Source organism: Pogona vitticeps, chromosome 4 (genome assembly GCF_051106095.1).
Source record: "Pogona vitticeps strain Pit_001003342236 chromosome 4, PviZW2.1, whole genome shotgun sequence".
In the NCBI taxonomy this organism is placed as follows: domain Eukaryota; kingdom Metazoa; phylum Chordata; class Lepidosauria; order Squamata; family Agamidae; genus Pogona; species Pogona vitticeps.
The window spans coordinates 25,066,340-25,198,779 of NC_135786.1; the positions used below are offsets into that span (position 1 = coordinate 25,066,340).

At 41.6% G+C, this 132,440-nt stretch overlaps 4 protein-coding genes and 1 long non-coding RNA gene across 9 annotated transcripts; 3 read left to right on the top strand and 2 right to left on the bottom strand.

The window, feature by feature from the left end:
• Positions 1–17,977: 17,977 nt before the first annotated feature.
• Positions 17,978–82,291, bottom strand: LOC144588961 (uncharacterized). Of its 4 annotated transcripts, none has more exons than XM_078392584.1 (5): positions 81,974–82,291; positions 68,697–68,732; positions 67,578–67,734; positions 60,481–60,509; positions 17,978–18,314 (listed from the first exon to the last, which is right to left on the bottom strand). In XM_078392584.1, exons 1-3 carry the CDS (start codon positions 82,289–82,291, stop codon positions 67,729–67,731), a joined length of 360 nt encoding a protein of 119 aa, XP_078248710.1. In that variant the 3' UTR covers positions 17,978–18,314; positions 60,481–60,509; positions 67,578–67,728. The 4 variants fall into 4 exon arrangements, with proteins under 4 accessions (XP_078248710.1, XP_078248711.1, XP_078248709.1 ...); XM_078392585.1 differs by lacking the exon at positions 17,978–18,314 and adding an exon at positions 27,905–27,999; XM_078392583.1 differs by lacking the exon at positions 17,978–18,314 and adding an exon at positions 45,801–45,856.
• Positions 45,975–62,975, top strand: CCN5 (cellular communication network factor 5). Of its 2 annotated transcripts, XM_020789265.3 has the most exons (5): positions 45,975–46,133; positions 48,545–48,761; positions 54,873–55,127; positions 58,101–58,303; positions 62,265–62,975. In XM_020789265.3, the coding sequence occupies exons 1-5, from the start codon at positions 46,086–46,088 to the stop codon at positions 62,286–62,288; spliced, it is 747 nt and encodes a 248-aa protein (XP_020644924.3). In that variant the 5' UTR covers positions 45,975–46,085; the 3' UTR covers positions 62,289–62,975. The 2 variants fall into 2 exon arrangements, with proteins under 2 accessions (XP_020644924.3, XP_078248707.1); XM_078392581.1 differs by lacking the exon at positions 45,975–46,133 and having other exon boundaries at positions 46,271–48,761.
• Positions 82,292–82,408: 117 nt separating the features above from the next.
• On the top strand, positions 82,409–85,861 carry LOC110076788 (P2Y purinoceptor 1-like). Its single transcript, XM_020789264.3, has one exon. It carries the CDS (start codon positions 82,544–82,546, stop codon positions 83,630–83,632), a length of 1,089 nt encoding a protein of 362 aa, XP_020644923.3. The 5' UTR covers positions 82,409–82,543; the 3' UTR covers positions 83,633–85,861.
• An 18,813-nt stretch (positions 85,862–104,674) lies between these two features.
• On the bottom strand, positions 104,675–120,776 carry LOC144588962 (uncharacterized). Its single transcript, XR_013544747.1, has 2 exons — positions 120,705–120,776; positions 104,675–105,520 (listed from the first exon to the last, which is right to left on the bottom strand). It is a non-coding gene; the product is annotated as an uncharacterized LOC144588962 (long non-coding RNA).
• On the top strand, positions 120,553–129,082 carry KCNK15 (potassium two pore domain channel subfamily K member 15). Its single transcript, XM_020789263.3, has 2 exons — positions 120,553–120,933; positions 128,065–129,082. Exons 1-2 carry the CDS (start codon positions 120,651–120,653, stop codon positions 128,982–128,984), a joined length of 1,203 nt encoding a protein of 400 aa, XP_020644922.3. The 5' UTR covers positions 120,553–120,650; the 3' UTR covers positions 128,985–129,082.
• The last annotated feature ends 3,358 nt before the right edge of the window (positions 129,083–132,440 follow it).

Genomic DNA, 132,440 nt, shown 5'->3' on the forward strand with positions numbered 1-132,440 from the left:
AAAAAAAAAAACCCTAGTTAAGTGAAACCCTGCCTCCACCATTGTGCAGCAACCAGAAGAAGATGACATGACTATTTGAATAAATGTAGATTGTTGTACATGAAAAAATAAATAAAACATCACCTGGAAATAACCCCAAATGCGTTTTTGGAGCAAAAATTAATATAAGACCCTGTCTTATTTTCGGGGAAACAGGGTACAATATAATTGAGCATAAAATATATTTCCGGGGGCTCACTGCCCTCAAGATGGTATTGATTTCAGGCTTGCAATTGGAAAGGTGTCCTAAAAAAGTAAATTCCAGGGATTACGCAGGTATCAAGTTAGGGATTTTCTTTCTAGAAGAGAAAGAGTAACGTAAACTCCTTGTAGAGTTTGCACACTTCCACATACAGATACTGGCTGAAATCAAATAGTGCAGTTTACTTAGTGTGTAATGCTGATGATGCCATCAACTGCTAACTGAAATCATTTTTTAAGTGGGAAAAAAGTTTTTTAAACGGAAAAAACATCCTTGTGCCCTCTAGTGGTCAAACATTTAAAACAAGTAGGCTATGAAGTGCTGGGGCACCTTCAAAACATGTCAAAATTCTCTCCTCCCCCCCCCCCCACCTGCAAAGGGCACAGTGATTTTTCAGGAATCTTTTTCAGATAAATTAGTTTGAGAGGAACAGAGGACCCAGGGTTTCTTGAGGGTTACAAAAATAGTTCTGGGGCTACAAGTGGTCCATGGGTCATATGTTGCTCACCCCAGTTTTAACAACTAAAGAAGTTCAACAGGAAGATTCTCCCTCCCAAGACTGGTTACATGTACTGAATTTCTGTTTGTACAATCTTTGAAAATAAATATGGCAGTCCTGCTTTCTCTTTCTCTCTCTCTCTGTGTGTGTGTGTGTGTGTGTGTTCTGTGCCATCAAGTTGGAACTGACATATAGCAACCCTAATTGGGCTTTCAAGGTTAGTGAGATATATAAGGAGTAGTTTTACCAGTTCCACTCCCTCAGTGAATTTCCATGGCGGAGCAAGAATTTGAACCCTACAACACAATGAGAATCCCTGCTTACAATAGCCAAGTTTAAAACAAGACTCATAATTCAGTCTGTGTCTCCATATATGAGCCTTCCTGGCTCCAAAGATCTTCAGAGGAGACTTTCCTAATGGTCCCATTGGCCCCATTGCCTTCACAGGTACAACTGATGGGGACACAAGAGAGAATGTTCTCTGTGGTTACTCCTAGGTTGTGAAATGCTGCTCCATGGGATGTAAGGTTGCCCCCCTTGTTTTTATTACTTTGGCAACAGTTAAGGACCTGCTTCTTTAGATAGACCTTTCTTAACTAAGATTGATTACTGTAGGATGCTTTTTAAGTACTGTATGTTTTTACATTTCTGAAATATTTGGATTATTTAAAATATTATTAAATCTTTAGATATTTTTAAATTTTGGAATTTATTGTCTTTTTAGTCTAACTTTTTTAATCATTATGGACTACCTTGGGTCCTCTCACCAGAAGAAAAGTGGACTAGAAGTAAAACAAACAATAAGTAAGTAAGCAAGTAAACATTATGATGTAAGTTCCAAACTTAGTTTCACCATTGTACCTCTTCCCATAATGATTACAACATATCAATAACTCTTTGTATGATCTTGCAGGAAGGATGATTATAAGGAATTGAAAATGATGACAGCTTTCTGCAAGTGTAACATTTGTACAGATACCGGTTGAACCAGTTCAAGTTAACAGCCATACACAAATACACAATAAGTTAGTTGAATGATGCATAAAAACATAAACACAGACCTAGGTACAATTTAAAGGACAGCCTTAAAGGAACGTTGTTAGTAATGGCATTAATTGTTACTTACACTAAGATCTCTGCCTTTTATTATAAAGTATTTGAATTCATTTGACCAAATTCTGGGAGGCAATGGCAGACAGGAGGGCCTGGCGTGCTCTGGTCCATGGGGTCACGAAGAGTTGGACACAACTTGACAACTAAACAACAAAAACATTTGAATTCAAATGACAATATGTCAAATTAGTCAAAATGATTAAAAGCCTTTTGTGTTCTTCCCTTTGAAGTACTTGTGTAACTAACTGAAGAACTGTTCTCCATTCTTTGTATCAGAATTAAGAAGATAAGTTTTTGCTGTTAATGATAGAAGTGACTGACATTTGCATCGTGGTTTGTGGCAAAGTTCAAAAAATTGGAAAAATTACTTTTGGGGGCTATAACTCCCAGAATTACTCCCAGGGATGTTTGCAAGTTTTTGGATTCAAGTCACAAGTCCGAGTCTTTGGTACCAAGACCTTAGCATAATAAATCACATAAGAGTAGGCCGATTTAATCAATGGGGATTTGGTAAGTCAACATCTTTGTAAGTTCCATTGATTCAAATGGCCTACTCTAGTTCTGACAAGTGTAATAAGTCACAGTTAGAGTAGCCTGATTTGAATCAATTGAACTTTTGGAGGAGTCGAAATCCCTATTAGTTCAGTGACCCTATTATAGTGTGATTTACTGTGCTAACAAATAGGGGTTTTGGCCTATGTGTACAAAAAGAGTAAGAAATTAAGAGGGAAGGAAGAGCTGCACCAGTGCATACTGCATTCCCAATCATGATTTGTTATATGAGAATGTGAGGTCTGAAATCTTAGAATGTTGAGGTATAACATTCAACAACTTCAGTGCACAGCCTTGAAGGAGATTTATCATTGAAAGCTCACTGTTTGTTTTTTTTTCTTGTGGTTTTTTTTATGTTTTATATTCATAATGGTTGAATAAATATATCATTTGTTCCTGAATTTGTATTGTTTCAATGACCATACAGCCCTTTCCTGATTTTTCCTGAGATTTAAGAAGTAATGCTTACACTGAATTCCATATGGTGATTACAGTTTGAAAACTCAGGCTAGTCTCTAGAACCTCACTAAACTATGCACTGACTCTGTGTCTACAAGCAGCACTATCTTAAGAGGAAAACTACTTGTTCTAATACCAGCTTGCCTCATTGGCAGATTGCTTTTATTGTTTAATTGGTCTATTAGGAATTAATAAAGATTTATTTTCTTGCTTGATATCTCAGGCACATAAAACTGAAAGATTTGCATTGCTTAGAGGGACTACTGTATATTGCAAGAGATGGTAACCCCTTACATGCCTGATAGAGCATGTGAGAGGGAAATTACTTCAGATATGGTTTCCTAAACTACAATAACATTCTCACAGAAGTATTTTAAACAAAAGAGACTAAAATATGCTAAGTAACCAAAGCCTAAAGGTAAAGGTTCCCCTTGACAATTTGTCCAGTCATGTCTGACTCTAGGGGGCAGTGCTCATCCCCATTTCCAGGCTGTGGAACCAGAGTTTGTCCAAAGACAGTTTCCGTGGTCATGTGGCCAGCGTGACTAGACACGGAATGCCATTACCTTCCCACCGTGGTGGTACCTATTTATATACTCGCATGTTTACATGCTTTAGAACTGCTAGGTTGGCAGGCGTTGGGATAAGCGACAGGAGCTCACTCCGTCGCATGGATTCAAACTGCTGATCTTCTGACCTTGCAGCCCAGAGGCTTTCTGCAGTTTAACCCGCAGCGCCACCACATACCACCACCAAAGCCTACCACTCCTGAAATACACATCTACATCTAGTGTTGCAAAACTTGATTCATGTTAAGACTTCCAGTAGAAGTATAGAGAGATGGGGGGAGATACTTTTTTAAAAAAATACCCCAGCCAGGATGCCTAATGGTCATGCTAGCTGGGATGGGGACCTGAGTCTCAGGACTTGCTGTCAAGTTGGACTTAAGTTGCACAAGCAATTAGACTTGGATTCAACTTGGAACCCATCCACCCCCTCCCTTGTTTCTGGGTTGGAGGGGAATTTGTTTTTAATAGGGACTTGGACTTGGGGCTTAGCACTTGGTGCCAAAGACCTGCCAACATCCCCCCTTTTTTTTGTACAGCCCTTTTATATTTTAATATACTGCACAATTTGATACCCAATTTCAAACTACAGTACAACAGGCTGATTGGCAATTTCATCCTCTCTTCTGATTCTTGTCAGGATGGCTAAATGAAATTCAGCCAGGATACCAGACTTCTGGGATGTAAATTCACAGTAGATCAATGCACATTTTTTTCCATTGCGTAGTCGCAGCCTTGCCTTTCTTTCTGTTCTTACATTGGCCATCTGCTCTGTCGCAGACATCTTTGCATCTGTGGATGAGGAAACTGGCCTTTTGCTCTTACTAGAAAAGGAACAGAACAAAATGTTTTTTAAAATTAATTTAAAATGTTCATCTTGCCTTTCCTCGCAGAGGTCAAGGGGCTTCACAAAAATGGTAAAATACAGCACAGTAAAAGCAATAAGATATGAAAGGAACAATTTATTTATTTATTTATTCTATTTATATCCCGCCTATCTGGTCAGTTACGACTCCAACAAGGAGTCAAAGCCAGCCACAATGCAGTTTAAAAGCAACTGTAATAGTAAGCATAATAAAACTTAATAAAATGTCAGAGTGAAAGGGAAAAAAAGGACAGGAGGATTGCTTATGATTTTTTTATGGCCAGCAATAAAAATGAAGACTCTAAATGCCTGCCAGAGGTCTTCCCAAATAGAATTAATGCTGTAGCAGAAGAGCAACATCTAAGATGAATGTGCAAGAGAAACATTCACAAAGAAGGAGCCCCAGCAGCTCATTCTAACTTGCTCTTCCCTTAACTACTTTGGGAGGAGGGCAGTGCAAGAGTGCAATCAACTCACAAGTCCTAGGTAGGTCAGAGAGAGTCTTCTGCTGGTGGTAGTAATAGTCAACTCACTCAGCTTTGGCTGATTGGAGGATAAAAGCTCCATTTGGTTCATGAGCGTGGCCTCACCATCTCCCTGTGGGTCAGGCCGAGAATCCCAACCCACAGCTTGCCTGTGGATTGGGGTGTCAGGAGCAGAGATGCAGACTATGTCATTGAGGCCACAGGTGTACCCATGGCCAAACTGAGATTCAAAGAGGAGAGCAACACAAGAGAGGAGGGCTGTTGGGCCAATGCTGTAGACAAAAAGACATGTGACGCCCAGGACATACTGCTGCTGCTAGAAAAGTCGACGACCACATGGGAGACAGTATGCTACTGTGGTCCTGAGTTGGGGCTCTGGGTCAAGTTACTGGTGCTGCCTAAGGAAGCTGCCTGGGTCCATCGGGACCAGGCCGAACTTGTAGAGATCTTCTGGTCAGCCCACATGTGGATATGCAGAGGACCAGCATTCTGTTCTTTCCCGTTCCGCTCAAGAACCCAGCCAGTTCTGGTTGGAGTTTGGCTGTGCCTCTTGGGAGGACTATCATAACTATGGGGTAGTGGTTGCCGGCAGAAACTGGGGAGCCTGCTGCCTCCAAGACCTGTGGGAGTGACGTTATCTCCCTGGACCCTTACAGTTTGATGGTTTCACCTGGTTGGCTCTTTAAAAGTTCTGTTGGTCCAATAAAGAGCATGTTCCAGCAACTAATCATTGTGTCATTGTGGAAAGGGGTGCAGGGAGCACTCACACACTGTCAAGGGGTTCCCCTTCTTTCCCCTTACCATCTTTTTTGGGAACTGTAGATCTGATTAGTGAGCTGGAAGGGGAGATTGACCTCAGACCGGTTTTGCTCAGTAACATGTCAGTTTCTGTCCCTCTGCATATGTTAGCGTGACCACATGAAAAACAGGACACAGTACTTCATTGCAGCAGGTGAAGTTTGCATGGCACCTCCAAGATTTCCTCCCAGGGAAGCAGCTACTCTGAAGTAGAACCTCTGAAGCCCCAGCATTCTCCCATCAACCAGCATAGTCTCTCCAAATGCCTCCCAGAACAAACTTCTCCCACTTCATTCCAAATGTAGACTTTTTGTAATGGGAATTTTGCATTTTCAAGTTGATTGACTGGGGAGGAGATGACAAGACTATTTTAAATTTTGCTTTGCTTTTCTACTTCCTTTCCCATCAATCCCACTGAATTTTCTTTCTTCCACACTAGAAAGACCAACAGCAAAGGGACAGATTTTTTGAATAGAGCAACTGAGTTGTGAAGGAGAGCTGATTTTTTTTAATCGAGGCAATTTCTTTGAAAAAAGGATGCTACTATGTCTCTTAATGGTCTTAATCATAGTTTTAAAAGCCTATGTTTGGGCAGGTTTAGTGTTGCCTGTGTCTAATTTCTAGAAAAAGCTTAGGAGGCACAAGCTAATAGAGAACAATGCTGTCTCTGCTATTAGTCTTTCTTAATTAAGTGAGAAAGGAAAGTTGTCACTTACTAAGAGTAATAAATTATGTGCATTCAATTTGTGAGTGTTATTCACTATTCTGGATGTTTTTTCAAAGAGAAAAGTGTTTGTGCAGCAACAATAATAAATGTACAAAATATTCCATTCTTTGAAACCTGTGATGTTTTGATTTTGATACTGTCACAGTTTGTTCCTATCAGAAATTTTAGAAAGGTAATATGTTATTCTCTTGCATGTGAAAGAAGTCTTGTCACTTGTTAAAGCCACTCAGATGTAGTATGGCATAAACTTTTCTGAGATGGAGCCCATTCTGTCAGACACAGTATATGAGACAACAACTCAAGAGAGAATGCTGCAGAAATGTACAGATATGCTCGTAACAAAAGTTCTGATCTGCAGTTTGCATTTGTTTGTAATTGTTTTGCTCCATTGCTTTTAGACGTTGTAGTCACTTGCTCCAGTTCTAAAGTTAAATAAAGGAAGTTAAACTGTAAAATAGGTCTAGCCCTCCCTCCCTCCAGGAACTCCAAGCAGATTAAAAAGCATACTCTCAACTTTGGGCAACTTTGAAGGGTTAAGGGGGATCCAAGATTCACCAGGGTATGCACCTGCACAGAAAATTGTTTGGGGAGCGGAAAGAAAAAGTAAATAAATAAAAATAAAAATTGAATATTGTTGGAAGTCTGCTATCAATTTCATTTTTTTAAGGTTTGGAGGGATGTTGGGGAAGCCTGCATCTCATAGCTGCAAAACCACAATTCTTTTCTCAGTTCCCCCAAGGTCAGAAAATCATGTTTTTGCAGATATTTTTGAGGAGGGATATCTAGGAGTCAGAAAAATGGCCTTATAGAATTCATATGGCCCAGACAAATAAATTTCTTATCTCTTATGTCTTTACCCTGACTTGTTCTATGGACCTCCATATGTCATTGGAGTCCATTCCTTAGCAACCCCAGCCTGTATGGTCAGTATGGCTAATGGGTAGGAATTACAGGAACTATAATTCAGCAACATCTGTGGGAATGGTGATTCCCTGTCCCTGCTTTAGAGCAGCTGTTCTCAACCTGTTGTTTTGCTCGCTAGGAATGAGAGGAACTGTGATCCAACATATCTGGCGGTGGGGGGAGGCAAATTGGAGAAGGTTGCTGTATAATCTCATATTTCTCAGATCAAACCAAACAGAGGCAACCATTTAAGTTGTGATCATGATCATACGGCCCAGAGCGGCCTTGGCTGCCTAAAATCCTAACCTCAAATAAATAAATAAATAAATAAATAAATAAATAAATAAATAAATAAACACACTAATTAATTTAGTTTATTTGAAGACTGTGGATACCTTTCACGACAGTTTGTTTTCAGTAGTCACTGGAATCATGCTTAGGAATCAAACTGATGATGATTCTGAAACCTTTAATGGCATTCAAAGGAACTAAACTTAGCACCTTTAATGGCATTCAAAGGAACCAAATTTAGCACCTGAGGAAGAGACAAAGGTTCAAGGGAGGTACTTACCTCCCTTGAACCTTTGTCTCTTCCTCAGGTACTAAGTTTGGTTCCTTTGAATGCCATTAAAGGTTTCAGAATCATCATCAGTTTGATTCCTAAGCATGATTCCAGTGACTACTGAAAACAAACTGTCGTGAAAGGTATCCACAGTCTTCAAATAAACTAAAGATAATGGACAGCACGGGCATGTTCAGACAGAACTAAGCAAAAACAAGCAGGAAGGATGAGGTTGCTCATTGGTTGCTTCTCTGCAGAAACTATGAGTACTAAAGGGCAAAAAGTCAGTGTGTTTTCCCTCCTTCAAACATGATTAAATGTTCCTACAATGTGTTTACATAATGCTCAAGCTGCATCATCTCTGGCACCCTGTTCATGACCATCCAAGTTGATGTTATATCATATTAATCCCTTTTATTTTTCTGTGCATTCGTAAGAAAAGTTTGTGTTATACATCATTTGCTGATAGAGAGTTGTTGAGGCATGGATTATGCAAGCCCAAAATAGTTCCAATTACTTTCCCTTTCTCTTTTCCAATCTGGGCAGATTAACCGTTATTCCACATTAGAGATGGGCGTACTGTATTTATATACGAATATCCCTCCCCCACAGGTGGAGATAATGAGGGACCGGCCCCATAGGAAGGCTCCGTTGAGCTTGTGGCAGCGGCGGAATTGGTCCATGGGGCCAGACTCTCATTATCTCCACCTGTAGGGCATATTCGTATAAGAATACCCCCATTTCTATTCCACACCATTCTCATCCCAAAACCACTTGCCCATCCTCCTCTGGCAGTGTGCAGAAGGAGCACTCGCTTCTCTATTCCTGCTCTGAACATTTTTATAAAAAAACCCTACTTTATCACATGCTGTGATGTTTCCTATAACTCCAAACGGCTTCCCGTCAAGTCACTGCTGTAGGTCCTCTCTCTTCCCCTTTCGGTTCTCTTTCCTTTCTTCCTACCAGAAGAGGCAAGCCTCTTGGATGGACAGGTTTCTTCGCCTCTCTCAACCCCCCAGTGCAGAAGCCAGTCCTTCCTTTCTCCCCTCTTTCAAGGGAAGGCGTGTGGGGGGAAGATGTGAGTGTGTGTGTTTTCAGCTAGCCCTGGGATGCCTCTTTTCAGAGAGAGAGAGAGAGAGAGAGAGAGAGCAGGGAAGGGTAAATGCAGGTGACATCACAGGGTGCTCTTGAGAAGAATTGTTGTGGTGAGTGATCTGTTAAGACGAAGAGGATGACAGTTAACTGCAGCCGTTGCAGGTGCTTGTGGTCTCTTGATTTAGAACTACCCAGGATAAATGAATGTTTCTGTTTGAATGGAAACAGCAGTCTAAATGCTGTTTGAATGGCGCTGAGCCAGATCCAAACTAAGATAGCTCTGAAGCAAAGGTCAAAAAGGAATGAATTAAATTAAATTTAGGTACACATATTTATGTGCATATCAAGTGCTGTTGAATTAATTACTTCTCTTCCAACTTTTGTTTTGCCAGTGTCAACTATCGGTTCATTTTAAGCATGCATTATTCAGAAATTTATGCTGCAAACAGGGCAGTAGAGCACAAATATGGTAGGAGTGCATTCCACCATTATCTCAACAACAGGAGATGCAAGGAGGAAGGAGCACTTGGGGGTTTCGGTGACAGGAAACATTTCTGCATTTTCTGGCATGTCATGAGGCGAATCTATCAGGGACATCATTTCCATCTGCTGTGCCTATAGGCAGGAAGTGAGCCTAATGCAGAGGTGAAGAAAGGCAAAGAGAAGAGAAGATTTGTGTGTGTGGAATATCTAAAAAAATTTGTATGTTGTCCTTTTTAAGTGTAATGTCCAACACTGAAACTCATAGGTCCCTAATATAGATAGTCCGTGCCATCTTGACAAAAACAGAAACAAAAACAGAGCAGCACGTCGGCCATTTGGACACTAATGGGATAACCACTACAGTCTGATGCAATAATGAGGAAAGGAGATGTAACTGATTCGATCAGTAATTCCCATATTCAGGAGAAATGAATTAAATAAATGATGGATGTGGGGTTGTGTTCCTTGAGGTTTTGTTGATCTACAGTTCCATAATCCTTCAGAGATTACCATTGTCTATGCTGGCCATGGTTGTTGGGAATCACAGTCCTTCAACATCTGAAGGATCACATGCACTAGACAAGATGATGAAAGTCTTCTGTGCATTCAAAGTAGTCACACATACAGGAGGCTGTCCAACATATCTTTATAGCATCCACTGCTCTGTCCTTGAGTCCTTCCAATCAGCCTTGGCTGTGGATGGGTAATTTTGCCCTGTTTTTCCATCAGATGAGAACAGTATCTATTATTTTTGTGCATGAGCTGCTACAGCTTGGTCTGGCAGCTGCCTTGCCCACATTCAGTCAAGAAAAGCTATCTTAATTTATGATATTGATCACCTAATAGGTGATAGTAGGAAATTGACATGGTGCAACCCTTTAGACTCATTTGTTTAGCCCAGTGCATGGGGGATCCTAATGGAAGGGGCTGGTTCAGAAAGAACTAAATTAGTAATTGTATTTTATACTGTTTTTATATTTTATTTCACAGATTAAACCAGATGTAGCTACTCAGCTTGTAATTTTTGGATATTATAAGACAAGGATCTGGGAGACAAGAACGTTCTGGTTTCTAGATTTTGGAAGCGCAGAGACCTGGTGGAGGCTTCTCTAATTGCCTCTTGAAATGATGTCTTGCTGATGAATTGAACCTCAGAGGGATAGTTAGTAGCCAGCTTTGGAACTGTTTGTATTGCTGTTGTTTTTGTTTAGCCAATTGCATTTTCTAAAAATGCAAATCCTTGCGAACCTTCTAATTGCATTTACAAAGCATACGTTTCATGGCACTTTAAAGACTGTTGGATTAAAACTGGATAACTCAATTGTTTAAGTATTTGGCTGCAGAGCCAGAGATTAGGAGTTTAATTCCCCACTGTGCCTCCCTGATGGATTGGACTCAATTATTCATAGGATCACTTCCTGTTCTGCAGTTCAAAGATGATGATTCCATGTACCATGTAGTCTGCGTATACAAACCTGTGGTTTAAGTACAGTACTGCGTGCCACATGTTTGCAGTCTTTCTGAACTGTAATCCACAAAGGTCCACACTAAAATAAGCTTCTTAAACTAAGATGCTACAATATGTCTGTTCTAATTTTCCTTTGTTCTTTAAATAATCTTTCGGTATAGTAGAATAACATTTTTATTTGAATTTAAGAAGGCCTTGCTCGGGAAGCATTATCTTGCAATGATCACAGTTACAAATGGTGCTCTGCAATACTCTCAAATATTCTTACAAAGTTGTACTGGCTGCTTCTTTCACTGTGGAAAGTTCTCTATTTCTGTGACAGTCTTAAACAATCAGATATGCTAGTGTCAGCTGCTGTGTAATGATCATAGCAAAGCTAGGAAGATTTCCTTATCACAGCAGTTACTGCTCTTGTAAATGGTCACTGTCTTTTTCTTGATAAGGTCCTTGTTAGGCAAAATTCTTGCTGATTTTTTTTCTTTCAGAAATAGTAACTAAGAGGGGACAAAGAGGAAATAATCCCTGACCAAACAAACAAAGAAGCAATGTAAATGTCAAGATCAGTAATTTATTATGATATAATATTGTTTTAAAACTTAGGATAAAATGAAGTTGGAAAAAATGTATGCGACTCCCATTTTTTTGAGGAAAATCAAGGCACTATTATTTATACATAATGAAACAACAAAATGTTTGAAAACAAAGAGGGTAAGTTTTAAATACAAACATTTTAACACACTGTTGGTTGTTGTGAGTTTTTCAGGCTCTTTGGCTGTGTTCTGAAGGTTCTTCTTCTTGATGTTTCACCAGTCTCTGTGGCCGGCATCTTCAAAGGACAGGAGTCGGAAATCTGTCCCTACTCCAGTCCTCTGAAGATGCCGGCCACAGAGACTGGCGAAATGTCAGGAAGAACAATCTTCAGAACATGGCCAAAGAGCCCGAAAAACTCACAACAACCATCAGATCCCGGGCTTGAAAGCCTTTGAGAATACAGTTTAACACACTGTTTACAAAATGACACCAGTAATCATGGTGCAATCATGACCTTTGCCTTTAATTAAAACGTTCTGGTCAGGAACCTTCAATGTCTGAAAACTGCTATCACAAGAAGTCACATGTTTAAATGCTCCTCTGTCTCCACACCACCTAATTACTATGCATGGAAAAACTAGCAGTGGAAGAGCCTGGGCCTAATTCCTGTGCTTTGACAAGGTATACCGCACACACTTGCAGCTTGGAAGGAAGGGCAAGGTAAAAATATAGTATGGTTAGTGAAAAACTGTATACTATAAAGATAAGAACTTACTTAAATATGTTTAAGGAAATACTACTTTATATCCCTTGCAGTTCTTTGCTTTTATTATAGTAATAGAAGGTGCTTGCCAGTTATTTTAGTGGCATTGTTCCTATTCGCCAGAACCCTAGAAGGTAGGAAGAGGTTTTATTTACCTTTTGTTGAGCGATTATTTTCCATATATTTATGTGGCTGGAAAGTGGAGCTGTGCTGATTTTTAAGGATTGCTTTCAAATAATGGACTCTCCCACAGTAAAGTATGATATGTGGCCACGCTATCCCACGTCCCTGCCAAATACCGCATCAGTATTGGCAGGAGTTACACATTCAAGTCCAACTGTCTTTATCTGCACACTCAAAAACAACTTTTGCTCTGCAAATGCAAATTTCCGCCTACAGAAGGCCTCTTTTACCATTTCTTTCATCCCCTGCTCAAGTTCTATGAACACATATAGGAAAGTGGTCAATAAATGGTAAGGCCTTACCTAAGGAAATGTTTGTAGGAACAAATCCTATTGTTTAAGAGTTTTCTACCTGCCAGGGAAAAGCAAACAATATTTCTATAGCACCGAACCTCCAGGTGGTGGTGTCTTCAATGGCTTATTTCTGCTTCTTAAGCCAATTTGATGGGTAATTGGAGTATCTTAGCTTTTTTTTTCTCAAACTGCCTGTAAAATAGATTTCTATGATTAGTTGTAAATTCTGAGACAGAATCAAATAATTATTTGCTCTTTTTTTCAGTCAGAGACCATTGTTTGTTATACTGTTAGACAGTCTGTGACGTTTCTACTGGTGCTCCTTCTTTGGGTCCCTTCCCCAGAGAGACTCAATCTTTAAATAAACTGTTCTTCCTTATCTTTCTTTCTTCGAGAACATCATGATCCTTTGTAACAAATGACTCACCCTTTTCCCCCAAGGGGTTGGGTGGGGTGGGGTAAGAAAGGGGTCCGGTGGGCCAGATAGGCGGGGTATAAATTAAATAAATAAATAAATAAACAAACATACTTGAACAGAATCCAACAGTTTCTTCCTTCCACCGTCCTCCAGGTTCTCTCGGCTTCACTTCTACCCAGCCCGGTTTTTCTGACAGGGCAATGGCAATAGTGGGTGAGTCTCATTTTCCAACCACCCTCAGTATTCCCCAGTCGATCCAGATGTCCCCAGTTCTCTGTTCAGGCTACAAAGCTTGATTCGACCCGAGTGTGCTGCCTCCATGGGGATCCCCCTCTCCTCTGGACATCCTCCAAAGCTGTCTCCTCTCTTTCTCTCCTCCTCCCCCTTTCCCTTCTTTCTCTTCTTCCCAATAAGAAGGTTTCTTGGGGGCTGATGGTTTTGCTGTAGACTAGCCTTCCCTTCAGGGAACATTAGCTTTTCCCATCTTTGGGTTCAGGGTCTAGTCTTCCAGACCCACTCCTAGCAAGGGGGTAAAGAATCCTTCTCCTTATTTTTTTTCTTGTATTGCTTTGGCTTCTATGTCTACAAAGCTTTATCCTTCTCCCCTTTGGGTGTCCTTTCTTTCTCACTCCCTTCCCCCCTTTTTTCCATTATCCTTTATATCTTTTTTCTTCTTCCTTCCTGTTTTCTGTGTCTAGTGTCCCCCTTTCTGTTCTCCTACTTTTTCTTTATGGTTGGTGACATGAGCCCCTGGCATTTTCCTGGCGAGTGGGCACAGCACTCTGATAGAGCACTCCTCACACTGTCAGACAATTCCTGGTGCACAGGTAGATGAAAACCATGAACATTAAACAATTTTTGTTTTTTTGTTTAAATCAGAACTCCATAAAAGCAAAAGCAAGAAGTAAAGTTTAAACCACCAGCAGAAATAAATCAGGGAGGGAAAAAAAGCTGGAAAACATTATTAAAATGCCTCAGAGAGTTAAAATGACTTCATTTGGTGCTGAAAGGACCCTCATGATAGAGCCATCAGGGAAGGGATTTGGCAACAGGGATTCCAGCAGTAAAAAGTTTCCCTCTCTCTCTTGTTCCTTATTTGCTGGGTTTATCTGCCAGAGGGCCTCAGATAATGGTTAGGTATGGGGATATACTCTGTACAGCAGCTTGCCATTTGTACAACTTCAAGTCTATTTATTAATTGCTGGTCCCAGTTCTTAGAACCCCCTCCCATAGGAGGCTAGGCTGATCCCATCTTTACTATTCTTCACAAGCATGCCAAAGCTTTTTTTTTTTCTTCAGGCAAGCTTTCCCTCAGTGACTGGCTGTCTGACTGTGATTTTTAAATGGATTGTTGTGCCTTACAGCAGTAGCAGTTATCGGTTAGTTATCAGTAGTTGTGCCTTACAGCAGTAGCAGTTACTGGTTAGTTACCGGTAGTTGTGCCTTACAGCATTAGCAGTTACCAGTTAGTTACTGGTAGTTGTGCCTTACAGAAGTAGCAGTTACCGGTTATAAGTCTTTGCTCGATTGGCATAGAGCATGACTCCAGGGGCTACCTCCGACGGTGGGAGAGGTCATTGCACCTCACTAAGTAGCTTGGCCCATCTTAAGCTGGGCAGTCCCCAGCCAGTAAGGTGCTACCTTGTGACAGTCTGTTAACCTCACGGGGTGTGTGGGGTTTAGGGTGAAAGGCTACAAGCAGATTGATAACCCTGCACCATGCAACAATCATAAGAAAACTTCTGCCCTAAAGTTGGGCACCTGGGAAAGATAACATCCCTGTTGAAGTGCTGAAGTGCTGTAAGGAGATCATCACCACCGAACTGTATGAAGTATTTTGTATTTGCTGGGGGGAAGGTGGAGTATCACAGGACATGAAGGATGCAAACATTTGTCACATTGTATAAGAACAAAGGAGACAGGGGAAACTGCAATAACTACCGTGGCATCTCTCTTCTTAGCGTTGTAGGGAAACTGCTTGCCTGTGTTGTGCTTAAGAGGCTCCAGGTGCTTGCAGACAGAGTCTATCCAGAATCACAGTGCGGATTTCGAGCTAATAGATCCACCACTGACATGGTATTGTTCCTCAGACAGCTGCAGGAGAAATGCAGGGAACAACAACAGCCACTCTTTGTGGCCTTCATAGTTCTCACAAAAGCCTTTGATTTGGTTAGCAGGGCTGGCCTTTTTAAAATACTTCCCAAGATTGGCTGTCCACCTTGACTCCTTAACATCATCAGGTCCTGATGGAAATGAAGGACATCCGAAGCAGAGTGAAACAGGGCTGTGTCCTTGCGCCGACCCTGTTTGGGATTTTTTTTTGGTGTCATGCTGAAGCACACCTTTGGAACTTCAACAGAAGATTTCTATCTCCAAACTGGATCAGATGGAAAGCTCTTTAATCTCACTAGATTGAGAGCAAGGACCAAAGTCCAGCTGAAATGCATGCAGGACTTCCTCTTTGCCGATGATGCAGCTGTTGTTGCCCACTCTGCTGAAGACCTCCAACAACTCATGAATCGTTTTAGCAAGGCCTGCAAAGACTTTGGACTAACAATCAGCTGGAAGAAAACACAAGTCATGGGCCAGGGCATGGACTCACCTCCCTCTATGACCATCTCCACACAAGAATTGGAGGTTGTTCATGACTTTGTGTACCTTGGCTCAATGATTTCTGACACTCTCTCCCTAGATGTCGAGCTGGATAAACAGCAAAGCAGCTACCATGTTCTCTAGAGTCACAAAGAGAGTATGGCTTAATAAGAAGTTGACAGCATATACCAAGATCCAGGTCTATAGAGCCTGTGTCCTGAGTACATTCCTGTACTGCAGTGAGTCCTGGACCCTTTGTGCACGGCAGGAGAGGAAGCTGAACACCTTCCATATGTGTTGCCTCAGACGTATTTCTGGTATCACCTAGCAGGACAAAGTTCCAAATAGAGTAGTCCTGGAACGAGCTGGAATTTTTAGCATGTATGCATTACTGAAACAGCGACGTCTATGTTGGCTTGGGCATGTTGTGAGAATGGCTGATGGTTGGATTCCAAAATATCTCCTGTATGGAGAATTAGTGCAGGGAAATCACCCCAGAGGGAGACCACAGCTGCCATACAAGGATATCTGCAAGCAGGATCTGAAGGCCTTAGGAATGGACCTAAACAGATGGGAAAACCTGACATCTGAGCGTTCAGCCTGGAGGCAGGCATCATGGTGTCTTCCATTTTGAAGAGACCCTTGTCCAGCAGGCCCAGGCAAAGAGGCAATGCCGAAACCAGCAAAAACAGGGAGCTGGGCAGGGGAGAGATTGAATTTGTCTTCAGCGTGGAAGGAATTGTCACTCTTGAATTGGCCTTCTCAGCCGCACTAGATGCTGTTCCATACAGAGCACGTTACCATTGTCTCTCGAGACTGAAGGATGCCTAATCTAATCTGTGTCTTACAGCTCTGAATGTATGTTTGGTGTTGCATATGCTTTTTAATATGGCATTCATTTGATCCTTTTAATAATTGTATAACCACTATTGTTAGGTTTGAAATGCTGTCTTTTCCTTTTAAAAGAGAAAGGCAGGGTAAAATATATTTTAAATTTAATTTCTTCTTCTCCCCTCCTGTTTTCTACTATTTTAAATTTAAATAAATAAATTTATAAAGACATTTCTACATTAGATTTTGCCCAAGATGGTGTATGCAAAACAAAATGTTACAATCTACAGAGTAGTCATATTAAATCAGACTATTCAAACCCAAAATAATAGTTGCAACTTTTGATTGAAGATTAGAAACTATTAACATCTAGACCGGGGGGGGGGGGTTCACTGCCTGCCTTGGATATATTGAAGATGAAGATAGTCTAACATTTATTGGCAACGAATTTCATAACTTACTCCTGTCACTGAAAAGGCCATGTCTTACATTTTCTTCAACTCAACCTGTGTTGGTGATGGGTTGTAAAATAAGGCATCAGATAATGATTGTTTTCTTTCCAGCCTTTGAATTCAAAGAGATTCTCACTAGGAGACACTTAAATTTAAGACCTTCATCATAATCATTCATTTTTTGTCATAGATAAAGATTTGTATCCTATTAAGAGTAGCATGACAGAAACTGGGCATGATTATGTAAAGAGATTCATTTAAATTGTTTTCTTGGACAGAGACATGAGCAGTTTAAATGTGTTTCTGCTGAGCCAGCTAAATTATTCCAAAGGGAATGTAAACATGCATGCTATTGTTTATAGCACACACAATCCTCTTGGGCAGAGCTTTGTAATTAGGGTCAGGGTGCTTTTTAATTGGCCTGGCCTTGATCTGGTATATCTATATTTATCTTTTAATCAGGTATTGCTATGGCTGCTAAGACCAGCCTATTTTTTTAAAGCAAACATTTCATCATTGCAATGCAGATGTTTTAATCAAAGGCAAAAACACAGGTCTTGAAAAAGTTGCTCTTTTTTTGGACTACACCTCTGAGGACACACTTTCCCTCAGCCATGATTGCAATGTAAATTGGCCATGGCACCTAAGGGATGATGAGACCCATAGTTTAAAGCAGTAACATTTGTAAAGTCTCAGCAAGTCTTCCAAACATTTTGACAAGGGATGGAGATATTGTTGGGTAAAAATTGGATTTTACAAAATTGGGAGAAATAAAAAATGTTTTGACCTTCTACCCCCACTAATTCTAGGAGCAGATACAGGTGAAGCCTTATCCTCTCCCTTCCCGTTTTGTAAGAAGAGGACTATGACCAGGGGTTGATAGAAAATGGAGCAGCCCTTGGAACTCCTTATGCTCCTTCACCTGATCTATGTGCTGCAACCTTATTTGAATGTCTATCAGCCTCTATCCTCTCCCCCCTTCTTGCAACTGTGACCATGCAGGCATCATGACTTCAATATCAAGTCAGCTTCTCTCCTTGTCCCACTTCCCATTTTTTCTAACACCTTGCCTGATACAGAAATATGAGAATCTTGAAAACTGGTTCATTTATGTAACTTTTATATACTCTGCACATCAATAGAGATAGTATTGGTCACACCCAACAACAACCCCAAATGGCAGGCAATCATACAAGCCAAAAGAGAGACAAAAGACTGTGGGTTGAAAAGCTGTCAAACAAAACAAATGAAACAAATCATCCCATAAGTCCTGCTAGCAGAACAAAATATGCCACATATTCAAGCCAAAAGATCTTCTCTTGATTAATAATAGCATGGAATAAAAATGGAAAGGAAAAGTCAGAAACATGGCAAAAAAACAACAAGAAGACAAATACCAGTCTGGTCACTTGTGAGACTTGCAGTTTTCTTTTCCCTGATGGAGAGAAAAAGAAGAAAAAGCATTTTGAGGTAGAGAGGGAATGAGAAATACAAACAACAAAAACAAAAACAAAAACAAAAACAACAAAAACAAAAACAACAAAAACAACAAAAACAACAAAAACAAAAACAACAAAAACAACAACAACAACAACAACAACAACAACAACAACAACAACAACAACAACAACAATAATAATAATAATAATAATAATAATAATAATAATAATAATAATAATAATAATAATAATAATAATAATAATAATAATAATAATAATAATAATAAATCTAGTACAGTGATTCTCAACATTTAACCCTCCAGAAGCCATGATAAACAGCCAGAGATTCTAGGAATTGAAGTCTGAAATCTGGAGGCAGGAAAATAGAGAACCACTACTTTAAAAGACATCTTGAGTTGCTTCTCTGGGAAGATGGTATGGGGAAAGGTTTGCTGCTTGTAGGAATGTTGAAGTTGTTCAGTTTGGATTGGGTCCTCCGTCACTCACAAAGCACTCACCAACCCAAGCAGGCACTATTATTGGAATTTAGTACAGCCTTGGTGTACATCTTTGGTGTAGATTGTGTCACTTGAGATTTGCATTATTTCCTTGAGCGAAGGTGCAGGTACCCTGCAAAGTATACTTGCTGTTGCCATTGCAAACCAACATACTCAGAATCACAGACAAATGAACAATGAATATAATGCAGCCTTAGTGCAGAACTTGGAATTTTTCTATAGGTCCTTTCAAATCACAAGGATCGCTCCCCTGCATTCTGGACTGCTCTTCCACATTATGTCCTTGATCTCCCCTCCAATACAACTCAGAAGTAGCCATTTGCTCTTCCTAGTGGCTTGAATATAAGATCAATACAGGTTTAAGTTTATATATTGACAATTTATGTATGTTAATCCTTGGGGTTTATGTAGTCAGAATTATATATCAAATGGATATGGCCTAAAGATGTTAAGTAGGGCAATATAGTTTAGGCAGTCAGTATTATATGTTCGATGGATATATGGAAAATATTCTCCCCGATTATGTGTTCTGTGTTTGTTTTGTATGTTTGTTTGTGTTATTAATTAATAAAAAAAAAATAAAAAAAAAACAAAATTAAAAAAAGAAGTAACCATTTGCTGTTCCAATTGCTGACAAAACAGCTGTGTTGAGGGAGCTTTCCATGGAACTACCTGGGGGTCACCAAAAAGTCATTTGTGTCTTCTTGGCTACAAATCTTCCTCTGCTGAAAGATCACTACTGGCTGGCTGCAGAACTGCAGTAATAACAGTGTTGTGGTCATACTAGGTATGAACTCTAAATGTGCTTTTCAAAAGAGGGAGATTTATCAGAAATGATAACACTGCTATAGTTGTCCTGGCATACAGTCAAGTCACTTCCGAACTATGGTGACCCTATGAATTAGTGACCTCCAAACTCAAGGCCATCCTCATACTCCTGGTCATGACCTTTAAATCCCTTTGTGGCTCCAGCCCAGGCTGTCCAAAACAACTATAATTAATTTAGCTGTCCTGATGAGCAGTAAGATTGGCAGGAGAATGTTTGCTCTTCGCCCCATTGCTTTCACAAGCACATCTGGTGAGGATTCAATAGAAGCTGTGGGTTTGTTTGTTTTTTGTTTGTTTGTTTTGGCTGCTCCCAAATTATGTAACTCTCTTTCTTGGGAAGTTTGGCTGGCCTCTTCCCTCCTTTCCTTCTGAAGGCTGCTGGAGAACTACCTCTTTAGAGAAGCTTTGGAGAAGTCAGAAGGCAATTGAGGGAGGGAGGTTTATAGTTTTTATATAATTATTTTAAATATTGGCATGTGAAATTCTAACACTGTAATCAGTGTGGTTTTAATTATGTTTGGGTTTTTTTTTTGTTTATATTTTGTGAGCTGTATTGGGTTGCTTGCCAGGGAAAAAAAGGCAAACTAACAATTACCAACCGACCGACCGACCGACCGACCGACCGACCTACCTACCTACCTACCTACCTACCGTCACATGTATGTCAGGTATGATGGCAGCAAGGTAGAAGCCACCCAAACTGGGTCTGCATTGGAAACCTAGTGAGACATTTATTCAACAATTATCATAGTCACCAAAAGAAGGGCAAGTTATGTATGGTCAAAAAACAGAGAAGGAAGGCATCACTTTAAAGAGAAGATACGCATTTCATAAAAAATGCATATACTGTACTAATTTCTTGTTTAGATTCAAATGCAGAATCATTTTAATATCACTGCTGTAATGTCATTTTACAGTAGAATCCTGCTTTTATTTATTTATTTATTTATTTATTTATTTATTTATTTATTTATTTATTTATTTATTTATTTATTTATTTATTTATTTATTTATATGCCGCCCACACTACCCAAAGGTCTCTGGGCGGCTTACAGCATTTAAAATACAATAAAGATATGTAGCAATTAAAATACAATTAAAATATATATAAAATTGCCATCGGACCCACAGCTAATATTATTTCATTTAAAAGCCTTCTGGAACAGGAAGGTTTTGACCTGGCGCCGAAATGTCATCAGTGTCGGCGCCAGACGAATCTCAGTAGGGAGGGCATTCCATAGTCTGGGGACAGCTGCCGAAAAGGCCCTTTGTCTACAAGCCGTCCCTCTTACCTCCTTGAGGGACGGCTCTTTCAAAAGGGCCCCCTGGCTAGATCTTAACTGCCGGGTAGGCTCATATGGAAGGAGGCGGTCCTTCAGGTATCCAGGGCCCAAGCCGTTTAGGGCTTTATATGTCAAAACAAGCACTTTGAATTGGGCCCGGGCAGCAACTGGTAGCCAATGTAACTTATACATAATCGGCTTGATATGTTCCCTGGCGGCCACACCACTGACCAGCCGCGCCGCTCGATTCTGGACCAGTTGCAGTCGCCGGACCGTCTTCAAAGGCAGCCCCACGTAAGGCGCATTGCAGTAATCTATATTACTGGTATTCATCACATTCCTTTCCATCGCTACGAATTTAATTGAAGCAAAAGCGTGAGTACAAGAAAGCCTGGCTTAAATCTTCACAGCTAATGTGTACGTGCTAGCTGAAGCCTTTCCATAGGTCAGAAAGTCCAATAGTTTATCACTGCATAGCAGGCCTTTGAGGGCTGAAAACTGATAATGGTTTTGGCATCTATAAAGGGCCCCTCTTGTTCAAGAAACAAACACAAACTCAGCTTGTCAAGTTTTCTTGGCTCTGCTAGGGTGCCTTCAGAATATAAAAACAGCCTTCTAAATACAAAAACAGTCCAGAGGCCTATCTAATACAGCATCCTGTCATTCACAGTAGCTTAGATGCCAGATATGAGGGCAAGGGCAATAACCCATTTCTATGCTTGCTGCCCTGTATCTATGTAGTGTTCAGCTCCCTAGAGAATCTTTTTAGTTTTTTTTTTAAAGTCAGTCTTTTAGTCAGAGCTGTGAAGAATGCTCTAAGTTTGTGCTTGGAGAGTTTGTGATTCACAGTGACATTCCCTCCTTCTTCTGCGGAAGGTTTATAGTGACAGAGTGCTGGTTTCATATACCAAATGTCCTGGATTCGGCCCCTGACAATTGCTAAGACTGCTTTACGTATTGGTTTATTCTTGTCCCTCTGTCTAAATTTCTGCAAAGCAGCCGGTAGAGGGCACACTGTACCTGCTGAACTGGGTGCTAGGTCACTTTTTGTAGCAGTTTGGGTTGACTGTCAGATCTCTGAAATCAGCCAGCAAAATGAGGGTCCATTGGAAGAAGAGCATTTTTGCTCTCTAAAGAGAATTTCAGCTAGCAGAGGATGTCTAACTCTGTGCAGATGACACATTTTTGAATTAATTTTATTAAAATATTGGAAGCCAGAAATCCTGATAACCTCAAAGCCACCCAGGGATCTATTGGTAGATCTCAAATCTCTTTTTTGCTTCTACCTCTTGCACGGCATGGATGAGAAATCTGAATGTTCCATTCTTCTAGCAAGATGCAGTGGAATACTCTAATCTGTAGCATATCTGAAGTTAAGTCTCCTGTATCTTAGTCCAATACTCTTGTCTATTACACAACACTGACTCTCAGTTATATATTATAGTGTTTAAATCATATTTTTGCTAATTCACCTGAGAACTTGGTTATGTTCATCGTACCAGATATAAATAGAGCACATACACATGCATGGCATGTGTTCAAGCCCTTCATTATTAACACAGAGTTCTTAGAGAGGTTATAAGAAATGTAGCAAAAACAGTGTAAAATGCAAAAAAATCTTTTAATTACCACTCCAGTACTGATAAGTATTTAAGAAGATAAATACACTTGCACAGTCTCACAGTATATCTGTGAACAGATTTGTGTGTTTAGATACACACAAAGTAGGCCAGGGCTGCTTTGGTCAGACAATGAGAGTGTGTTACAGTGAAAGATAAATATTTGAACCCACAAGATAACAACATTTTACACTGGCACAGCAAAAAGTCAGAAATAAATTTGCTGCATAAACTTTGATTATGGATGTTGCAAAAAGGATTTGGTTTAAATCACTCCTCAGGTATTTCATAACGTAATTGTTTTCTTCCACAAGCACACTCGTTAAAACCTTAAAGCATATTTTTCATAATATGAGTTTCATAAAATCTGCTTGCCCAGATTGACTTCATCTACATTAATCCTCTATTCATGGGTACTTTCAGTATCTGGAAATGTGCATTTTTAGAGTGAGAAAATTTTTATTATCCTTCTGCAACACAAAGTTGCAGAAGGACAGTAAAAGTTGATTTAAATAAAACACCAATTTAAATTAAAAGTTTTTTTAATCACCTACTTCTGTCCACTGTGGGGTATTGTAAATGATATATAAACTAGCCCTTCCATCTGATATTTTGTGATGAGTTTATTTTATACTGTAAACTGTATTTTGGTTCTTTATCATAATTGGCATCTGTTTGTTTGTTTTCTGCAAGCCTGAAATTGGTTCTTTGCAAAGAGTGAATCCGGCTCCAAGCAAACAGACAATATTAATGACAATGAGTCATTACAGTCTGGTGAAAATGGGTTGTCCCTTTGTCTTTGAGATTCACCAGTTTTCAATAACATTATTAGGATGCTGAAACATCTAGTGGGATGTACCATCTCTATGTGTCAGCCAAGATTGCATTAAACCCCCTGTCTGTTTCCCCCTCAGTGGGCATATAGATGGATTAGACCAGTGGTTCTTAACCTTTGTTATTCAGGTGTTTTTGAACTGCAACTCCCAGAAACCCCAGCCAGCAGAGCTGATGGTGAAGGCTTCTGGGAGTTGCAGTCCAAAAACATCTGAGTAACAAAGGTTAAGAACCAGTGGATTAGACCACTAGATGTCTCCTGACTCCTTATCCTCATGATGCACCTTACTGCAACATCGATCCATGAAATTCCATGGGGAAGTGGTAAATTCCCATGCTAGAAAAAAAATCCCTATAAGAACCACAGCTTGAAGAGAATAACAAGTGGTTTTGCAGCATTTTTTAAAAATGTAGATACCACTCAGAGAAAGTTGCAAGGCACCAGAGGGCATGTTTCATATTGTGGCCAATCAGGGCAGTCATGGGCCTGTTACAATTGAATTTCCCCTTCAGCATTTCCATAGATATTTCCCATCCCGTCTGCAGATCAGAGAGAGGTGGGTAGGATGGAGTGTCCATCCATTTAAACCCAGAATGCAAGAAACACAAACTCTGATTATAAGGAAAAGATATATATTAGGTTCAGTGGACCGCCAGGGAACAAGAAGCACTGTCTGAATTTCCCCAGGGTTTTTCCACCTCTTCTCTCATGTGCTTGGCAAAGCCTGAATAATTTTTTTTTTAAAGGTTGCAGCATGGATTTGGCAAAATAAGTACTTTCGCAAAGAACCTCCTATGTATCCCGTTATCATGTGTGGTAGCTTGTTGAGACAGGGCTTTCTCCGTAGCAGCATTTCCATTGCAAAACTTGCTCCCAAGGAGTCAGGCTGATTCTTTCTTTACAGTCCAAACTGTAATTTTTCAAATGGCTTTTGGTTTTTAAAATCATTTTTTAAAACTGGCTATTAAAATGTTTTGTAACATGTGTTAAAGACATTTTTCTTTATTTGATTTTACAGTGAACCCTCGACTTACAGACGGCTCAACTTACAGACTTTTCGAGTTACAGACTTCTCTGGCTGCAAAATTTAGATTCGACTTGCAGCCAGAGAATCGACCTACAGACGAGAAAAAAACCAAAATGGAACAAAAATGGAACAAAAACGGCCGGTTACGGATTAATCGGTTTTCAATGCATTGTAGGTCAATGGAGACTCGACCTACAGACTTTTCGACCTGCAGCCACCGTTCCAATACAGATTAATTCTGTAAGTAGAGGGTCCACTGTATATCACTGTGATGGGCAGAGAAATGATTCACAAATATTTTCAGCAACTTAAAAAAATCATGATCACAGGTTTGAACAGATTTAATAAACAAGTACATGTGACCATGGAAACTGTCTACGGACAAACGCTGGCTCTATGGCTTGGAGACAGGGATGAGCACCGCCCCCTAGAGTCAGACACGACTGGACTAAATGTCAAGGGGAACCTTTACCTTTGTTGTTGTTAGCCGTTTAGTCATGTCCGACTCTTCATGACCCCACGGACCAGAGCACGCCAGGCCCTCCGGTCTTCCGCTACCTCCCAGAGTTTGGTCAAATTCATGTTGGTCACTTTGATGACACTGTCCAACCATCTTGTCCTCAGTCGTCCTCTTCTCCTCTTGCCCTCACACTTTCCCAACATCAGGGGCTTTTCCAGGGAGTCTTCTCTTCTCATGAGATGGCCAAAGTATTGGAACTTCAGCTTCAGGATCTGTCCTTCCAGTGAGCACTCAGGGTTACTTTCCTTTAGAATGGATAGGTTTGTTCTCCTTGCAATCCAGGGGACTCTCAAGAGCCTCCTCCAGCACCACAATTCAAAGGCATCAATTCTTCGGCGGTCAGTTTTCTTTATGGTCCAGCTCTCACTTCGGTACATCACTACTGGAAAAACCATAGCTTTGACTATTCAGACTTTTATTGGCAAGGTGATGTCTCTGCTTTTTAAGATGCTGTCGAGGTTTGTCAGCGTCTTTCTCCTAAGAAGCAGGCGTCTTTTATGGCTGCTGTGCCAATCTGCAGTGCTCATGGAGCCCAAGAAAGTAAAATCTGTCACTGCCTTTACCTTTACCTTACATTATATAGTTCACAGAATGTAACTTTCCTTTAAAATGTTGGTTGTGTTGGTGCAGAATTTACTACTTTTTAAAAAGCACAGTCCTGAGTTTGATTCTTCTACTGCCATCAGCTGGTACAGAGGCTATTCCAGGACAAGTGAGTTATCTTGAAAGAAGCTACAGATGCTTGACTTTTCCTGATCGATCCCACTCTTTTTTTAGGTTACAGAAATGTCATTGTTTCCCTGAGTTAGAATAACATTATCACTCTTCTTTTACTGGACATGACACATAAACTCTTTTTGTCTGGTTTGACTGGTCAGTGTAAGAAGCAGCCACGCCAGTTGCTATTAGTTGGCAGTATTTCTATTCTATGTGTTTTGTATATGTTATCTCATTAAAATCATTGCAACAGTCCTGCAAGCCAATATTATTATCTCCATAAGGGTACATCCAGAGGAGGAGATGGACAAGCTCACATTTACAGAACAGGCTTGGCTGAAGCCATGTTGTGATTTCAGAGCTCAAGAATTGATTTGAACGGGAGACTTCCTATCTTTTAGTTCCCACCAACTCATAATAAGTTAAACATTTTGGCAATGGGAGAGACTGTTCCAAAGTAGAGCTGGAGGCAGTTATTCCTTTTTTAAAAAAATTATTATTGCTGGCTAGTAGATTCTGGAAAGTATAATCTACAAAAGTGGTGGGGTTTTTCTTGTTTGCAAGGCAACAAAAATTTAATTCTTGCAGCCTAGATTTTAAGGAGATCCTCTCTCCTTGACTTGTTGGCTATTTCTTAATTTTTTAAAAATCTAAAAGTATTTGTTTTGTGTGGTTATTGGCAAAAATTAAATAGCACAGAAACTGGAAACAGATCGTTTGGGGAGTCGACAATTTCAGTTTGTAGACGTCCCTCTGTCTCTTGTGAAGCTGGCTCTCCTACTGATCATTCTTCGACTGTGATGCAAGCATAAGCTAAAATTACTTCTGTCCCAGAGGAAGCAGGAACGTTTGAGATTCAGAGAAAAAGGTAAATGTCTGGGGAATGATACTCCACAAATGCCAATGTTCCTTCCCTTCTGGAAGCGAACCCACTGGAGTTATGTTTGCTCTACAGTACTTCCCGAATGGCATGCAGTTTAATTGGCAAAGGCTTTAAGTAAACTTCAGCCAGTGGAATCAGAATTTTAATTTGTTTTGAGGATTAGTCCTTCTTGGGTTGAAAGCAGGATTTGACAGCCATCAGCAGAATTTTACTAGGGGTTAGATAACCTTCCTTTCCAAACCCAAACACAGCCTGGAGGACTGCTGTCTCAAGTCTGCTTCCCAAATTTACATGGTAACATGTCTGTGTTTGTCATGGAGCAAACAATCTATGCTCCACAAGATGGATGCAGTTTGTCTAGTTGGAATTATTAGCAAAGACTGGCGTGGGAGAAACAAAAGAAGCAGCCCTTTATTGAAGAAACTTCAGTAGGCAGTTCAATTCAAAATGAACATTATGCCAGTTTTAGGGAATTGGGGTTGGGCGTATTCTGCTTCCACCAGCAAAAATCCTCTTCTGAAGGCAGAAAAGTCTTTCTGGTGGCACAACACCATTCTGCTAGCTGACCAGAAATATCCAACAGAAATATGTGCAGACAGAACTGCTGTGCTGGCTAAGATTCACCAGAAGAAAAGCTGGAAGCGGAGCAGGGAAGAAGTGGTGTGAGAGAGGAGCAGAGGTATGCCACCCTATCCCAGGCCAGAGACACATCCACAATCCCAGCACAAAGTTAGGCTAGAGAGCAAAGGGTAGGCCTTTGCAGGGACTGTACTTTCTGTTGTGTTGATTGTGTTTTTAGTGGAATTTGCTTTAACCCTGTGAGCCATTTTGGGTCCCTCAGGAGGTGAAGGGCAGCCTGAAAATGAAATGAAATGTAAACAAACAAACAAATATCTGACAATGCCATAAGGTCTCTGTAAACGATGAGGGCTTCAAAACATTCCATTTTTAGACAATAATTCTTAGACTCCCACCAGATGACATGCAATATTGAGACTTGTGGTCCCAAAAAGTAAATTTTCCAGGGTTTGGTTGGCTGGATTGGGGTCTATATAACAATAACCTGTTAAATACAATTTAGAGCCAATGAGGTTACATGGTTTCAACTTTTATGTGAGTACAATTCTTAGGTGGTGCAGACAGGTCAGAGTGGCAAACCCCATAAAGACCAACCCATTACAAAATGTTGCCACCCAGTGTCTTTATAAAGCTTGGTTTACAAGCTGTCGGTACTTATTTACAGGTACTAATGATCACTGTGGTACTTGACAGTATAAACAGTCCAACTGGGAAGAAAAACACACACACATGCATATACAGTATATATACACACAGGATTGTTATTGTAGACTCTTGGTAGGTTTGGACAAATATAATCAGTGCAGTGCTCTAGGCTTGGTTTATGTACTTGAGGTCAGATGGTCAGCACTTAACTGGGATGAAGATCGTTCCTTAGGGGGAAAAAGAAGGAAGAGAATTAAATGGAAGAGAAAACATCTCTCGACCTCTTTCATCTAGTAAATTATGGTCAGCCTAACCAGTCACTGCCTCAGCTGGAACAGTTTATTGGAATTATTAATCTTTGGTCCTTTTAATTCTTTGCATGGTTGCATATGGAACTGGATGACCTGCCATGAATGTCCAGGGGCCTTTATTATTATACTACACCAGCCCATTACTATACTAAATCAAGCCCAAGCAAGCTGGTACCCCCTAGCCTAGATGTTTTGGTCTATGCCACTGGTTCTTAACCTTGGGTTACTCAGGAGTTTTGGACTGCAACTCCCAGAAGCCTTCAACACCAGCTGTGCTGACTGGGGTTTCTGGGAGTTGCAGTTCAAAAGCATCTGAGTAACAAAGGTTAAGAACCACTGGTCTATGCCTTCTAGTTAGTCCCAGCCAACGTGGTTAAGGGATTATAGTTCAAAATATCTCACTCTCTTTTAAACAAGGGGGCCAGGTCATTGGTGGGAAGATTTTTATATGAATGGCTCTAGTAGCAACGTTCACCCTCTCCATGAAATCAATAAGTTTTAACAGTGTGTCACTTCACATCTGGGCCCATCATTTGTTCTTTTGTTGTGAATATCTGTGCTATAAAAAGAGTTTGCTTCCAGCACCATTGGCGTTAGTATGATAAAAGCAGTATCGCATATGCACAAAGTGCAGTTGTTAGCCTTGAGTCGCTTATGATCGCCACTAGCGTGGTAACCATTGTGATGTGATTAAAGATTGCTTGTTCCATAGCCTTCCCTCCTCATCTTCATGGACGGTTGATAAGTATGTGGCTGGCTGTTAACATGCCCATTAAATACATTCTTATGTTTGTTCAATGCTTTTGCCCATATTTTCCCTCAAGTATTAGACCATAAAAACACACTATGGGAAAAAGCTGAAGAAAGTGGTCAAAAGGGGAAAGCAAGAAGCTCTCCGTTTCCTTTCCTAGATTTGGACCTGCTCAAGCTATTTGCACAGTTAAAAATAGTCACAGAGGGAATCCGCCTAGTTCCTGTTTGCTTCTGTCTTCCACTTTTTCTTCATCCTTCTCTTTGCTCCTTGCCACTATAAGAAATAAACTTCAGCAGATAAAGCAAACAAATCCAGATCTGGACCATGTCCTGACTTGACTAAAGAAAGGAGGATCTGTTTCAGAGACTGCCTGTGCTCAGAGATGAGTGCACTCTGTGTTTGACATTTTGATGCTGAAGGAACTTAAGTTCTGGCCTGACAAGCTGGCACAGGTTTCTTCTCCTGATCTAGCTGCTGAGAGGCCTGTGTGGAAACACTTGGGTTATATCTAGAGGACCAAATGTACAGGTTATAACCAATGTGCATGAATGCAACTGCATTTTAAACAGGAATGGGCAAAATGTGGTCATTCACCTATTGTTGGACAGCCACTGTGATAACCGTTAGCCTCCACAGTCAAGAGTGGAGGGTGATGGGAGTTGCCGTCTAAAAGCATATGGAAAGCCACATCTTTCCTGTCCGTGTATCAAAGTTTACAAATAGCAGCCAGAGTTGGAAGGGGGGATGGGGAAGAATGTGGAAAGGATCTATTGCAACAATTTGAATCCTAACAACAAAAACAAATAACTTGCTTTAATTATTTTAATGACTTCCAGATGTTGTGCACCCTGGTTGGTACATCAGTTATGCATGTGTAAGCCATACAAAGGATTAGAAATGATGCCCATTTTTATAGGTGCCCATATGTTTTAAAGGTAAAATTAAAGGTTCCCCTTGACATTTTAGTCAGTCGTGTTCGACTCTAGGGGGCGGTGCTCATCTCCGTTTCCAAGCCATAGAGCCAGCGTTTGTCCAAAGACAGTTTCCGTTGTCACGTGGCCAGCACGACTTAGACCCGGAATGCTGTTTACCTTCCCACCGAGGTGGTACCTATTTATCTACTCTCATTTACATGCTTTCGAACTACTAGGTTGGCAAGGAGCTGGGACAAAGCGACAGGAGCTCACTCCATCATGTGGATTCGATCTTATGACTGCTGGTCTTCTGACCCTGCAGCACACAAAGGCTTCTGTGCTTTAGCCCGCAGCGCCACCACGTCCCAAGGTTATAACCAACATAATCATATGTTTTTACTAATGTGTTAAATAGTAGTGATGGTGGTGTGGCGTTAGACATTACAGAAATGGAACAAAGGGGTTGGTTTGGTCACTTCCTTTCCTATGCCATGTTACCAGTTGAGCTCCCCATAGTTATTATTTGCAAAATATTTTTTTAAATGGTGATATGTTTGTAAATCAATGTTGGAGCATGTTATTTCCCATGGAACAACTTCCCAGTCACGCTTTCTCCCCATCTTTCCTTCTGCAGCCATTTGTTATTATTTTTAAAAGAGCAGCTCACATATAAGCAGAGATATTAATAAGTTATGCAGTAGTTGCTACGTTATTACTAAGATAGGACACACAGCAGTCCCTACACATGCTGTGCCCCCCCCACCCTGAGTTTCCTGTGCATTTGAATTTCACATGTAACTGTCCCTTATGAAAACCAGTGAACAGACTTCTGCTTTGCATTGTGCCAATGTGTACTTGATATTCAGCTGAGTTTTCTTGCCATCTCATATTTGGAAATCCAGACAGTGGAAACTTCAGCTGCTGCCCCATTCCACTAGGAAATTCCTCAAATTCCACAGCCTCCCCAGGGTCTGGCTACAGATATTTCACACTATACTCTTTCCATCTGGAAATATAACCATTGGAGAAGAAGGAGCAAAATAAAACTTTAGGAACAGTGGAGTCCTTTTGTAGCTGCACATTCACGAGGAGACCGAGCTGCTAACCTGAGTTCTACTATTCAACTCTCGTGTTAAAGAAATGAAGGGCAATTTCTTAGATTTAAATTTAAAGATACATCAAATAAGTAAAATTGAAACTAGGGAAGCATAAAACCAATATTACAACTAACCTACAATCAGATCATAGGATTTCATAGGTAAATTCAAGGTAAATTCATAGGTAAATTCAAATTCATATCAATCAAGTAGATCTTTCCATAAATCCCCATTAGTTATTGGTGGAGAAGAAGTCCCTATCATTTAGAGCTTATAAAGTCAATGAATGGGTCCCAAGCTGACAAAATGACACAAATCAAAAGCATCCCCCTCATTAATTTGAGTTATGCATTTCGTTCTTGGTGCATTTCCACTGTATATTTTTATTTGTGATGACTGTTAAAAGAGTTATCAGAGCAGTGAGGAAGAGGATACTGGGACATACTGGGTCAATGATAGGACCAGACAGTATGTAGCAGGATGAATAACCCTGGTACCCTCTGGAAGCTTTGCATTACACTCCCATCAGCTCCAGCCATCATTAGTAGACAGGGATGATGGGAACTACCATCTCAAATATTGGCAGGGCACCAGATAGCTTATCCTTGCTATTTGAATGGAAAGGTCTCGTGTATTCTAGAAACCCTTCTCCCCCAGGTTTCCTGGGGCACCTGGACATTTAAGGAACTATAGGCTGTCACTTAAAGGAGGAATCAGAAACCAGAAATCCGTTCGTTATATTTATGTTGACCAGGCAAGCTGACTTTAAGCATAGGTTAAGGTAAAGGTTCACCTCGATATTTAGTCCAGTTGTGTCTGACTCTAGGGTATGGTGGTCATCCCCGTTTCCAAGCCATAGAGCCAGCGTTTGTCTGAAGACAGTTTCCATGGTCACGTGGTCAACATGACTAGACACAGAACATTGTTACCTTCCCACTGAAGTGGTACCTTTTTATCTACACACATTTACATGCTTTCGAACTGCTAGGTTGGCAGGAGCTGGGACAAGTGACGTGAGCTGACTCCGTCGCGTGGATTCGATCTTACGACTGCTGGTCTTCTGACCCTACAGCACAGAGGCTTCTGCGGTTTAACCCCAGTGCCAACATGTCCCATTGACTTTAAGCATAATACACTTCAAACTGGCTGCATTATTATTCAGAAAAAGCAGCTGTAGGCTGTTTTGATCTTGAATGGAACCATGATTTGTTGATGGTTACAGAGTTAACGCCCCTACTCCCACCACTGCTATTTAGCCCAGCTTGAAGATATTCAAAAGCAGAGCGAATAACTGCTGTGGCAAAAGTAGGTTTCAATGGAACAACAACAGGCAAGGAGGAAAGTTGATGTCATGATACAGATCCATGGTGGAGGGTGAACATGGTAGCCTTTTGTAAAGAAAGGATTGCACCCAGTTTAAGAGTGGTTTTGAATCCTATTCTTAAAGGCATATCTAGTTTGAATCAAAGTGTCAGCATGAATAGGACAGAGCTGGGAAAAGTAACACGCTAACTAGGGGTAATTCTGTGAACTCTGTAATTCAAAAACAACTTTCCCAAGCTTTAGATAGAAGACTTTAGAGAGCTCAGAAGGAGCTAATTACCACCCTCGATCACTTTGGAGTGTGGAAATTTCTTCCAGTCCAGAAAACGCTCTAGCCTGCATCACTCACCAACTTCATGGCTTCCCGAACAGCTCCTATCTTTGTATCAGAAACTCTGCAGCCATCCTTAAGATCTTCTAAATGATGGCAAAAACAGGACTGTATAAATATTTTTCTTTTTTTATTTATACTAGGCATAGCATAGATAGAAAAATATATTTCACATTCTTCACTAGAGATTCTCTACTGGCCCCTCCCAAATTCACATCACCTTCAAATTTCTTGTCTTCAGTACATCCTCTCTCACCATTAATACTTCAAAATATATTTATCTTGGCTACAGGCTATTAAATATCCACCCAGAGATACTGAAATGTATGAAAATCAAGTGCTGTAATTCATGTAACAAAGGATTATGGGTTGCACCCTAAATCTAACAAGTCCAGATCACTGGTAGCAATTCTAAGGTTAGACATAGTACATACATTGTAGTGAACATTTCTCCACTGGATGGCTTCATTTAGTCCAGAAAGCTGGAATGGATGAATCAATAGATAAACATACTTCAATCAGGCGGATCTCATACAACAAGGAACACAGGCAAAGGCTTCCAAATCAGAGAATGCTGTTTTGACAACTTTCTGGGGTCACTGTCCAAAAAGTAACTTTTCCCAGGCTCTTGTTTCCAGACAAATCTGAATCCCACCATCTTTTCCCCCCTATCCATGAAGAAATGCTTTACAGCTCAGAAGAAGCTGTCATCTGTTAGAAACAGGGTCCACCCAGCATTACACAGGAACTACAAATAACAGCAATCCTTAGCTTTTAAGCCAAACACCTTTTACAAATTACTCAACATACTTTGCATTCTCAGCCTCTTTAACAGGCACTTTAGTTGCTCAGATTGATTGTGACTGGAGCCGGAGCAAATTATGTTTCTCAATTTCCCACTGATTTTGAATTCAGTCTGAGTTGCTATCCATGCCCTGATACAAGATGTTCTCTTGACCTTACATAGTTTCCAGGCGACATTGTTGCTTTCATAACTAGACTAGACCAAACGTTTATTTTTCTCAGCTGAATCATACAAACCCATAACACAGATCCCTTACCCATACAGCTTGCAGCTGCATCTTTACTGACTTTGTTGGCCCCAAATACTGAGAAAATACGCCATTTCTTGGGTTCATATATCTGTATTATCTGGGAATGAGAGCCCGCTGGTAACTTTGGGATAGAAAGCAAAGGAAGAACATCTCCAAAGGAAGCATGGAAGCATGTGCAGTAGGAAGATTGTGATCGCTTCTGGAAAGCTTCAATTTTGGAAAGTTCATGGAGAAAAGATGATAAGGAGCTTCCATGTGTCGAAGTACAGAGGAGGCCTAGTGTGCTATGAGAAAGGCTTGATAACTATTAATCTATAATTGGACTCATCTTCATCGTATAACCCAAGTATAGGAGGAGAAAAATATTCCTGTGGACTGGAGACAATCTGTTTCCTGCAAGCATGTCCTTATTACTCCTATAGATGCCTATGAAACGCAACAACATTCTCTGTCCAATATAGTGGAACACAGCCTAGAGTGGTCCTGAGTTGGCTAGATAGGTGGGATATAAATAAATAAATAAATAAATAAATAAATAAATAAATAAATAAATAAATACATACATACATACATACATACATACATACACACATACACACATACATACATACATACATACATACATACATACATACATACATACATACATACATACATACATACATACATACATACATACATAAATTTATAGGCTGTTTATGTCTATGACCTCCCCCTATTTATACACAATTCAAGATGCAATCTGAGTAAACACATCAGTGTTTTGTGCATGTCCGCAAAATTTACAATGCTTCCACTAGATGGTGTACAATGCCAGGAGCCTGTCTAATCCACTGCTAGCAAGTCTGTGGAAGGCATGCCTTTGCACCTGAAATCAACTGATTGAATTACTCTGGCAGCTGTACAAAGAGCTCTTGTCATGCGTCTGACTAATGTGAAATGAGTCACCACAAGAGCTGGAAGCTGTAGGGAGGGACCATTGCTGAGTAGCAGAGAGCACACACCTTGCACGTAAAATGGTCCCAGTTTTAGCGCTTGGCAGGTCTAGTTGAAAGTGTCAGATTGGAGGTGATGGGAAAGAGCTGGAGGATTTTGGGAATTGTGATCCAAACCCAATACCCCCACTGCCAGTGGGGCCGCTAGCCATAAAGGGATGATGGGAACTGTTATCCCACTGCGCAATCATTCCAAGCTCTGGAACAGAAAAATACCAGGCTAAATGGAGAAATAATCTGACATGCTACAAGACAACTTCTTAAGTGCCTGTAATCAAAACCCTTAAAAGCACAGGTGCAAAATCTATGGCTTGCTGTTAGACATCACTTCTGATCAGCACCTGGTAGCACTGTCAATGGTCATAAGTTATGATGTTTATAGTCTAACATCATCCTGAGGGCTGCAGGTTGCCTTCTTCTACTTTAAAATGACATTACAGAATGAAGGATGAGTATTATGCCAGCTAAAGAGAAGACAGTGGCAGGTAGGGTCAATACAGTTGCAAACCTTTGGGCTACTTCTTGTTCACCATTTATATCCATGTGTAACCCTAGCTATAGAGGTTACGGATGAGGTATCAGCCATATTCCTAGTCACACACAATGGCATCTCATCATATCACCAGAGCAGCTTCTGTAGGTGGAGCTCCACTCATATATAAATATTAAACAAGGTAGGGGGCCTCAGTTCAGGCCAGTGGTAATTTGAGACCCATGCGTGTAAGCCCATTTCTGACACTCACCATTTGTATTAAGGTGCCGTTGGTATTTTTCTTTTACCTGCATTTCTCCAGCTGATGAACTGCATCTGTAAATACATTCCAGGAACATAGGAACTGCCTTATATGGAGACAGGCTACCTAGTTCAATATTGCCTGAACACCTTGGCAGCACATGTCCAGTGTTTCAGACAGGTATCTTTCATGGATCATCTTGGAGATGTGAAGGGTTTAACATTTTTATTCTACCACCGTGTGTGTGTGTGTGTGTGTGTCCTTCTACACTAGGAGAAATTAATCTCACTATGATTTGTAAGTACACCGACTCATAAAATATATTTCATCATAACAGCACGGCTGCTAAAATAAACAGCTGCTTTGCAACATATAACTAGCTCATACAATACTTTCTCCATGTGTGATTATGGGCTTGTGCATGCTTGAAGAGAATTATGTGGAAAGAATTTGATGGTAGGAATGAATGTAAGAATCTGATCTCAAACATCAAAGATGTTGTGGAAAGAACATGATAAAAACCATATAATCCTCTAAACACTTGTCATCTTTCTGATGGAAAACAACAGAGCATTTACACAATATTGGCTGAACTCCTGTTGCTTAGCATTGTGAGTCACAAGCAGAGCAGGCCCATTGAATTAGTGGGTATTTGGTGAGCCAACTCCTTTGCAGGTTCAGTTGATTCAATGGATGTACTCTGGTTGTGACTTTCAACACTATTTCAGCCATTGTTTCGTAACACTGTAGTGGACATCTAAAAGAAATGAGGTGTAGAAAGCATAACATGCCTACATTACAATCTCATTTGGAGGTGTTTGCTATGGTACTGTTAAAGCCAAGAAGGGCTTGGACCTGTATCCATAAGGCACAGGTGGGGAATGTATGACTCTCCAGATGTTTCTTTTGCTAGCAACCCCCATCAGCCCTCACCACTGCAGCCAATAGTGAGGGATGATGGGAGCTGTAGTCACACAAATGCTAGAGGGCCACAAGTTGCTCACACTTTTTGTAAATGAATAGTGGGGTCAGTGTGTGTTATAGTGGAGAAAGTTCTGGATTTAGACCAGCTCTGCATTTGATCCCTTGCTTATCCAAGTAGCTAATTATGAGGCTTACACCAGCCACCAGCTGGCTGGATAGCTCAGTGAGTAAGATATCTAACTATGTAGCAAGAGATTGGGAGGTGGATTCCCCACTGTGTCTCCCTGAACAGCCAGCCTGTGTGGCCTTGGGCAAGCTTCACAGTCCCAGGATGCCAACAGAAGAAGGGATTAGTAAACCACTTTGGAGTAAGTACTCTCTACCTAGAAAATCCTGGAAAGGGTCACCATAAGTCAGAATTGATTTGACAGCACACTATTCTTATTATTCTTAGACCAACTACTTTTGCTTTAGTTGTTTAGTTGTGCCTGACTTTTTGTGACCCCATGGGCCAGAGCACGCCAGGCCCTCCTGTCTTCCACTGCCTCCCGGAGTTGGGTCAAATTCATGGTGGTAGCTTTGGTGATACCGTCCAACCATCTCATCCTCTGTTATCCCTTAGCCTAACCTATTTCATAGGGTTTTTATGAAAATAAAATGAGAAGGGGAATTTCAAATCTCATCCATATCTCTTTGCAGAATGAACTGGACAAGGATGTAAGAAAACACGAATATGCCTAACCTTGCCAGTGAAAATCAGCAGGGGAGGTCAATCTTCTTCTCCTATGAGCCTACCAAGCACCCTCTTACCTGCATGAAAGGTTCCTGAAACATTGTGAGCCACCTTTGTTCCTCTCACTGAGAGAAAGAGAGCCTACAAAAGGTAAATTAATAAAATGTTGCATGCAAGTTCTCTTACTTGCTCAATATACCTTTGCTGAAATATTCCTTTTTTCCGGTTGCAGGACAATGTGATCTGCACTGTATTAGGTTTATCTGAGTTGGTTATTTGGCTTAATCATGTGGTGGTCAATTTGCCTGAGGTTGATGTGTGGGTCTTTTTCTACCCAAAGATGTATGGGAATAGAATAAACCAATTCACATGCCACTTGTGGATTTTCTTTAGATTACCTATTTTTTGATACCAGGAATGGAGAACGTGCAGCTTTCCATATGTGATTGGATCACATCACCTTTCACAATTTGGTTATGTTGGAGAGGGCTAACAGGAGCTGCCGTCAAAGAATATGTTCCCCTCTCCTACTTTAAATTATTTTAATGCAGTAATACACACTGGAAATGTTTCTGCCTAGGATGTTACAGAAAAGGCAGGCAGGCAGGCAGTTCAGCTCCGTAAAAAATCTAATTCAATGCCACCGGGGGTGGAAGCCAGGTAGCTTTTTATGTAGAGATAGCTTATGAAGATCTGCTCATAGAGGCATCCAAAAGCTCTGTGTTAACAGGGCATCTGGAAAAGCATCCATCATTGTGACAATGCTAAAGAGGTCTGGCCCTTCACAAAACATTCACAATACAACCCTACTATAAATAATTTAGAAGAAATAAGGTTTGCCAAGGGGGGGGGAGCAGATGGAGCTGTGCTCTTTTTCCCCTTCAGAATATGTTTAACAATTCAAGTTCTCCATAAAGCCCTGTGGGATCCCAGCGATCAGTCTCTTTCTTCTGTGACCATGCTTAGAAGAGAAAACATTCACGGAACAAGAACAATCTGTTTAAATGTTTTGTGGAGGAACTGGAAGTCTCTTTTGGATTGTGCTGCTTGAAACTTAATGCTATTAGACAGAGCTTATCAAAGGATATTTAACTGATGGCAAGGATTATGAATTCATTCTTTGTCCGGATTTCCGATGACTGCATAGTGTACTAAAGCATGTCCAACGAGGAAATACAAATTGCGACTTGAGATAGGCACAAGAAAGCACGTCTCAGAATGAATGATGAGCAGATGGATACATTGATATTAAAATAATTATCCCTGAAGGCTTGGGTTATGAATTCTTTCTTGTCTTTGGCTGACTTGCTATTTAAGGTTGGATTTCTGTGCTGGCAATATTGAAATGAATCTTCTCTTTTAAACTCTGTCCTTGTTCCTGGCTGTCTGAGAACAAACCACTACAGGGAACCCAGTGCATGTACATTGCCCATCGTGCATTTCCTGCCTGTCCACATTGCAGGCAGCAAAGAATAGGTATGATGCAGACAGACCATATGGCAGGACTGGTGTACCCTAAGCCTCTATTAAAGCTTATATCTCAAAGGCACCCATTTGCCTGTTTGCTGCCCAAATGTTTCCTGTTTCAATTATGAATAAGATCCATTCCTGGAGCCTCATTCTTGGGATCTTTAAACAAAGCAGAGAAGAATATCTATAGAATATATTTATTTTAAAGACCCTTCAATATGGTATAGTAGATTCATGGTAGAGACAGATTTTACTTTCTTGGGCTCCATGACCACTGCAGATGGAGACAGCAGCCACAAAAGTAAAAGACGCCTGCTTCTTGGGAGGAAAGCAATGACAAATCTTGACAGCATCTTAAAAAGCAGAGTCATCACCTTGCCAACAAAAGTCTGAATAGTCAAGGCTATGGTTTTTCCTGTAGTGATGTATGGAAGTGAGAGCTGGGCCATAAAGAAGGCTGACCGCCGAAGAATTGATGCCTTTGAATTGTGGTGCTGGAGGAGACTCTTGAGAGTCCCCTGGACTGCAAGGAGAACAAACCTATCAATTCTAAAGGAAATCAAACCTGAGTGCTCACTGGAAGGACAGATCCTGAAGCTGAGGCTCCAGTACTTTGGCCATCTCATGAGAAGAGAAGACTCATTGGAAAAGACCTTGATGCTGGGAAAGTGTGAAGGCAAGAGGAGAAGGGGACAACAGAGGATGAGATGGTTGGACAGTGTCATCAAAGCAACCAACATGAAATTGACACAACTCCAGGAGGCAGTGGAAGATAGGAGGGCCTGGCGTGCTCTGGTCCATGGGTCACAGAGAGTTGCACACTACTAAACGACTAAACAATAATGAGGAGATTCATGGTTCACAGAACTGAAGACCCTGTATTAAGTAGCAAGGAGAAGGACATCATCTGCCACCACCTTCAAAGTTCCCTACGCCCTCTTAGCTTCGCTGAAATCTTCACAGTGGCTGAAAGGAAAACAAAATAAATTTTCTTAGGAACTGTAAACTGGAAGGCAAGCTATCCCGGTTGTAATGCAAAGTATTTGAGTATGAATTGGTCTTGCACAGGCAATTCACAGCTTACAAAAGACCTCCTCATTTGCTGGCATGGACTGATCAATCTGCCAGCATTTTTGAAAAGTCATCTAGCTATGAAGACTGTCATGATGAGCACCTGAAATTGACCACTGCACCACTGTCCTTTGATAAAGAAAATCTGTTATGTGAATACAGTAATTTCATTTCATCAGTTGGAAGCAATAATGGTCATGTGTACTTTTGATAGAGAGAGTACCAGAATGCATTTCTGACATTAAATCAACGTTAACTGTAGATATCCCAGTCCTTTCAAAATATTTGAAATGGTTATACAGTATGTATTCATTTACCATAGAATGCACCCAGCTTTACTCAGGTTAAAAATGAGTTTTACCTTCACCCTGTGCCTTCTCTCTCCAGAAAGATTTTATTTTCACCTTGTTTCCTCTCTCACACTTACATCCTGTCCACTCTTCTATCTCAATCTCCTTTCTGATTCAGCCTTTCTCTCTTCTAATTGCATAGACAAACCTTGAGATCGTTGCCAACTCTACTATAGTAGGACCCCCTTTCTGCAGAACCAGTATCTGCTCACTTATCTGTTGCCTGAAAATACTAAAGAACAAACCCACCCACCCCCGAAATATGTATTTATTTGCATTTTCAGGGTATAGTTATCAGAACTAGCCGTGAGAGGGAGCCAGAAACCATGCAATGTACTGTATCGTGTTTCATACTTCCACATTCTTTGGCATCTGCAGGGGGCTTAGAGCCAAAACCCCGTGGATACTGTGGCCCTACTATTCTATGATTTTAACTTTCCTCATCACTACCCACGATAATGGAGTCCCCAACTTATTGCACCTTGTTCTCCAACTATAGGCAACCATGTTTGCAAGTTATTCAAGTTGGCTGCTCATTATGCAAATCATGTGCAAGCTGTGAAAAGACTGACTATCCTACACACAGACACATGCACACACATCTCTTACCATCCACTCAAAAGTACAGTATTCCTGTCAAATTTGCTTTGTAGATAGGAAAAAGCAAGTTGGATTTTCTTGGATTCTTTGCATGTAACACAGGGATAGACAGGCGTGTGTTGTCTGATCCTTTTCTTTATCATCTCTTTTACTCACATTGTTCATGAGCCTTTTAAAAAGTACAGAAGAGGCAAATTGACAGAGTTGTAACATGCCAGGTGGTGCTAACAAGTAGAATTTCTAGATTGATGAAGTCACCAAGCAAAGAGACAGTGTTGATAGCAGAAAATTATATTAAATCAAGTTTGTTGCAGGATACATACATACAGCTTTGTCCTTGTACAGTCCAATGGTCATTCACAGCAATATCAAGAGAGTTTAGGCATAAATCAGATTCAGAGTCCTTGTAAATCAGTCTAGCAGTCAGTCTTCTTCTCCAAGATTCTCTTCATGACACTACATCACCATCCCACAACCACCACCAGTGTGTGTGCTGGAGCTGCTGGCTTTATTCTTGGCTCAGCCAATCCTAGGTTTTCTTTTACAGCTGATACAATTCTTGTATCACTCCAGCTGTATAAATTATTATCTTACAGACTTTCTTAACATGGATTCTTACAAATACTTACAGTATTTTAATTCTTTACTACTGTTTCATACAAAACTGGATTAACAGCGTTCCGTGTCTAAATCGCACTGGCCATGTGACCACAGAAGATTGTCTTTGGACAAACGCTGGCTCTATGGCTTGGAAATGGGGATGAGCACCGCCCCCTAGAGTCGAACACGACTGGACAAAAATTGTCAAGGGGAACCTTTACCTTTTACTTCTATAATGCTAGTTCTGTATGTAAATGATGGCACTAAAGAAGAACAGCCATTGTAGAATTAAATGATGACTCCAGAGAATCATTTTTCTCAGTTCCACAAGAAGACCTGACTTATCCATCATGTGTGGTACAAGGGACATTTTGAAGCACAACTGCTTTTTTAAAAATTTCTGGGGCATGTAGGGGTTGAAGGCACCTCATTTTGAACCTCTGGGTGCCTCGTGCAGTTATGCATTGCTCGGTGCCCAGCCATACCATAATGTGATCCCCAATCAAAAGAAGGAAATAGACACAGAGACCCCTTGTCAGAAGCCATCTGAGACAAAGTTCTTCCCCTAAGCTTTACTAATAGTTTTCTTTTTAAAACATAAGGGTATTTTTACATTTTAAGATGTAAACCTCTGTGTTACACTGAGGTTTTGTTTTTAAAACAATGTTTTGATTTATTTCTCATTTAAGAACATTATAAAATGGCATGCTTTGCTTCCAGTATGGGGTAGCACAATCCAGTCTACCATTCTGTTGAAATATGTTGCTTACATATGGGATCGTGTACAGTACATGAAGTTAGTCAAATGCTTCAAAATATTATGTAAAACCTACAAATATTATCATATAGGTGGTGTCAAAAGTACAATTTTACTGGTATATAATTGGGCTCCAAAACTCTGCATGTTTAATGTCCTTGTTAATGTTTAATGCATCTTTCTCTTACTTCAGAAATGTATGTGCATTTTCTGAGTTATATGGGAAAGTCAAGATTTCTCAAACTATTTATAGACACATGGTACCCACAAAGCTCTATTTCATACCACTTAGATAAATTTAATAAACATGTTCTGGCTTAATTTAAAGCAAGTGTATCAGTTTTCATCTCACAAGGATGGAAGGTATGCCAAAAATTTTCTTAGAGATCTGTTTAGCATTCCAGTCCAATGGAATGGACTTGCACGTCTGGCTGCACAAAATCTGAATGAGTTATCTTGGTTTCCTGGTTTCCATAGAAACACAAGACAACCTGCCATTTTCAAATGCAAGGAAATTTTACTCCTAACCTTATGTCAACTTTTTATCTTACACAACTGGCCACAGGAAGAGAGTTCAGCTGTTGAACACCACGGAAAAAGTCACAACTGACATAATGACTAAATTAAGCAAACAATGAAACTGTATTCCACACGTAGAACACATTTGGAGCATATGATATGATGAAAAAAGCTAAAATGAAGCAGTATTATAAAAAGCCCTTGATATTTTGACAACGAAATGATGCAGAGGGTTTTATAAATCCGTCTTCTGCCTCCTATTTTTATGTGAGGTTAAAGGGTTTCAATATCCTTTCCTAACTGCAGAAAGCAGAATACAGGTAATGGTGACATTACCTACAAGTCTTACTATGCGCATTTACTTCACAGTACCAAGTAAATTACACCACCAAACACAACAGAAATTATTTTTGAAGAATGAGGAATTGTATTTCATGGTTAGTGTGTGACATTTCCAGCTTGGTGTCCATGAGAAGTATTTTGTAGTGTTGGGTCAAAGCTAGACTGAGACCATTTCAGACCTGGAGGAAGGCTCAGTGCTTCAGTTATAGGCATGCCAGCCCTCTTACTCTGTCTGATCTTGATATTGCAGAATTTTCTACCTTTCCAGGTAGACTTTCAAAAAAAACATCATGAGGTGGAAGAGGCAAGAACATTCTATGCAAGAACAATCTTAACTAAGGGTTTCTCCACACTGTGAAATTTGGTGCAATCTGGCTGGTGCTTAAAAGGTCCTTATCCCCAGTACCCTCTATTTTGACTAAAGAACCCATCCGTAAAGGCAGAACAAAGAGCTATTTTGGGTTTCAATAAATTGTCCCCAAAAGATTGCATGTCCTAGCCCTCTGCCAGAAAGATATGGGCTAGCCCTTAAAGGGTAAGGATGGATCGTTTAAACAGAAAAACATTAAGAACATAAAAAGAGCCCTACTGGATCTGGCCAAGGGCCCATCTTGTCCAGCTTCCTGTGTCTCTCAGTGGCCCCACCAGATGCCTCTGGGAGCACATGAGACAACTAGATACCTGTCTCTTGATACCCCTCCCCTGCATCTGGCATTTGAGGTAAAGGGATGAGGTGTTTTTTCCAATGCCAAACAGTGTTATCTGGAAACCATGTACCATAACTATATGCCAGTGTGGATAGGCTCTGATTCTTGCCTCAGAGAAACAGAAAATAATGAAAAAGTTCTATTAGCAGAATGACCTAAGAATTTATATCTGTAGCCAATGTTCCCTCTATTTTTCTGGAGTGCTGGGTTGGGGCTCTGTCCCCTCTGCGTGGGATTCTGGTTACAACTGGAAGTAAATGTAAGGCAACAGTGGCTCATCTGTGCAAACCCAATGCAGAGCTGAATGGGTGCACAGCTTAGAGGAAATGCCTAGCATTTGCCTATATATATATTTTTTCTTCCAGCCCCAGCCTTATTCCTGCCTCTGTTATTTTCCTATTGTCTGTTTTAGATTTTCCCCTGCCTGAAACTATATTCCTGTTTTTTGTTGTCTCTGTGAGCCATGCTGTATGGTGACAAGAGGGTATCAACAGACAGAATCACCATGAGTTCAATGAAGAGACTTGAGCAAGCCTATGTTAATCTCTTCTGCTGTAAGAAAGGGATTTTTAAGTGCTGACATTTGGCTGGATGGTAACCACTGGTGTGTGAATTGGGTCTTGGCTCTCCAGACAGGGCTATTCAGAGATGGAAGAGAGAATCTGGTCCCCACTGCCAGCCCCCCAAGCTATATTCTTTGATTTCCCACTTTTGAACATGGCAACTGTCATATATATGTGCCTTTATTTATTGTTATGCAAGGTTGGGTAGAACAAAGTCCGCAGGGAGCTAGAATTTATTTTTTAAAAAAAAACAAGGCTCACTCTCTCTTGTTTTAAAGGGAAAAAATTAACTTGTTTTGCAATGGCAGGTGGCAGAGCTAAAATTCATTGGTGTGGCAGTAGATGAGGCAACAGCAGTCAGAGGTACAGTGTAGCCCTGGATGCTTCTGGCTCCCATTCTAATGGATGATGGAGACTTTCCAGCAATTCATTGAGTTTGCGTCAACACATGGGATTTAGATAGCCCACCCTCATCCCTGGCAATTTATGAAATGACACATAGTGCAGGACAAATGCAGCAACCACGATGTTGCCTGGAGAGGGAGTGTAGTCAGTGGCATCTTGACAGTCCAGGAGCTGCCTGATTCCCCTGCTGCTTTCCCAGAGTTGCTATGAAACCCGATGAGGTGGAAGCAAATCATTCTGGGGAACACTTAGTCAGTGGACAGCCTTGGTATGGACCATTGGCTCTTCCCGTATTTGTGGTTTTGGCTACCTTTCTTCCTCAGTATTTTCAGAAAAACTTCAGCAGCTTTCTTTTGCTGCCTAAGCTCAACAGGGTGCCTGGTGGTGTAAACTGTTACAAGATTTGTCCTGATTTCTGCTTTTGCTGGCACTCAACCAACTGTACAAGATCTATGGCACAGCATATCTATTGCTGTGTTGCCGCCACCATGTCCTGAGGTAGCGAGCATGGTTGAGTTTAGTAGATTCTGTTTTAGGTTAGGCGAGGAATCACTGGAGGTGTATGGAATTTGTGGAACATTAATTGCAGGCATTAATAGATGCAGATAGAGACTGAATAGAATCAAGAGCTATTCATACAACGTTCATCCCCAGGGAGCAACTTTGGCAGGACACAAGATACAAGGCTGCACCTTCAGTCAGACACTCTAGGTCCAGGAATCTTTAATTCACCAGGTACTTCAGACAACTACTGCCTTAATCCTTTAGCTTCTCAGGTTGGTATCCAAACCATCTGGAAGACCAAAGATTCAACTGGAGGACTGTCATGTTCTTGAAACTATGCTGTCCTTCCCCTTTGCTTTGAAAAAAGGATAGCTTTGCAACAATACACTGTTCCTGGGTATATCCTCTTGTTTTCCAATTGCTGTGAGGATTGTGGATAATCTCAGAGGAAATATGGAATCCTGAGGGTGTGTATGTGTATGATGTCATAGTCCCTGCCATAGAGAAAGTCCCAGTGCTTTATCTGGGATCGTAGGCATCACTACACCACTGGTATAAGTGCCAGCATGATAGAGGGTTGAACTAGGGAGGTGCAGATTCTGCTCCCCAGTAAACTATGGAACTCAGTGCTTAGTGGACTAGTCAGTTTCAGTCTGAACATCCTCTCAGAATTTTTCTGAAGATGAAACTGGGAAGAGAACTTTGTGTACCACCTTGAACTCATTTTGGAGGAAAGACCTTGTATAAATGTAAGTAATGAATAAACACCCACACCCACCTTTTAAACTGCTGCTGGGTACAAGTGTGCAAGTCATCATGCTAACATAGAAGCTCTCGTTGCTTAAGTGCTCTGTGTGATGGGCAAGTTGAAAGCATCCTCTTATGCTAGAGAAGCTTACCTTTTCAAAGGATGCATCTTATCTGTTTGATACTATGTGTTGTCTTTCCCTCTCTGTCCCATTTCATCATTCTGTACAGAGTAAATTCGTACCCCTTGGCTTTGTCAATGGGCTGCATGTTCTCACCTTGAAGTGAATGGAAATAAATTTTAACTGGAATGTGGGGGGAAAGAGGAGAAAAAAAACCACCACTTGATGCTTGTCCAAACCTACTCGTGTTTATACTGGAGCCTAGGAGTGACATCAGAGCAGGGAAGAGTATAAACACTTGCAGGACTTTACTCACAGACTTTAACAACTGCAGACACACTGCTGTCTCCTAACTGCCAGGGGAGGGATGTGCTGAAGAGTCAGAATGAAAACCCACCTCCTCTTCATTTCCTTTCTCTGTCTCCTCTCCAAGGTAAGGAAGCTGGGAAATGTTAGCTCAGACAGTAAGGATGTGTTTTTCTGTGCCTCTCCCGTCTCTTTCCAAACAATTTGTAACCAAGCAGCTCCAGTCTGGCAAATGACAATAGTTCAAGGGTGTATTAGAAACATGGATGTACTTTATTATGCATGTTTAAGTGTCATATGTGTGTAAGCCAAGAAGAAAATTGTGTTGCAAACCAAGACTGGAAGGCCAACATTTTAAGATCCATTGGCCAAAACACACACCTACTGAAACTTGTTCTACCTCCGTGGTCCTATATCTAGACTTCATTCATTAAGTGCTCCTGACTCACAGGGAGGCTTGTATCTTAGCTGAAGATACTGCATAGTAATCCATTCAATAGTTTTCTTCTTCACAGTCTGTTCCCTGTACTACAACCTACCTAGGCTGAACGCCAAGAATCTGGCATTATTTTTCAGGATTGCTCAACTGTTCTCCAATTTTTCTTCTGAAAAATAAAGAAGAGTGTGTATACAGCTGTTGCCTCCTGCAGGATAGTACCCGAGGAACAGCAGAGTTCATTTAAAACAAGGCAGAACAACACGCACGCACGCGCGCGCACATGCCAGGAAACAAACACTTGAGAATTCTCCCAGTGGTTTTGGATTGCTGCTTCTAAATTTTGGGCACCGTATTGCTGCAGTGGTTGCAACACAGCAGGATGCCTCTTTAAATTTGTAACACACGGGCTTGAGGCCTGTGACAAAAGGTTAGGTGTTAACCGAGGATACAGTAAATTACAACAAATTGGAAGGAGAAATGAAATGAATGCAACCATACCAAAATTCAGCATATTATTTACATAGAACAGGCTGTACTGGTCGGAAGCAAATCCATTAAAATAAGCAATATACCCCAGCCATTAAAATAAATTGGACAGTTCTCTGTTTAAAGATTTAAACATTTTGTTCTCTGACAAAATAATAGTTACTAGGGCAGTGCATGTTATTATAGATAGCATAAAGGCAGAATATTTGCCTATTCTTTCAGAACACTTTTGCAAAGGCTAATTATCAGGAATAGCACATTTTAAATCATCTGATTTGTGAGACAGAATTGTGGTGAATATCTCCAGTATTTTTTTACTTCTTGATTATAAGAATGAGATAGAAAAATACCATTTTCTCTGTTATATATGGTGAAAAATGGCATTATGACCCCTGTCTCACGTACACCCACACCCACTGGTACATATATACACTTACATATATGTACCTACAGATTCTGAAGGTTGCAAATGGGTTACAATAGGGAAGAAACATGATGCATAAAATCATTTTGAACAGATTCTCTTAAAATCTTTGGCACTTGTCAAGTGAGTATCCCAAATGTGAGTTACCGTGGAAACTAAATTTCCTTTTTTCTTTCTTTCTCAGAAAATGAGAAATATGTCAGCGGCATTACATGCACTGCTTTTCAAAACTCTGGATTTATCTGCTTCTCTTTCTATAATGAGTTCACTGTCTCCCTCCTGCACACAGTGGCAGCTCTTGGACTTAGTGCAAGTTGACATAAACCAAGGAAAAACCATTATTTCATTTAATCTAATTTTATCCCATCCTTCCATCACAGAGTTCCAGACAGATCATGCTGTATTGCTCAACATTTTATCCTCACAGGTGTTAGTCTACATGATGTTTGAAATCATCAACAAAAGACTGTATTCAGTAAAGGGGAAAATTAGGGTGAGTTATAATTTGGGAGAAAAAAGGAAATCTGGGGTGTGTTACCACTGGGTGAGAATCAATGTGATATAGTGGACTATGAGGCTAAAACTCAGGAGACCTGGATTCAAATCTCTACTCAGCCATGGAAACTCCTGATAGGTTGGCAATAGTAAACATTATCTGAATATCTCACATTCATCAAAAACACCATGAGTTGGAAATGACTTGACAGCACTTAAGAACAGCCACTGGGTCCATAAGGAAAAAGACAGGAAAGACTGTGGGAGGAAATGTAGTTAAGCCTGGAAGCACAAGGTTCAAACTAAATATTAAAGGGAATAGATATTTCCTCTATAACAGGGTTTCCTCAAAGATACTTGCCTTAGTAACCAGACTTCCAAATTAAGCCTGTGTTTGCCTTCCAGTGACCAATCAACAAACAAAGCATGATAAGTGCAAGTTATGTAGGTGAGGAACATCACATGCTGTGGACAAACAGAATACCACGGGTGGGGGAGAGTCTCTCTCTCTCTCTCTCTTTTTGAACTTTCTACATCTATTGTCCAGTTTGACCCAAATCTATGAGCGACAATGCCACTGGTTATGGTGGTTGAGCAAAAGAGTAATCCAAAAGCAAGCTCTGATTCACCCAAACATTTTGTCATGTCACTATTTATTACCTCTCTCTCTCTCTCTCTCTCTCTCTCTCTCCAGGTGTATACGCAGTATTGCCAAACTCCATGCTACTGCCCTTGGCTTCCTCCCCACTGCCCTCCTGGCTCCCCCTTAGTTCTGGATGGATGTGGCTGCTGCCATATCTGTGCCCGCAGGCTAGGAGAGCCCTGCAACCATCTTCACGTGTGTGACAAGAGCCAAGGACTTGTCTGTGACTACAGCGCTGCCTCCGTGAGGAGAGGAGGAATCTGCAATTGTGAGCGAAACCTAATCACTCTTCTTAGAAACCCCTCAAGGATATGGGAAGAAAGTGGCTGAAGCTATAGTGTCTGATGCATACAGAAGGAATAGCTATGGATAGGAAACCAGCTTGGTGGAGATGAAAGGCTTTGTATTCTCGCTGTACAACAAACCTTCTGTTAGAATTGTGGCTTGGGTTCAGAGTAAAAATAATTACTCACTAGTACATATCAGTGTCCCAAACTATAACAGCAGCCAGTGGGCTTCAGGCTGGTATGTGTCTATTGGGTGGATTTGGATTGGACTCAGGAAAGAAGCATTTTTCTTTGTTGTTACATACTGTCCTGCTGTTTCTGCCTTATGGCAACCCTATACACTAGGCACTTCCAAAAGGCCCAGCAATGACAGCTCAACGCCATGGCTTTCCTTACTCAATAAATCCATCTCATATTTCATCTTCCTCTGCTGCCTTCAACTTTCCCCAGAATTACTGTCTTTTCCAGCGAGCTTTCTCTTTTTCTATCCACTCTGTTTTCCCAAATGAAATTGTCTCCCTGAAATTGTTATGTGTCCAGCACAGCAAAACTCACAGGTATGTGGCAGCTAAGCTGTTAACTGATGCGCAACATCACAAGAATATGATGTTGATACTGAAAGACCTACAATACTTATCAGTTGCTTGTTGGGACCATTCAGGGCCTGGCTATCTAAGGGACCACTTGTCTTGTAGTGAAGTTGTCTGGAAGATAAAATATTCAGGAGAGCCTTTCTTAAGTATACCAACAATGTCAGGATCCTACTTAATAGGCACATAGAGGGAGGCATTCCCTTATGTGGCTCTCAGATTATGAAGTGTACACACTTTAGAATTGTGATGGGCTTCCACTCACTACTTTTAGGAAGTGTGTATGTCTAATCTACTTTATGATTTTTAACTATACACTTCATTTATTTCAATGGTTTATAGTGTAGGGAGGGTTTTATTTGACTCTAATGATTTTGTGGACAGATTGATTTTACTTGTTTTTACTGTTTTACTGCTTTACAAAGATTGCAAGTTGCCATGAGCTCTACTTTGTAGTGGAAAAGTGGGATAAAAATGTAATAGATGATAAATAATCTCAGAGAGATGTATTTCAAATAAAGGACCTCTGTATCCTAGTTGTTCAATTGTAAGACCGTATCTTCTGCCAAACAGAATAGAAAGTCAATATTATTTCAGTGCCTAGGCCACTGTATGTATACATATTAGTATATATACACACAGTGGCTTGGCACAGAAGTAATATTGACTTTCTGTTTTGTTTTGTAGAAGATGCATATGTGTGTGTGTGTGTGTTTCGCAGAGTTCTGTTTGTCACCTGTCACCTTCAGTACAAGAGTTGGCTGCCTCGGTCCAGAGTCCACACATGCCCACTCCTGGATCTTGGACCACCATATTCTTTCCTGCTTGCCCCGAATATATTTTCTTTTAATAAGGCATTTAAAAAAACTGGGGAAAACTTCCTCATGTCTTCAAGAGGCCAATTTTTTTAAAATGGCAACAACCTTTTATTGGGTTTGTCGGGACGTGGCTTCTATACATTACTTCAGCATCACAGTATAGAAACCAAAGCCTCGAAATGGTCAGAACAAGCCCAAGACATTTCATCTCCAGAGGGTGTGCAGATACCTTTCTTCTTTCTACGTACAAGTCAAGGTGCAAGGTGTCTGAGGCTGACCAAATTGTTTCACTGCCTCAGGTAGAAAACTCCATTGTCTCTCTGTCAGAGTATAAATACAATTCCTGTAGGCATCCTTCAGTCTCAAGAGACTATGGTCACATGCTCTGAATAGAGTTCTTGGAACAGCGTCTAGTGTGGCTGAGAAGGCCAATTTGAGAGTGACAATCCCTTCCACACTGAAGAAAAATACACTCTGTCCCCTGTCCAACTCTCTTATTTTGTTGGTTTCAGGACTGCCTCTTTGCCTATGCCTGCTGAACAAGGGTCTCTTCAAATTGGGAAAGGCCATGCTGCACTGCCTGCCTCCAAGCAGGCAGTGCAGCATGGCCTTTCAAAGTTTCCCATCTGTTGAGCTTCATTCCTAAGGCCTTCAGATCCCGCTTGCAGATATCCTTGTATCGCAGCTGTGGTCTCCCTTTGGGGCAATTTCCCTGCACTAATTCTCCCTACAGGAGATCCTTTGGAATCCGACCATCAGCCATTCTCATGACATGCCGAAGCCAACGCAGACATCGCTGTTTCAGAACAAATGAAAATGGAAGTATTTGCTGCCTTTTTGTGACACTCAGAACTACATTTTTAAGCAGCTTGACCTTTTAGGAAAGGGCAAAACTTCCTGCTGGTGTGTTTTTTCATGGGGAAGCACCGTACCTTATGGGCCCTTATTAAAGCAGACATGCCCCTTGCCTCCTCCATAGCACTAGATCATGTTGTGATGAGGGAGGGTGTGCATCACCATATTTGAAGAAATTAAAAAAAAATATGTTTATTACAAGAAATATGCAGTTGTTGTCAATCTTGGGTCCCAGCTGCTCTTGGACTAAAATACCCAGAAGTCATTACTAGCAGAGCTGTCCAGGATTTCTGTGAGTTTTCTCTGAGAATATATGCGGACTCAAGGCAGGGAACCGCTGCTCTAATATATAAAGTTCCAACCATCTGGAAGACTGAAAGTATCACCATCTTGCAAAGTACTCTTTTTTTTCTGTTTTGGGCTACAACTCCCAGGATTCTTCATGCATTTATGGCTAGTGAATGCTAGTTCCACAGACACACACACCCAAACTCTGCTCCTAGCTCTGAACTACTTTTCTTGCTTCAGGCAACCTAAACACTGCCTAAAAGCAAACTGGGTTGGGGGAAGTAAAAGATAACTGGCAAACATCCCTGTAAGTGCTCTATATACCTAGGAACTCCACTAGAGAAAAAAGATTCAGGCACTGGAAAGTTAAAAGCCACAGTTCCATGAGGACTCGGTCGAACAATCCCTCCTTGCCCTTTTGGTAGTGGGAGCCTCAACTAGTGTATCAGAGCCCTGCTGCCACTTTCAAATAGTCACACTGGCCACGTGACAATGGAAACTGTCTTCAGACAAGCGCTGGCACTACGGCTTGAAAAATGAGATGAGCACCACCACCTAGAGTCAGACCACGACTGGACTAAAAAATGTCAAGAGGAACCTTTATCTTTTACCTGGCTAGAAGGGGATGGTTGTACTGCTGCATTCACATTGATCAAAGGTTGTGATTTGTAGGCTAGGAAGTAGGTACACAGTGCAGTCTTGCTTTTACGTCACTACTGTGATGTCTCTCTCTCTCTCTCTTCTGTCTCCGGAGCTCTCATGGTAGCTGGCAGGAATGCAAACAGAGCTCAGTAAATATGCCCTGATTTCCTGTCCTCCTTAGAAGAGTTCAGGTCAGCTGTGACAGGGATGTGAGGAAAACAAATACCAGCTCCTCAAAAACATAACAAGACCTAAATAGGAGCAAAAGAAGGCTCTTGAGCAAGAACAGCAAAGCGGGGTTCTTGCTCAAGAGCCTTCTTTTGAAAATTTATGATGGTACAACTACCTGTGGTGTCTTTGACGTTTGCTTCAGCACTAGTCAGCTAGACAGATAAATTTAAAAAGAGCTCAAGAAGTGGCCTCATACCAGTGAAGGGCTATCTAGCCTGTTATTGTCTACTCTAGTGAAGGAGCTGCACCAGAGCCAGCCTGCCACAAGGCAGAGTGGGCAGCTGCCTCTGGTGGCAGGATGCCAGAGGCAGTAAATTGTTCACCTTTTAAATAGGTTACAGCCCCATCCTGCAGTGTTGCCACACACACACACACACACACACACACACACACACACACACACACACACACACACACACACACACACACACACACACACACACACACACACACACACACACACACACACACACACACACACACACACACACACACACACACCTTTCCCCTTCCCCCAGGAATGGAAGTGGACTTCCAGCCAGTTCCAACTTCATTCCCGGGACCCAATTTTTCATAAGCTGTGGAATCCACAAAGGATCTTGGGGGCAGAAATTTGGTCTCTGGACCCACCAAAGTTGCTCATCCCTGAGGCAAAGAGATGTGAGCTACTCAAAGCAACTGACATATCTTTATGTGGAAACCGCCTGCCCTGGTATTCTTTTTTCTACAGAGCAGAGAGACAAGGAAAAGCAATAGCAGTGGCTGGCTGGCAGGTGACTGGCCTCAAAGACGAGGAGGGGTAGCAAGAGCACTCCCTCTTTTGAGAAGCTGAGACTACATAGTCTTAGGCAGAGGTGCCTCACATTCTGGCTAGAGATGCTAAGGACTGAACCTAGAAATTTCTATATGCAAATCATGTGCTCCACCAAATGAGCTGTGGTTCCTCCCTAGCAAGGAACAGGGCAAGTAGGCTATCCCAGTAACATTGATGACACACTTCTCAAAGCAATCAACTTCAGAATTTTACACAAGTGGCTGTTTCTGAGGAACATGGGGGGGGGAAGCTAGAAGGCTTTCACTTTTCCGGTACTCTTGACTACTGGCGAATTTGATTAATTCCTTTTATAATTAGCAGAGTATCAGAATTACTTAAGTCTCAGTGCCCACCCCTTTTCATAGTGCCTAACACTTTATGCGTTAAAAATCACTTGGGAAGCATTTTAAGTGAAGCAAAGGAATCTTTACTTACAGTTGCTATCTGCAGTTACAGTCAGTGGGGGAAAATGCAATCTCCACATGTGGGAGAAACCCTTCCATGCTTCCTGTATGCTTGGATTTTGGGAAAGAGGAGGTAGATGCTAACAAACAAAGGAAGTGAATGGGAAATAGAAACCAGGAAGAGGGAAGGGCAAGCTAGAGGTGGGGAAAAAGAACTTTACCAGTAGATTAGTGGGAAAGGAACGAATCCCTTCAGTTCCTAAACACCCCCTTCCCAATGATAGCCAACGTTAGAAAGCATGCAAGGTTGTTATTTTCTCAATATTGGTTTATGCAGATTGAAAGCAAGATGTAAATTACTATGTTGAGGCAGGAGGTAGGATGCAAATGACTGCTTTTGCTTCCATTCCCTGAAACAAGCTACTTTTAGACTTCACTTTTGAAGTGTAGCAAAGTCATCATTTGGGTTCTGAACCACTCCACCAAGGACAGTGGTGGGTGCTTCCAGTGAAACAACTCCTGACAATGCCAATCAAAAGATGCTGTGCAGCTGTTCTATTTGTTTCTTTCCTTAGTGGATTTTCAATAGTAAGGGGGGGGGGGGAGATGGAAGAAGCAATGGGAAAACACAGGAAGGTTTCAGAAGGTATCCAAAATCAAGGGCAGGTAATGACTTCATTAGACCACAAAAAGGATTCTGCCTTAGGCTGACCATACGGTAATGGGTTTCGGAGTTTCTACTGGTTTCTACAGTTCCTGGATGCTTTTACTCCCAGCCAAATGGGAGCTGTCTGCTTCAGTTTAGGGCAGTGGTTCTTAACATGGGCGATAATGCCCCCCAGGGGGCGATTTCATTTTTCAGGGGGGCGGTAGAACGAAAAGGGGCAGCGTGGGGGCGCTGGAGCAGAAGGGGGGCAGTAGGGGGGTGCTGGAGCAAGCCAAACCTGTGAAGATGGCTGCAGCCTTTTTACAGTGTGCATGAATATATATTTTCCTCCAATTTTAATTTAGTTTCAGACTTTTTGTCTTGAAATTTTTAGTTCCTGCATTTGTTTTTTTGCCCTTTTTATATTTCTTTTTGCGTCTTAAAATTCACTTGCAACTAAATCATTAAATGTTACTTTTTGGGGGGCATTTCATTTTCTTGGAATTTAATTTTGTTTTCAGGGGTCATTGTATTTAAGTGTCTTAAATAAACAAACAAACAAACAAACAAACAAGATATCATCACCGCGGGGAGGGGGGCGATGATAACTTCCTCAATGGCTCAAGGGGGCGTTTCTTTCAAAAAGGTTAAGAACCACTGGTTTAGGGCAGTGGCAAAGATACTGCATTACTAACAGCCTTTCATCTACCCCTCCCCCAGCCAGCATATTAGGTGGTAACCTTATCTGGATGTCTGTGACTGACGTGTCACATTTTCTTTGGTCACTTTGAATGTTGGCTGCAGACGAGGAAGGAGATGATGATAGCTGCGAAGTCAATGGGAAGATCTACCAGGATGGGGAAGTGTTCCAGCCAAGCTGTAAGATTCAATGCCGCTGCTCTGGAGGAGGTTTCACATGTGTTCCCCTTTGCAACGAGGATGTGCGTCTCCCCACTCCGGACTGCCCCTATCCAAGGCGTGTGGAGATCCCAGGGAAGTGTTGTCAAGAATGGATTTGCGAAAGACAAGATAGACAAATTTTGCAGGATAACGTGGCAGGTAATATTCATGGATCTTGGTCTTTATTTACCATTCTTATTTTGTACATGAGCAAGAGTTTACTCCTCAAACTGTCCTTGTCTTTTAAAAGTTGCCTGCTAGAAACCAGTGAGAATTTCACCTCTGTTTGCTCTGATATGAATTTACCCAGAATTTGCAGATATGTTCATATTTGGAATGGAAAGAACACCAGAATCTTTGAAAAAGTCAGGGGCTGGAAAAATTAAAAGTGTCAGAAATATAGAACGTCTTCCACAGCACAGAGTGCTTACCCAGGTAGGAGTGGAACCATCATAAAATGGTGCCTCCCACTCCCATCCCAGCCAATCTGTCCAGAAGGACACCATGGTTGATGGTGTCAGAAGCCGCTAAGAGGCCCAAGAGAATTAACAGGGATGCATTCCCCCTCTTTCTCCTGGCAAAGGTCATCAAACAGGGTGACCAAAGCAGTCTCCATCCCATAACCCAGCCTGAAACCCAATTGAAATGGATCAAGATAATCTGTTTCATTCAGGAGAGTCTGGAGCTGCTCAGTCACCACATGTTCCAACACCTTGCCCAGAAAAGGGAGGTTCACTACTGGTTGGTAGTTGATCACTAGACCTGGGTACAGATTAGGTTTTTTTAGGAGTGGGTGAATCACTGCCTCCTTTAACGGGGCAGGGACCACTCTCTCTCTTAATGATAAGTCGATGACGTCCAGGATTCAGGTGCGAACTCACCTGGCAGATTCCTTTATTAGCCATGATGGGCAAGGGTCGAGTTGCGTAGTGGTGGCACGAACCGATCCAAGCACCCTGTCCACACCCTCGAGTTGTAACAACTGAAACTCATCCAATAAATTAAGTCCAGAGAACTGGACACAACCATAGGCTCTGCATCAACAGTGGAGTCCAATTCTTTACGAATCTGAACAGTTTCCCCTTCAAAGCGTGTAACAAATTCATTGGATCATTTAAATTGATCTCCCACCCCTGCAGAGGGTAGTAGTGGCAGAGAGTCTAAACTTTACCAGGAAATGGTCCAACCATGACAACAGGCTCAAAGATAAACCCACCACATCCAGACCACCATCCACCCATCCCATTGAGAATACTAGGTCAAGTGTATGACCTTTCTCATGAGTCGGGCAGATGACATGTTGAGACAACCCCATGGTTGTCATGGCGGCCATGAAGTCCTGAGCCACCCCTGTTAAGGTGGCCTTGGCATGGAAGTTGAGGTGCCCCAGTACCAAAAGTCTGGGAGTCCTCACCACCAGGTCTGAGATCACCTCCGTCAGCTCAGGTAGTGAGACTGTTGGTAAGCAGCAGGGTGGGTGGTACACCGACAGAATCCCCAGTCTGTCTCTTGAGCCCAACACACAATACAGGCCCTCTAAACCATTTCCCAAGGGGACAGGGAGTCTGGAAAACTGGAAGGAATCCTTGTAGACTATAACCATGCCTCCTCCCTGACCCTCCGGGTGACCCTAGTGTTGGACCAAGTATCCAGGAAGACACAACTGAGATAGAAGAACTGCACCTTCTTCTCCCACCCAGGTCTCAGTAATGCATGCCAGGTCAGCCCCCTCATCCAAAATTAAATCATGGATGAGGGCGGTCTTATTTTTTGCCGACATGGCACTTAACAACAGTACCATGTGGCCCGGGGGGTGGCTGATAGGGTCACCTAGTACTGTTTGGCTGGGAGTAGAGCTAGAAAGGGGGATAGGTGTAAGGTATCTAACCTCCTATCTCCTACACTGGCATGCTCTATTCCCACCACCATATCTTCCCCTGCCATAAATGTTTTTATTGGTTGCCCCAGAAGCCCCTCAAATCCCCCTGTTTCCCAGCTTATTCCCCAGCCAGTTCCCTCGGGGAATTTGGCAGCTGGCAGCAGCCCAGCCACAGTCCCGCTGTCTCTCACACAGTGACCTGTAGAAGGCAGATGGTATTCGGCTCCCCTGAGCACAGGAATGCTGGTCCGGAGGCTTTCTATTCTAACCATGACTTATGTATAATGTTTCTTTCTGCCCTAAGTGGGCTGGCAGAGGAAGGCAGAACATTGTGGCTCTCATTTGCACATAGAAATGCAGCAAGCCAATAAAATATTTGGTAGGCTATTGCACTTCTTTATAAAAATTGGCCTAAATGCACAGTCATTTAGAGTCATGAAATGCTGTGCACGTCAGTATGAGCTAAATGACATGGGAATGGAGCATCGTATTATGACAGCAGATTTCTTGCCTTCTCTAGAGACTGGAAAAATTACTTTATTGCATTACAACTGTCAGAATCCCCCAACTTCCAAGCTCTACTCCCTCTACCTTGAGCTTCACACAATCATTAGAAAATGTGTTTAAGTAGCTTGCTATTTCAATGCTTCCCACATACTCATTTCTCTCTTGAGGTACCTCCAACAACAGCTGTAATATGCGCGCTGAAAAGAAGGGACATTTCACAACTAAACTGTACTTCTGAAATATAAAATATTATTTGGTAAAAGAAACACTACATCTCAAAAGAGAATACAAAAGTGCTATTGCTGAGTATAATGAACATCAGACTCAGCAGTTAGATCCAGGCTTAGTCATGGAGAGTGTTGATCCCACAAACTAATCATGAATAACTTGCACCCCATTGATTTCACTGGATCACCTGGCTCTAACCAATGCATCTGGCATACTTATTATATTTAGGATTATTATTTAGGTAAACGCATACATAAAAATGTTTCTTAGAATATTTAACCATTTCTAAGATGTTTCATCGTCGTTTGGTCATTTAGTCGTGTCCGACTCGTCGTTTGGTCGTTTAGTTGTGTCCGACTCTTAACCATTTCTAAAACATTTATTAGTCTTTTAAGGCTCCTCAAAACGCTTTGTTGTTTTTGATGCGTAGACTACCTTACTGGAAGGTTGTTATTGTGAAATTCAGAAGTGTGTTAGCTCTCTGAGCATCCCCCTTTTTATTTCCCTTCCTTGTTCAGCACAAAGGTTGCCTGGGATGGCGTCAATCACTCTCCCCAGTCGGTGTGAAGAATGGAGCACGGAGTGGTCTGCCTGTTCCACTAGCTGTGGTATTGGGATTTCCACACGAGTATCTAATGTGAATCCATACTGCAGACTTGAAATGCAGAGGCGCTTGTGTTCTGTCAGACCTTGCCAAGGTTTCATGGGAATAACCAGCATGGTAAGGGAGACATTTTACCAAGAAGAACTGAGGCTCGTGGCAGGAATGGGTTGTGGACTGGGACACGGTGGGGGGTGGGGTGGTGGGGCTCAGTTTTGGATCACATGAAACATCTACCCACACAGAACGCTCCTCCCCAATACAATCTGTTGTGTTTCTGCAATTAAAGTGACAAAGAAGGGGAGTGGAGCTAACACACTCCCCTTGTCAGATGTGGGCTCCACAAGCTTTAGGCACACTTGCTAAGTTTCCAGTACAGGAAGGAGAGTATTTTAATCTTTTCCTCAATAATCTCCCCAGTGTATATGGCCAACTTTGTGACCCATTGCAGACTCTTTCTTTCTACGTTCTCCATGGAGCACTTGGTTGTGCAGTAAAGGACAGCACATCTCACGAAAGACATTTTCCTTAAGTCAGGTATAAATTTTTCCAGCAAAATCAATAGTTTCCATTTGACTGCCAAGATCAATAAGCAACTGAATCCCAAAATAGCAATGGACCCTCCTTGGCCCAAATACAGCAAGATGATTTATTGACACAGCTTGCTCTAAATGAGCCACTTGGCTGAATTTAAACTAGCCTGGCTTTCAGGATGGGGAAAGGTTGGGAGCTGGGAGAGGTACATTTATTGCTTGATGAAGGGATTTTGGCATCACCTGGAATGTTACATATTTTACTGTTTACAAAACAGAAGTGCATATAATTCAGACTTTGCAAGTACTAGATGTGACAAATGATAATGTACTTCCTGCAAAACAAAGCAGACTGTTCACACATCGAAGTATGTACATTCTTCACCCTCTACCACGTCATCATCTTAGAACTTTAGAGCTGGAAGGGACCCTGCAGATCATCAAGCCCTACTTCTATCAAGTAGGCATAGTGGGGAATCAAACTCCCAACCTCTGGCTCTGCAGCCAGAGACCTATACCACTGAGCTATCCAACCATTCTGAGGATGTAGGAGATAGACAACAGGAACAGACAAAAGACTTCTAGTTCACACTTCCAAATTGGTATGGGAAGCATACAGGCTGGCCGCATGAAAAGCAGAACAGTATTCCTGCACCTTTCGTATAATTGAATTAGTTATGTGCTCTCAAAAAAGTCTGACCTATGAGTTGAAATCCTGTTGCTTAGCATAGTGAGTCAGAACTAGAATAGGCTCACTGAATTAATGGAGCTTATAGAGGAGTTGACTCATCGAGTCTCTACTGATTCAGTGGGTCTACTCCAGATGTGACTGACTATGATAAGCAACAATATTTCAGTCACTACGTCCCTATGAATTAATGCTTCCAAAATGTCATATTATTATTTAGTCCTATCACTTTAGTTTCCTCAGATTTGGAAAACTGAAGGATGAGGCTTCCTTAAAGTTTATGGCCTTTATTGGCATTGCATGTTAGGTCTTGAAAAGCAGAGACATCACCTTGCCAACAAAAGTCCGAATAGTCAAAGCTATGGTTTTTCCTGTCGTGATGTATGGAAGTGAGAGCTGGACCATAAAGAAAGCAGACCGCCGAAGAATTGATGCCTTTGAATTGTGGTGCTGGAGGAGGCTCTTGAGAATCCCCTGGACTGCAAGGAGAACAAACCTATCAGTTCTAAAGGAAATCAACCCTGAGTGCTCACTGGAAGGACAGATCCTGAAGCTGAGGCTCCAGTACTTTGGCCATCTAATGAGAAGAAAAGACTCCCTGGAAAAGACCCTGATGTTGGGAAAGTGTGATGGCAAGAGGAGAAGGGGACGACCGAGGATGAGATGGCTGGACAGTGTCTGCGAAGCAACCAACATGAACCTGACACAACTCCGGGAGGCAGTAGAAGACAGGAGGGCCTGGCGTGCTCTGGTCCATGGGGTCACGAAGAGTCGGACACGACTAAACGACTAAACACACACACACACATGTTAGGTGTTCTTAGTTGACCTAAACATGGTTGTATTAAAGAGGAAGAGGAAACTTTCTCTTGCACATAGCTGTTAAAAGTATAGCAGTCCTGTCCTTGTTTTCACTCTATAAGCAGATGGGTTAACTAGATTTGGACAGGAATACACCTATAGGAAATAATAGCAGGGGCAAAAAGCACAGCTGTCCACTGGAGTGACATCACATGGAGTGGTGGAACATAGATTTTTTTTAAAAAAAAGAAGAAGAAGAAATCTCACTTACTCACCTGTAGCTTGGGCTTCGGCTTTTTTCTGTCTGTAAAGGAGAAAGAAAACCAATATTGACTAAGCTATACACTGGTTTGCCACCATTTGAACAACAAAAGTGTTTGCTGTTATGTCACATATGAAAATGTCCAGCATTTCTAGGAAAACTAATGCTTGATATTAAAGTCAGAGCTATACTTTAATCCACTATGATAGCCTGCCACTCTCAATACAACAGAAGATGTTGCCCTGTTTATTTATTTTATTTATAGACTGCCTTTCTCTTGATAAAGTGACTCAATGTGGCTCAGTCTTAAAAAACTGAATTAAAAACACAATGAAGCATACATTAAAATAATTAAACTATAAAAGTAATTCAAATACATTAAATGATTTAAAACACTCAGAGCTTTAAAAACAAACTCTGCTGAAAACCAGCATTCAGGAACAAAGATATGGTTATTAAAAGCCTGCCTGAAGAGGTGGGCCTTCAGCTGTTGGCAGAAAGATTAAAGAATCCTGTGGCTAGGATTGAAAAAAGTAATTATCTATCTAGGCAACTCCCATATATGGATAAGGATGGGCACCATGTCGTTATTTGCCTCAGATAGCAAAATATCTCAAGTTGCTCTGATTTTTTGAGTGTGGAAACCTATTTTCATTTTGGGAAGTATTCTACAGTGCAAAAACAATGGTCAGAGAGCGCTTTGGAATGGCCTCTTTGCACCGAAATGTTTCAAACACAGGATTCCTTTATTTAGATATTGATGAGGGAAAATAGAAGAAAATTAAAAGATTAAATGGTACGTGATGATGAATAAAATGCAAACAGGAGAGGATGCTTTCAGATGGACTGCTACTTGTGCCACCTGTCAAAGGATGATAGCTAAGCCATCTTTGCTTCCATATTGGGCACTCAATAGCTCCAGACTGAACTTTTACCACTCCAATGCCCTGCTTCACTCACTGAATTTTATGAGAGTGCTTATAACCCTTCCTGATTTCATCCATGGCTTCTGCCCTTTTCTTAGCACAAAAAAAAAGATATTAAACAGAAAAAAGATGGACTAATTGCACAATGTCTTTCAACTGACTCCTTTTGGAGCTGAGCTATTCACCTAAAAGTACCTTTTGTGGGGATTAAAATTCTCAAAAAAATTCTCCTGGTAGAAAACCAGGAAAGAATTACAAGTTCGAATTGCTGTTGTTGGGACCATTCCCCCCACTAAAATTCCATGAACAATGCACACAGGTTGCTCAATAGGCTTCTTGGGGCCATCATTTTGCTCTGTTACTCTTCTGAATCATAGTTTCCAAATTATTTCCCAGCTACCACAGCCTGTGCCCATGTTGGGAGTTGCAGGCCAAAAACTAATTATGTAAAACTCTGCCTGAATCAAATGATATGCTGCCACTCTCTCTGCTTCCATGTATAAAAGTTAAAAAAAATAAACAAACTGGCAGATGAATCTTATTTCAGTACTTGGACTAGACAGTATCTTCAGCTGTCCTAAGCACTAGATGTTAATTTAAGGTAGTGAAGGATAGCATTATCATCCTAAAGAAGAAGGAATGGGAGCCAAGAGAGGACTGCCCAGAAGCTGCCACTGCTACCCCCTAGTGGCTGCCTCTGTTACTTATACTGCATAATGATAAGGTAGGGCCAGCCCTTGCAAGGAAAGATGACTGATGGTAAAACTCTTGTCTAAAAGTAAAATCTAATTGGGTCCAATATCTTTAATTCAGCTCTGTTGTTTCAAAGGCAGTTTAAAGTGAGTGACTCTGAATGTCTCTTTCTCTACAGAGAGGAAGAAGAAACCGTTTATAAACTGGTCCACAACATTCAGAAGCTGACGTATTGGCCTTATCCCAATAGCTGGACAACCACAGGCCCAAGACGCTGATGTTCCTGTGGCAGTGGATTAACCATTCCAGAACGGAGAGAATAAATGGCCTTCCTCAAATGAAGGAGTAATCTCACACCAAGGCTGAACCTTTCTTCTTCCTCGCTCCACTCTGATGTACAATATTATTTTTTTCAGTGAGAAAAAAAAAGATAATTCGTTTTAAAATCTTATAATGCTGACGTGTTTATTGCCAGCTTGTGGCTACGATTATAAATGCATCCATTGGGGAAACGATGCTTTGCACCTGAGCTACTGTAATTCAAAGAACTGTGCTCTGCTAATCTCTCTGATATCTCTGTACTTAAAAAAAAAAACCAAACCAGTGATCCTGCAGGTGAGGCAGTGCCCATGGTTCAAGGTAGGTAATTATTTTTAGAAAGAAAGAAATGGATGCAATGACAAACTGCCTCGTAGCAAAATGTAATGTCTAAAAGAGAACCCTGCTGACACATAATAGAAAAGCAATAATTACTAACAACATAAAAAGATAAGAAACAGAAGAGTTCTTGCTTTAACAAATGTGTTTGTGGATCAAATGCAGCCTGAAAAAGTAAGGCCAGTCTTTAATCACTTCCTAGTTTGTATTAAAATAGAAAGTATTATTTGAATCTTGCCTTTGTGTCTTTAATTATGGTAAACCCTCAGTTTCCCCGTCCCCCTTCTTTTGATTATGGGAGGAAATGGTAAGCAGTTCATGAAATTCAAGACCCAGTAATATTTCAGTGCAATAATATGCTGCTCAAATAATGTTTTCTTGTTTAGTCATTCAGTTGTGTCCGACTCTTCGTGACCCCATGGACCAGAGCATGCCAGGCTCTCCTGTCTTCCACTGCCTCCTGGAGTTGGGTCAAATTCATGTTGGTTGCTTCGATGACACTGTCCAACCATCTCGTCCTCTGCCATCCCCTTCTCCTCCTGCTTTCACTCTTTCCCAACATCTGGGTCTTTTCCAAGGAGATTTCTCATGAGATGGCCAAAGTACAGTATTGAAGCCTCGGTTTTAGGATTTGTCCTTCCAGTGAGCACTCAGGGTTGAATTCCTTCAGAATTGATAGGTTTGATCTCCTTGCAGTCCAGGGGACCCTCAAGAGTCTCCTCCAGCACCACAATTCAAAAGCATCAATTCTTCAGCGGTCAGCTTTCTTTATGGTCTAGCTCTCACTTCCATACAACACTACAGGGAAAACAATAGGTTTGACTATGCAGACCTTTGTGGGCAAGGTGATGTCTCTGCTTCTTAAGATGCTGTCGAGGTTTGTCATTGCTTTCCTCCCAAGAAGCAGGCGTCTTTTAATTTCGTGGCTGGTCACCATCTGCAGTGATCATGGAGCCCAAGAGAGTAAAATCTGTCACTGCCTCCATATCTTCCCCTTCTATTTGCCTGGAGCTGATGGAACCAGTGGCCATGATCTTAGTTTTTTGGATGCTGAGCTTCAGACAATTTTTGCACTCTCCTCTTTCACCCTCATTAAGAGGTTCTTTAATTCCTTCTCACTTTCTGCCATCAGAGTGGTATCATCTGCATATCTGAGGTTGTTGATATTTCTTCTGGCAATCTTAATTCCGGCTTGAGATTCCTCCAGTCCAGCCTTCCGCATGATGTATTCTCCATATAAGTTAAATAAGCAGGGAGACAATATACAGCCTTATCGTACTCCTTTCCCAATTTTGAACCAATCAGGTGTTCCATATGCAATTCTAACTGTTGCTTCCTGTCCCAGGTTTCTCAGGAGACAGATAAGGCACTCCCATTTCTTTAAGAACTTGCCATAGTTTGTTGTGGTCCACACCGTCAAAGGCTTTTGTGTAGTCAATGAAGCAGAAGTAGATGTTCTCGGTCCACATACTAGTGAAGCCTACCTTGTAGGATTTTGAGCATAACCTTGCTAGTGTGTGAAACGAGTGCAATTGTATGGTAGTTGGAGCATTCTTTGGCACTGCCCTTCTTTGGGATTGGGATGTAGACTGATCTTTTCCAGTCCTCTGGCCACCGCTGAGTTTTCCAAGCTTGCTGGCATATTGAGTGTAGCACTTTAACAGTGTCATCTTTTAAGATTTTAAATAGTTCCACTGGAATGCCATCACCTCCACTGGCCTTGTTGTTAGCCATGCTTTCTAAGGCCCACTTGACTTCACTCTCCAGGATATCTGGCTCAGGGTCAGCAACCACACAATCTGGGTTGTCAGGGACATCCAGATCTTTCTAGTATAATTCCTCTGTGTATTCTTGCCACCTCTTCTAGATGTCTTCTGATTCTGTGAGGTCCCTACCATTTTTGTCCTTTATCATGTCTATCTTTGCACAAAATGTTCCTTTAATATCTCCAATTTTCTTAAACAGATCTCTGGTTTTTCCCTTTCTATTATTTTCGTCTATTTCTTTGCATTGTTCATTTAAGAAGGCCTTCTTGTCTCTCCTTGCTATTCTTTGGAAGTTTGCATGCCATTTTCTGTACCATTCCCTGTCTCTCTTGCATTTTGCTTCCCTCCTCCTCTCTGCTATTTGTAAGGCCTCGTTGGACAGCCACTTTGCTTTCTTGCATTTCCTTTTCTTTGGGATGGACTTTGTTGCTGCCTCCTGTACAATGTTACGAGCCTCTATCCTAAATTCTTCTGGCACTCTGTCCACCAAATCGAGTTCCTTAAATCTGTTCTTCACTTCCACTGTGTATTCATAAAGGATTTGGTTCAGGTTATACTTCATTACCCCAGTGTTTTTTCCTACTTCCTTCAGTTTAAGCTTGAGTTTTGCTATTAGAAGCTGATGATCAGAGCCACAATCAGCTCCAGGTCTGGTTTTTGCTGACTATATAGAGCTTCTCTGTCTTTGGCTGCAGAAAACATAATCAGTCTGGTTTTGGTATTGCCCATCTGGTCATGTCCATGTGTAGAGTCACCCTTGTGTTGTTGGAAAAGAGTGTTTGTTATGACCAGCTTGTTCTTGTGACAAAACACTATTAGCATTTGCCCTGTTTCTTTTTGAACTCCATGGCCAAACTTACCTGTTGTTCCTTTTATCTCTTGACTCCCTACTTTTTCCAGTCCCCTATACTGTAATGAGAAGAACATCTTTCTTTGGTGTCAGTTCTAGAAGGTGTTGTAAGTCTTCATAGAATTGGTCAATTTCAGCCTCTTCAGCATCGGTTGTTGGTGCATAAATGTGGATTACTGTGATGGTGAAAGGTTTGCCTTGGATTCATATTGAAATTATTCTATCATTTGTGAGATTGTATCCCAGGACAGCTTTTCCCACTCTTTTGGTGACTATGAGGGCTACTCCATTTCTTCTATGGGAGTCTTGCCCACAATAGTAGATATGATCATCGTCTCAATTGAATTCGCCCATTCCCGTCCATTTTAGTTCACTGATGCCCAGGAACTAAACTCTGCTAAAGAATAGAAGCATATACAGTGGTGCCTCGCATAGCGATCGCTCCATATAGCGATGATATTGCTTTGCGATGGACTTTTTGCCATTGCAAGAGCGATCGCTTTGCGATGGCCCCTATCGGGGAATTTCGCTTTGCGGTGATCGTTGGGAATCGATCATCGCAAAGTCCCCATTTTCGGCCAGCTGATCGGCGGTTCCAAAATTGCCGCTGGGTAAACAAAATGGCCACCCGCTGTTTTGCCTCGCTTTAGAGGCACCGAAAATGACCGCCGCAATGGAGGATTTTCACATAAGGTTAGTTTTTAACCCCATAGGAACACATTAAATGCATTTTAATGCATTTCTATGGTTTTTTAAAAAAATTGCTTAGCGATGAAATCGCTTAGCAGCAATTTTTGCTGCACCGATTAACATAGCTAAGCGAGGCACCACTGTGAATGTGGCAATGCATTTAAATGTTGCAATGTAGTCTTTCTTGAGTACTCAGTATGGTGTAGTGGATAGAGGGTTAGACTAGGATTCTGGAGACTGTAGTCTAAATTGCCACTTAGATTTGGAAACTCACTGGGGGAGTGGAATTGGTAAAATGACTCATCAAATATCTCACTTACCTTGAAAGCCCTATTAAGGTCACTCTAATTCAGTTTTGACTTGTCTTTCTTAACAACATAGTAGGAGTGAGTGGTTCTGTTGTCTCAAGCACAAAAGCAGATTGATTGCTTCCCCTTGCTCACTTCTGTAGTGCAGACAGAGGTGATTTATAAGGATGGGGACTTGAGTCGCAGGACTTGCTGTCAAGGCAGACTTAAGTTGCATCAGTGTCTTAACTTGGGCTTGGATTTTTTTTCATTGACTCCCTTTTTTTCTGTGGAAAAAAGTTTGTTTTTAATAGGGGCTCGGACTTGGGGTTCAGGACTCAAGACTTGATGATACCAAAGACTCAGACTCGGGACTTTGTACCAAAGACTTGGAACTCTGACCCAAAGACTTGCCAACATCCCTGGGTAACATGATTGGGATGTACTGCAGCCTCAAAATAAATATAAGATACTGTGCTTGGGGCAGACAATGAATCTTTCGACCGCCTCCTCCATAGAAAGGACCTTTGGTGCGGTGCCGCTGGGCTGAGAGATGGGTTGAGCTGCTTAATTTTATTACTGTGTTATCTTTCTCAGTGTGCAAGACTGGCTATGTATATAATCAGATTGGGGCTGTATAACATAACCGATCAGTCATACAGGCAATCCAAGAAAGTGACGTTGCAAATAGTAGATAGGATAAATGTCATATTGCTATGAAGCTAGTCAGGGAAAGCCAATCCAAGCTGATTTGCCTCGCTCTGAATGGCTGGTGAGTTCTTTGCCCTATTTGTTGCAAGTACAGGAAGGTGGAAGCTCTACCCCCCCCCCCCCCGGTTGCCTCCTTCTATACTGATGAAAATGCTCTAAACAGCAGTGTTGTCTCTTGTGAGTTGATTCTAAGAAATGTAACAAAAATGATTCTGAACTAGGGAAAAAGACTTAATGAAATTTTCTTCTTCTTCTTTTGTTCCCACTGGTTCTAAAAAAATAACACAACAATTTTCCTGCTCTGTCCAGTGGATATGGAGAATAAACACAACACGATCAAGTTGTAACCAAACAAGTGGGTGCTTCTCCTCCTACCGCCTTTCACCTGTCTTTCTTTGAAAAGGCATCCCTTTTCAAATAGCCAAAAACATTACATATATCTCCTCAGTATCTTCTGAAGCGGAATACATAATGTCCCAAATTTTTATTGCTGAAGGCTAAGGAAAGAGAATAAAAATACAAAAACTTACTTATGAGTAAGAAGCCATGGTGACGGTGGGAGTGGGGGAGACTGCTCCAAACAGCCCATGTCCATGGCATTATGTGGCCGTTTTACTGAAGTATCTGAACCTTTAATTTGGAATGAAGAGTGAAGTTCATATGCCCTCTAATGGCTTCTCTCTAGATCTGCAGGCAAAAAAAAAAAAAAAAGGAAAGCTGTCACTGGGCTAGAATTTGAATAATGAAGAAAGGTAAAGGTTCCCCTTGACAATTTTTGTCCAGTCGTGTTCGACTCTAGGGGGCGGTGCTCATCCCCGTTTCCAAGCCATAGAGCCAGCGTTTGTCCGAAGACAATCTTCCGTGGTCACATGGCCAGTGCGACTTAGACACGGAATGCTGTTAACTTCCCACCGAGGTGGTCCCTATTAATCTACTTGCATTTTGCTTGCTTTTGAACCGCTAGGTTGGCGGGAGCTGGGACAAGCAACGGGAGCTCACTCCGTCGTGTGGATTTGATCTTACGACTGCTTGGTCTTTTGACCCTGCAGCACAGGCTTCTGCGGTTTAGCCCACAGCACCACCACGTCCCTACTGCAGTAAATCCAACTTGTCTTACACAGTTGAACAGCTGACTTTTACTTATTTATCTGACATAAAACGTATGTTTCCTCTCAATTTCGTAATTGAAAAAAAGGCTTGTTCTCAACATTTGTCCTTCTCTAATGTGAATAAGGACAGAAGTTGAGTGGAGATGATGAAACATAAGTAGGGCAACTTTATCAAAGGCTAGTGGAGTAAACTGGCCACTATAGAATTAAACTGAAGGGCTCTTCATTCAAATCCAGATGTCAGCTGTGGGCTTTTCTTTCTCATAACCTTTTGGTTCTACTTCCATTTCAACCCAAGCTAAGTGTAGCAAGGCAGTTTTATTTGAGTAATGATCTCTAATGTAGGGTCAGGCATCCCCCTTCCTAAACTGTTCCCCTTCAATTCCCAGCAGCTCTAGTCATCATAGCTAATAGGAATGTTGGGAGCTGACACTGAACAGCATTTGAAGGGCCACACTTTGTTCACGCTGATCTGGTCTGTTCACACATATGGCAAATGAGAGGGAACAAATTTTAAGAGACTGCTCTTTATGTTCTTACCTTGTGCTTGATCACTTCAGGTGTTTTCTTTGGGACCTGGTGAGAAACAACAAAGGGAGAAGAACATTAGGGATGTGCACAGAGAAAAATTTTGTGCTTGCTTTATTTAGGGTTGTTTTAGAGGCAGGGTGGCTTTCTCATTTTTGTATTTTTGGTGCATGTGTCCTTTTGTTTTAGACAAAAAGGAAACCTCTTTTGTATAATTTATTTCATATTTTCCCATTCACATTTTCTGGTACCTTAGAGAACTCTTTAAAAACTACTCCAAAAGAGCAGAGTCAAGACAACAGAGAATCAATCTACTCTAAAAATCGGCAACAGTGCATGAAAAAGAAAAAACAGAATCCAACTTATGCAATCATTACTTTATATTATCATAACCAAGATACTCAAGATAGTCAAGATATCCCTCCACAAGCCCTATGCACAGAGAAACCCCCTCCTGAAAACCCCTTGCTCACCTGTTAGCCTATTCAAAAATCAGTAAAGCATCCAAAAATTAGAACACAGAAAACAACAGTATGAGTTTAATGCTAACCACTCAACACTGTAGAGCCCCTCTGGGACTGGGCAGTGACTTATAAAAAAGGCAAGGAAGCAGCTGGCGAGCCAGGCACTGGCTGCTTAGCACATAGGAGCACCCACTGAGCAAAGCAATCACAACAACCTAACAGCAAGAATAACAAAAGAGAGGTGCTCCAAACTGTGCCAAGCCAGCAACAGTCATGGCCCACACAGCTTAGTGACAAACTGGCACAGTCACAAAATCTACTGCCATGGCTCACATTCTACCCCCACAGAAGTGAACAAAATATCCCCCTACAAAATCTCACCAAAATTCACACCTTTAACTATAAATACACAGTAAAGTAGCTAACAATTTTTAAAAATCAGTCAAACAGGAAAAGCTGCCAACACACAAGGGAAAAAGTTCTAAATAACACACAAACAACAATCTCTCCTCAAAATCAAGAAAAGTAAGTAAGCAAGCAAATAAAGGCTAAAAACAACAACAACCAAGCCCCCCCCCGAAATAAAATTACTAGCATGAGGGGAGATGCTTCTCCCTCCATTCTCTGATATCTTCTTTGCTCTTCTTTGAGTCCTGGAGACAAGCCAGGAAGCAGCAAAAATAATCAAAAGAAATGGGGGGAAATGCCCCCCAAACAAAGGGAAAAGACAAAAAAGGGAAAGGGTTAAAGAGGGAGGCATGGCAGACAGCAGGCAAAATCCAAGATGGAGCTCAGCACACCCACAAGGAACTATTAAAACAAAGCGCAGTGCCTCCTCACTGGATTCCAACCAAGCCAGGCTGTTTTACAGATTCAAAATTCCTGCTCCTCAGACCAGTCACGACACTACTGGATGAAAAATTTCTCAGGTGATTTGACAGAGAAAGGGTGAAAGAAATGGCACCAAAGGATTACACAAAAAAAGGAAACAGAAAATAAACACAATGCTTTCTTGTACTCCTCTTCTGCAAACAAGAATCATTTGTATTTAGGAACACAAAGCACATGAAAGAGAGCCTCTTTTGTGTTTTGAGCTTTTCATTTGAATATGGAAGTCCTATCCCTAAATACTTTTGCCTTCCTATCCTGCCTGTGGATTTCCAAGGGGCATTGACTGTGCCACTAAAAGAAGCACAATTATATCAGCCTTCACGTACTTAGTGTGTTTTTGAAACTGGGGGTTTCAGTTCCCATCAGCCCCAGACCATATGAATAACAGTGAGGAACAGTGACAATTGTAGTCCCCAGCACCTGCAGGCTACTGTGTTAGGAAATGATAGACTAAGTGAGTTGTAGCCCACAGAAATTGGGGGGGGGTCCATCTTTATAGCAATATACTACTTGGCTTGCAAAAAAGAGCAAAAACAAGCTATCTAGCTTGATGTATTGAATATCTGAAGATGGCATCCTATGGGAAAATGTTGAAAAAGAAGTTTGGCAACAATATACTGAAATTTTGGATCGCTGCTATCTAGTGAATAGAATCAATGTTGGATCACTTTTATCTGCTAAATGAAAAGAGATTGCTAATTAGAACAACAAAAAACCCGGTAATTTTTTTTGAAGCAATGAAGCATGCTCTGTATTAAGAATGATTACAGCTGCCAAAGCCAGGAGACAAACATTTGGTAGATCTACAAAAGATCTTAATGGAACATTATAATCCAAAGAATCCAAGTATTATTATGGAATGTTTTAAATTCCCAACTAACAGGAGAAGGGAAAGGGCGTCTACAGCAGGCTATGTAGACGAACTCAAAACGCTGGTGAATACTGATCACCAGGCAACTTCATACGAGGTATATTAAGAGATATGTTTGTTTGTGGTTTGCAGAATGAATGATGAGAAAAATAAAAGGCAGCTGCTGGCAGTAGAAAAACCAGGACAGGCCAAGAACTGTGGAACTGGCAACAACTGCAGGGAGAAACAGAAAAGGATGTATCTCTTTTAAGAAACCAAAGGGATTGTTTCATTAACAAAATACAAAGCTCAGAATGAAACCTTTAGGCTGCTTAAAAAAAGATATTGGGGGAGCGGGGTTTCCGGAGCTTGGAAAGGCTCCTTTTTTAATTTTAATTTTTTTATTATAACTCCCAGAAACTCAAAGCAAACACGAGACATTTTGGGAATGCGATGCTTCCAAGTTCTTGGGAGTTTTGTTCAGCTTCAGTTTGTTATCACAAAATGCTCCAGTGCCTAAAAACTGGTTGGGGTTAGAGCATGTCTATTAATGTTCATATGGATATAACAGCTGTGTGTTCAGTGGAAGTTATTCTCAGATAAGTGTGCACAGGACTTCAGCTTAGTCAGAAAACATAAGAGGAGTCTATTACAAAGCTCAACAATGGCAACTGGCCTTAAGGATGGGCAGACATATAGGCTACGAAGCAGAAGGGGGTGAGGCTTTGAGTTCAGTGAATGAGTATATGTTGAGTATACTATCTGTTATTCAGCCTAAGATGGGGTGGGAAGGAGAGTCCTTAAATAATTAATTCCACGCAATATTTTGTCACTAGCCAGGCAAAACAATTCCCGTCAATGGAAGCTCACTGGGGGATTGGAAATGGTACTGATGACTATATGACATAAAGCTCAGTAAGAGAAATCCAATTGTGAACTCTTTTGGGTTTTTTTGTTTGTTCAGCTGCCAGGTTGGTTTAAATTTGTTCCAGTCAGGTTGACATTGTCTACTTTCTGTCAGTGTGATAATCTCATCTGATGCAAAGGGGTGCTTAGTTGCCCTACACCCAGCACCTCTAGCCTTCACACAGTGTCTTTTTTTAAAAAAAGTTTCAACTCAGCAGTGAAATAAAGTTTTACTAGGGCACTTTGGAGAATTGATTAAACAGAGAAAGGTGGAAATTGCCAATTAGCACCTTGTTAGTATCTTAACATAGCTTCTATGGTTGGAGATTCATGCAAACAGAATCTTCTCTCCCTCTCAACAGACAGACATTCTCTCACACAAATACACACCTGCTTCACCCATTAGGCACTCCAATGCTTAGAGGAGATACACTTTTGCTGTATGTGTAACCAGGACTCAGGCATTTGGAGTATATCCAACCCACATGCTGACTATATTGGATGGCAGAAATAAAGGTATGGCTATATTAGCAGCAGGGAGCAAACAAGTGTGGGCCATTTGGGAACAGTCAGGTTTGGTTAGAATAATTTAAACAAGCCTGATGATTCACATGGAAATAGCTCCTGTCAATATTGTGAAATGGCTTAATTAGCACTCCACTTCAAGTTATTAGCAAATTAATTACTTTCCCTGCTTTGAAGAAGGAAAGGAGAAGTGAAAAGATTTTTTTACTGTATATAGACTATTGCTGATGCACTGCATCAGTATTTTTTTTTAAAAAAATCGTTTATTTGCCTTTTCTTAAAGTCAAGAAACTGCCTGAAGCTGAAGCCACTACCATGGATCTGACTGTGGGCAGTTTCTCCACTGGCTCTTTAAGGCAAAATGAAGCAAATATTTTTTTAAAATAACTGATTGCATCAGCAACAGTCTACAGACAATAAAAACATTCTTCTCTTTCTCTCTGCCAATTCCTTGCATTTTATTTCAGCTTGATCTAGCTGTCCTAGTGCTAGGATAGCAAGCCTTTAAGTGAAAGAGAGACAGAGAGGTGGGGAGAGAGAGAGAGAACAGAAAGATCAGAAAGAATAGAAAGAACAGAAAGGAAAGAGGGAAACAAGCAGATCCAAACACCAGAGGAGAGGATTTAAATGGTCAACAAGAGGCAAATGAGACTGATTTCCTCCCTACCTTTATTGACTAGTGTGGTTAAGTGATATGAATTAACCTGGGGAAACTTGACATCCCCCTCCCCTCTGCCATGTCGTCTGACTCTTAAGGGGTACAGATGCTCCAATCTTGTTGTATCCTCCAGGCAGCAGGTTCCGACAATAAAGACAGAGGTAACCACACAGCACTACTAGAGGTTGAAATTACCAACAAAGCAGAGCAAAGCAAATCATGTTGTCCACCTCGGTGGCTAAGCAATGCTCACGTAGCATTACCTGAATGGTTGAGAAAGGAAAAAGCAAAGAACAAAATTGGCAACAACATATACTGCCAGAAAACAAGAAGAAAAGCAGCCCCAGCACTAACTATCTAAGAGTGCTGGCTTTCCATTCCACAAACTACAATAAACGCAGGTTGCACCCAACACTTCAAAGTATTGGAAAAGCAAAACAAAACAACTGGAATATCTGAAAAATGGAGACAACAGTATTTATTCCTGTTCTATTCATGTTAAGAGAGAGAGAATGAAATAATAAACATTTTGTCCACCTTCTTGACTTTTGAGACCTTTAAGCCTTCCATAGCAGTGACTATCTATACTTTCAAAGTGCTTCCTCTTCTCTAATCCATATTGGATAGTTGAGGTTTAAGGGTTTAGGCAGCAAAATTATGCTCATTTACCTGAGAGTAGGTTCTCTTACTCCCCCTTCATGGATTGCTGCCTTGTCATGGCGAAGGGGCTTGAGTAACTGAGAGAAGCTATGGGCTATGCCATGCAGGGCCACCCAAGACGGACAGGCCATAGTGTAGAGTTCCGACTAAACGCAATCCACCTGGAGTAGGAAATGGCAATGCGACTCCAGTATCTTTGCCAAGAACGCCCCATGATCAGAAACAAAAGGCTAAAAGATATGATGCTGGAAGATGGGCCCTTCAGGTCGAAAGGCGTCCAACATGCTATTGAGGAAGAGCAGAGGACAAGTACAAGTAGCTCCAGAGCTAATGAAGTGGTTGGGCCAAAGCCGAAAGGACGCTAAGCTGTGGACGTGCCTGGAAGTGAAAGGAAAGTCCACTGCTGCAAAGAAAAATACTGCATAGGAACCTGGAATGTAAGATCTATGAACCTTGGTAAGCTGGAGGTGGTCAAACAGGAGATGGCAAGAATAAACATCGACATCCTGGGCATCAGTGAACTAAAATGGACAGGAATGGGTGAATTCAACTCAGATGATTATCATATCTACTATTGTGGGCAAGAATCCCATAGAAGGAATGGAGTAGCCATAGTCACCAAAAGAGTGGGAAAAGCTGTAATGGGATATAATTTAAAAAATGATAGAATGATGTCAATACAAATCCAAGGCAGACCTTTGAACATCGCAATAATCCAAGTTTATGCACCAACCATCATTGCTGAGGAGACTGAAATTGAACAATTTTATGAAGATTTACAACACCTTTTAGAACCAACACCAAAAAAAGATGTTCTTCTCATTCTAGGGGACTGGAATGCTAAAATAGGGAGTCAAGAGATAAAAGGAACAACAGGGAAGTTTAGCCTTGGAGTTCAAAAAGAAGCAGGGCAAAGGCTAATAGAGTTTTGTCAAGAGAACAAACACTCTTTTCCAACAACATAAGAGGTGACTCTACACATGGACATCACCAGATAGGCAATACCAAAACCAAATTGATTATGTTTTCTGCAGCCAAAGATGGAGAAGCTCTATACAGTCAGCAAAAACAAGACCTGGAGCTGACTGTGGCTCTGATCATCAACTTCTTATAGCACAACTCAAGCATAAACTGAAGAAAGTAGGAAAAACCACTGGGCTACTCAGGTATAATCTCAACCAAATCCCTTATGAATACACAGTGGAACAGATTTAAGGAACTCGATTTGGTGGACAGAGTGCCTGAAGAACTTTGGATAGAGGCTCGTAACATTGTACAGGAGGTAGCAACAAAAAGAAGGAAATGCAAGAAAGCAAAGTGGCTGTCCAATGAGGCCTTAGAAACAGCAGAGAGGAGAAGGGAAACAAATTGCAGGAGAGATAGGGAAAGTTACAGAAAATTGAATGCAGACTTCCAAAGAATAGCAAGGAGAGACAAGAGGGCCTTCTTAAATGAACAATGCAAAGAAATAGAGGAAAATAACAGAAAAGGAAAAACCAGAGATCTGTTCAAGAAAATTGGAGATATTAAAGGAACATTTTGTGCAAAGATGGACAAGATAAAGGACAAAAATGGAAGGAACCTAACAGAAGCAGAAGACATCAAGAAGAGGTGGCAAGAATACACAGAGGAATTGTATCAGAAAGATTTGGATATCCCGGACAACTCAGATAGTGTGGTTGCTGACCCTGAGCCGGACATCCTGGAGAGTGAAGTCAAGTGGGCCTTAGAAAGCCTGGCTAACAACAAGGCCAGTGGAGGTGATGGCATTCCAGTTGAACTATTTAAAATCTTAAAAGATGATGCTGTTAAGGTGCTACATTCAATATGCCAGCAAGTTTGGAAAACTCAGCAGTGGCCAGAGGACTGGAAAAGATCAGTCTACAGCCCAATACGAAAGAAGGGCAGTGCCAAAGAATGCTCCAACTACCGTACAATTGCACTCATTTCACACGCTAGCAAGGTTATGCTCAAAATCCTACAAGGTAGGCTTCAGCAGTATGTGGACCAAGAACTCCCAGAAGTACAAGCTGGATTCCGAAGGGGCAGAGGAACTATAGACCAAATTGCTAACATGCGCTGGATTATGGTGAAAGCCAGAGAGTTCCAGAAAAATATCTACTTCTGCTTCATTGACTATGCAAAAGCTTTTGACTGTGTGGACCACTTTAAACTATGGCAATTCCTTAAAGAAATGGGAGTGCCTGACCACCTTATCTATCTCCTGAGAAACCTATATGTGGGATAGGAAGCAACAGTTAGAACTGGATATGGAACAACTGATTGGTTCAAACTTGGGAAAGGAGTACGACAAGGCTGTATATTGTCCCCCAGCTTATTTAACTTATATGCAGAATACATCATGCGGAAGGCTGGACTGGAGGAATTCCAAACCAGAATTAAGATTGCCAGAAGAAATATCAACAACCTCCGATATGCAGATGATACCACTCTGATGGCAGAAAGTGAGGAGGAATTAAGGAACCTTGTAATGAGGGTGAAAGAGGAGAGTGAAAAAAATGGTCTGAAGCTCAACATCAAAGAAACTAAGATCATGGCCACTGGTCCCATCACCTCCTGGCAAATAGAAGGGGAAGATATGGAGGCAGTGACAGATTTTACTTTCTTGGCCTCCATGATCACTGCAGATGGAGACAGCAGCCACGAAATTAAAAGACACCTGCTTCTGGGGAGGAAAGCGATGACAAACCTCAACAGCATCTTAAAAAGCAGAGACATCACCTTGCCAACAAAAGTCCAAATAGTCAAAGCTGTGGTTTTTCCTGTAGTGATGTATGGAAATGAGAGCTGGACCATAAAGAAGGCTGACCGCTGAAGAATTGATGCCTTTGAACTGTGGTGCTGGAGGACGCTCTTGAGAGTCCCCTGGACAGCAAGGAGAACAAACCTATCCATTCTGAAGGAAATCAAGCCTGAGTGCTCACTGGAAGGACAGATCCTGAAGCTGAGGCTCCAATACAATTTTTGTCACGAAGAATTGGACAAACAAACAAACAAACAAAATGCATACATATAAGCATGCACACACAGAGAGAAGATAAATTTTTAAAAAGGCTTTCATTTCTCATTGAAAAGACATCAATCGGGGTATCACACAAGAGTTGCTGGAGAAAGAGATTAATAAGCATGGTGCCACAACCAGAAAGTCCATCTCTATGACTGCCATTTATCACTTGTCTCACCAGAGACAAAAGGGGTCCTTGGATCATGTCTTGAAAGATTATCATGTTGTTGTTTAGTTGTTAAGTCATGTCTGACTCTTTGTGACCCCATGGACCAGAGCACACTAGGCCCTCCTGTCTTCCACTGCCTCCTGGAGTTGGGTCAAATTCATGTTGGTAGCTTTGGTGACACTGTCCAACCATCTTGTCCTCTGCCATCCCTTTCTCTTGCCTTCACACTTTCCAAACATCAGGATCTTTTCCAGGGAGTCTTCTCAAGAGATAGCCAAAGTATTGGAGCCTCAGCTTCAAGATCTGTCCTTCCAGTGAGCACTCAGGGTTGATTTCCTTCAAAATGGATAAGTTTGTTCCCTTTGCAGTCCAGGGGACTCTCAAGAGTCTCCTCCAGCACCACAATGCAAAAGCATCAATTCTTCACCAGTCAGCCTTCTTTATGGTCCAGCTCTCACTTCCATACAACGCTACTGGAAGAACCATAGCTTTGACAATGCGGACCTTCATTGGCAAGGTGATGTCTCTGCTTTTTAAGATTCTTTCTCGGTTTGTCATTGCTTTCCTCCCGAGAAGCAGGCATCTTTTAATTTCGTGCCTGCTCTCACCATCTGCAGTGATGATGATTATCTGCAGTGATCAAAGATTATCATAGTCTCATGCAATTGAGAAAGTGCTAGCCAAAAATCAGATAAAACTAAGCATGGATGGTATTCATGTGCATGCTCTGAGGCTAGATATGTCTGTTGGTGACATTAAACTTTGAAATGGAACATGGATGTTCAGAAGCATAATATATTTGACTACCACAGACGGGAAACAAGCAACAGAAGGCAGCCTTCATGTTAATGCCTTGCTAGTTACGATCTAATCTTATAGGAATTCAGCTCGGCAAAGCTAGGTTAGAACATTGAGTTAGACGGGCCCCTAATTTCTCAACTAGCAAGGAAAAAAATCTGTGTTCTGATAAAGAAACCTGGATTTAATTCCAATTACTATTGTCTGCTAGAGGAAACACACTGAACCAATGAAAAATTGGTAAATCATATTTTATGTAAATTCCACTGATTCAGTATATTTGCTCTAACTGGGATGAGCAAGTGGATTTAGCTCATTGTTTATCTGCTTCCGGGCCTCCACACTGCTGCTGAGAAAACATTTATACCTTAAATAGACTCATGTCAGGCATTTATGCGCCTGATGCTGTTATCAAAAATATTACAGGCAGATGCTAGCAACGACAAGTAACAGGGACGATTTTATGTGTGCTTACTTAGTTTCATTACACAGCTTAAATTTATTCGTCTTGGAGAATGAAAAAAATTGACACAAAAACTGTGGACCCTGGCCCTGATCCCAAATTATTTGGTACAGAGAAGCTCTTGACTTCACAGCTGGAAATGACCGTCAATGTTCAGATTAATATTCGCCAAATCACATTAGTTCAATCTATGAATATATAGCACTTGTGATACATAGAACAGTATCTGATTGCTAGTCTCACCTAGAGAGTAAACTCTATTGAGGTTTTTTAGTTTAAAAGTTTTATATTAGGAATTTGATCGTTCCTTTATTCAGCAGAACACAAAGCAGTAAAATCATTGAAATGTGGAGAGATCAGCCCAGTCTCTCCTGCTCTCTCATACCACACAAGCTTGGCTCTTTTTTTGGTAAAAGTCACTCTAGACGCATCTTAAGTAGAAAGAAAAACATTCACTCACAGTTATCAGCTTGTACATAATTACAATCTAAAGAAAAAAAGGCTTGTAATCACAAGGAAGCTCCTTGCGTGGATGCTTAGAATAGCATAGCATAGAGCAATCAAGAGACAAAGCAATCAAAGGTAAACAGGAAAAAGAGCCAGAGGTAAGAAAACTAGCAGTCAAAGTGGGGAAAAACCAATCACTTTAGGCTGTGACCCTTTCCCAATTGAATCAATTCCTGAATTGTAAGTCAATTCTCACTGGCTGGATAGCTCAGTTAGATATCTGACTGCAGAGCAAGACATTGGGAGTTCAATTCCCCGCTTGCATTCCTGAAGGGCTAGCCTGTGTAGCCTTGGGTGAGCTGCACTGCCCTAAAGTTCACCCAGAAGAAGGGAATGATAAATCACTTCTGAATACTCTCTGCCTGGAAGACCCTTAAGAACTGACTTGACAGAACATAATTAATTAACTAAATCACTTATGCAATTCATGTTGAGTCAATGGATCTATTCTAATTGGCTGCCTGTACTAGCAAGCAACCTACAATGCATGTATGGAGGGGCACTGGAGAAAGGGGCTTCAAGGCAGAAGTCTTCCTTGGAGCCCATAGAATTTTGCCAATTGAATGAACATGCATGTGTGTGTGTGTGTGTGTGCGCGCACACAAATTCACACAGTTGCTCCAAAGATTTTTCTGTGCTTGCACCAGAAGGGCAGGTCATCCAACTAAATAGTAATTTCTGAAAACACAAGAGTGACACAAATACATTCCATCCATTTTTTTTTATTACAGAAGTCTAGAATTGGACTGCATCTGGGACAAATGGGGCTTTGTGAAAATTATCAGTTATATTTTGCCACAGTGATTGAGACAGTACTGCAGGCAGGAAATCCAAATACGGGATACCAACTTTTCATTAGAGAAGTGGCCAAAGTATAACTTTATTGAAATCGCAGAGAAGTTAGTGTACAAAGTTTTATGTCCTGACAAGGGGAAGTTCTGAAAACCAGCAACTCTGCTTTGTATTCATTTTGCAAGCAGCATACTTTGTGAGTAATATTAACCAGTTTGCTATTTTAGAGCATAGATAGCACTTCTGACTTCTCAGGGTGGTGGGAAATTATGTATTTGAATTTCCTCTCTGGAATAATTTAGCATTAGCAAGGAAGGAGTGGTAGTTCTCAAAAGGCCGGTTCAGTTTTTCTGGCTGCTCTACACCATCAAGTTTTAGAATTCTTGGGTACTACTTCTAAAACTCCGGACTACCAAAAAAATAGCCACAGTGGATTTATACAGCTGGGATCCCCAGTGATAGACTGTGTCTTCCAAGAAGGCAATCATTGACATGAGACTGAAAGTCCAATCCTGAAAGGATGCTATGTTTCAGCACCACTAAAGAAGTCCTGAATTTTGGGATAGGAGGTACTTGGCCAAAACTATGCTTTGACACAACATTTTCTCAAAAGCAGTGGAAACACTTTTTCTCCTATTATGTTGAATAGACCCTTCTCCTTCATGCTGAGTTTAATTGTCTTGGAGAATATTTGAGTCGAAGAGCATTTGTGGGGAAAAATCCTAGCTGACAAAAGAGTTAGGGAGAGGCATTTCCTGTGTTACTAAATGCTAACATGGAACATCATTCAGTGAAAGTGTTAAACCATATTCTTTATCTATCTATCTATCTATCTATCTATCTATCTAATCTAATTTTCATTAGACATCCTTCAGTCTCGAGAGACTATGGTAACGTGCTTTGAGTAGAGGACTTGGAACAACATCTAGTGTGGCTGAGAAGGCCAATTCGAGAGTGACAATCCCTTCCACATTGAAGACAAATACAATCTGTCCCATCCAGCTCCCTGATTTTGTTAGTTTTGGGACTGCCTCTTTGCCTTGGCCTGCTGGACAAGGGTCTCTTCAAAATGGGAGAGGCCATGCTGCACCACCTGTCTCCAAGCTGAACAGATGTCAAGGTTTCCCATCTGTTGAGGTTCATTCCTAAGGCCTTCAGATCCTGCTTGCCGATATCCTTGTATCGCAGCTGTGGTCTCCCTCTGGGGTGATTTCCCTGCACTAATTCTCCATACAGGAGATCTTTTGGAATCCAACCATCAGCCATTCTCAGAGCATGCCTGAGCCAACACAGATGTTGCTGTTTCAGAAATGTATACATGCTAAAAATTCCAACTTATTCTAGGACTACTCTATTTGGAACTTTGTCCTGCCAGGTGATACCAAAAATGCATCTGAGACAACGCATATGGAACGTGTTCCTCTCCTGCCATGTACAAAGGGTCCAGGACTCATACTGCAGTACAGGAGTGTACTCAGGACACAGGCTCTATAGACCTGGATCTTGGTATACTGTATGCTGTCAGCTTCTTATTAAGCCATACTCTCTTTGTGAATCTAGAGAACATGGTAGCTGCTTTGCCAATGCGTTTATCCAGCTCGACATCTAGAGAGAGGGTGTCAGAGATCATTGAGCTAAGGTACATGAAATCATGAACAACCTTCAGTTCTTTTGTAGAGATGGTAATAAAGGGAGGTGAGTCCAGTCCACACCCTGGCCCATAACTTGTGTTTTCTTCAGGCTGATATCTATCTATCTATCTATCTATCTATCTATCTATCTATCTATCTATCTATCTATCTATCTATCTATCTATCTATCTATCTATCTATCTATCTATCTATCTATCTACATGAAAACTAGGCAGCAGGGATACTGGCAACTGAAACTTACTGAGGCTTCTCAGTTGGTTGTAGCTGCAAATAAACCAACTTATATTATATTCTGGTAATTAGAGATGGGGGTATTCGTATTAGTATACAGATACCACCATCTCTACTGGTAATATATGCAGCATTTCTTCCTATCTCTAGTGCCGGCAAGGCATGGCTACAGCCTACCATATCAGCAGTTTTTAAAAGCCCCCTTTCATCAGTGCCTTTCCTACTCGGATCCCAAGCGCACGAGGTTTCTGTAAGTTTAGGAAAGTTCCTTCTTTGAACTCTCCCGTTCAGAATAGTCGGTGGGCCTTGCTGATTTGCGTGGGTGCGCGAGGAGACTGGGAGTGGTAATCTAACAATGTAACTTTTACAAGGTTCGGGTTTTGGAGACCCGAGGAACGCAAGGCAGGCACAGAAAAACAGGACGACACAACGCAAACCAGCAACTTTGCAGGAGCAAGGAAATCCAGCTTCCAAGCAGGGACGCTGGAGCACGGAGCGCGCCCACCAGCGCTGCTCCCACCCCCTGGCGCAGCCCCTCGGCCATTCTCCCCCCCCTTCCCGCGGCCCCGCAACTCACACTTTCCCTTTCGGGCCCCTCCCTATCCCTCCCGCCTCCCCGCCCAGCTCTGTTTTTGTCCCTCCTGCTCCGTCCCTCTCGCCCCGTCCCGCCTGGGCGCCCAAGGGACCTGACCGCTCACCCGCTTCGCTGCCCTCCGGGACCCGCTCCGGTCTGCCGGCTCTCGCCGCGCTGGAATCTCCACGTTGCGGGCGGACACCGAAGTCACGATCGGCACGTCGGAAGGCGGCGGTTTTGCCTCCCACCCAGGACGGGTCAAGTCTCCGGGGAGTCGGAGAGCGGAGATCGAGGTTGACGGCGGACTTGACAGAAACCAAAGTAACGGTAGAGCTCTGGCTCCTTCGTCCGTTCCCTCCACCTCTCCGACTTTCAAAGAGTTGCCCTCGGAAGTCCCATTCGGGGAAACTTTCTGCACCGTTTCTCCTTCTGTACTATCCATTCTCCTTCTCTTCCCAGAGGTTCCACCGTCCCATCACTCTTCCTCAGGAAGGTCACTCCTTCCGCAGCCTCAGGAGCCTCCTGACCCTGCCAAGCCTTTCATTCTCCTTTCTTATATCTTCACTAGATAACACAGAAGAGCATCGTGGGCGGATATTCCTTCTGAAGGCAGCTGCAAAGTCCTCTAATTTCATCAGGAAATAATCCCCTTCCCCAGATCCCAGGCTGATTGCCTTTCTCCTACCTGTCTGTCATGGACCTCGGGAAGGAAGCCACCAATGGCCAGGTCATCAACTCCAGCCTGGCCACCACCTTGGACATTGAGGTCTTGTGCCCTGTGAATACAGATTTCACCCAGTGGTTCCTGCCCTGTTTTTACCTGGTGGTGTCCCTTCTGGGCCTTTTGGGCAATGGGCTGGGTTTGTGGAACTTGTGCACCACCTCTTGGAAGAGAAACTGGAACGCCCTTGGTGTCCTGATGTGCAACCTAGGGGTGGCTGATCTGCTATATGTGGTCACTCTGCCCTTTCTGGTATCCTACTATCTCCAGGGTCGGGTGTGGCTGTTTGGCCAAGTCTGGTGCAGGCTGACCCGGCTTCTCTTCCATGTCAACCTTTATGCCAGTATTGGCTTTCTGATGAGCATCAGTGTGCATCGGTACTTGGGCATCGTTCACCCACTGAGAATGCTGGGCCGATGCCAGGAACTTGGTCCTTCAATCTCCCTTAGCATCTTGGTGTGGATATGGGTCATCATTCAGCTGTCTCCTGATTTCAACTTCAGCAAGATGGACCCAACAGGCATGAGATGCCACGACACCACGGGACATGAGAACCTGGGCACTTACCAGCCGTATATCTTGACCGTAACAGTGACCGGCTTTGTCATCCCTTTTCTTATCATCATTGGATGCTACTGCCATGTGGTCTTGGTCCTCAGGAGGAACAAAAATGTGGATCCCATCCTCAGACGCAGGAGCATCACCTTGGTGGCACTGGTGATGGTGTTTTTCTCTGTCTGTTTCCTCCCCTACCACATCTTTAGGAACCTTAACTTGCTCTCCAGGCAATGGCAACTTCAGGGCTCTTGCTCTCAGACTCTGAAGAATATCTACACCTCCTATCAAGTGACACGAGGCTTGGCCAGCCTCAACAGTGCCTTGAACCCCTTGCTGTACCTGATGGCCAGTGAGGACCTTGTGATGCGACTGAGGGCTTTTGGTCAGACTGCAATCCAGGCTCTGAGGTCCTTTGGGAAACACCAAGCCCAGCAGCATTCAGACAGAAACAAATTGAGCATTATGCTCAGTGAGGAATGTGAGGAGGTATCTAATGACCTCTGAACTGGGGTTTCCCTCTCTGTGTTTAAACTTGTACATTCTAGATGTGTATGCAGTTTCCTCTCCTTTGTGACATCCCTCTTATCTTTTGTTTGTGGAGGCGGATGGTTGGGATGGAAGCATTGCTGCTGGTGAAACAAAACTGTGCATTACAGATGATGTGCTCTTACAGTTGAAATCATCTTGAAGAGACATGACTGGGGTAGCAGTTTGACTTGGGGCCTTTCTAGATGAGGCACTGACTCTTTAGCTAGAAACAATGGTCTTGTAAGAGGAAAATATTCTGTTTATTCTAACACAACCTCATCTTAGTCCTCATTTGGCAAATTAACTTCTTTTTCTTTTGTAAGTGGTCAGCTGGGAGGTTGTGTTGTTTGTGCGTCTGACGGCTGGGGCACAGAGACCCTTGAGAAATTTGCTTGGTCTGAAGTTCTAGAGTTGTAACAGGAGGAAATATGCTTTTGCCTTGACCTAAGAAGAAAGAACTATGCTTATGGCCTGAAGAGCAGTCACCCAAAAAAGGCAAGCTAATTCAGAGACTATGGGAGGTAAGAAAAGTTCCTGCTGTAGCAGTCACACACAACAAGCACTTTAGGAATTCTCACTTCTGGTGATTTGGACCTACTGCACAAACTAACAAAAGCTATGATCAGAGGATGCCATCGAAAAGGAAGGGATTGTCGGGAAGAGTATATGATGTCCATTAAGCAGAATAGCCCTGCATCTTTAATCACCACTAGTATTCCTTTACTCAGTTTCATAGCCTTACACCTGTTTGCTTATGTTGTTTGCACAGTTTGATGGCTTTTCACTCTTTTTTTTCATTGTCTGTCTGTTCCCTTAGAATGGAGCCATATGTATTTAAAGATAATGGGATTCTTAAGCAGCCTAATGCAGATAATTACAAATGCTATCTATATTGACAGGTTTAATACCACTTCATTCTGGTGTGGGGCAAGGAATTGCTGCAGATCATATATCCAGATGCTTTTTAAAAAATACGCCCTTTAATTATTTGTAAACATTTGTCCTTCTTCCTGGAAGTGGTGTAGCAAGACCATTCTAAGTAGCAATTGGTATGGATTAAGGATCTGCAAGTGGTTTTTTGGGCATGCACACACATGCATGTGCAGCATTCTTTAAGCTATGGATACTAACTTAGGCATTTGGGAACAAACATGCTGTGCAAAAATATCTGAGGGCTACAGGTATATGGATTTGGTTTTGAAGAGTTATGTTGTAGCATGTTACATGCTATCTGGGGATTCTGGGATTTGTAATCCAAAACACTTTGCTTTCAAACTCTGGTGTTACGCTGGCTCAAAACAGTGCACACAGCATACTCTGAAATATATCCTGAAGTGATTACATTTGTTATTGTTTCTTATGAAATTTATTTAAACTGTTGAAAGTTTTGTTGTTGTTTAGTTGTTAAGTTGTGTCCAACTCTTCATGACCCCATGGACCAGAGCATGCCAGGCCCTCTTGTCTTCTTGTATGTTTGAAAACAGGTAGCTGTATTTTAAAAAAACAGCACTGATTTGTATTGTGATTTTTTTCTGACAATAGGACTGTGTAATGGATTAGAAAGAGGACAAAGGGGAGAAGGAGTGATAGAGAAAGAGAGGGGGAAGAGAGGAGAGGAACACAGAGAGAAATTGAGAAAGATTGGCCTAAAAGCAACCAGGGAATTGCATACAAAATCAGTATACTTCATAGACTCATTAGAATCAATGGGGCTTTGCCTTAGCCATGATTTCAGTGGGTCAGCCCTGGACTGATGTCTTTAGTCTGCCACAAATAATTCACATTCCAACTCTACCAGTATACCCTTGTTGACAGCTAAGAAATTACTGGCTTAACTAATCTCTTGTGCTGATGTGTCTCTGAGGAGGTATACAAGACTTTGGATTGTATCCAGCCCCTCATAGGGCAAAATGCAAAGGTCACTCAGTTTTTCAGCTATTCTGGGAGAGCACAAGAGCATGATAATGCACATGTACATGGTCAGCTGGTAGCGTAATCACAGAACATTTTAACACTTCATGCACATTAATCAGGAGGAGATTATACATGGGCATAACATCCTAACTCATTTTATTTGGTAAGCAACAAAGTGGAACATTCCATATCCAGTGACGTGATTGCGAAGGAGCGAACAAGCTCCTAGTTGAGAAAACCAAGATTCTGAATTCTGATGGGTTGTCCTGGAATAAACTATTGTCTTACCAAGCGCTGTGGCTGTATTTTACATATTTATGGGCACCTGAGACCAGTGGACACTGGTGTTCTTTCTTGGAGTATGATCAGACAATGAGAAAGGATCACATCTGATTGCTCCGGAAAGGGTTGCTTTTGGGCGAGCTAAAATTCTGACAATGCACAAGTCGCTCCAGGCCAGCTCCAAAAATTGGTAGCCCTGCTGCTGGATCAAAAAGGTCAGGTCCCTGTATGTTTTGTGGTTGCTGGGGGAAAATTTGCAACAGACCATGGCACAAGTGGTCCATAATGCAAGCTGCTTCCATGTCTGATTGCATTCTAAGATAGAAAGCTGTTTGAAACAGTTCAGGCGACCAATCAGAAATTCCTTAGAAGGAGGTTCCCACATTCCTTATTAACTGAACGTCTATGCCAAAAAGGACGAGCCATTTACAACTAGTTGGCGATTGTGGGAAAGAGATTAAATCCAAAAAGTGGATTGGATCTAAAGACAAGGATATTCATTCTTTACAGAATAAGTTTCAGAATTTGTTCAGCTACAGCTGCCAGAATCCCAAATCGCCAAGGTCAATGCTCAGGGTTTCTCAGAGTTACAAAAATAGTTTTAACAATGGACCCAATTACCTAGAGGGACAATGAACTCTCTCTCACATGGAGGTGTTCAAGCAGAGGCTCAACACCATGGGTTGAGGACGGCCTGATTTTCCTACGTTTATTGGGGAAATTGAGCTAAATGGTCCACAAGCCTCCCTTCATCTCTGTGGTTCTGTAACAAACGTTTTTAAAATTATATCTCAACCCTCCATGTCCCAGAGACTGTTCCTTGCTGGTAAGAAGCTATTGTAATCAGTAATCTGAGTCCCCTTAGGGCAGACTTAGGCAAAGTGCGGCCCGAGGGCCACATATGGCCCACAAGCCGGTCCTGTCCGGCCCGCGGACAGTTTTGAACCTCAAAACCATTTATAGCTTTTTGTCTAAAGTCGATCAGTTGCTTATCTTTAACATACTGCAAAAAACCTCTTTAGTATTTGTGAAGATTTACACGTTTAAAATAAAAACAATCCTAACATCACTGTTCATTTTATTTTTAAATAAAGTTGGTTTGGCCCCCGAACATAGTTCAGATTTTTCATGTGGCACCCCCAATAGAAATTAATTGCCCACCCCTGCCTTAGGGGATGGATAAAGTGGATAGAGGGGAGCTCTTTTCCCTTTCACACAATACCAGAACCAGGGGACATCCACTCATATTGAGAGTTGAGAGAGAACAGACAAAAGAAAATAAGAAAAATATTTCTTACGCAGCGTGTTGTTAGTCTGTGGAACTCCTTGCCACAGGATGTGGTGATAGCATCTGGTCTAGATGCCTTCAAAAGGGGATTGGACAGATTTCTGGAGGAAAAGTCCATTGCAGGTTACAAGCCATGATGTGGATGTATAATCTCCAGGCTTAAAAGGAAGTTACCTCAAAATGCCAGATGCAGGAGAATGGAATCAGGAGACAGGTATCTGGTTGTCTTGTGTGCTCCCAAAGGCATCTAGTGGGGCCACTGCGAGATACAGAAAGCTGGACTAGATGGGCCCTTGGCCTGATCCAGCAGGGCTCTTCTTATGTTCTTATGATCCAACATGAACATTGTCATCTAATGTGGTGTGTGCTTCGAGTTACAAATCTGAGCCTCATGAATACTGCTGGATCAGGGTTTCAGTTTGCTGAACTGTAGTATAGCAGAGACTGTGATCCTGTTCATTCATCTACTTTTTATTACTAGTTGTGCTGGTTCTCACAGGGTGATCATCCAAATAATTTTCCTCATGGTGGATCCATTTGTACTCTGTAGCACCAGCCATCCAGAAAAAACATCCTCCGCCATCAATTTAAAATCTCTAGCAGGTATAGTATGGTTACCTGAGGAGACATTTTAAATCTTTCCCTCATAAATATTTCTCTAGGAAGTTGTCCCACATTCCAAACATCCAGGGCAACTGAAAAGCTTTAGCTGCCCAAGGCAAAGATCAAGGTGTATTTTCCTATTCCATGCATAAAAACTGACCAAGCTGGCAGTTTAACAACACAGTGGTCTCCACCATAAAGGAGATCCACAGGCTCTATTCTCCAATGCTTTGTGACTTTGCATCTGCTGCTTGGAAGGGCTACCTCACGTTGTCTAATGGAAAGTACGACTCTGTTGCAAACATAATGTACACCTCCAAATAAATATTTAAAACACAAAGGTAACAACTCATTCCTAGACTGAAACTGTACAAGAAGCACCAGCGTAGTCTCACTGAGAAGAAGGGCAGCTGTGAAGGCACAATTCCTTAAGGATGTCTTGCTAGAGATCAGTGCCAAACCCATCCATACTATGCTGTTCCCAATTACGATGGACACGGAAGAAGCTGAGAAGAAAAGAAACCAGTCCCAAATGCAGTCCTGGAGGAGATCTGTACACATTCGATGGACTGCCAAAAAGACAAATAGATTGGTCTGAGATCAAATCAAGCCTGAATCCTCACTAGAAGGTATCTCAGGACTGAAACTATTGTACTTTGTACATTACATGAGAAGCCAAAACTCAGCGGGAAAAACAATAATGCTAGGAAAAGTTTTTCTTTCTTTCTTTCTTTCTTTCTTTCTTTCTTTCTTTCTTTCTTTCTTTCTTTCTTTCTTTCTTTCTTTCTTTCTTTCTTTCTTTCTTTCTTTCTTTCTTTCTTTCTTTCTTCCTTCCTTCCTTCCTTCCTTCCTTCCTTCCTTCCTTCCTTCCTTTCTTTCTTTCTTTCTTTCTTTCTTTCTTTCTTTCTTTCTTTCTTTCTTTCTTTCTTTCTTCAACTTTTATACTCCCCAATAAATGCAAACCACTACGCTGGGTGGTTAACAGATAAACAAATACAATATACGAGAATAAAACAGTAATATGAGAGGGATCAATTCATTTGTAGGTCATTCATTCATAGGGTCACGGTGACATTATAGCACAAACAAACAAACAAAATGGACGAATCGGCTTATGCCTTTAAATAGATAGATCATCACTCATAAACTTACCACCCAGAGTTGTTCTGTAATTTTATTCTCTCCCACTTTGCTGAGATATCAGCTTGATCAATGACAGCTTAGTAGCATGTTGCTAGCAGAAGAAGGTCTAGGGCAAAAAGAGGGAGAATGTGTGATACACACAACTTTGTCTTCCACTCCAAATATCTGCCACTTAATATACCTGCCAGTTTTGGGGCCCCAGCCTAGCCTTTATGCAATATATTTTTAATACCTGTTAGTGTTCACTAATCAGGCCTCCTTCCCTCACAAACAAACATATAATCATGTATAATTCTGTACCTCAGATATTATTTCTTTTTATTTAGATTTTCTGTGAGATATTAAACTACAAGGATATCAAAACTGTGAAAACAGTTTACGTTTGTCTTGTATTTCCACATGGGTTTAATAGGCAGGCACATCTGTCTTACTTCTATAGACTTCTTGTTGGGTTATAAAATTGTATACTCTGTTGCTATGTTCCTTAGCTTTTTGTAAAATAAATCTAATTTGTAAAATATAAACTTGCCTGAGACCACCCATTAAGTCTCAATACTAAGGAGGAACTGGAATCTAGCCCATATTATGTACATCTCTTGCATTCAAACCCCATAAAAATCACAGTATGTGCCATATAATCTTTCTTTCTCCTTACTTTGTCCTCCAATTCCCTTACTTTCCAAATTTGTATTTTTATTTCATCTAGATGATTTATTCTTGGACCTGAAAGACCTTTGTTGGCCTGAATAGAAAAATAATTCTTTCTGAGGCCTGAAAACAAAACTGTCTGGTACTGTTCTAGCTAGTCAGTACAACTGCATCTGAGTATCTAAAATGTTTCTAATTGAATCTAATTAGGTAACTAATTGGCTCCAGAAATTGACACAGATGTCTGATATCGGAAATCTGGAAGTGAATACATATCCTAAGATATTTTGTTGCAGATTATGTATCTTCAGGCTTCCTTATAAGGTTATGTAAGTGAGTGCCGATTGCATGGTTTCTCCTTGTATAATAAATTACTGGGTCGCTTGAGGATAATGCTAAGAGACAACATTGTTCAATTTTCATAAAGCCAGATGTGTATCTTTTGATTATATTTAGCCGGGTACTTGTTAAGATCCTTGCCTCTGAAGGCCCCCCCAATCTTGCCATCTCATTAATTTCTTGGGATACAGCACCATTCTGCCTTGCTGTATTGGTGTCTTCATTGGCCATCTTTGAGAGCATCTAACTTAGATGCTCTCTAAGATGGCAAATGAAGACACCACTGCAGTCATGGCAGAATTGTGCTGTATCCCAAGTCATGGCAACTGGACTTGCTCCTTATTAGGTTGAAACGTTTTGCTACTCATCCAAGTACGTAGCTTCTTCAGTCTGGGGATAGCTGGTAGGAGATCCCTGATGGTTTCACTCCCCCCCTCCAGGTCTGAATGGGTGGAGAAGGACTGCAGAAGTGGGATTATCCCTCACCCTCAGTCCTTTGTCCTTCTAACAAGCCTATCCAGACCAAGGGGAAGTGAAACCAACCTGGAGAATATATCAGGGGTACGTATCACTTCCCAGCTAATGTCAATTCAGGTTCTATGCACATATAGTCATTAAGATGGGTCCTGTCCCAAGGAGAATATGTATTTTTCTTAGTCAAGAGAATGTCAAACTAGATGGTACAATGGTTTTAGAAGACAGACATTTGTTGTTAAAGTATGTGATGTTTTGTCCTAAATATGTTATATGTTATATGCAGCATGCTTTGGTTTGCAATTAGCCATTGGAAAGTAAACACAAGCTTAATTGCATGTGGCTAACCATGTCTATTTGAGGAAATCTCATTCCAGGAGGATTAATTGAAGTGAGTTCACATTAGCACAGTTTGACTGTAAGTTTTCCAAGACAGGCAGCCAGAAGGTGATTTTTCTAAGTCAAAGTATATGTTTGTATAATATTGTTGTGGTGTGTCAGCAAGTTGGAACCAACTTATAGTGACTCTAATAAGGCTTTCAAGGTGTGTGACATATTTAAGGAGTGGTTTTACCACTTCCGCATGCCCAATGAGCTTCCATGGCTGAGCGGGCATTCAAACCCAGTCTTCCTGAGTCCTAGGACACCACTCTTATCTGTCACACCACACTGAGTAATGTTCCTCCATATTTCTTTTCTTCAGATATCAATAACAGTGTTTCCCAACCTGGGGGGTGGGTGGGTCATGACCCCTAAGGGGGCCACAAAGTGCTTTCTGGGGGGGGAGGTTACAGGTCACCTTATATTGTTGTCGCCCTTATTAAATACTTCCTTCCTTGACCTTTCAGAATAAGACAATAAAGTTAGTGTGCATGTTTATGTATGAGAAACAGGTCCTTTGAGGGGAGAAAGAAGCCTCCGCTTTCTGAGAAGGGTGAGCTTACCCCATTAAAAGGCCTTTTAATGGAATGGACGGGGGGTTGCAGGCTACTTGGTTATTATAAAGGGGAGTCACAATGCAAAGAAGGTTGGGAACCACTGGTCTATAACAATACTCTAAGGTCCCAAGTGGGAATCTTTTAGGAATCAATGTGCTGGAATGCTATGAATTTGTTAGAACACGACCTTGCAGATTTCTGGGGATATTTGGTGGGAAAAGTCCAGGGAAGTTTATTAATCGATCAACCACACTGTCAGCCTAATACTGCTCTGTAATTTTAACAAATAAAAGGCATCTAAGATCAGGGATAGATTGTAAGTGTATGGTGTCAATCCAGATCTAAGAGTTTTATTTAATAATAATTTATTGTTTTAGCTTTTCGTATGGCTGCTTTTCATACTGCAAGCCACCTTGGATCCTTTTTTAGGAAAAATAGCAGCATACAAATATTTTAGAAGAATTAATTAATTAATTAATCGAGAGGAAGAAAACATCATTGGTTAAATCAGTGGAACTGCACAAATATTTTTAAACAGCTGATGCAAAACATCAGCCTAGTATATTAATGTAAGTGAGCAAGGACAGGTGGGGATTAAATTTTTTGGTCCATTCATTCTATTTCATGATTGCTGCCCATTTTTCCTTAGGATTAGTGATCATAAGAAAAACTCTCTTTCTCACTACTTTCCCCAATAGGAGCAATTCTTTCTTGCATCCCATGTCTCCTCAGTCCTCCCTCCTGAATAGAATGTAGGTCCCTGTATCTGCCCATTCTCACTTTGCAGTGCTTATGAAAAAATATGGATAACTTTTGCAATCCAAGAAAATGTCAGGGAATGAGATACTGCTGAGCTGGCAGTTTCAACCATCAACATCTTTTACATGCATTTGGCAAGAGACAATATGGCTGTTGCGCATGTCAGCAGCAGGACAAAGGGTTAGCGCACGACTAAACATTAACACTAACCACAGGTCTTTAGACATGAATATGCAGTATATTTTGCTTGACTGGTAGGACTGGTGCTATTTGTGATGTTTCTGATCACATTATTTTTTCTTGCTTTTCACTTGTGCAAGCACCTGTTATAAGTCCTGTGGGGAATTTGCTGGGCTTGTCTCGATGGCATCTTTGATGCTGCAACAGAATGGGCCATGGTGCAGGAGGGAAATCTACATCTTTTGCCTGGCTTCTTCTGACACTGGAAAGGACCACAGCTGCAATGTAATTTGTAAACTGTTTTTTTAAAATAATTTCTCCTATCTATAGCCTAATCATCTCTGTTTAATGCTAAACTGAAACAGGACTCATTCAAATGCTTATAATGTCTTATCAGTTTAGCATTATGTCCCTTGCTAAATGTTAAAGAGTGTGTGTGAGAGAGAGGATTTGAATGCTCTTGAAAGGGGTGAGTAAGAAGGTGATGATGATGACAAAGGAGGGTGAGGGAAAAGGAAGGGCTGTGTGCTGTGTGACAACTTGAAATGCACTTTCCTCACATAATTTAACATATGTGAACAGTGATCATGATTAAAATGCCAGAGTGCAGTACAGAGAAGTCTGTGTCAACCTGAAATAAAATATTTGTGAGATTATGCCTTTAGTCTGCTCATTGTTATACCACATGGAGGGGAAGATCACTCACAACTCCTTCTGATATCTAAAAGCAACCTCATTTTCAGAGGCAGTATACCTATATCACAATAGTATATCTATTTCAGCCCTTCGTGTGTTTTCAGCTGAGCAGGACACGTGTAGCTCTGTGAGATGTTAAGCCAGTTGACTTGTGTTTATGCATTTATTTGAAACAACTCAGGACAATCTATCATGAAAAGCTGTAAATGTTTATTTGGTTGCTATCATTATTTGGCATGAATAAACGCCTGGTTTATTTTGTGCATATCAAAAGATTGGGCTGCACAGAATCTTAGCTGTTGGATACAATAAATCTTCATTCTGTTTCCAAAGAATTTTTTTTTTTTTTTTTAAAGTGTAGGTTTGGCAAGTATTTCAAGTTCAGCTTGCTTTTATCCTTGCAAGCACTTTGGACTTTCAAACTCAGCCTGTGAAAGAAACGATGTTTGTGGCTTCTGAACTCTCTGAGTTCCCCAAAACGGCAGAATGTCAGAAAATGTTAAGATTTGCTTTATTATGCAAAAATATAAAAAATGTGTTTGTTGCGTATTTTTCAGTGATCCTCAGTACTTATTTCAATACCTGCTGGAGAGACCTTCTCATGTTAGGAATGATAAATAAATAAACAGCAAGCAGCTAAAGGTAATTTCTTTTTACTCTAGAGCAAGCATGCACAGCCCCCAGTCCAGGACAGGTGTAGGAGTGAGGGAGCTTATGGCTCTCCTCGTCTACTTTTTTAAAAGCTATTGTTCTCTGCAATTAATTTTGGACTATCAGTTTCTATTACACCTGTATTGAAATTCTGTGCTGACTTATTTGGAAAAAGCAAGAAAAGATGGTGCAGCTTTCAGTATTCATGCTCACTCAGGGCGACACTTAAAGGGGAAGATGCTTGGACAGACCCATGTTTCTGTTTACCTAACCGTATATAGCCTCGGCTGGCAGCTAATAGCTTTAAAGAACACAGATGAGAAAAGCTACTTATTTAGACTTCAGTCCCAGAATTCTACACCCAGCATGGACAATGACTCTGGGAGGTATAGCCCAAAAGAGTAACTTTCCCCGTCTCTGTTGCAGATCCTTAAGTGAGGCCTTTCCTATGGGATGTCTGAGAATAAAGCTGAACCTTGGGATGACCCAGGACATTTTGCTGGCTGTGTCTGATCAAGCCCAGCTGGAATCATTCTTAGCTCCCCAAATCCAGGATTTAGCTAGACAATCCTGTGAGTTTAATGCTACCTCTTAAATTCTGATTGTGGGCTATAAACTTTGCCAATGTACCCCCTATTGGGATCTCTGCCCAAGATTTCCTGTTTCCTTGCATTGCTCTGGCTGGATCTGGAAAACATCCAAGGCTTCTCTTTATCACAGTCTAAGATGATGAAGGACATGTCATTTGTCTCACCCTCATATCTATGTTCAGCAATGTTTCCTCCACTATCTGTTCTCCTTCCTTTTTATAATGTGAATGGCTTAGTAGAGAAGGATTGTGTCCTTCCTTCCTTTATTCCTATTGTTGGACTCTAAATTGCTTGAACCCTAAGTCTTGTTATCTGTCGGAATTTGAATCCATCTCTCTACAGTTTATCTAGGCTTTGCAGCATCTTACAATAGCAGCCCAAGTCTTAGAACCCTCTTAGCTTTGCAAATTTGCTTCCTTGGAATTAGCATTTCCCCATCGTATTTCTGAAATATATGTAATGTTTTGTCATATATCTACTGCCTGACACTTATGCAGCCTGACAATAATCTTTCCTATTCCCCAATGTGATCACTGTGTATATTTCAGTTCTTCTGGGACCAATAAAATATCCATTTTGAATGACTCTGTGTGGGTTTTCAGCTTAGTCTGTGCTACGATGAACTATTGTCCTAATGCAAAAGTCTCTTGACAGATCTGTCTCAGAACTTGTGTTTGTTCATGCAAGTGCTCTGAGTGTAATGAGACAACACACTTGGAAGAACAGGGTAAAATTTGTGGTAGGCCATTCCTTGATTCTGGGCAGAGTTTCAGAATGTCCTGGGCTCCAGGCTTCTGAATGCAAAGGCAGTCTGTCTGTTATAAAATTAAACTCTTTTAATTTTGATATGAATGCAGAGTTTTCTTTCCAAGAACCCCCCCCCCCCCCCGCTTCCAAACACCACAGACAGGGATAGAATAGTTGCAGCTCTGTATAATTGAAAATATTCACTTCTGCCTTCAGACCTGTGTTGACCCCTGTGTTTCAGAACTTGGAAATATTGCTTTTTTTGGAATTAAATATCCAGAATTTCCTCAGTCACTGGGAGTGATAGACCAAAAAAGTGACATTTTCATGGTCTCCAATGGGGCCTAAGCTCAAATTATTTTGCATATATCTGAAAGCCTATGTATAAAACTACCCTTCTAGGGCAGGTTTTATGAATCTGGATCTCTCTGGATGTTTTGCACTACTGTGTCCATTAGCAAGACCAATGGTTGCGGATGATGGGAACTGAAATCCAAAACATCAAGAAGGGCCAAACTGAGGGAAGATTATTTAGATCAGTCCTTCTCAATGGGGGCATTAGAGCACCCTGTGGGGCCTTGACACATTTGAAGTGGGACACAGACTGAAATCTGTGGGAAGTGGAGCCCCAAGGGTTTGTGGGGTAATTGAATCAATAAAATACCCAAGCAGCATGAGCTCGGCCCTTTGTGCAGGCTCCCTGCTATTTTCATTGCTTTCTTAGAACAGAACAAAGACAACTCTGCCTGCTACCTTCCCGGTGATTGCTGGCACCCTGTCTTTTTTTCATTGAAAGCCAGACACCCCTCCTATTTTTGATTGGAAGCCAGCCATGATTGCAACCCTACTGAGACAACTCTGCCTTCTGCCTCCCCAGCAATTGCTGACACAGGCACCCTGCTTGTTTTTCATTGGAAGACAGCCATGATTGCAGTCTAACCTGCAGAAGTACTGTAGTTCTGCCAGCTGCCTCTCCAGTGAATGCTGATGCAGGCACCCTGCATGTTTTTATTGGAAGCCACCCATGAATGCAGCTTCTCTGTAATGTGTGTGTGCGCGTTTTTTTATGTTTGTTTCTGTGTGTCTGTGTTTGTGTGTCTCTCTGTGTGTGCAGCTTAACTCACTGACTGTGCTGGAGAAGAAACAGTGCAGAGAAGCCAAATTAGCTTTTATTTTTAAAATAAGGTAGTTTTTATTTTTATTTATTGTGTCCTTGTACTTTGTTGGTGATCCCTGCCAAGCTGGTGTTGCTGCAAATACTGCTACAATAGAATAGAGTGTTCCATTCCATACCAGTGTTCCTTCCGTTCAACCTACACAGGCTGGTTTTGCTGCAAACAACAACAACAACAAAAAACACCATATGCAGCTTAGAAAATGCCATATACACTTGTGTATAAGTCAGCCCAGAGCTTTAGGATCAATTTTATGACCTAAATTTCTTGACTTATATACAAGTATACAATATACAGCATTTGTTTATTATTTTCTTTTTTATTTTCTTTTAAAAATTAATTTCAAAAATAATTCTTCCCATGAGTTCCTTGGTGAAAAAGAATGTTGGCAATATTCTGTGGAGTACGCATTATATTACTTCATTGTATATCTCCAAAACCCATCTTTGTCTCTGTGTTTGAACTGCATGACTATATTTTCAAATGAAAGCATGAGTTCAAGCAAATGGGGGTGGGTGGGTTCATCCAGAGAAGAAAGATAGACCTTTGGGATTTGAGAGAATTTTGAGACAAGGTCAATGCTGACACAAATTCCTACCCAAACGTCACAGAAATTAGACAAGAGCCTTGTTGCATCATACAAAATTAGTAAACTGATTGCTAAAATTGGAAATGCTCACAACATTGGTCAGTTGCTTATCCTGCTTTCAGTGTCCATAATAGTATCTGATGTCATGAATTGGAGTGCCAAAGAAACAATTTAGTAAATTCATTTGAGTAACTCCACTGTTGCCAGAAGAATTGATGAGAATGGCACATAACTTTGAAGAGGGATTGGTCATTTCAATCCAATCCCAGAAATTCTCTTTACTATTAGATGAAACAACTTTACAAGATAATGATGCTCTTCTCATGACTTATGTGAGATTCTGGAACAGGAAGAGATGAAAGAAAATTTTGCTTTCCAGGAGGATTAAAATGGATACCAAAGGTCTGTCTATTTTTGAAGTCAAAAGAAGTGAGAACAACATTCCAAATCAGAATATATTTGCTTCCCAGAACTTGGGAAGGCACCTCAATATTGCGTTTTCAGTTGTCATAAAGGCCATGGACTTCATCAGATCCCATGTCCTTAAGAATAATCTTTCCTGGCAGCTATATGAAGAAAATAATGAAGACTTCCCAGATGCTGGCACTGCACACCAGGATGAGGCAGCTTTCCAAGGGTAACTGCCTTCAATGTTTTGTTACATTCTGTGACACCATAATTTTCTTCATGTTTGATAAAGAGCATGGAGAAAAAAACTGTTGATGCTAAAGCAGACATATTTTATTTGCCAGACATTTTTTGGATCAGGAATGATCTGCCAAATAAATTTCCAACACGGTGGGAGAAAGCCCAAAAGTTTTGATTGCCTTTCTCTCAACATACTTGGTTAAGTGTGGATTAAGCAAAGTAGTTACTTTGACAAAATCCAGGAACAGAATAGATACTGTGACAAGAGGTGACCTCTGACTTTCATTGTCTAATTTGGAGCCTGATACCATGAAACTTACAGAAAAGGATCAAGCTGAAGGATCGTATTAGGCCTTACAGGTGTTTAATTTCATAATCTTTTAAAAAGTTTTGTCAGAATGTCCATGTTTTCTTGATGCTCAGTAATAAATGATTTTATGTTTATCTGTTCATGTTGTATCCTTTTTTGACAGGCAGGCCCTGGAAACCGAGAAGAGCTCCTACGGGGGCCATTGCCCCCCCCCAAAGTTTGAGAATGTCCGATTTAGCTGATGCAACAGATGGATCATAGCCAGTTCCCATTTGCTGCTTCAGTCATTTAGGGGCTCTGCAATGCTCAATGTTCATTATGCTGAAAGCTTGCCTGTTGGCATATTTTTAAACAGCACAGCAATCGTATTGCAGAAAGCCCTGGCAAAAATACACTGGTGGTTCTCTAGGAGGTGGAAAAGACATTAACTTCCAAAGACATACAGATTTGATTTATGACTCATCTGTAGGCTTCAGCTATAGTGTATATTAAAAACAGGTCATCCCACCTCTCTACTATAAAGTAATTATTAATTTAAATGCAGGCCAGCACAATGTTTGACTTATTGGATCCAAAGCAGCCCATCAGCTACAGATTGTGACCCACCAGGAAAGCAAATAAACAGCTAGGTTTCACTTCCTGTGATGCTAACTGTATAGGCACTCAGATTATATGTGGCACTAAAGGAAGTAGGTTAGATGGTGGAAGGGAAGAATAAATGCTCTTTTCAGTTTAACCTCAACATGGTACCCAGGTTCTGTGTTATCTTCACATGGTGATAGTTGTTAGTGGTGACTTATGGCAACCCAGGGTATTCTCAAAGCAATCATCTAATGCAGTGGTCCCCAACCTTGGGCCTCCAGATGTTCTTGGACTACAACTCCCAGAAGCCTTCACCAGCACCTCTGCTGGCCAGGATTTCTGGGAGTTGAAGTCCAAGAACATCTGGAGGACCAAGGTTGGGGACCACTGATCTAATGCATCTAATGGCAGGATGTTGAAGACTCACTTCCTGCGTGCTCAGTCCAAGTCCTTCTGGGAGTGGGGTGGTTCTCTTCATCCCCAGCCCTTTAGTCTCCTTGCTCCCTCTCACACTCTGGAAAAAGAGGAAGAGGTCTCTTTCCAGCTGTCACAGAGGTCAGCTACATGGGAGTTTCTCCCACTCTATAACCCCGTTGGAATAGTTGCCAGAGCTCTAAAAAGTCAGCTACACAATGTTCTTGCTGAACGCATTCTGACAATCTGTTCTAGGCTGGTCTAGGGCTGGAGCCTACTATTTATGTGTAACAATTATGATTGGTGAAAATAAACAGTGCCCCCCCAGTGCTGTCACCTAGATAGCTCCAATGCGGAATGGGGGGAGTGTGCTTTCTACACACAAAGGGTGGGGGAGTGGAAATTTATTTGTTTATTTTATTAAACTTATATGCCGCCCATCTAGACAATGTCTATTCCGGGTGGCTCACAGAGATCAGAAACTCTCTCTTCTTCCCCCCCGCCCCAAACTGCTTTCTGCACTTACACACATGTGTGCGTAAATGCTCACATATGAATAAGTAAATAAGTGCATGGAAGTGTATGTATTTGTGTGTGCATGTGTGTGTGCATCTGTCATATAAATAGAACTAATAAATAAAATAAATAAATGCATGCAACACACCAATCTCCGACGCCATCTGTGTGTGCATGTCTGTTTTACCTCCTTTCACCAGATGCATTGGCTCCACTTAGCTCCATCTGAATTTCTCGCTCCCTCTTCCTTGCCTTACCCCCCTTTTCTTTCTAACACTCTCTCCCCCCCCCCGCACCGGCCTCTACTGAGCCAGGTAAGCGATTAAGTTGCCAATATTTGGAAGTAAATAAAGTGGCTCACCAATTACGTGACTACAGGGCTTTGAATGATTGGTTGTTACTGGATAGACTGATAGTCACCCCAGCCCAAAAAGGTCCTTCCAAGCCAGATCTTATACTGGCAGCGTGTGAGGTTGTAAAAATTCCAACACAAATGGCCCTTTGCTTACCCCAGCGGTTCCCAATCTTTTGCCTTCCAAATGTACTTGTTACAGGTCCTATTATTCCCCAATGATCATGGCCAATAACAAAATAGGCAATGTCTATTTATGACTTTCTAGGGAGCATTTATGGTTAAAGGTGCTTTCATTAGATCTGTCAAGGTTTTTTTTGTTGAAATTTGTACAAATCTGATTTTAGCCTAGAAATCAAGGAGCCACGCTTTATCGGACTCTGACATAACAAATAGCAGCATTCATTCCCTGAATCCTTAAGTAAATACACTTAACATCAAATTTAGTGTCCACCTAAGAGAAGACCACAGTTGGATGGGTAGTTCAGTGGTTTAGGTATCTGGCTGCATTGCCTGAGGTTGACAGTTCAGTTCCCCATTGTGCCTCCTTTGATTCCAGCCAGCCTGTGTGGCCATGGGCAATCTGCGCAGTTCCAGGGCTCCCCCAGACCCAGAAGGATGAAATGGTCAAGAACTTCTGAGTATTCTCAGGAGATTTTGAATCCTATACTGTACCTGGAAGAATGTATGTATTCACATATACTTATTATCGTTCTGTATGTGAACAGCCTGAAGTCTTACAGAAATAAGTGGAGCCCTCAAATTTGGCGTTATGGGAAAATGTGAATGATCCCAGCACATTCTAACTAAGCAGATGGATTTCATTTTTGTGATGACACAGAGAAATTGAAGAGAGGCTTTGTAACAGGAGACCTGCTCAATGTCTAGCCTATTTGGGTTTCAGAGTAAGTAGTAGTAGCTAAATGGAAGGTCAGCTATTCAAACCATGAATGGAAATACAAACAGAGAATGGCCCTATGAGTAATTGAGCTTCCTTGACTTCATCATTTCTCTGTAGCTAAGGTTTGCTTAAGGGTTGCTGGAGAAATGAATGCAAGTGTACTGGAAATCTCAATTGGACAAATATTGTACTGCCACCCTGAGACATGGAACAAACGGCCCTCAGATGAAATCGGATTTCAACAAAGTTTCCCACACACTTCAGAAAGTTTGGCTACAAAATAAGCTCTTAAATCTTGATTCGTTAAAGACAACTGGATTATTGGCACCCATTTATTTTCCTGGTGGGGTTTAGAATATGTCATCATCATGCCATCAACTTCTGAAGTGCATGATTCTTTTTCTTTTTTTTTTCTTTTTTTTTTTGTTGTTATGGGTTTTTCGGGCTCTTTGGCTGTGTTTTGAAGGTTGTTTTTCCTAATGTTTCGCCAGTCTCTGTGGCCGGCATCTTCAGAGGACAGCACTCTGTGCTCTGGTGTAGTTTGCTTGGGAGTTGAGTATTTATCTTTTTTCCTTTTTTAAAAAATTATTTTCATTTTTAAGATGGGGATAGGGTAAGGAATACAGAAGGTAAGGGGAATGTGGGGGGGAGGAGGGAGCAGGAGAACATAAAATATACAGTCATCAAATGTGTTACAACATCAAATCCACTTTTCGCCTTTCTACAGTTTGATTGCCCTTCTAGATTTCTACTTGCAGTAGCTTCTTAGTTTAATTCTATGTTAATAAAGCTCTATCTACTTTGGCCATCTCATGAGAAATCTCCCTGGAAAAGACCCTGATGTTGGGAAGAGTGAAGGCAAGAGGAGAAGGGGACGGCAGAGGACGAGATGGTTGGACAGTGTCATTGAAGCTACTAACATGAATTTGACCAAACTCCGGGAGGCAGTGGAAGACAAAAGGGCCTGACGTGTTCTGGTCCATGGGGTCACGAAGAGCCAGACACAACTTAACAACTAAACAACAACAAACATTTAAGCTGCTTTCCAGGCAGAACTTTGGGATTTCTCCCACTTTCTTTTCTTTTTAAAAAATCCACAGTTCCCAGAGTTCCTCAGCAAGCATGGCAGCTATAATTCAAAAATGTAACTTTATATCATAATCCCAACCGACCAAACTCTGTGCAGTACTTGAAACTGAAAGTACTACAGAGCAATAAGACAACCTATTGCACAGGCTATCAAGAGGCAAGTCCAATGTGCTCCTACCTATTAAACACATACCTATGAGTCTCTAAAATATTGACCTTTTTGTATATTCTAATTGCAAGTCCCTTTGGGAACTTATCTTCGCTGAAATGTTAGGTGTTAGTTATAATACATACATGCAACACAGATAAACACATTAAACATTTGTTTACTAATTCCTATGAATCAAGCTGCTGCCCCAAGTAAACGAGAAGGGTGGGGTGTTTACAGTCTAACAGGATGTTCACAAACCTAGCTGGATGAACTATGTAACTTTGTGTGTTTATCAGCAAACACTATTACTTTGGGTAAATCATAAACTTAAATAAAATAATCACAAACAATGGCACATTCTGTTTGATCCTGGTGCAAAAGTTATTAGAAGGGCAACAGAGGTCGATAAAGTCAGACTTGGCTCTTGCTCCACTTAATTCTGTTTGGCAATAGCTTTCTACAGTGTTGGAGGTAAGCATCTTCTCATGTCCTTCCTCTCTGAAGGCTTCAAACTGGTGATGCTCAAGATGTTGACTTAGGGTTGTAATATTCTGGGTCTTAGTGTTGGATTCCCAGACATCCAGCATGGCATACTCAATAGAGCGAGGCGCTAGGATTTAGGAAACCTGGGTTCAAATCCCTGTTGCACTATGGAAACTCACTGGGTAGCACTTGTAAAACCAGTCCTTACATATTTCACTTACCTTGAAAATCTTGTTAGACTCACTAGAAGTTGGTTCTGGCTTCCAAGTGCATGCATACGCACACACATGACTGGATTAGTCCAATTTGCGTATAATCCAAAAATAGAATTTAGACAGGTTATATAAATTATGATATCGTGAACATTTAAGAACATTAATTGTTGCATTATTTTCCTACCATGTCCTTTCAGTCTCAGCACGGTTTTTGACATATATGAGATGTTCCAGGAGTGCTTTATCATTGCCACCCCTCAGTGAGTTTCCGCAGCTGAGCATTTGAACCGTGGTCTCCTGAGTCCCAGTCAAACATTCATTACATCACACTGGCTGTCATGTATATAGGCACTAATTTCTCAGCATCAATATGGTGTAATGGCTGAAGTGTTGGATTTAACAGGGAGACCCAAGTTTAAATCTTTCTTTGACCATAAATCTTATAATGATTTTTGGATCCAGAGGATTAAACATTGCCCACCCTAATGTGAAGCAACCATGTATGTTGCTGGTGCAGAACAAATAAATAGTTGATTATATTTTGTCACACACACAGTAACCTCTGATGGTATTGTCAACAGTATAGTTTCTTTCTTTCTTTCTTTTTCTTTCCTCTATCGTTCCTCTCTTCCTTCCTTCTTTTGTTTCTTTCTTCTTATCTTTGTTTCTTTCTCTGCTAAATCATTTCTTTCTTTCTTTCTTTCTTTCTTTCTTTCTTTCTTTCTTTCTTTCTTTCTTTCTTTCTTTCTTTCTTTATTTATTTATTTATTTATTTATTTATTTATTTATTTATTTATTTTTTGGAGAATATCACAGAAAGACTCTACAAGTGGCATTTTGTCATCTCAGAGAGCACACTGAGGAAAGTGATGTTCAATAGCAGGAATCATGGGGTAGGGGTAAAGTGGGATTTCTCTCATTAATACAGGGATGTGGTGGCGCTGCAGGATAAAACCGCAGAAGCCTTTGTTACATTGGCAAATACAGTGGTGCCTTGCTAGTTAGTTACCCCGCATGTCAGTTTTTTCGCTAGACATTGGCTTTTTGTGATCGCTATAATGATTCGCAAAACAGTGATTCCTATGGGGGAATTTCACTGGACAATGTTTGGTCCCTGCTTCACAAACCGATTTTCGCTAGACGATTTTGACAGCTCCCTCCTTGCTCACAAACAGGTGTTTTTGGACCTAAGCTTCGCAAGATAGTGATATATAAAGCTGATCGGCGGTTCGCAAAGCAGCTTTCCTATGGCTGATCTTCGCTAGACAACAATGATTCTTCCCCATTGGAACACATTAAACAGGTTTCAATGCATTCCAATGGGGAAATGCTTTTCGCTAGACGATGATTTCGCTAAACAGCGATTTCAGTGGGATGGATTATCATTGTCTAGCCAGGCACCACTGTATAGGTGTACACCACGGGTCTCCAGTCTGCCATCTGGTACTCTTTAAAAAAACAAACCAATACTAATTGAATTAGGTCAAATTGCTTACCATATTAAATTTGGTATATTCTGCTCTTTCTCTTGTTGACCCTTAACAGTGAGATTGATTGGGAGTTGTTTGTAAAACGTTCTTATAGTCCAGTTCTGGGCAAAGAAGACTTTAGGAACTTACGTCCAGGTTGCGTCTTCAACCAGCCAAAGGAAGCTGTCACTATTGAATTATCATAATGTCTAAGTTGTAGTAATTAAATACTAACATTATCATGATTATTATTAATTACAGTAATTATTTCTAAACGTACATCTACCAACTGCAGTACTGCAGTCTGCTCATGACCTGAGTTCAATCCTGACAGGCTCAGGTAGCCTCTTCAGGGTTGATTGAGTCTCCCATCCTTCCAAGGTCAGTAAACTGAGTATCCATCTCAGGCAGAAGGGGGAATATGTAGCTTGCATAATAAAATTGTAAACCGCCCAGCGAGTGCTTTAAGTGCTATGGAACAGTATATAAGAAGCACATTTTGCTTTGCTATTGATGTTAAGGCAAGCAGGTCTGCTTCAGGCAGTTGTGTTGTTCTTGGTCCAATAAACAACACAGACTGGTGTCCTCTTTTGGCTTCTGCCCTGCTGACCCATTTCCTCTTTTCTGGCGGTTTGTAAGTGGATGCTGTAGGACTTGGTGCTGCCACCATGTTAATATACCTACTTATAGAGATGAGAAATATTACTCTTTGGGGGCAAAAATGTCCAGAAGACCCAAACCAGCATGGCTATTAGCCATGCTTCCTGCAGGGTTCAGTCTGCTGATAGCATTTTCAGCATGACGATGGCTATATAGGGTGGAAGAATCTGGGAAATGTGGTCCAAAAAAAGGCCAACTTTTCTAAATGGTCATCCTCAGGTCATAATGAAAATTCATTAAATTCCTGATCCATTCCGAAATCCTTGGAGTTTTTCCTCACAATGGCAGGTCAAAGAGTTTGGATTAGGGTTTCTGTAATTTTTGCAAAATATGCATAACATTAGCATTATGTCCCCTTGAGAAGCAAGCACGGAAGGACTCGCTGACTGTTAAGGGAGAGGTAAATAACTTGTCAGAAGCTTACAATTATTTGATTTCTATAAAAGGAGTGTCCTAGTTTTGTGTAAATTTGGCAACTAAAACCATCCCCAGGAACAGAAGGAACAGAATCTGAAGGGGAAGAAAGTCTCACACGATCTGCACAGACAGAAAGGCAAGGCTTCTTGTCCTTGCCATCAAGGATGAGGATTTACATTCCTTGTGCATCTGTGTGCATCACACGGGGTTAAACAAAAAGGCCTGACACTGATCCAAAGACGATGCACGCTAAATTAGACATCCCATGCCAGCTCTGTACAACAATATCTTGATTTTAAAAAGGAAAAATGCTGGTGGCAGTGACAGTGGTGGAGGATCTATGGCAGGGACACAACCTCATCATCCTGGAGGGCACTTTTCTCATTGTAATAATCCCCCCAACCAAGATGCTTCTGATGCAAAATACGTAACAGACAATAGCAGGATAGTATCATGAAGAAAACTGGTTAAAGTCCAATCTGTCATTCTTAGATATAGTTGCCAAGTGTGCAGTATTTCAAGGCCAGAACCTAAGACCAAGGGCAGGCACTTGTGATGTCATGGGGTGGAACCTTGTGATGTCACAGAGGCTGGGCAGACAAGAGTTGGGAGAAGGACTGCAGCTACTTATAGACGGTTGCCTGTGAAAAAGGATACAAGGGGAATCCAAGTAAATGAAACACAGTTGACCAGGGAATGTTGCAATTGAAAGCAAGGGGGGTGGAATCAATGGCTGGTGAGGATATAAACTGTACCCAGAAATAACAGCAGTTAACCTTAATAATCATCATCTCAGAACTGCAGAGCTGGAAGAGACCCCATGGATCATCCAGTCCAGCCCCTGTCAAAGAGGCACAGTTAGGGATCAAACTCCAAACCTCTGGTTCCATAGCCAGATATATAATTCACTAAACCACTGGTTCTTAACCTTGGGTTACTCAGGAGTTTTGGACTGCAACTCCCAGAAGCCTTCACCACCAGCTGTCCTGACTGGGGTTTCTGGGAGTTGCAGTTCAAAAGCATTCGAGTAACAAAGGTTAAGAACCACTGCACTAAACTATCCAACCGTTGCCACATTTCTTTCCAAGGTTCACATCCTGTGTAGTCTTAATTAAAGCACTCATGGCATGCAGGGAGTTTCTCCAGGTCCTGCTCTGCTGCTGAGATTTGTGGAGAGTTTGCTATCATCCTACAGGGTGTCCCCTGCTCCCCGCCTCTGCATTGTTGTGGCTTAGGTTTATGCAGCAAGGAGGCATACAACTTGCCACATTGGTGACCCACATCTTGCCATGCTCTAAGTCACATAGTGGGCTCATATGCATGTGCCCCTGGGCCTCCTGCCAGTCCTCTCCCCTTACCCTGGTCTTTTGCACTGAGGCTGCAGAAGTTTGACAAATACAGAAACATATGTGTTGCCAAGCCAGCAAGCCTTGATGTCAACTGAGAATGGGTGAAGATACATGCCCTTGTTCTCAAGCCGCAATACAGACTTGCAACTGAGTGCAGAGATGGGTGCATTTGGCACAGACTTCTGGCATATAGGCCTATGCCAGCATCTTTAAGCAGGGCCTAAATCCAATTGCTAGTCCCAGTTAGAGTAGACCCATTGACTTAGTTGCTCGATGGCGAATCCAAACCTTTGCAAAACTCAACTGGCTCAATGAACCAGTTCATCTGGTTGGGACTAGTAGTTGGATTTTGGCTACACTTGTGTACCTGAGGAATAATCTGTGGTACATAGGATTGTGCAGGGGTGCAACTGCTGAAGACATTGTTCCCCAAATGACAGCTCTGGTTCCATGTTGAAAAGCAACATAAATCTTTAATGACCTTGAAAGATTAATCTGGGAATTTAGTTCAACCTACTACAGCTGTTTAACCATATCCAAAAGAACGTAATAACTCCCTTTTTTCATTCACTCCAAGCAGTCAATTGAAAGTTTTGAAAAATGTAACGGTACCAGATTTGCCTCAGATAAATAGAAAAAAGCAAGATGACACTGGCCTCCTGCTTCACTGGGTTTCCAGTTCCATCCCATTAACTCAGGGGTGAGGTGTGAGTTTATCTTGATGTCTCATCGCTTCTAATTCCACTAATAGGTGCAATACATCAGTCATTGAGAGCCAATGCAGAGGGAAAGAAAAAGCTGAGTCAGTTTCTTTTTTTATTTGCTAACTTTAATAACAGCTTGTGTGACACATTCAGAGCAGGCGGCCGGCCATCAGAAAAGAAGGAATGAACTGAAGAGTTACTGAAAATCAATGTTATAGCTCTTTCTCTTACGTCTGAGGAAGCAGACTTGTCCACAAAAGCTCACATTAAAAAAATATAACAGTCTTTAAGGTTTCACCACATTTTTGTATTTTTTGTTTGTTCTTTTATTTATTATTTCATTACTATGTTTTGACCTATAATGAAAATTAAACTGCTATGTGGAAAATCACACCTACAAGTAAAATGAAAAAAAGAGAAGCCTAACATAGCTTGTTTGCAAATTGCATTGTTGGCTTTATGCACAGCTAAACATGCAAACTTTGAGGTTTTTTTAAATTAACAACATGGTTTCTGAAGGAAGCACTACCCCTGTGATTCTCAGCAAGTCATTACTTTACTAATTGGTGGCTTTTTATTTATGCAATTGATAAAGGATATGCTTTTTCACAGAAGCCCTATGCTAAGAGCTCCTTCACAGAATGCAAAGCAATAAAGCAGTACTTGCCACTGAGTATATACTTGGGGAACTGCAGCCAAATCAACTAATTGAATTGGAATAATGTGTGTTTTCAAGAAAGCTAAATGTAAAGGTTCCCCTCGACATTTAGTCCAGTCATGTCCGACTCTAGGGCCCGATGCTCATCCATCCTCTCCAAGCTGTAGAGCTAGCGTTTGTCTGTAGACAGTTTCTGTGGTCACGTGGCCAGTGCGACTAGACACAGAATGGCGCAACCTTCCAACTGTGGTGGTCCCTATTTATCTACTCGCGTTTCGAATGCTTTCGAATTCATAGGTTGGCGGGAGCTGGGACAAGTGATGGGAGCTCACTCCGACGTGTGGATTCGATCTTACGACTGCTTGGTCTTCTGACCTTGCAGCACAGAGGCTTCTGCGGTTTAACCCGCAGCGCCACCATGTCCCTGTGAAGTTCCCACAGTATTTCAAAATATTGTTTTAAGCTGTTGTAGTTAAAGCCTCTGACCTATGGCAACCCTATGAATGAGAGATCTCCAAAATGTTCCTGTCTCCAGTGGCTTCCTTTAGGGAGTCAATCCATGTCATATTTGGCCTTCCTCTTTTCCTGCTGCCTTAAACCTTTCCCAGGATTATCTTTTCCAGAGAATCATGCCTTCTCATGATGGACCCAAAGTATGGTAGACTAGGTTTTGTCATTTTTGCCTCCAGAGATAGTTCAGGCTTAATTTGATCTAGGGCCCACTTGTCCATTTTTCTGAGAGTCAAGAGTCTCTGCAAAGCTCTTCTCCAGCACCATATTTCAGGCAAATCACTTTTTCCCCCATGAGCTTCTTTTACTGTCCAGTTTTCACACCTGATGAACTTGGTCTCCAGAGTAATATCCCTTACATTTAATGGTCTTTTCTAATTCCTTCATTGCTGTCCTTCTGAGTTTCAATCTCCTTCTGATTTCTTGGCTGCAGCCCCCATTTGAACTGATGATTGAACCAAGATATAAAAACTCTTTAATTACATCAATTTATTCGTTGTCAACGTTAAAGTTCTTCTGTAATCAGGTTTTTTTCTTCTTCGTAATTTTCTGCTGCAGTCCTGCTTTGTCACTTTCATCTTTCATTTGTATCAAAAGTTATTTCAAGCCATTGCTGCTTTCTGCCAGTAAGGTGGTGTCATCTATATACAGTATCTTAGATTATTGATGCTTCTTCCACTAATTTTAATTCCTCCTTCATCTGAATCTACTCTGGCTTTTTGTATGATGTGTTCAGCATACAGACTGAAGAGGTAAGAGGATACACCTGTCTGACATCTTTGCCTATTGGAAACCATCCTGTCTTTCTGTATTATGTCCTAAGGTTAGCTTCTTGTCCACAGTAGATATTATGCATTAGGATAAGCAAGTACTGAGGCACACCCATTTCTTTCAGAAGAACCCATAGTTTCTCATGATCCACATAGTCAAAGGCCTTGCTGTAGTCTAGAATAACCTCTGAAATTCGTTGGTGCACTCCAGTAGCCAATGGATATTTGCAATATGGTCTCTAGTGCTTCTTTTCAGAATCCAACTTGAACATCAGACATTTTTCACTCCATATAAGGTAAAAACCTTTGTTGCAACATCTTGAGCATCACTTTGCTTGCTTGGGAAATTACAAGTTTTGTAGTTTTGTATTCCTTTTGCATTGGTATGTATATTGGACATTGCCAGCCAGTGGCCATTGTTTTGTCTTCCATATTTGTTGGCATATTCTTGTTAGGATTTTGACAGATTCAGTCTCAGTGGCTTGAAGCAGATCTATCAGTATTCCATCTGCCTCTGGTGATTTACTTTTTCCCAGTGCTTCCAGAGCAGCTTTCTCTTCACTTTCTAGAATTACAGGTTCTTCATCACAGGCTTCCTCTTCAAAGGAATCTGTCATCCTTTTGTCTCTTCTGTATAAGTCTTCGGTATGTTTTTTCCACCTTCTTTTTATTTGATTTTGGTCAGGTAGTGTGCTTCCCTGTTGGACCTTTAAGATTTACATCTAATATATATCATGCATCAGAAGATCCTGCAAGAGGGCATTTCCTTTACTTCATCACTATTACAAGGCAATGTTGTTTTGACTCATCTTGACCACACCTAATCCTGACCTGGGAGGAATTTAAGACACAAAGGATAGGGCTAGACTGTAACTAAAGGATGATGCCTTGCTCACTGTGACATAAATTATAGTTGATGCGTTCAGCAGCTACAGTAGCTGCATGGGATATTCTGAAATAACCAAAGGCCTCCACATCACAATTTAGTCTGGAATTACCATCCTTTGCTCACACTATTATTAAGAAGAATCTAGACTAGAAATTGGGACACATTTAAAAATAAAGTACGATATTCATAAATCACCAATTAATTTAATATCCGTACCTTCATATTCATCAATTCCAGAGAACCTGAGAAATACAAAAGGATGAGTATTTCTCCATTTTTTTCATTCCCCTATAGGAAGGGAGGGAAGGTTAGCTTTCCTTCCCTGCCTATGACCTTTCCACTCTGCCTATAGGCCCACCAAACAGCTGACTGATGGGGCCATAGGCAGCTAGCTAGCCCCACAGCCACCCACCCCCACAGACTGCCCCCTCCCCCCTCCCTCCCTTGTCAAGCATGCAAATAGACATGTGAGTACCTGGCATGTGCCCAGTAGCTCATCCATTCTTCACTCTGGCTTTCATTATTCCTTTTCCACATGCATAGATTCTGGCTGCAGTATTATATTCTTTGCCATGTGGAGCAACTCCCCTGCTTTGTTGTCTAGTATTAAGTTGTGTCCGACTCTTGGTGACCCCATGGACTAGAGCACGCCAGGCCATCCTGTCTTCCACTGCCTCCCGGAGTTGGGTCAAATTCATGTTGGTAGCTTCGGTGACACTGTCCAACCATCTCGTCCTCTGTCATCCCCATCTCCTCTTGCCTTCTCTCTTTCCCAGCATCAGGGTCTTTGCCAGGGAGTCTTCTCTTCTCACAAGATGGCCAAAGTATTGGAACCTCAGCTTCAGGATCTGTCCTTCAGTGAGCACTCAGGGTTGATTTCCTTCAGAATTGATAGGTTTGCTTCTCCATCTTTGGCTGCAGAGAACATAATCAGTCTTATTTGGTATTGCCAATCTATCGCCTCTTGTGTTGTTGGAAAAGAGTATTTGTGATGACCAGCTTGTTCTCTTGACAAAACTCTATTAGCCTTTGCCCTACTTCGTTTTGAACGCCAAGGCCAAACTTACCTGTTGTTCCTTTTATCTCTTGACTCCCTACTTTAGCATTCAGTCCCCTATAATGAGAAGAACTTCTTTATTTTGTGTCAGTTCTAGAGGGTGTTGTAAGTCTTCATAGAATTGGTCAGTTTCAGCCTCCTCAGCATGGGTGGTTGGTGCATAAACTTGGATTACTGTGGATCACAGCTGAATGTCCTTTCGGCTTTGGCCCAACCACTTCATTAGCTCTGGAGCTACTTGTACCTGTCCTCTGCTCTTCCTCAGTAGCATGTTGGACTCCTTCTGACCTGAGGGGCTCATCTTCCAGTGTTATATCTTTTAGCCTTTTGTTTCTGTCCGTGCAGTTTTCTTGGCAAAGATACTGGAGTGGCTTGCCAGTTCCTGCTCCAGGTGGATCGTGTTTAGTTCACTATGACCAGTCCATCTTGGGTGTCCCTACATGGCATAGCCCATAGCTTCTGTGAATTACTCAAGGCCCTTTGCCATGACAAGGCAGCGATTTATGAAAGCCTGCTAGTAACTGTATTAAAGGGACCTGGATGTAAATACTGTATTTCGTGTGCTGTGTGACACATCTGCACCCATGTATCATCTGCTGAATGTGAACATGAAAGACACAGTTGCATGAATGAAATCTGGGTGCTTTTAAAAAATGAACATACAAAACAAATATTTGAGAGATATATGATAAGATTGAAGATCATCTAGCACAAAGCATTCTTTCCCTTCTGTTTATTCTTCTTCATTGCACTGTACACCAAGCAAAAGTAATTCTAACCTAAACAGTACAAGAGTAGACTCTTGGTCTAGATGGGTGGGATAGAAATGAAATGAAATGAAATGAAATGAAATGAAATGAAATAAAATAAAATGAAATTTAAATAAATAAATAAATAAATAAATAAATAAATAAATAAATAAATAAATAAATAAATAAATGGAGAGGGCATTCTATTTATACAATGCTCATGGGTTTTTTGGAAAGCCAGCATTAATCAAAGTGAAATCTTCTAAAATCTCATAATCCCTCCTTCATCTCTTTAGGCCTGATGCAAACCACAGAGGGAATGTAAAGAAGCAGCTTATTGGTCTATCCTAGATCAAAGATGTAAATCTCAGAAAGAGGAGCCTATGCCAATAATGTGGCTATGATCCAGCTAGGGCACATGGTGGAGATTCCGGGTTTCACTGAATGGCAGGGAAGCGAGCAGATTCAACAGCTAACTAGGATTCAGTGCCTCTTTCAGTGTGCTGTGGTAGGAATGAAGGTTTTCAGCCAGAAATACAACTTTCCAAATCAGGGCTGGGGATCTCCAAATTCTGTTGAACTCCCATCAGCACTTGGCCAGCTACAATAATATGACTCTCGTTGTAAAAGAATGACACTGGCTCGCCAATATGCTTCAAGTCTGAATTCAAGGCGTTCACAGTGACCTATAAAGCCCTAAACAATTTGCAACCTGGATGCTTGAGGGAGTGCCTCTCCCTATATATATATAAATATATATATATCTGCCCAATCACCAAGATCTGTTGGGGAGGGCGCCTCTGTGTCCCACCATGGAGAATGACCCACTATGCAGAGACACAAGGAAGGGCCTTCTTGACTTTCGCACTTCAGTTATGGAGTCCTCTCCCCTGAAAGGTTTGACTGGTACCAAAACTAACCTAATTTCTGCACCAAGTTAAAGCACGGTTATTCACAAAACATTTAGTAATTAAGGAACATGTTTTTAACAGATAGCATAGGCTCCTTTATTGTTGTTTTTTTGAATATATGGTTTTAAAGTATTGAACAGGTGTATATTGTTTTTATTACTGTACTCCACTTCAATATCTCAGGATAAAGGGTGGAATATAAATGTCCTAAACAAACAAACAAACAAACAAACAAACAAACAAACAAACAAACATACATACATACATACATACATACATACATACATACATACATACATACATACATACATACATACATACACACACAAGATGATGATCCTACCTCTTAAAACAATGCACCTTTAACAGGAAAAGATGGTTTATTCTTAAAATCAGTTTGCCTCAGGCTGCATTTGGCAAATTAGCTCACTTTTGTTTTTAAATAGGTTAGTTGGAACATTGCATGGCTTTGCTTCCAAGTCTGATGTCACAAATACACTGCACTGAAAGACATGTGTGTGTACATGGGCTGATAATGTTGTAAGAGAAGACAATGTGTTTGCATAAATTTGTGATCTGATACTAGTTTAAGCAAACCAACTCATGATTTTCACCTCTAGTCATGCTCCCAGCACAGGAATCATCAAGCTTTCTGCAAATATTTTTGAGCTATTGCTTTAAAAGATGTTGGCATCTTAAAGAGAAGAGAACAATAAGGTGGAGGGTGGGAGAGAAGGAAAAATGTGAATGAGCCTTATGTTACACCATTGATCCATCTAGCCTTGTGTCATCGATTGACTAGCTGAGGTGCCAGGATTTCAACCAGAGTTTTCCCACTCCCACCTGGATATGTCCGGTGGACCTTCCACATGCATGTACTCCATCACAGAGCTACAACACCTGTCTACTTGTACATTAAATAAAATACGGACAAGGGTGCAATCTTTACTTCGACCTCTAGCAGTTCTTTGCAACATCTAATCTCACGAAGGGAGTTGGAGACTTGATCTGATGTTTTTCACTCATTTTGGATTTGACTGGTGACTTTGCACAGACATCAACAAGAGGGTTTTCAAAAGAGTTAAAATTGGATTAAATGTTGGGCTTATCCCCATGCTGCAGACACACTCCAACTACATTTCTGGATACAGCCTGGAGGTGGAGTCAGTTGCACAAGTTGGACCAAAATGCTTCCTCAGGTGAGAGGTTCAGAGTGAGGGATCTCAGCTTTTTAAAGAGTACACATCCTTTCTCTTCCCTTTTAATTAGGCTGAGACTTGTCAACCTAAGGAAGACATACTGTTCAGACGCAAGATATGAAAACATAAGAAGCCTGAGGTAGAAAACACTTAATTTCAAAAATAATTCATAAATTGCTCCTATATAGTCTTTTCCATGGCAGAAACAATTAATTAAGACTCAGCAGCAGCTGCCATTGAAGCAAGATGAAATATTACAAAATGTGCTGCCCTTTCTAAGCCACTCCTGTTGCATCTACAAACGCCCCCTTCAATCATTTTCTCCTCCAATTACTCTTGCCCTGTTGTTCTTCTGACATGAGCTGTCACTGAATCTTAATCACCGTGACACGAGAGACAGAATTGGACTGTGCTTGCTAAGGATGGGTGGGGATTTTATTTCAGTTTATTCTTCTGACAACAGTTTGCCAACCTGAGCAATATCTTGTTTATCTGTGATAGTATGTTGTAATTTCGATTTTGATTTCTGTATAACCACTATGTTTTATATTTGTTCAAGTGTCATTGTTTTGTTGTGTTGTAAACCACCCAGAGTGGCCTTGGAGCCAGATGGATGATACAGAAACTAACTAACTAACTAACTAACTAACTAACTAACTAACTAACTAACTAACTAACTAACTAACTAACTAACTAACTAACTAACTGGGGTGAAAAGAATAGAAATTTGCTTTTACAAGGGAATGTGGGAAAAACTCAGCAGGACAGATGTGTCCACACACTGCTTTGAGCACTTAGTTTTAAAATCTTTATTCGCATGTATTCAACCATGGTAGGGTTGAACTGGACTTATCCACCCACCTTTTTTTTTAATAAGATGCTTCTTATCTTTTGTCTACACATAAAGTAGGATATACACAGTCCTCTTCAAGCTGCAAATAGACATATACTACATACTTAATTTAGACAATCCAAATGGCATGTGTCAATGTATTTTTCAATACTTGCCAAAACCTGCACATTTCTTCCTATTTGGGGCAGAAAGATCTAAAGGATGAAAATATTCAAAAACAGGAAAAAAGGAAAGTGGGGGTGGTACATAAGCTCTCCCTTCCTTCCTTCCGCTACTTTCTCTGTCAATGTGCTTGTCAACTTCTGAATCTCCTAGCAGCCTTGAGGGAGGGGAAGTAGTATAGCAGCTATCAGCAAGAATTCCTGGAAGCTAAATATATAAGGACACCATCTTGGCTTTGATCCAAATTAATCAAATTAACATTTTTATAGTGTGTCTTCCATTCTGCCTTCCTTCTTCCATTCCACTGTGCAGCTTTTGATACTTTCTGAACTAGACTAGAAACACCAGGTATTAAATGGACGCATGCATCAGTGAGATGGGTTAAAAACATCAGTACTGTATTAAGATTTGCCTCTTGGCCTGACTACCACCATTACTTACATTCTCCCCACCCTTGCTGAGACAGTAACTGGAAAAATAAACACATGGACTTGTAGTTAGATTACCCATAACTACCAAATTAATCCTAATTGGTTAAGTGTCATTTGTTTAGTGTAACCTTTGCATGTTTGGGGGCCAACTCCCCTCCCCGAATATTTTAGGGGCCACACCTAGTTGCTGCTATTACATTTGTCAGTGAAGTCTTTTACTTCAAAGACAAGATGCAAAGCATACACAAACAATAAAATTAATCTTAAAAATTAAAAGAAAATAAATAAAGCATGCCAGAGGAACTTGATCTTGGCTTAAACGAGGGTAACATTATAGATGCTTTTAATCATGGAACAAACCCTTATGGGACTTTCTAAAGAACAGTAGTGATAAGTCTGAACTATTCTATGGCATAGGGATTAAAGGTCTTTAAACTGAAGACCCTGCTATTTGCACCAAGTGGTAAGCTTCCATTGAGAACAATCAAACAATGACTAATACTAGGCTTTGTTGGGGGAACTGACTTGGTGGCATTTAGGCTTCATTAATGTAAAGTTAGTTCTGCTGATCTCAAGTTCAGCTTTACAAAAGGGATATAACAAAAATCATTTTGAATTGCTAATAATAAAAAAATCTCAAGCAGTATTAAGAATACAGAACACTTTTTACAAAATGTTGGCTAAAATCCTGTTGCTTAGTACACTAAGTTGCCCTAGAGTAGGCCCACTGAAATACAGTAATGGGGATTTGGGGAGTCAACTCCTCCATAAGTTCCATTCATTCAAATGGGCTTACTCTCTAGCTGTAGCTTATTATTCTAATATGAATCACAACTAGAGTAGACCCATTTGAAACAATGGAACTTAGGTAAAGGTTTTCCTTGACATTTAGTCCAGTCATATCCAACTTTAGGGGGCGGTTCTCATCCCTGTTTCCAAGCCATAGAGCCAGCGCTTGTCCGAAGAGAGTTTCCATTGTCATGTGGCCATCGTGACTAGGGAACGCCGTTTTACCTTCCCATCGAGATGATACCTATTTATCTACTCGCATTTACATGCTTTCGAACTGCTAGGTTGGCAGGAGCTGGGACAAGCGATGTGAGCTCACTCTGTCACATGGATTCGATCTTACAACTGCTGGTCTTCCGATCTTGCAGCACAGAGGCTTCTGCGGTTTAACCAGCAGTGCCACCACGTTCCCAATGGAACTTACAGAGGAGTAAAAGTGCAAAGGTTAGACTAAACGAATGACACTAAACCAATTAGGATCAATTTGGTAGTTACGGGTAATCTAACTACAAGTTCATGTGTTTATTTTTCCAGTTACTATCTCAGGAAGGGTGAGGAGAATGTGAGTAATGGTGGTAGCCAGTCCAAGAGGCAAATCTTAATGCTGATGTTTTTAACCTGTCTCACTGTTGCATTGTGTGCTCTGCATCTTCCTTGCGATGCATCAAGCCAAATGCAACCCACTACCCTTGTATATGGCTTTCTAAGATTTGCAAATATTTGATTCTGCCTCTAGAACATGGCATATGACCAGGTACACCTTGTAGTAATGGTCTGAATCCATACTGAAAGCAAAAAAGCATTCAATCTGAGGCTATCATACTTTAGACATATCATGGGAAGAGAAGACTCACTGGAAAAGACAGTAATGACAGGAAAAGTGGAAAGCAATAATAAAAGAAAAAGACTTAATATGAAATCGGGGTTGCAAGATCTGCACAGGGCTCTTAATGACAGGACCAGGAAAGAAGGAAAGACAGACTTGGAGAAAAAAAGGGCTAACCCAGCGCCTGTGTCTTTCACAACAGACGAATCTACTGTATATAAATCAGTTCACTTTCTCCCACAATCAGATTTTTAAAAGTTCAAATTCTTTCTCACAGATATGTGGCCATCAAAATCTGACAAATTCTTTATCAATACATGGAAACGTAATGTTCCTCCCTCTTTATCTGGCTATGCATTGAAAATGAGGAGTGTCTCAGCATAGGAGATTGTGCCCAGTGCTGGACAGCAACCTCTCAAATTTTGGGGCAAGGTATCTACCATGCTTTGCCCATGAGCCATCCTGGCCTCTCAGAAAGAAATGAGAGCTTTAATCCATGTACGATGGAAGACAACGGGGGGGGGGGGGAATTCAAGCCCAGACTTTTGAAAGTTAAGCAACTGAAGTCATGGGTCTGATTGGACAAAGTGGCCAATCTCAGTTGGCAATCTCACCTTCTCTTGCACTGTTTATAAAAATGTTAACTTGCATGATCTTCTCATTCCAAATAATAAGATACATTTGAAATTTGGAATATTAAAATATTCCTTTTAAAAAGGAACCAAAATGAAATTCTTCCCCAATCTCTAGCAGCGAAGGTTTTTCACAAAACTGGAGATGGGTATTAAAACATGCTGATGTCTACAGACCAAGGTACAATTAAGGGTGGCCTGTAAAAAGAAACAACAACAACTGGGGAAGTATAGTCACAGACTGTGCACCTCTATTTTGCTTTATTCATTATGCTGCTTGCAATATACATACAGCAATGGTCTTCTATCCAGCATATTTTCCCAAACAGAGGTCTAAATGCAATATTTAAAAGGTTTCAAATATTTAAAATGTTGAAACAGTTAAGTGCTTGAAATATGCAATATTTAGAATATTTAATGCTTAGAAGAATATTTCGAGAATACAATAAGACTTATTTGTAGGTGCATGCCTGAAACAGTGACTGGTTGGTCCTTCCAGCCAACCTCAGCTCGGAAAAGACAGCTCTTCCAGCTTTGGAGTATGAATCATGGCTTTTGGCACAGGGCCAGCCCTAGCCTTCGGCAGACTGAGGAAGATGACACTGGTGCTAACGTGGGATGTCATGCATGACTGTTTCCTAACGTTGCGTTTTTACAGCCGTGGAGCAGCAGAACTCCTTGTGCGGCTTCCTATCTCGGATAGCGACGTAACGCTGTGCAACTTAACTTGAGGGGGCAAAGTCTGCATGTTGCTTCCCCCCCAGCCAGCAGTTTTATTTAATTGTGGTTAATTAGTCCTATTTATGTTCCACTTTTCCTTTCATAAGCTCAGAGTGCTATACTTAGTTCTCCTCCTGCCCTGTTTGTCCATACAACTTGTGAGACACCTCAGATCAGCCAGTGTTCAGCTCAGTGACAACTAGAAACCGAATCTCTGAAGTCTTAGTCCAACACCCTAACCATCTTGATACACGTGGTTCCAATATATGTGTACGTTTATATTGGAAAGGAAGTCAAGAAAGCCATCCAAGGCCTGGCATGAGCACATGGCACTCTCACACAGACATAGGGTGCTCCTGGGCACATCACATGACACCAAGTCCATATCAGTTCATTGGTTCTGCACTGTTTTTTTAAACTTCACAATCCTGGATGATTTGGAACTTTGTTATTGGAAGGACAGTGAACACTATGATGAGCCTGGATGATTCCTATGAGTCTGGACTTGGATTGCCTCCTCTGTGACCCACTGGGAAGAATAACCAGTTTGGAAGGTACTACAGGCAGGGTTTCTTCAGTGCTAGCTCCATGTCTTTGGAAATCTATTCCATAGGAATCATAAAGGAACATTGCTGTTTATTTTTTAAAAAATTGGCTTATGGCTGGTTGTTTTATGCAAGCATTAATTTTGGTTTTATGCTGTTTTCAAATTTTAATTGTCAGTTTCTGACCTTGGTTTTCAGACCTTGTTGCTCAAGGGAGCAAGAGCGAAAGATTTTTATGGATTTTTGTTAGATTCTTTGGGAGAGATCTATTGTAATGGGGCAAGTAAAATACACTTCTCCCCTGAAATGCACAGGTCTGAGTAGCATGATTTGAATTACACTGTACATGATTTTTAAACACACACACAAACACAAACACTGTGCATTTGGCCACCCAGAACCAGGGGCACACGTTCAACACTAAAGGTGTTGAAATAGTTTACTTGCCCCCAAACACAACATCTTTAATCCAGCCTCAAGATCTGGCAGTCATAATGATCTTTAAGGCTCATCAGGCATGGTACTGTATGGAAAGAATTATCAATGCTATGGAAAAGAATTCTGACAAAGAAAACTGTTCTCTCTCTGTGTATGTGTTAATCAGAGTTTAGTGTAGTTATGTTTTGGGGGACATAAGAGTTGTGCATGGACTTTGAACTTCCCAGCATTGTTGAAGGGAGAAGTGTACATTCAGTATGCAGAAGTAAATATTATTTCCATCATTTAGAAGTTATAACTATTTTCAATGGGACTTATTCCCGGTTAAGTCCACCTATGACAGTGCCCTGCCTTGAACATTTGTGGGCTTTATTTCTCAGCAGTGATACACAAAGTTAGGCTGAGATCAGTGGCATAGTGGAACTGGAGCTCACAACATCAAACCTCAGGGATTTTATTATTAGTAGTAGAGATTATGACATCACCTGCTACCTTTCCTTGGCCTCCCTCTTGCCTCTGGGTTCAGCTGCAATAACCTCTGTAACTTGGAAAGAAGAGTATACTGCTGCAGGCTGTCTTTATTGCAATGCAAAGCATTTGAAAGTGGTCTGGTTTTGATTAGGCAACCTAGAGCTATTAAGTTTACAAAACACCCCCCTTTTCAGTGGTTGATACTGTAAATGCACCTAGCCACCTGTCTGGAGTCTTCTTCCATCAGATGGCACGGATTTTTCCTTATGGGACTGTCACCAAGGAGCACTTGCGTTCCTAACGCCACCACTACACCACTGGCTGAGATGATGGATTAAGCTGGCGGTTTATAGCCCGTCTTGGTGAAGCCACATTTTCAGAGGCTCCCAAGCGAGGACGAACTGTAGGATGAGAGGAGGAAGGTAGTAGCAACCACCGGGGAGTCGGGGGGTCAGATAGGATTCAGCTGAGAAAGTATAGAGACACGTGTCTAGCGAGAAGCTCCTTTGCCACGCGGGGGCGTGGCCTCCAAAGGCGCAAGAGCCACGAGGGGCCACGGGCCACCCTTCCTCCTCCTCCTCCTCCTCCTCTCCGGCGTCGGGAGGCGGAGGCGTGGCTGCGCCTTGCCAGTCCCTGCGGTGGGCGCGGGCGGGGAGCGGTGGTGGTCCGGGGCTGCCCTGTTTTCGCGGTCTCTCCCACGGAGGGCTGTGATGGGAGCAGGTGGGCGCTGAAAGCTGCTTGGGCGAGAAGCGGGCCCGCGCCCGGCAGCCCATCCTCCGGCGCCTTGGGGGGGGAGTGCGGGAGGGGCTCCTCTTAGTGCGAGTCCCATCACCGGCGAGGCGCTCCCGTTGCTCGTGGGGTGCGCGCGACGGAGGACGATCCTTCCTGCATCCTTCCTGCGAGCAGGTGCTGGTCGTTGCCTAGTGGTCAGAGGAGGAGGAGGATGGCCGGAGGGGGGCGGCGGCGGCGGCGGGTGGCCTGGGCGGCCAGGTGCGCCTAAGAGGCGGCGGGCGGATCGGGTCCCCTGCGGCGTGGCCATGCGGGGCGCCGCCGGCTGAGGCTGCTGGCTCAGGGCAGACGCCGCCGCCCCCGCCGCCGCCGCCTCGCGATGAAGCGGCAGAACCTCCGCACGCTCTCGCTGATCGTCTGCGTTTTCTCCTACCTGCTGGTGGGCGCCGCCGTCTTCGATGCCCTCGAGTCCGAGGCCGAGACGGGCCACAGGGGCCTCCTGGAGCAGAAGCGCAGCGACCTCCGAAGGAAGTACCGCTTCACCGCCGAGGACTACCGGGAGTTCGAGCGGCTGGTGCTGCGGGCCGAGCCGCATCGAGCCGGCAGGCAGTGGAGATTCGCCGGCTCCTTCTATTTCGCCATCACGGTCATCACCACCATCGGTAAGTGCCGGGGCCGGGGCGGGGGGGGGGGGTTGAGGAGGCCGGGCAGGGCAAGAGTCCCCCCCCCTCCACTGGCCAAATTCCAGCCCCGAGCCAGTTAGGATTGCCTTTAAAACAACCAGCGCCAGGTGTGCCGGACGATGCTCTCTGGGCTAAGTAGAGCTGAAAGCAAATTAGCGGAGGACTGTTTGAAGCAGACTTCTTAAGGTTTGCGAAACCACTCTTCGAAGGAATCTCATGGTTTGATCCGGAAGACCTGTCACCAAAAGCAAGCAAGCTACTCTACATAATCCTGGAGATGAAAGAAACCGGCGCTGTGACACTCAGAGGCTCGCATCAGTTAGAATTTCATTAGAATTGCATTAGTGAGAATTAGTTGCATTACTTAGAATTTCCAATCACTGGCAATCTCTATCGTCTGTTTCTGGGCCGGTGTGGATTGACTTGAGGTGTGCCTGGTCTACCTGTCTCCTCTGCCTCCCTTAGGTCTTTGTAGAATTGCAGTGACCTGCAATGCATATTCAGTCTACACAAAGTCAAGGTTTTTGTTGTTGTCCATATATGCAGTCAAGTTGCCTCTGATGAGTGAGAGATTTCCAAAGTGTATTGTCCTTAACAGCCATGCTCAAACTTTGTAAAGTCAAGACTGTGGCTTCCTTATATTCTCATATTTGGCCTTCCTCTTTTTTTTCCTGCCCTCAACCTTTCCTAGCCTTTTTCCATTGTTTTTTCCATTGAATCTTCCCTTCCCGTGATGTGCCCAAAGTAGGATGGCCTCAGTTTCAGAGATAGTTCATTTGATCCTAGGACCCATTTATATGTCTTTCTAGCAGCCTAGGTTATCCAGAAAGCTCTCTTCCAGCACCATATTTGGAATAAATCAGCTTTTTTCCTGTCGGCTTTCTTTAGTATCCAGATTTTACTGTCTTCATAATGATCTGGAATACAATAATGTGGGTGATCTTGGACTTTTTCCTCCAGTGACACATCCTTAATGATTGATGACCCTTTCACATTCTTTCATTCCTGCCCTTCCAAGCCTCAGTGTTCTTCTGATTTCTTGGCTGCCATCTCCATTTGGACTGATGACTGAACCAAAATCTTTAACAAGTTCAGTGTCTTCATTGTCAACATTAAATTGTACAGTTCTTCTGTCATGAGTTTTTTTTTGTCTATTTAATGTTCAGCTGCAGTCCTGCTTTGGCACTTTCTTCATTCATCAAAGGTGGTTTGAAGTCATTGCTGCTTTCTGTCAGTAAGATGATGTCATCTGCATATCTTAAATTATTGATGTTTCTTCCACCAATTTCCACTCTTTCATCTAAATTGGTCCTGCTTGCCATATCATTATGCTCTGTACACAGAGTGAATAGCTAGGGAGATTAAATGCACCCTTATCGGACACATTTTGCCTATAGTAAACCATTCTCTCTCTACATACTCCGTCCTAACGGTAGCTTCTTGTCCACAATTCAGGTTGTGTATCCAGACAATGAAGCGATGAGCTGCACATATTTCTTTCAGAACAATCCATAGCATCCATGATCCATACAGGCAAAGACTTTGCTGTAGTCTATAAAACATAAATTAATGTTCTTCTGATAATCTTCGGTGCAGTCCAGTAGCCAGCAAATATTTGCAATGTGATCTCAAGTGCCTCTTCCTTTTCAGAATTTTGCTTGGACACCAGACACTTTGAACATCACTTTGCTTGAATAAGAAATTAAAACAATAGTCCTATAGTTACTGCACTCCTTGGCATCTCTTTTCTTGGGAATTGGAATGTATATTGGATATTTCCAGTCCATGGACCGTTGTTTTATTTTCCATATTTGTTGATATATTCTTGTTAGGATTTTGACAGATTCAGTCTCTTGAAATAACTTTATCGGCATTTCATCTACCCCATGTGATTTATTTCTTCCCTGTGTTTTCAGAGCAGCGTTCACTTCACTTTCTAGAATTGCAGGTTCTTCCTCAGAAGATTCCAGCCTTTTCTTTCTTCTGTTCTTTATGTGAGTTTTAATTAATCAGAAATGTTGCTTAAAACTATATTTTGTCACCAGGATTCTTTTTTTTTTAACTCTAAAGTTAACAATTCATGATCAATAACTCTGCTCCTGGTCTTGTTTTGGAAAAGGGAATACAATTTTTCCATCTCCTGCTTTAATTATGGTGATGTCTATGTGAACGTAGTCTGTTTGGTTGCTTGAAACACTGATTTGCAATAACAGATCATCGGCTTCTCAGAACTCTACTAATCATTTTCCTGCTTCATTTTTGACTCCTATACCAAATATTCCAGCAACATTTGATTCTGTTTTGTTTCCTACTTTTGTGTTCCATTCACCCCTGTTTTTAAGTATGTTTTCATGTGTGATCAATTTCCTCCTGCTTGCTTGCATAAAAGCTTTCAGATTCATCTTCTTCAGCATCTGTAGTTGGAGCATAGATGAATGATGATTATATTAATATATATTTCCAGATATATGATGGATATTATTCAGTAAGATTTTGTATTCTAGCCCCTAGCTGCTTGTGCTGCATCTTGCCTCAGTATTAGAGCCATAAGTTTGGCATTTCCAGAATAAAACAATTTGCACTTGTCTGACTAAAAAATGTCCAATTCTGGTCCTCGTTGCGTATCAAATCCTTCAAGCCACCCAAGAAGCTACTGATGCCGCTCCTCCTCCTCCCTCAGTATCATCTTCCCTGATGAAGAGTTCTGAAGTACTCAGAAGCTTACATACTTTGGTGACATTATGGTGAGTCTGAAAAAAAGGTGTTACCCAATTTAGGTAACTCCGACTAATATGGCTCTTAAAAACAAAAATTAGGATGTGGTAGCTTTTCATTGCCATCTTGAGATGTCAGCATGAGTTGCCACTGCCTTATTCAATCTCTTCCAAGTTCGATTCTCACCTCATGAGTTTGATATACGTTAAAGTAACTGGCCACTTACCACCTTGGATCTTATCGTAAGCAGTGAGCTACCTGTGTGTTCGTGTCTGGCACTTAAGGACCAGTGATCTGCCTCCTGCCAAGTTTGCTTGCTTTATGGCATAGGGTGGGGTGCACAACATTGGCAGGTTTGGGGGACTACTTTCTGCCCCCTCCCCCGTCCTCATGCACCACCAGAAATGCTGGAAGTGGAAGAAACTACAAATGGCTGTTTTTGTTTTGAAAAATGACTGTTTTTTGTTACTAAACGGCAATTTCTTCTGCAATTTACTTAAGAGGTGAATCACTGCTCCTCGTGGTTTCCAGGAGCAACAGGTCACTTTGTTTTTGCTGGGGAAATTATTTTGTTGTTGCTGTTGATGTTGGTAAATCCAATTCCAGAGAAATCTGGTGCTGTCAAACAGCCTTGAGGGGTGTCAGATGTGGGCCATGCATTGCCTACTCTGACTGCAGTGTACCAAGTATGAAGACTGATAATAAACAGATGTTCACGGAAAAGAGCAAAGTATCAGCAGAAGGTTACTTCTGTTCTGTATGTGCTGCCTCACTAGTGTTGTTGAATTGTTTTTAAATTTGTAGACCGCCCAGAGTAGACCTTTGGTCTAGATGGGCGGGATAGAAATCCAACAAACAAACAAACATCTGGTAACCGTTGCAGATTCTAGCATCCCTGGAACAAGTATGTGAAATTCTAGATTCTGTGTTTTAAAGATCAGGCGAAAGTTGTTTTAGCAAATACCTTCCCAGTTTTGTGCTTTAAAAGAAAAAGGATTTTAAAAAATACCAAAGAATAGTTCAATAAAAACGTATCCCCCTTGCCCTACTATATAAAAATAATTGCCTAATTTTCAGCAAATAGAACGTCCTTTCATAGTTGTGTCCAGGCTGCACATCTGTAACTGCTTTTTCTTTCTGCACAGACAGTTGGCACAAGTAATCCATATTTGCACAAAAGAAAAGGGAAACCAGCACTAGCAAGTGGAAGTTGTGGGGTTTGGGGCAACTTAGATGACTTTGCACTTTCCAGAACTCAGGGTCACCTGACGTAGCTAATAGATACACCAAGCTGTCGTCCTCAAGCAGGTGCATCTGTTAGTCACCCACAAAGTGTGCTTTGACTCTGTTGTTTTTATCAGCATGCAGCCTTTTGTCTTCTTGCTGGTCATTTTCCAGTGTAAGAAACTGGGATCCAGAGACAGCTTTGCCATGAATCAAAGTGGGTGACTTTAGCAGAAATAGAATATCACAATAATTTATCTGACAGATTGTTAATCAGAACATGGACCTCTTCCTTGTTTGAACTACAATTCCAAGGATCCCCCGGTCAACATAGCCAGTACTATTCTGACCACTGCTTGTGATGGCTTCAGTCAGTGGTTCCCAACCTTGGGTGCCCAGATGTTCTTGGACTAAAACTCCCAGAAGCCTTCACCACTAGCTGTGCTGGCCAGGATTTCTGGGAGTTGTAGTCCAAGAAGATTTGGGTACCCAAGGCTAGGAACCATTGGAAGAATGGGAAGCAGTCAGTATGGACAATTCTTATAATGGATCTGGTATTGGGTCCAGCACTTTTAAACTGATTTGTAAATGATCTGGAGGGCTGAGCGGAGAGGAGCCCCATTTGCAGATAGTGTCCAGTCATTCAGGATGAGAAAAACAAATAGATCAGAAAGAGCTTAACAGGCATCTGTCTAAACTGGATAGAGACACAATAAAACAACACAGTCTTGTTGCTGCTGCTGCTATATACCAGCCATTCCCAGACTTGGGTCCCCAAATGTCCTTGGACTAAAACTCCCAGAAGCTTTCACCACCAGCTGTGCTGGCCACGGTTTCTGGGAGTTGCTGTCCAGCAATATCTGAGTTACCCAGGGGAATAAAAAAATGGATTAAAAATTAATTGCTATTAAACAAATGTCAGATTAGACCTTAAACCCATAGTCCAGTAACTCGGAGGATCAAGAATAATAAGAGATTGCCACTGTTTATTTTTCAGATTTTTGATCAGCTTTTGTTTAGTGCCCAGCTATATGTTACAGATAATCTGTCATAGCATAATTCCTCAAGAGTTGATTGTGTGTAATTGAAACAGTGGCAGTTTTTCTTACCTGTTGCACGTTAGCACATTAACTTGTATTGATCTGATTTGGTCTTCAGGACATTAGTGTGTTCTTTTTCCACCAGTCTGACTTCTCAGACATGAAAGACTGCCTGAATCACATCTCTTGAACACCAACATGTTTCAAACTCTAATTATAGGTTGTTGTTTTTTGTAATATCTAGCATGGACCCAAATGTTTGGAGCTAAGTCATTCAGTGTGTGTAGAATGTTTAAGAACTAAATAAACACAGTTCTGATTTGTTTTCCAGCTGTCTCCCATGGTGAGAATCTCTGGATTATTACCAACTCTGAGATCTCCTTAGGATCAAAGCTTTAATGAAATGTGTTTGGATCTCCTTAAATCAACCAAAGAGTCTTGCATGTTGTAAAGAGGCTTGGAATGGTAGAGTCTCTGCTGGCTGTTTCTGAAATCCAGCTTTTGATAAATGGTGTGCTCATACTGGTTATAGAAAACAACAGAGCAATTCTATTCTATCAAATGAAGTATTCCTCTATGTATGTCAGGATCACAAAGCTTTCTGTTAGCTAAACTGTGTTCATGGAGGATGATAGCTTGACTGTTTACAGCTTGCTGCAGCTGCATGAATATGATATCCTTCACTTTGAAAAGAAGACTCAAGAAATTTGAGATTTAAAGTATTTAAAATGTAAAACTCTTGAATGTCAGTCCTGTCATCTCAGATTTCTGTATGGCTTGGCTTACCTTACTTATTGGGGTTTTGTCTCAGACCATGTTGGTGTGTGTCAAAAGTAATAGTGAATAGCCAAAGTTTACAAATTGTTCACTGCCTGATCCTGGCATCATACAGAAGTAACCTCATTGGATGCTATGAAAAGAAGGTGAAAATAAGCAGCTGTGGCATCTGCTAAAAGACAGGGCAATGCCTGCTTGAGAACCTGTATGATATAGCAAATACAGCATTGAACCTGGATATGTATTTTTTCAAATTATGTCTTGCGTGGTTCACCTGGAGGCCAACTATTTGCTATGGGATTCCTGCAGGGAAAGAGGAATGCATGCAAGTATGGACCACTAAATGACCGTTGAGAAGCGATACTTGCAGCTTTGTATTTGGTCTTCCACTAATTCTTTTTGTGGGGAGCATCTTAGTTGCAGCCATCTGGCCTATTCAAGAATGTTAGGCCTTCTTAGAAAGGCAAAAGCCTTTGATGACGGTACTGCGGCTTTGTCAGTGGGCATAAAAAACTTCTGTACTTGCTTTCTAAGTATGTCATACCAAGAGAAAGGCAGGAGTAGTGACCCTGCTCTGCATTTAATAATGATACAGTTTTCAAAAGTGGGTTGTGATTGGGGTGCACAGTCGGAATGATTTATTGCTCTGACATGTTTCAAGTCCAGTGATTTGTTTTCCGACCAATTGGTGTAATTTATTCAGAGGACTGTCAAAATGGTCTTCCACTTAATCTCAGATGACCATAACCTACAGCAAAAGAATAACGTGTGGAAGACTTGTGTGAGATATCCTTTGAATGAATTAAGCTAGTCAGCCCTGAAGAAAAATCACTGGATTTGAAATTTGTTGAACCAGTAAATTATGCCTAAGTACTCCTTTGAAGTCTTATCTCTTAAGTTTGCTTTGCTGCTCTTATTCCTTTTCATCCCTGTACCATTTATGGTCTCAGGCTCCGAGTCAGCCTTTCCAAACTTTGAGTCTCTAAAAGATGATGTACTATAAGAGCAGCATCTGGAAACCCAAGGTTGAGAAAGCATGCTCCAAATTCTCTTTTCCCTCCCTAAATACTTTCCTGAATGAGAGACTGTATTCCCCCCCACCCCCATAGTGCACTGTGCTGTACAAAGTCAAGCAGTGTAAGCTGGAGGAACATCCAGTTCTTAAGAGCAAGAATATCATGCATCACTTGTCACCTTGTGTCTCCTTAGAACAATATGGTGGCCAAAAATGGACTTGGCTTTGCGAGGCCTTCATACTTGGTACCTTCCCCCCCTTCTTAAAAAATGCAGTGTAGTTAATGCTTATTTCCTCTCTTTCCACTTCGCTGTCCTCTATTACTTTCTTTTGCTGTAGGTTACGGCCATGCTGCTCCCGGAACTGATGCTGGCAAAGTTTTCTGCATGTTCTATGCGATCCTGGGCATTCCCCTCACCCTGGTTATGTTCCAGAGCCTTGGTGAGCGCATGAACATTCTAGTCCGGATGGTCCTGAAGAAAATCAAGAAGTGTTTGGGAATGAGGCAGACTGTGGTCTCCATGAAGAACATGGTTGTGGTGGGCTTCCTCTCCTGCATGGGGACCCTGTGCATTGGAGCAGCGGCCTTCTCCTATTTTGAAGGATGGACTTTCTTCCATGCTTTCTATTATTGCTTCATAACCTTGACCACCATTGGGTTTGGAGACTTCGTAGCGCTGCAGAAGCATGAAGCTTTGCAAAAGAAGCCCCCTTACGTTGCATTTAGCTTCATGTACATTCTGGTGGGTTTGACGGTGATCGGGGCGTTCCTTAACCTGGTGGTCTTTAGGTTTTTGATTATGAACTCGGAAGACGAGAGGCGGGATGAAGAAGAGAGGGCGTCTTTGAGGAGAGCCAAGAATTACATCAACCTGAAACCGAGGGAAGAGAATGATACCAACAGGAATGAAATCCTGCTTCCTGTAGAGGACCGCACCAGTCAAATGAATCTCATCCCTTTGATCCCAGAAGATGCAGAGAGGCAAAGAGGGAAGTTGTCAAACTCCGCCACGAGAGTTCCTTCTTTCTGCACATGTCTTTGTTATAGGCCACGAATGAACAGAAGCCCAGATCCTCCTCACTCAGAGGCTTTCAGCTGTCATACAAATCTGGTTTATTATAATTCCATTTCTTACAAAATCATGGAAGTCTCCCTGGGTGGTAAAGACCACACTGCTCTGTCTTCCCCCAGGAGCACTCTGTCCTCCAATAGTCCTAACTGTCGGGAGCATTCCCGACTCAGGAGGAAGTCTATCTGAAACATGCATGCTCTTTTTGGACTTTTTTTTTTAAATCTCTGAGCTGGGTTCTGCTACTGAAGTTGTCTTCTGATGATAAATGATCAACTGAATTGTCAGCATGTTGTGATTGTCTTTCTTTCCTGTCCTGATTTTCCTTTTTCTTTGCAGGCGCATGTTGAAAATGGCTACTGACCGGCCAACTCTGTAACACATTGCCTGACCCACACTTTTTAAATAACCACGGATGAATAATGCACATTCTCCCACCCGCATATGTCACAATGTTTACATTTAGAAGCCAAACACCCTGGGCGTTTGAATAATAGAACTCCATGCTGCAGTAAAGTTGCCATGTCATCTGTAGAAATCTTCAGTTATTCCCTTGGAGGAAAAAATAATGTAGCTAATGCTCAGTTACGTCATGGCTGCCTGTTTCCCTGGCTTGTTCTGCTGTGCCTCCCACGCTGTGGGAGTGTACAAACAATCCTTCTTCGCAGGGTGGGTGAAGTTCAAGTTTATAGGGATATATTTGGAATTTTTTCTAGATCAGTGGTTTCCAACCCTGGTTCCCCAGATGTTCTTGGATTATAGCTTTCAGAAATTAGTCTAAGAACACCTGGAGACCCAAGGCTGGGAACCACTGTTCTAGACGATCTACCAAACTGATGCAGTAGGTATCCACATGATGCTGAGACTAGGGATTCATTTTATCATTCCCTCCACAAGGGGCATCATTCCCACTTTGTTACTCAAAGTATTCTTCATTTCAGCGGTATGATTTAGGGCAGAGACAGGCAGCTGTCCTCCTCCCCATGTTTCTGAACTACAAGCCCCATAATCCCTCATTATTGGCTATGCTGGCAAGGGCAGATAAGAGTTAGAAGCTAAAAATATTTGAAGGGTCATGGTTGCTCACTCCTAATTTTGGGGATGAAAGAGTCCTGTAGTTGCTGCTCTTGATAAATAGTTGAGAATGAGAAACTTTTGCTGCTCTCTTGCATATCAAGAAAAAAATTACACCAGTTAAGCCAGATTTATCTTTTGCCTACATCCTTTGATGCCTTGCCTTTTCTTCCTGTTGTAGGGTGAGTTCTGCGCTCCCAAACACGCATCCACCTTCACTTCTATAATAACACACACACTGAATTCAGAGATAGATTTGGTTATGAGTATGTATGTATGTGTAATGCAGGCACACATTTAGATTTTTAATAAACATGTTCAGGCTACTGCTCTGTTTTTCTGATTAAATAGAAAAAAACACAATGTTCTTAATACACACACACACACACCACCATTGAAATGTTAACTCAGGCATAAGGGAAGTGGAGTGGCTTTCTGTACTAGCCACAAGAGGTCAACAGCCGATCAGCGCCCTGCTGAGTCAGCTGTTGGGGAGGTGTTAGTGCACCAGCCAGCTAGTGTCCTGTGCAGCCTGTTTCTAGTGAAAACCAACAGGGCAAATTGTGCTTGAGTTGAATTCTTAGAGGGAGGCTATATGGCTATATTATATCCTTGGGCAGAAAAGGCCCAACTGGAGGTCCTGAATTAGCGGACTCCTCAAATTTTGGAGAGGTACTTTTAAAGATGCTTTCAAAGTGCAGTTAGAATCTAAAAAGAAGCCAGGACAATATATTTTTTTCCTCATTGTGCAGTGTTGCTCATTTTAAACAAGGTTTGGGGCAGAAGCGTGGTGTTTAGAGACTAGAAGAATTCTATTTAAAAACAACAACAGTGGGGCCTTTCCAAGTCATGGGAAGTCAGTAGTGCGATACCAGTTTGCTCACCCAACTGTCACAAGCAGAAGTGATCTCATGAAATACGTTGTTCAGCCTAGCAGCTGCCTACCAGCTGCCCCAATCTTCCCTCCCCTCAGTATCTTATTCCCTCAGGTCTTGTCACTCTCAGAGCTATTCCACCCACCAATCTTAGCCCCTTTAGAATGAGGAGAGGCAGGTATGATTGAGCTGCTGGCAATTACTGTGTGTCTTTGGTTACTTGTTCCCCCCCCCCCCCAACATTTCCCCTTTCCTGCTGTCCTGAGAAAGCACCAAAGAAGACTTTTCTTTCATGTTCGGTCAAAGTACACGCTTCTAGTGCACTGGAAAGTCGGACCGATGTTTGCAGAGCAGGGTTGGTCAACACACGTCCCTTGTCTATGCAGGCTTCTGTTTTATGATCCCCACTACCATTAGTACTACAGCTGCCCCCCCCCAAAAAGAGAAAAAGCCACATTTTGCTTCTAAGAACAAGATACATGCCATATACTTAAAGCAATGTGTGCTTCTCCTTTTTAAACTGCCACTGTGGCACCAGACTTGTGAGGCTAGGGAGTGGCAAATTGGCCAACAGCAAATGTGAGCTCTCTGCTCCGGGAGATTTTCTGAGGAATGGCTGCAATATACCAGTCCCTACTCTTAAAGAGTGCTATTGATCACATTGGCAACGAACCCTGGTGTTGTGTTTTGCAGCCTACAGCATTTATGGTCTCAAAGGATCCCTGATCTCTTATATTTTAGTCCAGATCAGCAGATACATGCAAATATTGGAAGTTTATTCCCATCTGCTGGAATTGCTGGGCCCAGAAATCTCTGAGATCATGTATCTACAGCAAATGAAAAATTGCAGGGCTTCACATCATGGAAACTAAGCCACATTTTTTCATAAGAGGTGGATGAACATCATGACATTTTGCTCTCCCATTTAAAAATTAACTCAAGTTCTCTCTGGTGAATCTATGAATCAATTCACAAGTTTCTCACACACATGCACACGTGCATGCACATACACATTTTTGTAAATTTTCATTTAAAGTTTCACTGGCACAAAGAATGGACCCTGGATATTAACATAGAGTTCAGGGGACCCAGCTAAGTGCCCCACGTCTGGGGGTCCACTCAGACATAGGGCAAATCTTTTACTGGTGATGGTAGCACGGATCTCGGGGGGGCGCGCCGCTTGACAAAGCAGCCAGAGGCAAAGTGTCCAGCTCCCCCACAGTACAGGCAGATATTCTGTGAACGGTGTCGTGTTTTTTCCTCAGGGGTGAGGCGTGGCCGAGCAGCCCCTAACTGCTTGGGCTCAAAATCCTCTTGTCCGGTGCTAGCAGGCGTCGGGAGTGGCTGTGAGGGACGGGAACTGCCCTGTACTAGGCGTCAACTCTCTAGGCGACCATCAATGTGAAGGCTACAGTGTGATTAGTTCTTGCAGTGTATTGAGTCGGTCTACATGTGCCAGCTCATCCAAGATATCATCGGCCAGCCCCTCCATATATTGATCCATGAGAGCTGCCTCGTTCTAGAGCAATTCTTGGGCCAAGAGTCTGAACTCAGTGGAGTATTGGGAAACTGAACCCTTACCCTTTTCAGGGCCCGAATCTTCCTGTTGGCAGTAGCAGCTTGCAAGGGATTAGCAAGGGATTTCCTGTTACAGGAAAACTTTCAATAATGGTGCTGTAAGCAAGAGTAGTCCATC

Bases quoted from the DNA above. Each gene is read 5' to 3' on its own strand.
- CCN5 (XM_078392581.1), top strand. From the start codon at position 48,422: ATGCCACTGGTTATGGTGGTTGAGCAAAAGAGTAATCCAAAAGCAAGC. The intron at 48,762-54,872 runs GTGAGCGAAACC...TGTTGGCTGCAG, and splicing joins GAGAGGAGGAATCTGCAATT to ACGAGGAAGGAGATGATGAT. The intron at 58,304-62,264 runs GTAAGGGAGACA...CTTTCTCTACAG, and splicing joins TCATGGGAATAACCAGCATG to AGAGGAAGAAGAAACCGTTT.
- LOC144588961 (XM_078392584.1), bottom strand. From the start codon at position 82,291: ATGGATAGTACAGAAGGAGAAACGGTGCAGAAAGTTTCCCCGAATGGG. The intron at 68,733-81,973 runs GTGAGCGGTCAG...GTTTCTCACCAG, and splicing joins CCCGGAGGGCAGCGAAGCGG to GTCCCAAAGAAAACACCTGA.
- LOC110076788 (XM_020789264.3), top strand. From the start codon at position 82,544: ATGGACCTCGGGAAGGAAGCCACCAATGGCCAGGTCATCAACTCCAGC.
- KCNK15 (XM_020789263.3), top strand. From the start codon at position 120,651: ATGAAGCGGCAGAACCTCCGCACGCTCTCGCTGATCGTCTGCGTTTTC. The intron at 120,934-128,064 runs GTAAGTGCCGGG...CTTTTGCTGTAG, and splicing joins CACGGTCATCACCACCATCG to GTTACGGCCATGCTGCTCCC.